General features: G+C 40.9%; 1 protein-coding gene across 5 annotated transcripts; it reads left to right on the top strand.

Moving 5' to 3' along the window:
• The first annotated feature begins 48,436 nt into the window (after positions 1 to 48,436).
• gulp1a (GULP PTB domain containing engulfment adaptor 1a) lies at positions 48,437 to 127,037 on the top strand. Of its 5 annotated transcripts, none has more exons than XM_068705136.1 (12): positions 48,437 to 48,638; positions 82,336 to 82,421; positions 100,081 to 100,161; positions 111,564 to 111,625; positions 116,611 to 116,682; positions 120,395 to 120,493; positions 120,626 to 120,763; positions 120,975 to 121,091; positions 121,834 to 121,920; positions 123,024 to 123,162; positions 123,384 to 123,478; positions 126,228 to 127,037. In XM_068705136.1, the coding sequence occupies exons 3-12, from the start codon at positions 100,134 to 100,136 to the stop codon at positions 126,297 to 126,299; spliced, it is 909 nt and encodes a 302-aa protein (XP_068561237.1). In that variant the 5' UTR covers positions 48,437 to 48,638; positions 82,336 to 82,421; positions 100,081 to 100,133; the 3' UTR covers positions 126,300 to 127,037. The 5 variants fall into 5 exon arrangements, with proteins under 5 accessions (XP_068561237.1, XP_068561240.1, XP_068561236.1 ...); XM_068705135.1 differs by lacking the exon at positions 48,437 to 48,638 and adding an exon at positions 55,499 to 55,735; XM_068705139.1 differs by lacking the exons at positions 48,437 to 48,638; positions 82,336 to 82,421 and adding an exon at positions 55,498 to 55,735.
• Positions 127,038 to 127,664: the final 627 nt, after the last annotated feature.

The raw sequence follows: 127,664 nt of genomic DNA, 5'->3' as shown, positions 1-127,664 counted from the left end.
CCTGTTTCAACGTGACAATTCACCTTTTGTTGCTGGTTCAAACTTTATTCATTCAGTTCAGTACAAAACCAGGCAGATGTGAGCAGTGAGAATAAACTTCAAATCTCAGAAGCCTCCAAACTACACAAAAGTGAACGCGTCATCATCTCTTCTGTGGCTTTCGCAGTCTTGCATCAGGCTTCAAGCCACGAAGTGACATACTGTAGAGGAAAAAAGCACAAAGTCACTAATTTGGTCAGTGAAAATAATGATACAATATAGTGATTAACGCTTAGGGATTCAGTGTTAATGATTAGCTTGTACATGAACAATTAATTGTTCAGTAGATCAGCGGAATTCTGGTAAAACTACTGTATACTTTAGGAACTCCAACTGCTTTCAAAGACAGTGAAAGATTTCACAAATCCAAATTGTTCCTAAACTGAACTTTTTTGTGCTGTCCTCAGATGGTGCCGCAGTTGCCAAGACAAGCTCTCTTTCTGGAGCGAGACTTAGCTGGGAAAAGTTAATATTTGTTTTGTCTCCATGTAGGGCTGCTGCGGTGTCATCAAGACAGCCTCCTAAACCCCAACTGCTCTCGTGGCGCTCATAAACTTCCAGCAGCAGAAGACAGTGGTCATACTGGTCAGCTCCCAGGAGTGACTGTATGGAACATTACAAGTGTGATGCAGAGAAAGAAATTGAGCAAGGATGCTTCCTTTGGCAAATAAAGGTTTGGAAATACAATAGTAAAAAGATAAAGTAGTGATATATCTCTCAAAATGACACTAAGATAACTGACTGTGATACGTGGAGATGTTATTAACTGCATGAGTCAATTACGTCACATAAGTCCACCCTGAGTAAACAATGACGATTTCATCTTGCATGGGCCAATGTCTTCCTGATAAATGCTTTTCTTGAGAAGCAGTGTGTCATCGTTATAAGAGGTGTCATTCTGAGGTGCCGCTTGCTCTGTTGTAGAAGGAGAACCAGGATTTCTGGAAGAACTTCACCTACTTCCAAGTTGCACGTAGAATGGAAATTGTAAATCTTAAGGAGACAAAACTCCAGTCTGTTGTATTCAAATGGATTTAAAGCACGGTTCCAGACAGCAGCTGTCTGCTGTGAATGACCTCCATCTTAAGTAGCAATTTAATTTGAATGGCAACATTCACTGAGAGTTTGATAGTATGAATTCATACAGTTTTGCCAAATGTATTTTGTATAAATATTTAATTCTACAATAACAGCTCTAACTGGCAAGACCTTTTCCAAAACAGAACCGCATGAAGAAACAGATTACATGCTGGAGCCTCAATGTCACACCTGTATGTCAAGTTGGGTTTTTGTCCTGTCTCCACGTTTGTTTTGTGACTTCCTGTTTTATTTTGGAAATTAACTCTCCTCTCGTTTCAGGTTCCTTGCCCTTCCTCATGTGTCACCAGTCTGATTGTCTTCCCTGATTCCTGATTGTCTCCACCTGCTCCCCCACTTCCCTCATGTGTACTTATAGTCTGCGTCTCCCCTTGTCCTGTGCCAGTGTGTCATGTCCTTTTGCCTTGCACACCCGCCTCATGATATCAGCAAATCCAAGCCTGAGTATTGTCTATCCCGTTCTTGTTTCTTGTTTCTAGTTTCTTCTGTAAGAGCGACCTTGTTTTGCCTTTTGCCATTTTGATCATCCAGCTCTTTGAGTAGAATCAGAGCTTTTTTATTTGTAGCATTATACCTTCCTTGCGAAGTGATTTTTGGTTTGGCTTTTGCCGTTTTTACTTTACTGCTCTTTGAGTTAAATCGGAGTTTTTTAGTTCTGCTTTGTGAGTTTGTTTTCCTGCCTCGCTAAAAGAGGCTTTGTTTCCAGGGATTTTCCTGAGTCTTTTGTTGTAAATAAAAGATCGTCAGTTGAACCTTAACACCTGCGTCCGAGTCCTCATCCAGAGTTCCCTCCGTGACACTCAATCCATGAAGACGATCTCCGTGAGTCCCCACCAAAAATGTCTCTCCCGCTTCCCACTCCCAGAACCTCACATCAAAGACCACACTGCCAGAAGGTTTGTGGTACCACAACTGGCCACTTAAGATATGTGAGGACCCACAATAAGAACCACGCCAGGTGGACCGATGATGATGTGGTGCTCTTTTATGACTAACCCACTGAGAAGTATCAGCATTTTCAGTTTAAGCACTTTTCAGCTCATACTTTTGTTTTTTACGACCCACAACTTTACTGTGTGGTTCAATGTCACTGGTCTTACCAAATTTTTTTTCATTGGCAACAGCTGCTTTTAGCAAAAAAACGTCAAAAAAAACAAACAACTGAAAAAAGCGGCATAGAGACACAGCATTTGCCTCAGGAGTTGGTGGAGACCAAAACAGAGCTCTGTAGGAGAGAAGAGTGAATATTGGAATTACTTTTTTCCACTTTATCAGAAACATGGTTCAAAAGTAATGCTAATGTTGGACCATTGACATCTTATGTCAATGTTAACAGCTTGTAGTGCTGTCCTCAAGTGGCCAAAAACTGAATTAATGAAGGTTAGATCTACATTAATGCCATCAACACATTATTTCCCTAAACTTAAACTAGCGGTTTTAGTTGCCTATGTCTTCAACCAAATTCACAATCAACATTTTGTCTAATACGTTTAAGGAAAGTGTAGCTCAACCATCATTATGTTTCTCCCAAAATGCATTTCACTCTCGCAAATTAGCACCATAATTGCGCTGATGCTGCTCAGTAGAGCTTGACTAGTGGGTAATTTTGGATTACCTTTATATCCTAACTGAGAAGGTACAGTAGTTATTTTCTCTGCCACTTTAATTTAAGTGTATAATGGTATAATAGTAGAAGATGTATGGCAAACAAATGTTAAGATGTCTGAATGTGGGACATGCATCTTAAAAAATGTAAGAATTGATATGAAATAATAAAACTCACTTTGAAGATACTTGAAACCAAATAAACCACACAAGCTGAAGTAAATTGACAGATTTGTTCTAGTTTTGAGAAAAATTTGCATTGGAGACTGGAAATTGCACTGAATCACTTGTACCACACAGTCCACAGCCTTGGCACCCTCAGTGTGTGCATGCTTGGTCATACATTTGTGCACATGTGTGGGATGTCAGTAGACAAGAATGTGCTTGTCTGTGAGACTAATCGGGCAGCACTATTACTCACTCCATTCAGGGAAACTGTGCCTATGTGGCCCCCCACCTTCTGCACGGAAAGTCCTCCAGTGAGAGAAAGTCAAAGTCACATGGTCAAATCCGCAGCAAAGCTTTGATGGAATTTCCTGTGTGCTGATTTTCCCACGATATCATGACCTCAATATTTCTCGCTTGAAACAATGTGTTGGAGGAGAAGACTCCTGACACTTTGACTTGTAGATGACGTGATGTCATTTGTCCGGCCTCCCGGCAACTTCAAAGATGAGTGGGGGTCCTTGATTTTTTTATGCCTTTGGAGGGAAAATAAAAATATGTATTGGAAATGCAGAGGCCATCATTTTTTGTATTTTATTTTGGGTCATTTATCGTAAAATCCCAAACACATGACACACAAACATCAGCTGTAAGGAAAATACTGCAGCAGTAACATTCAGCTGCTTACCACTTAGGACAGTGGGGTTGAGACCCCTTAAGGGGTCACAAGACAAATCTGAAGGTCTCAAGATTATTATCAAGTTAAGAAAAGAGGGGAAAAAAAGCACACTTTTGGTTGCTTTGCTTGTGGAATTCAGGAGAGTTTCTACCACCACCAGGCCCGTTAAACGAACTATCTAAGAAGGAAACATCACCCTTATATAGATATTAGCAACTTGGTAGCAGGTGGCTTAAAAAAAGTCAAAATGGTTGAGAACCAAGGCTTTAGGAGATGACATCAACATGTCCACATCTGGAGTTCTAAACTGTCACAGCTATTACTTTCTTTTCCAACGGGTGGTGCAGGTTAGCATCAAAACTGGATGGGCAATGACCAAACAACTCCCCCTTGTGGAGAATCAGCAAGCTGCTAAATGTGTAGCGTGGGCTTGTGAGGTAGTGAAAGAGTTGTCCCTTTCCTTCAAATTTTTTTCATCTAACAAGTCAGTAACAACTCCTTTCCTCATTCCATACATGCATGCAACGCTATCAGAAGTGCACCCGGTTGCCAGGCGTCTGTAGGTTTTGGTGGGCTAAAGGCTCAGTCTTCGAAGCCATCATTCTCTGTCCTATATTGCAGCTCTCCCCAAAAGACTTGGATTAAGCCCTGCTTAAGACCACTTCATTCTGTCATACCCTGTTTGGCTCAGATAACACTTGCTGTGCCTTAGCTCCATTAGAAATCCTCTGCTGGAGCCAGACATGTCTCAAGCTATAATGAAAAGAAGTTTAAAAATAGCCCAAAAACATTGGTGGGACAAATCAATACGAGTGATTAAGCAAAGCAAGTAATTAAGCTTTTTGTTTTGAGCCGAGAGCTTTCCATGCGCTTTATTGTGTTATTACTTTTCAAATAGCATGCCACATTCATAAAAGTTCAAATTCAATACGCCGCTCCTTTATTAAGTTAAACAAAGAAGCGAACAATTAAAATGACACTCCATGGTGAGTTAATCACCAGATCAATAATTAATTTAATGAGTCAGTAGAAGTTTTCGTTTGACAAAGGACGGTCCTGTAGGTGGTGGGTGAGAGAGCAGATACTTGAATACAGGCCTGCAGTGTGGGTCTGAGCATGATTCACAGCTACAACGCCTGCTGACTTTTATGTGAAACTCCCCTTCTGGATTCTGTTACCACCCGGTGCACTTCATTGTCTGACACAACATAAGCTTAACTTCTTAGGAGCCGGTGAGTAAGCACATTCTAATTCAAAGACACTTCATTGGCATGAAACTTTCAGGAACATATATATATATATATATATGTCTTTCACAACTGGCTGCCGTTTGAAACTTGGAATCGGTTGAAAACACTGACAGAGGGTTGTACAAAAGCTGTCACCTGGGGCTGAAATACAAGCTGCTGTTGCTTGGATATCAAAAGGAAACAACACAACACCATACTGTACATTGCTGTTTATCGCTTTGTACAGCTGTTCCCATGGGCACCATAACTTCAAGTCTCAGTTAAATATATGAGACACTTTAATTGCATCTCCACAGGATGATGTTTCATTTTCCATCAGGATAAAGAAAACCTATGATATTAAGTGTTAGACTTCTTGATGTATAAAAAAAAGTTGATCTCCATGTCACAAGGCAGGGCAGTACAATATTAAATTGCATTGATGGATAAGCACACGTTAATTGGATTTTCTTTCTTCTGTGCAATTAACATTTAAGTTATGCAAGTGAGAACAAGGAAAATCAAACATCATTAAGTTTAATCATCATTGCTATCGACTGTCACAGTAATATTAATGCAGCCACCGTATTGTGATAGAGCATTATTGATAAGCTTTTTGCAAGGGCTTATTGGACAAGTTATTCAAACCCACACACAAAAGATAGTGAGTTAGATCAAGTTTACAAATCTGTCCTTGAAAAAGAAAAGCTGCTTATTTGGTTCCCAAACATCAGATAAACACCACTTGTCAAAATATGTTCATAAAAATGTACAAAATACGGTGTGTGTATATTGGTCGATATCAGCAATCTCTTGCTACTTATTCCTATTTAATTGATTATTTTTTAAAGCATGCTAGACTGTCAGTTGTGATGTCATTGCCTTATTTTTATATCCCATGGTGTCAAAAAGTGCATCCCTATGTTCCATCTGTAGCCTTTAGTATCGCTCTATAATATATTATAGTATGCCTATAGCCAGAATCAACACCAGCCGGCCAGTTAGACAGGCAGGCGTGCATGCAGAGCTGAAACAATTTTGCTGAAAAGTTATGAAGAACAGTTATCAACATGGTTCAATTAAGTACAACATTTTTGTTTTTTTTAATCACTGGCTTGCACTTTAACAGTCAAAAGTTTAAGTTGGTTCTACAACTTGGAGTTAACCTTTACTTATCCATTATCTATAGTTATCTATTTAAACTGTTTTTCCATGAGCTGTTTATCCATTACTTTAAGCTAATTACGTTCATCCATTACTTTAAGCTAGTTACGGTTATCCGTTAAGTTTTAACTTGTTACGTTTAATCTGTTACTTTTAGCTAGTACCGTTTATCCGTTACTTTAAGCTAGCTACGGTTATCCGTTAAGTTTTAGCTAGTTACGGTTATCCGTTAAGTTTTAGCTAGTTACGGTTATCTAATTCTAGCTACCTATTTAGATGGTGTTGCAAAGTACCCAGTCTGGTGGCAGTCATTCTGACACAGAATCACACCATTTTGGATGGTTCTGTTTTGATGGCTATTTTCCTCCTATACTATATTACTATACTATACTTTATACATTTTTTGGACCAAATCTAACATTTTTTGTTATTTTTTGATATAGTTTATCCACTCAACAATCTTTTCTCATGCTACATGGACTTTGCGGTAGTATCACTGCTCTAAATCCTTTCACCATGTGCACATTTTGTGAAAGCATCCAGACCTAGTTAAAGAGAGGATGATAATACATATCTCTCTCAGCATGAATAGGTTAAATTGCATGCACACATTAAAGGAAAAGTCAACTGGAACTTGATTAAAATGGATTTACATACTAGGCTAATGTCAAAGCCTAAGGAGCCTAAGGGGATTTCCAATTCACACAATGACTTCATACAGAAATAGGAGTAAAGAATTTGCTCTGTAATTAAAGTCCTTATATCCCAAGTTATTAGTATCTGATTGTGGTTATAGGGCAAAAATATAACTTGGAGATTGAAATTCAGGCATAACAAAGGCACTCATGAAGTCTGTAAATTTGACACAACAGTCTCACTTTGAAGAGATTGTTCTTTCGAAAGCAGAGTCAGTAAGCTTTGTAGTCGAATCACTGACAAAAACAAGTTCACACACCCACCCACAAACACACACTGACACAAACACACTATCACTGTTTATGTTGTGCTTGCAGCGATCTACTCAGAAAAAAAATACATATCTATTTGCTAATGTTTTTGTCCTGAGAGACTGAGAAAACCTCATCAACGCATCGTCTTGAGGTCAAAAATCAAGCTACATTTCAGGAACTTGACATTTATTTCAATTAAAACTTTCCTCGTACTCTGTTCACTCTGTTGTTAATTAAACAGATAATTAACCAGTGTAATATAGTTGGACTACAAAGAAAAATGTATTTTCTTTTGACTTCAGGTCTGTTAAGTGGCCAAAAACTCATTATGGGCCAACAGCATGAGAGACAACAAATCCCTTAGCTAATGTGAATAAAATAATCCTTTAGAATTTTGATTACTCATAGGAAGATCTGTTTTGTTTACCCATTAGGAAAAACAAAAGAAAACGTAGTTCTGTGTACACCTGTTTCAGCCTCAGAGGTTTATTGACAATTTTTCTTCAACCACAAAACCCCTAATTTGTGATGAAATTCAAAAAGAAGCCTGCTTGTTGCCCAGTCAAAACATGTGCTTATCACTTACTGTGGTTTAGCTTGCCAGGGTCAGACTGACAGTCAGGGCTTTCTCACACACAGCTGCCAAGGGATAAACATAAACCTGACCGACTTTGGGTGGATCGTGGTAAAACGTAGTCTGAGGAGTTTCTGAGCAGATCATAAAAAGGATATACAGTATGTTATGTGAGCTGCAAATAGTTTTTGTCTAATTCTAGTGTTTGTAGTGCACATTACATACACTAGAGTATAAAAGACTATGACACAATAGATTAAAAAAGACCTGAATAAGGTCTTTACTTTACTTAGTGTCAAAACACAGCATATCAGAAAATACAATGATAATTTAAAGAAACATTTCCAACCCCTTCTCACTCTAATGTGTCAGATAACGCAGCTTGGTAGAGGTGTAATGGACCATTTTTGATCCTTGGTATGTACTAATCCCCCACTCTACGCTGTGCATGTGAATCACAGATTAACTACACAGTTAAACCATCATAGTGTGAATTCAAGTTTCAATGATGAGCGTCATCGGCCGATACTCAGTCAAAATATGCGATGTCGGCATTAATGCTTTCTATTTGCCAATCCCTGATATTGCTACAACATGTTGGAATAGGTAATATAACGTTAGCAGCACCAGAGCTAACAGCTAACGGAGGTCTCGTTGAGTTACATTATAAGGTGATCAAGTAATGCTTTCAGTAAAAATCAGTACTGACAAAAGGTAAATTATAACATTATCATGATGTGTTCAAATGAATTATACCTTTTGGTGAGAATTATCACATGTGTAATTTCTTAACAGTACCTCTAAGCAGCTTATATGCATAAATAAAACTACTAATGCCAAGTTTTTTTTGTCACTAAAAATACAAATGCAAATAACCACTAAAGATTGGCTATAAAAAAGAAAAAGGATACCATTAAGTATTTCTGGCAGTTTACTTTCGCTCAATTTCCACACAAATAGCCTATATTGCTACATGTGTTATATTTAGGTTTATTATTTTATTTTGTGTGTTTTTCGACATTTTCTTGTGGCCCGTAGCAAATGCTTTGCAGCCTGGTGCCGGTCCACGGCCCAGTGACTGGAGACCACTGGTGTAGATGACTCTTGGCTGTCTCCTCCATGGCTCCTGCCATCGGGCTCTAAAAAAAAAATTTAATGTATTTACAATATCGCAAAATATCTACGCTCACAGCACAATTAGGCGGAATTTGCCGTAGAACCTGAAAAAAGAATAAGATAGTAACACTGCAAAAGCAACTACTTATTTTTGTTGTACACTCTGAACTACACTATTTTGTCTTATGGGAAATGTCTTTGTGTTAAGTGATATGTCATTTTGCTTTACAAAATGTCAGTGTTTTGTGAAATGTCATTGTGTTTTGTGAAATTTTTTGTTTTTTCACACATAAAATGCTGCTTAAATTTAAAAAATATCACAAAAAAACATATCGTTCAGTAAATTGTAAGGATTATTACAAAAGACTAAAGAATGGGGCAGATGTACAGTCCATCCTTGTCTCTGTTCTTGGTACATATTGGACGGGACATGCTGAAGATTTTCTAGTAGTTCATGGTAAACCTTACAATGAGCCTTTCTTTTTTTCTTTAGTCACCTATCTTTATCCTCTCAGGATTCTTGTATATCAAGATGCCTGTCAGATCATTCAGTTCAGGCCGGCAAGAGCTGCAACACTCTTTTTGTGTCAATAACACTATTAGACAAGTTGGTATATTATCTTTTTCTCACTTGCTTTTAACATGTATATGAATGATTTGTTCTGGCAGTTAAATGACTGTAAAACAGGTTGCAATATTAGTAACAACATAACTTTGTTTTATATTTGTTCTATCAAACCACTCTTAACTATCTCCCTGTGGCGGTATCTACAACAGCTGTTGAGTGTATGCTGCCAGTATCCACGAATTGTGTTGCAATTCAATGATCTCGGCACATAAAAACAATGTGTTGTAAAATGCACTCACCTGTACTTCTTTGAATATAAATCAGACCTTGTAAAATGTATAATGGCTAAACTTAGTTTCCCTGTCAGCCAGTCCTTCTGCTTCACATGAGAATGCCTGAGAGGGAACATTAACCTGCCTTTTCAGTCTCGGGGGACCTGAAGAGAAGGCTATGCTGAAATAATTACATTACAAGCTAAAATTAGAGGCCATGCTCTCAACAGATTTTAACAAATAGCAGTGATATCCCTTTGCAAGCTATTCTCCCCTGCCCCATAAATGCTCCGCTCCCTCTGAAGTGATGCAATCACATCATGCAACGCAAAGCCAACTCCCTAAAAAGCCATTTTAATCATCATCTACTGTCCAAGCTATGTCTGCATGGATCCGAAGCTCAGAGATGAAATGGGCTGTCACCCATCCGCTGGATAGATTTATACCATAAATAAAAAAAGTGAATTATCGTTATGCATACCGCGTACTTTGGGGGCATTCTCAGCTATCGCACAGTGATAGCATAGATGTGAGCTACTGGTGGCTTCAGAGAGAGCTGGACCATTAACTGTGGCAAACTGTGTATCACACCTCACCATTGGCCAAGGTGTCTTGAAATGTCAGTAAGAGGGACATTGTGCAGAACAATGCTCTCTGCTTCCTGTATGTGTTGCAAAGTAGTTGAAGCCGGACATCTCTGAAAACCTTTTCCATGTCTTATACTTAAAGGTGCCAAGTTTTAAATTCAGAGCATTAACATAGAAAGCTAACAACGAGTTGCTATGTAAAATATAGTGGAGTACACTTTTTAAACAGATGTTAATATGAGCACAAAACGTGTCAATTGCCAACATGTTAATGTGACTATATAAGGACCAGAAATGTTGTTATTCTTTACACAACTGATGTGTTTAGAGTTTTAACACAAGATTCCTGTTGGATTTTCAAACACACCCATCATCTGTGGTCCATATTTAGAAACTGTAAATGTGTTAATTCTATTCCTTAGGATTGGAATTTGATTAAGCTGACACCCAACTGTAGAACATTTTTTTTAAATGTATTGTTCAATTTATTTTAACAATTGTCAAATAAAATATGTAATCGCTACGAATTTAAATGATCAATAAATCATTGCACTCATTGAGAAAAATTAAGAGTAAGTTACCAGACAGTTGGCCGCAAGCAGAGATGCTAAGGTGCTGAAAGTACATAATAGAGTGGTACGGGAATGAGTCGGCATTTTATCACTTCCGGTTCCCTCATCTCAAAGTCAATGGGTTTCTTGAATGGGTACAGTGACTCAATAAACAACGATCAACAGAACTCCTTACCTACAGAACTCGTAATGTGGCATTAGTTCATGCTATATACTTTGCCATATTAAAAAAAAAACTATAAATACATATTATAAACATATTGATTAGCACAGCTTTAAACCTATTTAATAAACTACTTTAAAAACCTTTATTAAAACAGATGGTAACAGGTATTCATTAAAATTACAAAAATATAGCAGTAATACATTCTGCAGATGAACTTAACTCAATGGGTTTTTCAAAATAGACAAATAGTGTTGGAGAGACAGCTGATGTTTCGATGCGTCAGGTTTTCCTGTTTGATCAATGCTTCTCTCTCGGGTTTCTTTATGACAAAGGTACAGCAGACAAAGCAAAATCAATCAAACACAATTCTATCTCCAGCCTCGTAGGTGTCTTATATTGCACAGCGGCCAATCGCACGCAGAGCTTATCGTACATCAATAACGCCTTTCTCAAGAGGCTGCCAGTGGTCAGGAAACAAGAATTGCACAGTGCAGTCGTGTGGACTTTGCCTGGGAGTGCTATCTTGTATTAAATCAAACAAGACATCCATTAGTTGGATCTGACACAGTATAACCCCACGGTAAGTAGAAAATAATAAGTGCTGCTCCCCGCATGCCGCCTGAATCAGGGTACAGTTAAAACCAGTGGGAGGCAGATAACAAATAAACACACACAAACACAAAATTTCACGAGATTAGAGGGTTTGGGGCAATAACAGACGTGATGTCAACAGCGACATGAAGACAGAAATCTTTAGTTAATAATTCATCAGTGCATCACTTTTTTTATTTATGACTTAGCTGTTACTTATAGTTGCAAGAGATGGGTAGCGCTCAGACGGTATTACATGCGTAAGCGATCGCGATGAATCATGTGTATCTGGGGCTGCAGCCTCTTTTCTGTCTTGACATATTTCTTGTGTTTGCTCCTGAAGTGTCCTGGTGGGACTCTTATGTATGCGTGCTGTCAATACTCTGCTCGATCCCTCATTTGCTACCTGTCACAGGCTTCAACAACATGACTAATGAAGTAAATAAATAAATCACTCCTCCTCTTTTAAACTTATTCTGCCCCCTCCCCCCCCTTTTTTTCCTTGTCCTTTCAACTAGATGAAAAGCTGCCGAGCTGCTGTGAGATCTATTTTGAGGTTACACTTCCTTACTGCATTTACCAAGCCTCATCAGGACGCATTAGTAAGGCATAGCAGCGCTAGAGAGGAGGAGATAAAAATGCCCTCATAATCAATGCAGCATATGCGATGTACCCTCACATGCGGGATAAACCGTGTTTGAGCATGAATATGGCTGCCATAACTAACCTAATCCAGACAGAACCGGCCATGGGGGGGAAGCATCCATATCATATTGTATATTAGACTTATTGATTCATTCAAGACCTTGACGGAAATCTTCAATCATTTTCATGCAACGATAATCAGCCGCTCAGATATGGGACCTTATGCACATTCAAAATACTATCAATGTTATGTATTAACCAAAAATGTAACTAAAAGTGCTCTCCACATCACACTTCCTTGGATCCTCAGCAATACACCCAGTATGAAGTCGATGAACGGATGAACAGTACAGAAAATTGAAGGACAGACAGAATCTCCTTGCATTTAGTTAAATGGCAATAAAAGCATGCATGTTGTAGCTTTATGGATCATAGACCATGACCAGATCATAGTCACAACCTTTTAGTCCTGTGCAGGTCACCACATTAGCAGGGATGTCCTGCACAGACAAACATTCACATCTATGGACAATTCACAGCCGCCAGTTCACCTAACATGCGCGTCTTTGAGTTATGGGAGGCAACCGGAGCACAAGTAGTGTGGAGATATTTTATATCTCCTGTATATGCATGTTAGGATTGATAACATTGTATGTAATAGTTCAGCTATTTATTAGTATATATTTCCTCTTTATTGTAGAATTACACACTAAATAACTCTGTAACTGGACAGACTTGAACAGGTGTAAGTGACTGAACCAGTGAAGTCAGCTCTTTCTTGAATGTCTTACATGTCTGTGTTACATGCCTGTGTTTTGACCATCTCCATATACAGACTTATGTCTGACATCCCTGTTCTCGGTATTTCTTAAATAAGTGACGCCAGACTCGGACCTAAATATAATCTGGCTAACATACACGTATGGGCATAAACTTGACACTCCTGTATGTTCCACTCCCCCCACTTTTTTTGTAACAAGAGGGTATAAAGGTTTTACGGTTCCTTCAGAAAAGCTGAAGGAATTCAGCAGTCCAGCAAATTGATCTTCGACTCCAACCTCATCTGTGACCAGTCTTGTCAAAGAAAATCAACCACCACAGTAGTAACAGTAGTTACAAGTAGTAACTGCATAATTCACAGAAAGGTCCCCAGCATTTGCTTTGCCTCAGCTGTTACGAGGTAACATTGCAGCCACATTCGTCTAACACATGGTGAAATTACGATGTTTTTAAAAAAGAGTTTATTTACCGTAGATATATGTTAACCTTTAAAAAAAACATTTTAGGCTATTGTTATAGATTAAACTACCGAACAGCATATAAAGTAGTCAAATAGTTAATTTAAGATTAATTGCATCAGCAATCATAATCTTTATTCATATTATAAATATAAATCTTGCAGAATCTACGGAAGCCGAGAGCGGCCGTACTTGCAAATCTTTGATGCCGTTATCTCGAGATCACAATTACATTATTTTGTGATCTCGAATTAACTAAACATTATTTTGTTGGTGACAACAGGTTCATTTATGACAGTTCGTCAGAAAACGAAAGGCTGATTTCTCGTGACAAGTAGTCCCACGTAGTTGGATGTGGAGGGAAAGGAAAACATGATGCTGCGTTTGAACGGTAACCTAATCAGCACCACAGGGGCCTGGACAGCTCCGCTTCAGGCTAAACGGGGTTAAATCATTTCTGTGGGTTAAATACAGAAGGCTTCACAGTGTCAGGTGTACAGATAACTCATGTATGTTACCCCACAATAAAGTTAGCTCTGTTTAAAAAACAATATTAGTCGTAACTGTTCTCCTTAAATGCTGAGGACTGATCTGAATGTTAAACCATTATTGATCAACACATCAAAATGAATTCTATCAGGTTACTTCTTCATCTGACATGTTCAGCTTAAATCAGATAACACAGTGGTCAAGACGCCATCCACGCATGCTGGCATGGCACTTCTGTGATGGCAAATTTCCACTATGACTTTTCTACTGCATCTGTTTGTCTGATCACTCAGTGTTTTGGCCCTTTTTGTTTTGGTAAGGTTAATGAATGTCAGACATGGTCAGTGAGGGTCCATTGTGTGTGTGTCTTAATCAGGGGCATGATGTTGTCAGCTTAAATAAAGGGCTGAATGGGGATGCAATCAGTGGACCATTCAGTGGTTAACCATTCAATGGTTGACCAATGAGTGGTCACTGTTGTCCAGATGTCCTAGTGATGAACTCCTCCTACCCCACCATGTGCTCATGGCCTTTATAAGTCGTACACAACCAACACTCTGGGTTCTTCCTCCCTCAGACCACATTGCATTCTGTATGACGATTGAACCTTCTCTGCGCAGAGAATAAATACTTTAAAAGACAAACTTCTTTTCTCAATGTTTCTTAATTTCAGTATCATAGGACTCACTCAGTACTATTAAATCGTTTTTTACACCACACTTCTGCTCTCTGGAAACAATGTTTTGTGTATTCGTGATCACTGGTTGATTATTAAAATTGCAAGCATGGCCGTTCTCGGACACAGATCCGAAAAAAAATGTATAAAGCCACAGACATACTTTAGTTGCGTAATCTAATTGTTTGCATCTTGGATGATACAGCAAATGGCAGACTCCAGTAAATAAATATGCTTATTTAAATGCATTGTTACCATGCATTCATTTTGCATTTAAAAAACCTGGACCCCCAAAGCCATTTGGCTCAAAAAGAAGGGCAAGTATGATTATGATTTGCAAATACATTTTCAAGGACGGGAAACACTAAATAGAGACATCATACAATTAATTTCAGAAGAGGTCGACAAATACCCTTTTATCAAGGATGTGCTGCAGTTTCAAAACTCCATGATTCACTTCAGCTGTTTAATCACTAAAAAGAGTGAAGACAAACAAACACCGAAATCAGCTGTACATAGTTTAGGAACGGAGTGAGGAAAACAAATTTCACTTTGATCGTGCAATATTGACTTCTGGCTTCACCTTCTATGCACTTTCGATGCGACTGATCCTTTTGTTTGTATTTGCATGCCGAGTTGGACTTTTAAGCAAATTGCATTCCAAATGAAAGCGGCACATTTTCATTTCAGATAGGTTTGTTCCTGTGAGGAGTATGACGTGAGAAGCACACCAGGCCTGTCAAGCATTAACTTCAAAGAGCCGTTGCAAATGTGAAGCTGATTGAATTGAGGCTTTTGACGAAGCTTTTCTTTTTTTGAGCCTTTTTTGTTCCTGCTAATTAGCTGCCTGGGTTTTCCTGCATTATCACATTTATTCACATTTCTTAGCAACTTGAGAATATGATGCAACACACCATTTTAAGTTTTTAACATTTTCTCCATCAGTGAGCTTGTGCAAATGCATTTAACTGAAAAGCAACAGCCCATCTCGCTAAGGAATTTCTTTCATCTTCTTTAAAACAGTGAAATCCCCACACTCCCCATTCATCACTCTCTCAATCTCTCTGTCTCTGTCTCTCTCTCTTTTGCTCACGCACACACACACACACACACACACACAGGTGGGGTTGGCGGCTGTGCACGAGCTGGGGCTGATGGTTGAAATGCCGCTCAGGGGGCCAGTGGTTGGCATCCAGAATGTGATGCAGCAGGCCGGCGGTTTGTTGGCTCACGCCCACTTCACCCTCTCCCAGTGGCACTGAGGATTAACCCCAGCCCTTCTGCTCTGCCATCGCTTCTCTCCCCCGCCAAGCTGCTCCCCGGCAGGCAGGCAAACAAAAGCAGGTTGACACCAGGTTGAGGACAAAAAAAAAAAAAAAAAGAACTTACGAATTTCAATCAAATATTTACCCACGTTTGAGGCTTAGTGTGAGGATCATTTTACTTTCTGGTAAAACATGTACGAATATTCATTGATCCGTCATAGCATTTTATTCTCTTGAATGCGGAGGTCTGTTTGGATTAAATATCTCTATGTCGTTGAAGCACCGTGTTCTGAAAAAGCCTGATATAGTTTCATTTAAGTTGATGTTGTTTTCATGGTGACCTGGCACTGATCCTTGTCCTCTTCCCTCAGTCTCTCACATATGGACTGTTTCTGTAGATTCAGAGCAGTGTGGCCACTGTCCATCATAGATGTCAACCCTCCCCCCGATCAGCGATTGCCCAGTCGTAGCTTAACCATCATAACTAGGTAGTTTGGTGTCTTTTTTGTCATTCAAAAAAAATAAAAACATAAAAGCAAAATTTGTAAGAATTGATTGTGTTAATCTACTCTAACTTCAGCTTCAATCATTAGCATATCTGGCTAAATAATATCAGTAGTAACTAACTGTTACAACCAAAGCCAATGAGCGTACCCTTTGCTAACATTATATTGTAGGATTACAGCTTCCATAACAAAAAAAGAAAATCTTCAGGAAACTCTGTGTAGTGTTGCCCCCACCTGTGTGGGACACCAGCCAAGTCTCACTTCAAGGTCGTCAAATACAGATGCTTCATTTTGCTCCTCGGCACTGGCGCCAGGACATGGGGGACAACCAGACTTTTTGTCACACCATACTTTCAGGCGTTATAGTAATAAAAAGGTCTTTTCTAAGCCAGGTGATTCGGTCATAGAACCTTGGCTATAATGTCTAAGCCTATGGCATCAAACATGTTGGACTTTTATCCAATCATAATCAACCATTGTGTAAAAGTTATCTCAAAATGATCTATAATCGTTACCCGAAAATTTAAAAAAAGATTTATTTTTGTGTCCCTCAAAACCAACACTGAGTGGCTCAATCGTCCAAATGATGTTTTCCAATAGGCATCCAAACAGTGTTATGTTGAAAGCAAATAGTAGTGGGTTTTTGCTTTTTCAGTATAATTGATACTATGACATCAATACTTATGCTAGCTAGCTAACATACAAGAACAATGCTACTTGTTAATTTCCATGTCTTCATTATATACTGGTAAGGATGCTGACATTTTGCCTGGAAAATGTAGCTTAAGCCTCATTTTTTTGTACGTTATCAGTGCTTATTCAGGACCATTTTTTGTTTGTAAATGTAAACTCCAGAGCTGGAGCGGATATCTCTGCTAGTGTGGTTAGCGGTTAGTCATTTCAGGTAGACAAAAGCCTGCTTTTGTCTACCTCTCAAAAGTCAAGGTCCATTGTTTGATGAATTGCATAGCCCTTGAATCCAGTACAGATACCTCAGTGCACAGTAGCTGTCAGTTTATGAATTATGATATCACCATCAGATCATAAATATCTATTCCAAGAGTTCCAAGAAAATAAAGGTACATTTGCTATATGCAAGGAGCAATTACAAGGGAGAAATAGTAGAAAATAAACAGCTAATAACGATGAGTCACTATGAGACCATCCTTTTCATCTGTACTTAGTATATCTATGACAACGGTGCATCTTCACATTACTAACCACTCACCTGGATGTCTCCCTGGCTGACAGATCCCTCTCCGCCATGCAAAAAGAGAGGATAGTTTCAACTTCAGCTCAGTTCATGTATCAGTAACGCTACGAGGTGGAATACTGATGCGTCGTCCTGCAACTCAATTAAAGCGAGATCGCCTTCAAACTTGAGCTGAGGAATCAATTTCTAACTCGGCCCAGTTTTAAATCGGCGGCGATGGATTCTGCAGTGTCAGTGGGTGAGGCGTCGTTACTCACAACACCTGAGGGAAGTGACAGCGGATGTAATGAGATTCTCAATACCCTGCCTCTCATACACATCAGCAGCACTAAATAGCATGAAGGGAGCTGGGGATTATGCTTATAAATGTTCTTCGCATGGCATCCTGGGGAAGACGACGTCCTTTTAATAGCTCTTTTTCTGTCTCCCAGGTTGCATTTTTATTCCCATCTTATGAGTCTGTCATTTAAAACATGGCCATGATTGATGTTTTCTAAGAGGTTTTTCTCCCATTTTAAATAGAAAACAATGTATTCAGTGGTTGCTGCTATCCAGTGCGGCTAAAAGCAGAGTGGACCTCTTTGCTGTGGGGACGGCTGACAGGCTGAAAACATGTCCTGCTGGATGGTGAGCACGGTGGAAAGGTCATCGCTAGACTGCTAGCAATAAATTGTTGAGTTTGCCATTTCTTTGTATCAATGACTTTTGATAATAAGGAGACATTTATTCTATTTCCTGAGCTAAATTAGGTCATCATCATCATTAACGAAAACCTATTTTCCAAATGAAACATTTACAATGGTGTATTCAGTTATATGCCATTCAAATAGGAGTTATTCTTACCTGCTGGCCAGAAGCAGTGACAAAAAAGTAATATCCATATTGTCCCTATTGGTTTTACTTCCTATTTTCATACCTTAGCCAGTAAGACTGTTCTGCATTACATTGTATATATTTAACTTTCTGTAGTGCTGAAAAAGTCTTTAAAAGTCTTGAAAGTAACTGGATGAACCCTGCCGAAACACCGAAGAGGGATGTGTTGTACATAATTACAAGGATAGCCTTGACTATTGATGTGCAATTAACAGCCAAAGTAATTGTGTTTACAAGTTATTCATTATTCAAGAGCGGCAGAAAAAGAGAAGAACCCTGAGCCACCTCCACTATCAACCATCTCCAGCAGCACCAGAAACGTGTGGGAGGAAAAGTAAGCAGCCCGCACCAACTACGGTAAAATTCAAAAAGTCAACATTGACTTTGTTTCACTCGGGATGTGAACAGCAGCCTCTTTACACTGCATCACTTGCTCTGAATATCTAATAATGACACCGGATTTTACACTGGATGTAAATAGTGAACTGCAGAATCATTCAAATGTGAAGCAAATTCTTCATTAACGACTGTGTTTTTTTTTAGATACCCTCACTATCCAACATAAATAGATCAAACAAATAGCCTCAGACAAAGAAAATCGCAGGTTGTGAATCTCTAGACGGCCGCGGTTATTGGATTCTGTAAAGCCAATAGTTGAATGATAAGAACTGAAGTAGTAATAGCAGTCACCTCAGGGTGAATTGAAAGAGTAATTTTCTGATGTGATTCGGCACCTTGTGAGCTCACACTTTGTCCTTGAGCTGATCATAGATTCCATAATGCCATCCAACAGGAACAACTTCTACGTCGTGGGATTCCATTAATCTCCCTGAGTGGGATGTCTCATCTGACATCTGAGCCTCCTGTTTAATGTCTTCTTCAGAGTTAGGAGCCATTTAAAAAATAAAAATAAAAAACAAGCCACAGGTAGACACAGACCAAAACACAAACACAGGGAGACACACAAACAGGGAGATAGTATCATCTGTCCAAAATGATAAGCGATGCCTCTTTCTTGAATCAGTTCAGCGTGAAAGCAACGTGGAGAGAATTCAGGTGAGACTTTTTTGTGAAACACATGTTGAGATGAATGTGCACTTAGCCTTGTTACACAATGTGGTCGATAGCTGCTGTTTTAATCTTCACACCAAAGCTTTACATATAAAAGAGCAAAATGGATTTGATAAGAATCACATGGTGGACAAAGTACCACCATACATATACCACACAATCCGACCATTACACTTATTTTACAAATAAAGTTTCTGTTTGAATTTAACCTAAACAATTAAACTGCAGAGAAAAAACGAGTCCTGTTAATTAGAAAAACAAGATCTTATTAACAGAGGAAATCATTCCTTCGGGAAACAGATTTGCTGATTAAGTCCCGAAATAAGAAACCTGAAACTAAATCTGAAATTTAAATTCAAAAGTGTGTCTTTATCGAGCACCAAACCAGGACAGCATGTAGGCTGCATAAGAAACATAGGCTACATTCTCTTCATCATTGTCACCCTCCACCTTTACGATGTGTTCACCAGTGGCCTGCTCACATAAGAAATGTCTACTATATACTTAAGACATGTACTTTTTTATTATCAACCTTTGTGAAATGCTGAACTAATAAGCATTGACTTTTTTCTTATACCATTTCAAAATGTCACAGTCAACTTGTATGCGAGAGTATTTCCATAAGGCTGAAAAAGTCAGTCCATACCAATCAACAGAGACAAATGGAAACATTTAATGCAACAAAAGAAATTATTTAAATTTGAAAGGTCATTTAGAAAATTCTTTGCCCTACTCATAATGTAATTTTCTGGGATTTTTCATATTCCTTCTCTCATCATGAAACTGTTTGACTTGTTGATGTATCTTCTTCTGTGCCTTTGACTGGTCTTTAAATCTATTTAAGAATGTTTGAATGCTTTGGATGGGTGAACACAAATTGCTGCAGCCTACAATACTCCGACCAACGAGGCCTTAAACCTGAGGGACAGAATAAGTCCTTTGGCGGTGCAATCTAAAAAAGGTCAAGGTTAGGGTAACGGTCATGATAACCAGATGCACGGCCAATGTGGTGAACAAGCTGCTTCTTTGGCCACACTGTACAAGAAATGAGGTTTATATACATATACAAATGTTATAAGCTGTTGCCAGCATCCGCATTGAATGTTATCAGCCCATTGAATGGGCTAGAGGGGGGGTGCGAGATAATGTGCATATTATACTATTCCTTGTTGTTAGACCTCCAAACCATCCGTGGGGAAAGAGCTCTATCCATTCAGCTGAATTATTATTAGTGTCTGTTCAATAAATATGTTTTTTTATATTTAAGAGTTTTTTCATTTCAGTTTTTCTCACAGGGAGGTTAAAAAGATGTTTTTCCACGACAGGGGCCTGCGACACTTATTCACCGATAGGAATTCTAGAAGGCCTAACCGACGTCAAGTGGTTTTAGTAATTACTCGCTAGCTAGTTAATGTTCCATCCATCCATCATCTTAAACGATTATCCTGTTCAGGGTCGCGGTGGGGGGCTGGAACCGATCCCAGCTGACATTGGGCGAAGGCAGAGTACACCCGGGACAATTAGCCAGACTATCGCAGGGCTGACACATAACGAGAGACAACCATTCACCATCACATCCACAACGGCAATTTAGACTCTTCAGTTAACCTAAGCTGCATGTCTTTGGACTGTAGGAGGAAGCCGGTGAACCTGGAGAGAACCCTCTAGTTGTGTGCGTGTCTCTGTCGTGGCATTGCACAGAAATCTGTCTGTAAAAAGAGACACAGTCTAGGGGAGGAGTTTGGTTTGAATGGCGGGTTGGGCAGGACTTTCATGGAGACCAGGAGACTGCTGTATGTGTCTCGTGTGAAATCAAAACTCAACACAATGACTTATGTAAATAAGTTACTTAGCAAATGTATATATTTGAATCAAAACCTTTTCCTAAACCTAACCAAGTAGTTTTGTTGTCTTAAACTTAACTTAGTAGTTTTTTTGTTTTAACATAACAAAGTAGTTTAGTTGTCTAAACCTTTCCAAGCAGTTTTTTTGTTCAAACCTAACTAGGTAGCTTTGCTGCCTAAACCAAACTAAGTAGTTTTCTTATTGTTTAGTTTCAATTTACAACGTGAACCTTGTGTTGGACAGTTTCACTTTCACAAAAACAATTTCACCGTAAATTAATGGTAACTTACTGTCAACAGGGACACCAGTAATTTACTGTTTTTACGGTGCACTACTGTAAGTAGGATGATCGTAGGATAACTGTGTTTTAGCGTGATGTTATGGTATATGCCAGAATGTTACCGTTTATTTACAAAGGGTAATACAACCCAATACTTTTGCATTTAATTCCCAATAAATACAAAAATAACAATAGACATTCAATAGATAATTGTTGCAGTTTCATACATGGTCTCAAGACAAACAATAAAGGGACATTCGTACTACATCACAAAACTCACAATGTACTGCATGTTTAGAAGAAAACAAATAAAGTAATGAAATCGTTAATGACCAGTTTAACTAAACTCATTAGCATCAACAGTGTCACATTGCATTAAAATAGTATCAAGAACAGTGTAATAGAACTGCATCACAGTCTAGCTTATTTAGAAGTCTTATGCACATTTATAGTTAATTTGAACTGCATGAACTCACACATGAATGAAAACAATAAAGAGAGAGAACACCTTGAAAGAGGACTTGACTTCAGCGTCTGGCTGGTATCCTCAATCTCTGATGATGGGTAACTGTAAAACAAACAAAATAAAAAAATTAGAAACACAATGTTCTGAACTTCTGGAAAGTTCTATGACATCCAGGATAAACACACTTAAAAGAAGCTTTGGGTGTGCAACTGTGGGTTCCCCTCTCCATTTTGGTATTCGTACCGTTTGCAGTCCTACAGTCGGTTCAATAAGAGCACAAGCAAACACAAGTTAGGTTACTAACGTTACATCTTAACACTGTAATTGGTGATTAACTTTATTTATGTTAACTTAACTTGCTATGCTGTTAGCTAGCTAACCTTTCTAAGGCTACTTGAGCTCGAGCTAGCTAACGTTACAGAGCTAACATTAACTCCACCAACATTAGAAACCTAATGTAACCAAACAGACCAAGTGAAACATTATCTGAGATGTTAACAGTTCAATAATCATAAGACAAAACAATACTGGAGAACTTTGAATTTCGGATGATAAACGTAAGTTACCTCGGCTCCTCGGTTGATCTCCACATGGCTGTGTTCAGAAGGATGAACTGAAGCTGTTTTGTCCAAAGTCACGTTCAGGAGCAGTCGGTCATGTCTTGTCACTCAAAAATGACTTGTAGGCAATGAACAGTTTGAATAACAAAAATATTCTATCGTCATTACAGACACATTAACCTACAATAGATAGTGCGATGTAGATGTATTATGATTCACTGAACTTGTATAGAGATGCATATATTCACCACTTGAAAAATACTGTATTGTGCTGTTAAATTACGGTAGTCTGCTGTTATTGTTAATTGACGGCATTAACTGTTACTTTACACGCAAGGGATGAACATTTAACTGTATGTTACAGTTATTAAATACTGTAAGATACCGTTGAAAATCAATTCGTTACAGTGTAGATGTGGTTTGGCAAGTCTGAAGCATTAGAATGGGAGTGATAACAACTGATAACGGCCATATTAATTGGCTGATTGGTGGTTGCAAATTAACATCAAGATATGCAAAGGCAATGAGACGTAAGGGATTACATAGAAAACAATGGGTTTGGGGAGTTTTGACATGTCACATGCTGGCAGAGATAATGCGCATTTCATGCCAATTTAATGAGAGCAGACACTCAGAAATCACAAGAGGTCTGGTGATCAGAAAGATAAACTGAAGTCACCTGCAGCATTTGAAGCGACTGCAAATGCTGTTGTTTATCTGCTAAGGAAAGCCTCCTTTAGACAAAACAAGCTGTGGCATAATTAAACACACTGGCAAACTATTAAAACAGTGCATGAATCAATTTAACTTCATGGGTATTCAGATCACCTGAAGTCCAGCCAGGAGTCATTTTCTCTGGTTGGCCTTTCCCTGCCTGACCTTTCAGTGATTAATGCTGGGCCAGTGCCTCTGTGTTAACCTCTGACACAAGCGTCCCATAGCTGCTCAGTTGCACACATTATCAGCCAGATGCTGAGGCTAGAGTGGCTGGAGCATTTTGTCGGCAGTGTGTAATTAATGTGTTTGACAGCACGTTAAATCAAGACCACTTAAAGAGTCTAACAGCTCTCTGAGGAATACATGCACATGGTGCTCTGTGTGGCACAATGCTGCGTCACCTGGCAGGGATTGTCACACTGGTTTCCTCACTCAAGTGCTGTGTTCTCAGCAACTACAACGTATTTCCAGACATTTGCTTTTGTGTGTGAGGCATTTGCTTTTGATTTTTATGTGGATGTGTCACCAGCAAAGTTGCCAGAATGTGTAACCTCATTAACCAGGAATTCACTCTTTGTCATCGGGATATTGGAAAAGCAAATGCCTCTCTGAAACCTAAAGAAATTGCTCTAGATAAATAACTAAAAGAAGACACATTTAGAATCCATTCTATAGCTGTGTTGTGCCATTACTTAAAATGTGCTAAATGTGGAATAAAAAGCATATGGAGTCAGTTTGCAGACTCCATATGGAGTATAATATATCCATATTTTAAGGGATAATAACAACAGGTTCATTACAGATTGAGTCTCAGTTTTGTATTTTTCTATTCGTTATGATAACATTTCACTCAGAGACATTGCTGCAATGAAGACCAACAGGAAAAGAAAAAAAAGCAGTCAGACGATCAGGCAACCAGTAAACAGCTGTTAAAACAGCTGTAATGCAAAACCTAAAATATTAGCAATAATATTGTGTGTTGTGCACAGGAAGACTTAAGGTCAAACCAGCAAGTTGATCTGTAAGCTGACTAAAGCAAACAACTTGTGAAACTTGAGTATGGCTTGAATTTGGTGCAAGCCTATTGCCAGACAAAAACATCAATGTTGGGCAATTGGGTTTACGTTTGTATAATCCTTCTTTCTACAGCATTTGCATTTATCAACAATGGTATGGTTAAGGTTTGGAAAATATTGGAAGACTATTTTACAGCCTGAGGTTAGCACACACAAAATTCACTCTGTTACAAGCCCGAATTATCCTTTAATTGTATGAGCCACAACCAGTACAAAAAATAATCCGATAATGAAATTAAGTGTGGTTGTCTTCCTGTGAACTGGCCCAAATTACATCCACTTAAATGTATGAATGGGATGCCTAATTACAAGGATTTCCCTGCATGATCTCGTAATCAGAGGACTGGTAATGGAAAATAAAAACAGACAACACAGTAGCACTATTAGGTTAATCGAAATAGCCACTTTCTATGTTTACATAGTTTTTTTTTCTGCTAATACAGCATTTGAATAATATCAGGCAGCAGGGTCCATGTGGTCCATGAATGATGTCGTCCCCATCCATCATAGCCAGTCAGTAACAAATTAAAAACTCCACCACATACCTGTGGCGACTCTTGAGGTCGCCAGTCATTGTCATTTTGAACTCACCGTGACAACGAGATTTTAATATTCAATCAGAGGTGTCTGACTGAATGCAGATGGCCCATGAGCAAACTAATGACTAAAGTGGTGCCTCCGACATGTGCAATGGGTTCCATCGTTCTGATCACCAACATCATCTGATCATGCATGTGATTAGCGCATGAACTTAAAGACCGGGTCTACGGTATAGTCCTCTCTCCCTGATTATAAATGACTGAAGAGATGGTGAACCACAAGCTCTAGTTAGAGGACAAATATGGCACTTGCCTCACGTATTTCATCAAGCGTGTTTCCAACCCTCCTGTATTAAAGAGGAGTGCACATTTTTCAATTTGCACAAAAGAAAAACATAGTAGAGGTGTCTGAAATAAAAAAATAAAATCTGTCTGAATGCACAAAGTGTCTTTAATACTTGACTTAGGTGTAAAAGGTGGCATATCGATAAAAAAAAATGAGACAACTTGCAACGGTAAGAGACATGAAACGTGGTTTATGACGTACATGAAGCATGTAACTTAAACTTGGCGACAGATGACAATTAGATCTGTAACCATCCTCGAAATTAAAATATGAGAAACATAAATGCCATATTTCTATCTTGTTTTCTACATTCGTTTTTGACTGCTGCTGTGTTAATTACATCATCTTGTTGTACCCTCTTCTTCTGCAATGGTTTACTGGTTTTGTTTATCTTGACTCACGCACTCCCAATATTCATGTAATCGCAGCGGATGGTAATTTGAATGTTCTTTTGGTGATTTTCCCTGAATTCTGTTAAACTTTTGCGCCACATTGAAAGCCTTTACATATAATAAACAACATAAAAATGCGAAATACTCGTCTGCAAATATTTGGCTTTTATTGTGAAAGGTTAGATTGGTGGTGGATTTGATCGGTGGTGTATGCAAGACCCAACTATTAGTTCAAAACAACAATGGCAGCGCCTATAGGTTAGGCTAACAGAAATATGTTGCAACACCGCGTGGCAGTGTGATAATAAAATAAGACCCCTTTGTTGCTTTTGGTGTCATGCTGAGTGTTGGATTTGGCAGGCAGATGCTGTACTGTTTCACATCTGTGTCCAATAGTGTACTTCCTTTGAATAACAAGTACGCGCTCGCTTCTTGCCACACATACGATTGTTGATGGCAACCGTTGAAAGGACTTTTTCTTCACTATGTAAATCTCCTGGGGTCACGGCATATTTGCGCTGTCCTTTCAAACAGAGGCCAAGCCGCACTAACATGAGGTTAAGAATTAAGAATGTTTTTTTAAGACAAAAAACAGTGCTATTCATGTATTGATAGATACGAAACAACATTGTTTAGTTATGGAGAATGCAATTCGAAATTGTGAGATTTTAAGTGCACGTCAAGGGTCGCACAGTTTTATAAAGCATGTAAATGGGGACCTTTCTAACGTATCAGCATGAGTCAACGTCTTACTCGTATCGATTTCCCATATCTGCAGCACTACCCTGGACTCATTCTGTCCCCCACGGGAAGAACACCATCTGTATGCATGGAAATGCTGTTCCATATGTATGACTCCCATAGGAGCGACGTGTGTTCAACACTTTTTTTGTGGTAGAATGTACAATGTACATTTTATAGCTACTATATAAGAGTTTTATGTAAAAAAAAAAAAAAGTTGTTACAGCCCTGCGTGGTTTGTTTATTTTGCATATGCACATAACTGCCGGTAGTGCTGTATTTCTATCTCACTTGCTTGGATTGTGTGTGTGTGTGTGTGTGTGTGTGTGTGTGTGTGTGTGTGTGTGTGTGTGTGTGTGTGTGGGCGGGTGGGTGGATGACTTGCAAGCAGCTTTAACTGATTAAAGCGATTGCGGAGTCAAACCTGTTGATTGCCAACTGTTACCACAGCTAGACCTCACTCCTATGCTGCGTTCCAGAGAAATCAGACCCCCAAATGTATCGACCCTCTACTCGAAAAAGTACAATAGAATGCCACTCAAAGTCGGAGCACTGTAACCTCGGGGCCAATGCGTTCACTCCGACTTCAAGAATATGCAGATGTCTTTCACGCAACAATGGAAGCTGTAAATGGTAAAACCATCACGCCAAAAGCTCCTCAGCTCTGGTGCGATCCAGCTTGACAGAGAGTCACATATGTAACGTTAATTGACAGCTTGAAGCCGTAGCTGTTAAATTAAGGGTCTTTTGGAGAGATATTAGGCAGCTTAACGCTGTCGATTTTGACTTGTCAAACGCAGGTTTAAGTGTAACTAATAACTTTAAAGTGTGCACTCCAAATGAGGGGTTCCAGTGTCGGGGCCCTGCTGTGCTGGTTCACTTGTCACTGCTTAAGGGAACACCTATAAATGGACTACAGCCGTCGTTAATGCCATTAGTTACACCTGTGTGGTAAGATAAAGCTCTGCGGAAAAGATGTAACAATAAACTGTGTTTATTTAGCACATTTCAAAGCATAAGTTACAAGATAATACAAGGCAATGAAATAAAAACAAGATCAGTGAAAAAAAAAGAAGGAAAAAGACAGAAATTAAATTAATAATAAAAAATAAGTAAAATAATGTGTATGGTGGGAAATATGTTTCAATAGTGGAAAATGTGTGTGTTATAACACTCTGAAACAACAAACAAATAAAACAAATACGTCAACAGAAACAGATACGGACATGTTTTTTACAAACTGCATATCATTACTGAAATAGGCCGGTTATATAAAGTATGACCTTAGCCAGCAGATTTCCAGAGGCTAATAAGAGGCTTTGAAATGAATTCTCTTGCTAAAAGGATGAACGCAACTAATTATGAAAAACCACATAGTTATTGAAATAAAAAGTGAGTGGGATTTCGTCCTTTGTTAAAAATAAATTCTATTGTACAAAAGCGGTTGATGTTGAGGCGGGGGTTTGGAATGAAATGCTGAAGGGACACAACCTCTACACGCTCCATGTGACAAGGACAGTCAGTAAAAAGTGAAGTTATGAAAGCTATGTGAAGCGTGTACATGATGAACTACTAGAGCTTATTTTCAGAGGCGTCCAACTGCATCTCGTGGCCATCCAAGTCAAGTTGCTTTGTTGTCATGGAGAGTGTTGTATGTATGGTATTTCTGTCACTGTCTCCCTCACATAATGGAACATGGTGTCAGTGATGAGGAGGATGAGGAGAAGGAAATGAATCATGCAAACCATCTGCTAAAGAATGCCATGATGTAAATGAAAACAAGCATTTTGGGGAAATAAATGTGTGTAATACCTGACTTTATTTCCAGCTGGGTTGTATTTTATTTGTAAAAGCAGTTTGACAGGGATGGAATAGGAAGATGCCTTCATGATAATTTGTAAATCTAGATTTAGTTGTATATCTTGAAACACTATTGTGGTAAGCTGACAGGGAATGAGGCGAGAGAAAGATGAGGATTGACATGCAGCAAAGGTCTTTGGCTCGTCTGAAATATGGGACACCTGCAATCATAGCAAACCAATTGGCTACCAGGACGGCCATATTATTATAATTATTTTTTTTATTGTTTAGAGAAGTGAGTACAAAACAAGTGCAGACAAGTACATAATCACATATACGAGGTAAGAAATTATACAGGGACGAGAACAAAGGGGACATAAGGACACTGAGGAAAATAACAGGTTTAGACTGAGGAGTATAAAGGTGAGAGTCTGAGGTCCAGCAAAATACGTGGATGTGTGTGTGTGTGTGTGTGTGTGTGTGTGTGTGTGTGTATGTTTGAGTCCCTTTATATGTGATCCATTTGATTGGGGAGTGAGTGGTCTATATATATATATATATATATATATATATATACATAACAATAAATATAATATGTATATATATATATATAAATACATATACACACATACATATACATTTCCATATCACTATATAGTAGCAAAGCTGGATATTCATTCCCTATGAAAGTTGCTCAGTGGCGCATGAAACAAAAAAAAAAGGTTAACTTCGGAGTATAGATTTCAGATGAAAACACTCAGATCTTCCAGTGATTGTCTTCATCCACGAGGCCCATAGAGCGAACGCACCAGCGTTCCCTTCGAGCGGAGGAAAGAAATCCCTCTGGATTCGCCTATTAGTCAATTTCACAACTTGAGAGTTGTGAAAAAGTAATTCCACTTGGCGTCAAAGCCCGACACTCTTCCTGAGGGTTGACGTAGGTAGCGCTTCCGGATTAAATCGTGAAGATTAAAAAAACTGAAACTGGATCGTTGAGTGTGAACTTTGATTTAATTGGTAATTTTAGGGAGCAGGAGAGAAGGGAGCGCCTCATGTCTAAGGTTCCATAAGACACAACACACATTTGGAGCTTGTCCTCTTTTTGTCTCATCAGTTAGATGCAGTAAATAAGTCAATTATTGTTACTGGTGGCATAATGCTTATTGTTGGCCAGGCAACAGCACAGGTTTGCACGTTGTAAAATAGAGATCTAAATAGTCTCTATTATATGCCCTCCATGTGGCGATGGTTGCCTCTGTGCTGTGGTTGATGAGCACCTTGGAGCCGACAAAGCCAGATTTTCCTAATCACTCCAACAGCGACATCAACGTTATTGCCGCTGACGGTGCCAAGCCCCAACTCTTTGATTTTCTTTTCTCCACCGCTGGCGAGCACTTCCACAGGAGTTGAGTGATTGCACATTGAAATGTCAGTATGCCCGCTGAAATAATTAAAAACTCACAATTGATCGGCGAGGCTGCATCCACACGTTGTATTCCATTTGAGAGCCACGCTTGTAAACTAGTTACACTCAGACATGTTGAAAGATTTTTTTTCATTTCATTACGTGGTTATTTGGATGGGATACATTTGGTTCTGTCGGCACGTGTTAAAAGTGAATATACTTTCTTATAATGACATAAAGGAAAAAAACATCAATATAAGGCAGGTGACCAGGCAAAAGTACTCTCTGTACTTATTTATTCTCGTATTTTAGACACGGTGAACAAGTCCTATCAGAACTGAGCCCTCCTGTCGTTTGTATGTGCAACTGTTTCATCCTGTAAATATGGAGAAAATGAAAACAATATTTTGGAATCGCTATAAATAATGAGCTCAAAGCAGAGAGGAGGACCTGTTGTCTAGTTTCCATCTGAGTTTCATTTCTCCCAATTTCAGAGAACCCATTCAACAGTGCAGCAGTGTTTCTATCCCATCTGTTGTGTGCCTTGATGCTTTACAAATCGTATGTAAATCTGTCATCTTAATGATTGGAGTCCCAAGGAAGAATTTCAAAGAGCCTGAGGATGTGGATGAAGGCTCCCTTTATGGGACTTATTGACCTCTAGTAGGTCATTTTTAAAATGATTTCTTTCTACACATGACCATAATAATATGCTTAAGATGAGGGAAATATGTGACGGAAATGGTTAATGAACACGCTGCTTCCTGCAGTGCCACTGAATGTTGGTAGAGAAAACGCCTGTGCACTGGATTGTCGACTTATGTTAAAAGTGAATTACACCATGCACAATGAGCGGACATAAAAAAAAATGATACAAGTGATAATACGGGACTGAGCTGAGGACTCAGGAGTAAATCTCACAGTCGTCTACCGTGTAGATATCAACTCATTTGCAATCCAAATCTATCTCTGCAAATTGTCCCTGAGTTTGAATCATGTGGCAACCTGGTGATTCAGCTCTGAGGAAAAAAAAAGCAAGTGCTTGTCAGATTTAATTTGAAAAAGTGGTTGTTAGATTTCCACATTTTCCATATCAGTATGCTTCCTAAAAGACAAACTCCTCATTATTGAGTAACCTGGTAACGGATGTGGACATAAATCCCCCCCGGCAGTCGATCTCCACAGAGCACGCTCTCAATTTCCAGCCTGACCACTCAGCTTGAGCTGCTAGTTCAGTTCATCTAAGCTTTTTCCAATTACATACTATATGCACTCCACATGCTACCATGCTACAGTGAGCTTTACGAGGTCTGCTGAGTGTTAAACCCCAGGTCAGGTCTTACTGTATCTCTCGCGGGGACTAAGCTGCAGACACTCACCTGCTCCCATACTCGGTCTCCTCGCTCCTTTGCCCGAAGCCGTGTTTCACTTTCAATCGTGCTTCATTCTCCTTCAAGTATGACGGTAATTTGGTGCAATTTGGAGTCTGTTGTGTCAACAGTTAACAATGTGTGCTGTCAAGTGCTTTTACCTTAGAAAACATTCACTACGGAAGCACCCGGAAGATATTGGAGTGTGTTATTAAGAGAAATGGGGAAGCTGTCACAAAGGTAACAGCCTGACAGTGTTGATGCCTCAAGAGATACTCAAAATGTAGTCGACACGTTTTCTGTTTCACTTTTACTGCAGTAAACTCTGGATTTATTTCCCTCCTGCAACTGATTGAAAGACCCAATTCAAGTTGAAGCCAAAGATCGCATTTATTTCACTGCTGGTCAAAAATGCGTAGATTCCTACCTACCCGGATCCTCTAAACTTAACTGCGTCGTGTTTCATGGCTTTGAAGGATAAGGCTGGTCTCATTTTATATTTTTCTAACTGTCAACAAATCATTTTGTCAATACTTTCTTACCCTGTCTGTGAAACTCACCCAATAAAAATGAGCCAAATATATTCTTTCATAAAAAAATCGGTTATCTCCTAAAACAGCAGGGCACTGTAGTTTTGATTTATTTATTTGTATTTGTTTATTTATTTTGCAGGGACAATGCACACCAATCAACAGTGAAACTGTAAGTGAGCCAGAGTTAGCCAGAGAGGCTAGTTTCATCCGCTGTGACAAAAGCGTGACAAAATTTCAAATAAAATGGAATAAAAATTCATAGATAGACAGTAACGTATAACATATTATCAAGGCAAGTTTATTTGTATAGCACATTTCAACAACAAAGCAATTCAAAGTGCTTCACATAAAACCATTAACAGCATCAAAACATAATGCAAAAGATAAGGAGATTTAAAAACAATTAAAAACATTCATTGAAACATTAAAAACAGTCATTAAAACACAAAAACGCTAAAAACAGAATAATAGTTGCAGTGCAGTTTAAGAAATAAAATACAGTAGTAAAATGCAGAAATTGAGTAATATCCTTGAATGTGGTTCAATCAAAGGCAGCAGCAAACAGAAAAGTCTTCAGTCTGGATTTAAAGGAGCTGAGGGTCTCAGCAGACCTGCAGCTTTCTGGGACTTTGTTCCAGATATGTGGAGCAGAAGAACTGAACGCTGCGTCTTCATGTTTAGTTCTGACTCTGGGAACAGAAAGTAGATCGGTCCCAGACAACCTAAGGGGTCGGGATGGTTCATAGGGTAGCAGCAGATCAGAGATGTATTTTGGCCTTAAACCATTCAGTGCTTTATAAACCAACAGCAGGATTTTAAAGTCAACTCTTTGTTGGACAGGAAGCCAGTGCAAAGACCTCAGAACTGGAGTGATGTGATCCACTTTCTTGGTCTTAGTGAGGACTCATGCTGCAGCGTTCTGAATCAGCTGCAGCTTTCTGGTTGACTTTTTACAGAGACCTGTGAACACACGGTTACAGTAGTCCAGTCTACTGAAAATAAATGCATGGACAAGTTTTTCCAAATCCTGTTGAGACATAAGTCCTCTAATCCTTGATATGTTCTATCAAACCCTACTCAAACAGGAGTAAATGGACCATTTCTCAGGGACTATTTTCAGCAGCGGATGAAAACTAATTTGGTGTTCTAGTGAGTATTTACTTAATATGGAACTGATTCAAAATAAACTCCTATATCAGGCTTTGGGTACACAGGCAATTCTATTTAGCAGGATTAATTATTTGCTGCTTTTGGTCTTTTCATGGGATTTGCTAACAAAAATAAAATTCAAAAAATATTTAAAATCAGCTTTATCCTTCAACAGATGTAGGGTATGACTCATTTTCAGTTCACTTTATTTTAACATTCAATTATAAAAGTCTGAAGGAGGACATGAGGAAGCCGTTAAATGGAAATGAAGCACAGACCTCCTGCAGGTCACCACAGCTCTGTCTTACCCTGCAGATTAGAACCCACCATCCCTGATGCACCAGACCAATCACACACACTGTGTGGGCGCTCCTTTGAAAAGTTCGGCGCTCCTGTTTGATTGATAATCATATTCATTCATGTCCTTGATGGAGTCTCATTCCCTTTAATCCATGAGGCATGATGAATGATTTGGGGCTTAATTGGTGAAACAATTATCTCTCTCTCTCTCTCTCACTCTCTCTCTCCCTCTCCCTCTCTCTCTCCCTCTCCCTCTTCATTTCTCCCTCACAATTTGACCTTAAAAAAGGACAAATTTGATAACAGATTATGGTGAAGATAAAGGACATGAAAGGTATATTTGATCAATTACAGTACACATAAGAAATGTAAAATGTGCATGGGCTGCTACAAAACAGTGCAACAGTAAGCACTGCAGATGTGTTTTCCGACAGATGGATTATTGTGACGTGGCGGGCTTGTTGGAAATAGCCTGGCAAGTGGAGCATCCCTCACAGCAATGTGTCACAATGAGGGATACAATCTGGGATTTAACGGTTCATGGCAATGGTCACTGGGGGAGCAGTGTGAATAATTAGTTCAAACACAGACAGTGTTTCATCTGGTCATCGGGGACAGTGACAGATGTATAGCAACAACAGGCAAAGAGATGGTCCTTCCTAAGAGGAAGTCAGTTGTATATATATATATAAAATCCCTTAAAATCCCTAAATAATAGATATGTCACTTACACACTTCCTTAATAATACATTACATTTGTATATAACGAAACATCTGTATTCAATTCATATGTCTTAATATATATATATATATATATATATAAATATATATATATATATATATATATATATAAATTATATATATATATATATATATATATATATATATATATATATATATTGGATTTTAGTGTTTCATATCAAGTTTTGCTGTGTTTTATTTTCGAAATGTTCTCATTATTATCTGTATGTTATGTGCACTTGCCAGGCTTGTTGCTGATAAATCTCCTTTCAGGAATCAGCTGACTGTGTGAGGATGGGACTTCTGCATTACTGCGTGCAGCCACCGGGGGGCTAAGCTAGCTATCAGACAGTAAATACCTCCAAACCGTAGGCTGCTTGATTGTTGAACCATTCACTGTTCATGTAAATGTACCAACACCGGACATAACATGGTGGTGTTGCTATTCACATTCATCTCTTCCTGGCTGACAATCTTTGTTTATATTGTCTTATACTTCTCTTCACTGCATGTTAAACCTTTTCAATAGGTTAAATCAACGCAGGTATGAATTAACATTATGCCTTTTTGCAGCCGACCTGTCGTCAAGGCTCCTGCTGGATGTTCGGCTGGGCTCTGGATCATCAATAACCGGCCCACTGGCAGCCTGCTCTCACTGACTATAAAAATAACAGCAGCAAATGAGAGTGACAGAACACGACATAGGTCATTAATGGCTGTGGAGCCAGTGCACTAGTGCATATCCTTCAGATGGCCGCGGTATAACTATTAAGCACTTAAGAAATGCTATAGATCAAACACAAGGCAACTGATCAGAGAGCAGCATTAATAAGGCTGTGTAATACGAGCATGATGTCCTAAAATACAAATGAAGTTGTTCATACATGGGGAGATGAAAGATGGGGAGATGAAAGATGCAGTAGGCAATACATATATATATATATATATATATATATATATATATATATATATATATATATATATATATATGTATTAATATAATAATGCTGTAACATTTTAAATAGCACATTTAGTTTTATAGATGTGTCTTAAATCATCTACTGCACTGCCTCTCTGCTACCACTCTCATCAGAATATTTGCATCACCACTACGGTTGCTGGCTTTGAGTTTTTAAGTATTTTTGTTGCAAAACATGGCTTTTATTCCATACACACGACAGGAAAAACAACTGAGAATGTAGTATCACATTTGTAAAGTTCTTTGACCACGTTGATGAAAAAGGTAATGCATTGAATGCAACTATAATTTCCATACGGCTACCCAGGTGTAGATTCTTTCTTTTTGCCACTACCACCGGGGGGCGCCAACATTTGGACATTTTGAAATCCAAGTTGCAATTTTGAGTTATTTCTCCATACACAACCTTTAACATACATTGATTTAAAACAACACCAAGTTTTAATCTGCACTTTTTGTAGCCCCCTCTTGTCTACTTTCATGTCTAAAGCTAGAATCCCATTTCCTGCCAGGTTTTCAGTCAGCCTGCGGGTGGATGCTGTTGTGTTTTTTTGGCTTGGTAGTGCTGGGTGTGTGTGTGTGTGTGTGTGTGTGTGTGTGTGTGTGTGTGTGTGTGTGTGTGTGTGTGTGTGTGTGTGTGTGTGTGTGTGTTTCGAAAAGAAAAAAAAGAATGATGGCATCACCACTCACTTGATGCAGCCAAGAGAGTCTCTTAGTTCAATTATTAAATCCTGATGTGTAGAGCCAGCTCTCACGCTCAGGCCAGTGTCTCTGCAGCTTGTCTCAATTAGCTTCTCTGTGTGTCTCTATAAAATCCAAACCTGAGTCATAAGATTAGCTTTTTACGACACACAAAACGCACTTACTTTTCTTTGCCTTTGCATGGCAGCGTAATACCCAGTGCACACACTGTATATTTGTAACATTGAAGGGTTTGCTCATCTGTCTTGTTCCATTCATTCATCGTACATCAAGCGAAAAACAAAAACAAAGCTGCTCTGTCTCGGCTGTCTCGGGCTTGTCGGTAACAACGGAGCAGACCTTATTCCCCTGTTTGGAACTATAGGGTGTGCCCCAAGTGGTTCTCCAGATTCAATGCTCGCACGTCAGCTCAGGATACAATGCACTCTTGTGACAGAGACGGAAACAATAGGAGATGTCACCGTGTGTTTTTAGTGCAGTACGCCAACACACCTGCTGCCCAAGGCAAGATAGAGACGGAGGAAGAAGGAAAAATAGACTTGGCAGGGATCTCTTACCAGATGCTCAGCCGCTGTGTGGAAGAGTTTTTCGGCCATATATATATATATATATATATATATATATATATATATATATTGTATGTAGAGCAGGATATCAGGTGCATTAGACTGCAGTCTAGTTTAAGCTATTACCCATGGGTTTAGATAGATTTACATTGCAGGAATACCTCATACATAAAAAAAGCAGAATACATTACTGCAAGAATACATCTTGAGACTGCAAGCCGTGAGTTTGTCAGTCTCTCAATACTGACTGATAAAGTCTGACTGAGGCCCGTAGCACCAAGTCCATTTATTCATATTGAAGACATAGTGTACATCTTTACATGTCTATGATAAGTGCTAAATCGTTTTTTCATTAATAGTATTAAGTCATTTAAACAAGCGTAATCTATTTCAGCTGTGGTGAGTATTTAGAGTAATGCCTGTGTTTGTGAGGTTGACTCAAAATAAACCACAATCTGTGTTCACATGTGTGACTCATTGATGTGATTGTGCTACGACACAGAGGAATGATGATGCATCAGGCTGCGGATACACAGATACACTGAAATGTAGTGGGTTTAATTAAGTCATTGTTAGTTGGGGTCTTTTCAGATTTGTTGATAATAATAATATTTAAAAAAAAAGAACTTTTAAAGAATTCAACTTAAATTCCGATTTCTTACTAGATGAAGCTAAAGAGCAATGTTAGATCGAATCAAGCAGCGAGATAATGCAAGAATTATACGATGCGCTTTTTGAATCACATTAATCACGTCTTGCAAAGCGATGAGATGCATCTCATCTCCACGTGGAACTCTCTAATGAGCGGCCTTGCTGAGAATGCTTGCACTGTGTATCATTTCCAGCCGTGCACACTGATAATAAGCACTGTGCTTCTCACTTGAGGCGTGGAGAGGGGCTGATTTGCTGGCCCATGCTAAAACCCTGAATGCTTCATTCACCCGAACCATGTTGGCCTCAAAACCAGTCCCTACACCGGACCATTTGGCTTTGGAGAGTAGGAAACGGGACAAATCACCGCTCTTTTTGTTCCGTTAGTGGGTCGTTCCACTGGGGACACGCTCGGCTGGTGGATTGCCAAGATTCGTTAAAAACCCTCTTGAGTATTCTTTTAGACATTAGCGGCTTTGGTTTTTTGGTTTTGCATAATTGTTTTGCCCTCTATTGTATTTTTCTCCTGTCTCTCTTAGTCCTTCTCTGTCTGTCTTTGCAGCCGACACATTCTGTGACACCTAGGCCAAAGGATGTGGTCTCAGCACTTAAAAAAAAAAAAAACTTAGGAAGTGTTGATAGAGCAGAAAATTGCCCTTGGTGGTCCCTCAAGTGAGTCTGGGAAATTAGGTAGCCATGGTGATATACCTCCGTAGCTGCCACAGAGGCTCCACTTAGCAGCTCACCACACTAGACAGGTGTTTGTTTACCACTTCTACCTTTTATTTATTTTTTGGGGGCTGGTATAGCCGTAGGGCGAAGAACCCTCAGTGAGGAACGTAGACAAATATCTATCGATGCATTCTTCACCCACTGTATTGCCATTTAATGAAAGATGAGTTTCTGCTGGCCAGTGTGATATCGCTGCAGGCCATTCCTACACACGATGAACAGCTTGGCCTGGCTTTCCAGTGGCCTTATTAGCTGTCACCAAGTTGTCACTGTTGTGACAAATCAGGCCGAGCAGTGTGTTGTGTGGCCAACAGAGCGGTTATTCTTCACCCACTTTTTGAAAGCTCCCATATTTCAACAGCATTTGACAAAAGAAATAGCGAGTGTCCAACTGCGGTCTTCCTCTCTCTGCTGACAGTGCTAAATGTGTGAATGAATCAGCACACACACACACACACACACACACACACACACATATGTCACATGCTCATTGACCTGAATTAATATGCATCAAATAAACATTTTGGCTGCTCCATCACACTTCATAAACCGGGTGACAGGTGGGAAATATGGCGTGATTTTATTACGCCGATTTCATTTCCTGTCAAGCGTTTCTAACGGCAGCAGGCACGACGAACAGACCCGACTGTAAACGGGGTTCATTGAAACTCCGCTTTGTGTTTATGTCCCCCCCTCCCCCCTCCAACCCCAGAGGGAATCTTAATGTTCTCGTGTAAATATCTTTTTGATGAAGTCTTATAAGATGTGATTACTCTTAATGGGCCAATCTGCTGGCACCCTGCTGTAAAACCCTGCTCATGATAGCGTTAATGCTCGCTAATGTGGACCACGTTACCTCTCACCTAGTTGGAGACCACACAATATGACTGATGATACGGCTCCTCTGAATTCTGCAAGCTTCTTCATTGATTGGTGATAGACTTTGAGATTTCACACTTGCGGCTGGTGTGTGTGTGTGTGTGTGTGTGTGTGTGTGTGTGTGTGTGTGTGGATATATTCTCAAATAGCAGAATTGCACACGGTTGATGAGCTTTTTATTTTTGATTCATAGAACCCCCATGATATTTACTGCACCTGTTGCAATCAAGGCGAAAACACTTAACGTTTGCTTTTTGGCTTCATTGAAATAAACAAAGACTCAAAGAGCAGCATATTAAGGCTGGCAGTGTTTGAGAGAGTTGCCTCTGAGCGCAGTGTTGTCATGATAAAACGTCCTTCAAGTTCCCTCTGAACGCTGGCAATTAATCTTGAAAGCTGTTCATATTTTCTCTGGCGCATCTTTCGAGGCGGGAGGGAAATCAATGGCTAAGCTAAGTAATGAATTCCTATTGGTCTGCAGCAGCAAGTGCACTGGCACTGCCACTGTGCAGTGGTACTGAGAGGCTCCGAATAATGTGCTGGAAAACAATTTCACTTCTCACGGATGAGCCATAATTCACCCTTACACAACACTCTCACCATGACATCCTTATCAATACAACACTCTCCCCATGGTTACCACTTCCTGATTTGGCTCAGGACAAATTATTTTTGCTCACAGCGTCATTCATCATTTCCATTGCAGTTAAACGGGAAAAGTTTCATAAATGACAAGAGGAACACATCCTTTTCTGAGAGATATATTCTTGACTGCAGCCTTGCTTGACTGAATATTTTTTGTACATGTTGGCTGAATTGTGGATTTTTGAGATATTATTTAAAGGCTGAGAAAAGAGTACGTCAGATTAAAAGAAAAGTGTCCAACCGAAAAACTCAGTGCAGTGTCGCAAACTCTTTCCAAAAAAAAGCAGCACTAGCTCCAAAAGTAGCTAAGCAAGAAAGTCGCCAAGTCAGCAACACTGACAGCCCGTCCCTTCAGGCCTCCATCCAAAGCCACTCCCCCAAAAATGATCATCCTGAACTTAAAACAACAAACATGGCTTGTGCTTGTACTCACAACTGTCAAGCTGGCAGCTTGCTGAAGACTGCTGCAATGCACAATGAGTGCACAGGCAGAGTGCACTAAGGCAGGCAGGTAGAATGATTGGACGGGCTTATTTCAGTCCTACATCTGCCACAGATATACCAGTTTTTTTTTGTTTTATTTATGACAGAGCATTTCATTTGTTAATCGCTTTTGGGATGTAATGAGACAGAAGATGTAGCTAATTAGTCAAAGTAAGGAGTGATTCCTGTTGGCCAATCACTCAGCTTGCTTGAGTTTCCTTTTTCCTCTTTTTATATATATATATATATATATATATATATATATATATATATATATATATATATATATATATATATATATATATTTATTTATATATATATATATATATATTTATATATATATATATATATATATATATTTATATATATATATATATAGTAGTTCCCTTCAGTTCTAGTTCGTTTTTCTGTCTTTCAGCACATTGTTCTGGCTTTAGAGCTGCAACTTTATTGCTTTGGTGTGTTTGTTCTGATCAACCTTGGTTTCCAGCAGCAGCAAGCCGCTGTGTTCACAAAGAAAGCTCTGATAAACCCACTGTAGTTACACTCCCTCAGCTAGTCCCATTGAAGTTAGTGACTAGTTTGTGAACACAGCGGAGAAATCAGCAGCTAAAGCCAAAGATCTCCCTCAGGACCGGGGGGGGGGGGACCAAAACAGAGATCGGAGAGTGAATATTGAAATTGCTCTCGTTGGGTGGATGGAAACACAACTCCATATGAATGCTAATGTCGCGCTGTGTCAGCAAGATGCATAAAAAAGAAAGAAAAGCAAAGGCTATGATTTGCTCAATGTGGGTGTGATGTTGATTTTGTGGAGCTCTCCCCCTTAATGGGACAAAGGAAGCTATCATTATTTATTCATTTCATGTTTTAACCATTGTGTAATCGCCTTGTGGCATTAAATGCTGAGGGATTGAATGTAATCTTTGGTTTTGCATAAAAATCTGTGAACTGCAAAGCTTGGAAAATGAGGCACACAGCATTGTAGCAGGTAGGAAGCCCATGTCATAGCTGTTAAATCGCCATCATGCAAAGCACAGACATTGCAGCACACAGCTCATCCATAAAGGCAAACAGCGAGCAGCAGCACCCACAGCACAGCAGAAAGCATGTAGCTGCGAGGGTGAGTCTTGGCTACGATCCTCTGGTTGGGACAGTTTGTTAAAAACGCTGATGATGGACGAATCACCTGCATTTGGCTCCAAACTTGGACCTGAAAAAGCAGCCAACAAGTGGGAGGGTGAATGCTGGCAATGTTTTCTTTTGGTGCAATATGTTTGCAGTCACCTGCAGAGTTTTAGCACACATTTTGTTTTCAAAACTAAATAGGATTTGTGGCGTTGCATATGCAGTTCTCTTCCCTTTCCAACTGCACCCCATGCTGGCCCCGGAGAACGGAGAAAGATGTTGAGGTGTGAAATTGGGAATCACTCGGAGCGCTACGTAGGCTCCTCATCTCTCTTATCGGCTGGACCATTTAAAATGGGATTTCCAATTCCATGTGTTCTCTGCATGTGGGTGCCATCTTGTGTGGTGATCACCATTGGTCATCACCCACTGAGAGAGATTTAAGGCTCCAAAACAGCCCCCAGTCCACGAATGCAATCATTTACAGTATGCATATGTACGCATGCAACCAGCCAAAATGCCACATTTCAACAGTAGACACCTTTCACATACAGATATGCATTCCCTTTAACAGTCAGCAGACACATGTAAACAAATGTATAAATGTGCTTCAAATCAAATTGTCACACAAACTTAATTGGGTATCTATTCCTCCTCTCTTTTCAGATTCATAAGCAATATTACATTTTTTATCATATCAGAAAATGTCATCGTACCAGTCAGTTTGCGAAACATTGGGCGTCTCGGGAAGCTTCATCCGTGAAATTGTTGGGGTCTCAGGAAAAATCTTAAAAAAAATACATTTTAATAATGTTATGTGGTTTAGAAAAACTAATGTTATCCGTACTTGCTTACAGGCAGTTGATTCTATTCTGCTTGGACATCACTTTTACACTACACATAGTAGTTTGATCCATTGTTAATGCAAAAACAAAGTGAGTGCAGCTTTATTCTAGAAAGAACCCACATTCCACCAAGGTTTTTTGCATTATGAGAGGAGCACATACTGAATAACAGGAACAGAAAAAACAGTAAGCATGTAACAAGCATGTTAAACTTTGAATCACAAGTTACATATTTAAATATGTTTTATGCTAGCCGGGGGTTTGGAGCTGCTACCCTTTATATTGTGTTCATCCCTGCCCCTCAGACAGCCGGAGTCCACCACTGACTGAGAGGGCTGCATTTTGTATATTGTCTGTCGGAATAAAGTCATTACTAAATGTATAATTTGCTAATGGGGGGTCTCACTAAATTGAATGAAAGCCATAAATGTAATACCCCACACACATACACTCACACATGTCAACCTCTGTGATGTGCCCTAGAACTAAGTGCTAAATGGTGCATCTAAATCATTGATTGTACGGTTGCCTACAACTGCAAACCTCACACTCTTATATTTTATTTAAGGCGTTCCAGGGCAAAAATAAACCATGCAAGAGTCTGCGGATAGCAACACACACACACACACACACACACACACACACACACACACACACACACACACAGACATTGAATGTGTAGCAGCTACTCACCATTACCATGATGAAAAGTCATCTCTTTGTGGCCTTTGATCTTCTGTTTCTCTGCATCCTGTCGCTGCACAGAGCTGGATAATGAGTCAGCGACACAACAGTCCTGAATTAAGAATCTCTGCATGGATTCAATAATTCTATTTCAAAGCCCCAGCTGAGCTGAGACAAGGCAGACTTGGTTTGACCGATGGATCTGTGACTATATGCGTATAATTCATCACCAAGGTCATTGCTGGGCTCCACATGTGACCCTGTTAGTGGAATGAAGCCGCGCAGAGAGACATTTTATACATTACGGTTGAGATAATTCCGCTTGGATCATGGTCACTGCAGTGTTAAAATAGCTGCGTACATTAGATAGTGATGCTATGGATGACAGTAAGTGGACATTTATGGACTGAGCAGTATTGTGGAAATTCCTAGGCTGTCATAAGGCAACGGACCGTGATGCCCCTCAGGGTGATCCCAGTGGAGTTCTTTACTCTTCAGAATGAGCAGTATAACATAGAAAAGTAGCATAGTATGGCAAAGTCTAGGAGAGTGGTAAAGCAATAGTCTATTACACATTTTCACCCTATACATTTTCCACATTCAAGCAACACAAGGCAAAATTGGAAATAGTCCCTTCGAGGCTTTTTGAGTATGCAGCGAGACCTTTAGACGGATGTTTATGAGGAAAAGAAACGAGAAAATGATTTCCACAAGTTTTGCACAATGTGTTCTCTAAGTTCTTATGGCTCTGGAACTAGAGCCAGGACTTTGTTGTGGTTTTAAGCCACCTTGAACCTCCGCAAGGTCTTGAGCAAGGTTTGATTTTGATGCCTCTGACGGTGGTCACAGCCATTATCATCCAGCAGCCATGAATCATGAGTTTAACGACCACACTGAGAAGCAAAGAAAAAAACAAAAGTATTTCATATCAGGCTGCACCGAGCAGCCAACCAGTCACTGTTGACAGGAAAATCAAGACTTACATCAATAAATAAAACCCACTCCACCCACAACCTCCCACCAACAATACATTTGAGCATTTCATGTACACTTCTGTTACAAAGTTCTTACTGCCCTTTTACTCTTACTGTATAAGTCCACAACCACATAATCATACTTCTCAGATGTGTCCGCGTTAGCTAGAGCCAGGAGGCGATTAGCTTAGCTTGCCACTTCACCAGTCTTGAAGATGTTTTCCACGCCCTTGTGCCCTGCACGGACCTCCGCTGTGGCCTCGCTTCCCAGAACTCTTAGCCCTTCACGGACGCAGCTTTTGGGATTTTTCGAAACCCCAAAGTGCGCCGGTATCTCACTATGAGCCCTTCGCCTGAGTCCACAGGGAAACGGAAAAGGAGCTTCCTAGCAGGTCCCGCCGCTGGAACAAATCCTGGCATCCATCCATCCATCCATCCATCCATCCATCGAAGGCCAGTATCGTCAGCAGGCGTAAACCCCGCTCTGCTGTCTCCTCTGGGCCAGGTTTATGCTCGCCTAACTGTGCCGCTCAAGTGTCTCCGCCATGGTCACTAAACCCGGGGCTTTTTTTCCCTGAAGCTATTCATGCACATCAGGGAGGCCATGATGGCTTCTCTGATCCTCATCACTTGGCGGTGTCCAGAATTGCGGCAGGGCAAACCATGAATGCGGCCATTTCATTCTGCCATGAAGGCTATGCAGACAGATGGTTTTTTGTGCATCCTTTGATGAGGCGCTCTTCGAAGGGAATAGGGCAACAGAAAGTGTGGCGGTTCTCTCGCACCACAGTGGGATTTACCACTGGTGCTGTACGCTCTTGGGGGTCCTCCTTTTGAGTTGATGGCCCAAATATCTCACTAGATCTATAAGACAGCATTGCCTCAGAGCTCTGAAATTGGCTAAGAGAGTGGCTTAATATATGTGTCAGCCCCGCCGGTTCTTCCCTCCACCTCATCAGAATGAGGCAGAAGAAGTGTGTCTCCTACTCTTCCCAGAGCAGAAACTCAGCTTCACCAATAAACCGCTCTTACAGGGCAAAGCCTAATCAATAAAGAACGTTAGTTACCTATTGTAACTCTAGATTCTATGAGTATAGGCTTAGCCCTCTAATGCCCCTCTGGCTCCAAATGCCAGTTGAAGAAGTGCTGGTTTAAATTGGGAGCAGAACTATGGTTGCACGGCTGTTGTATGTCGCAACTGCAGGTCAGAGCAGGGCACGAGGTTGCGAAAAAAATCTGAATGACTGTGCACGTGAGTAGGGATACACCCAATTGTGACAGCTCTTAGAGGGTTACACTTAGACTCGAGTTTTGTCATGTCTGTCTGAGTTCAACTGATTAGTTAAACAGGGATGTCGATTTTCACATCTAACTCCTGGCAAGAATGCAAATAAAAGTGCATTTAAAGAGACAGTGTGTATTTGGTGGTATCTAGCCGTGGTAAGGTGAGCCGCAAAGTGCAAAACCACGGAGACCATCCTTTATTAATTCTTCTCGAGAGCCAGTGTTTGGTTTGTCGGTTCGGGGCTACTGTAGAAACATAGCGGTGTTACACGGCAGACTCCATGAAGAAGTCCCACTCCCCATCTTATTATGAAAACTCAATAATTCTTGGTTTCAGGTAATTATACACTCATGAAAACATATGAATACTACTTTTCATTTATGCTAATAGATCCCCGAAATGCTCCACACTCTGTAAGTGTATTGTGAACAACCACTGATAACATGATAACATGATATCATGTTGTGCTGCACGAAGCCCCGACACATTTAGAAGCCTCTGGTATCCATACATTACATTGACCAAGTTTGTCCTAGAAACAGGCTTAAATTGATGGGGAAGCAATGTTAAGTTATTAGTAACGCTGAATTAATTTGATCTGACAATAGCACAAGCATGTCACACACAGAATGATCAAAAGCAGCAACATCAAACTGTGGGCTGACTCAGAAAAACTGGAGCAAAGTATGCTATTTCAACACAGGGGTTTTAAGGATTTCACTTGACAATGCAATTTTCTTGGCTTCAAGGTTTTTTAATTCCAGACCCCAGCAATTAGCTCATTTTATCGCCACATTGCTCCAGAGAATAGCTTACGCTAAAAGGTTTCTCCAAACAAACTCTTTAAAGTTGCGGTCACAGCTGGTTGCTTTAGTTCTTCACCAGAGTGGAGTCACATGGCCGCACGGAGCTGCAAGGACTCCTAGCTGTTGCTGTTGGGATCAAGAACAGAACCTGGCGCATGCACTGAGGCAGAATGACAGTGAGCGCCTCTAATCCTCTGCTCTAATCCACCTCTACTAAAGGCAACTTGCCCGCTTTTAGCAGAGGTACATCGCTCGCCAGAACACCTGATTCAGCAGGCGCAGTAGCCAAATGCCTGAAATCTACTGAATAGAATATGAAGAACATCCTATTATCATAATGTGATAATAAAAGAGGGATATGCAGACAGCACTGTGTTCAGTTACAACATTGTGGGGCTTTTTTAGTGGCATTAAGCTGTTTATAATATCTCTGGTATTTTCTATAGAGTTCTCTCTGCGGTGTGTGTATTTTATTTGTTATCTATTTTGTTTGCACACACATAAGACGTCCAGATGATGAAACATTTGACAGGATTGGTCAAGAAGCCACATGCTTATATAATGGACCTCCCCTCAATATAATGAGAAAAACAAACTGTAACAAAAAAAGGGTAAAAAAGAACTAAGATAAGCTAACGATATACTGTATATATTCACAATCTTTACGACAACGCTATGAAGGCTTTACACAATAATATACAGGTCACAAAATACATTTGATGTCTTTATCTGACGGAATAAACTATTAAAATATCGAAATCTCATAGCCAGGGTTCTGATTTAACACTTTTTCTCTCTGTCTCTTCTCGTTCCCACTAGACATTCCAGCATCACATCCCCGTCACAGGTGGGGAGCAAATCTGTTTTCCATTCAGCGACATAATCTCCGCTCTAAATGTATTGCATGTTTTGGATGATCTTAGATTTGCTTATTACATGCAGGCTTTTATTCCCAGGATTATCTCGCTGAGTGACGGAGAAGCGTTTTCCTTGGCGGAGAGAATCCACGGGCCTGCGGGTCTCCGATAACAAGAACACAAATTGGCAGTGTCTTTAAAGAGAGTCGATTAAAATTAAACGGATGGGTGTTCTAAAAAAGTCACTGGGAGAGGTGACTGATGTCTTTTGCTGCATGTGTTATGATGACTCATTTGTGTACAATATCCCCACTAAAGACTGAAAAATGTGATTGGGGCTGGTTTTCTTTCGACAAGTTGGGAGGAGAAACAGCATGGGACGAGCATAAACCTGTCAGATATGGTTTTAAAACAAAAGCTAAAGGGGTGCCGTTAAATTAGAATGGGGAAGGCGGAACCTCTGTCTGCCATTTAAAATTGGAGTTACAGAGCTGTTAGCCTTTGTCCGTTTTGGAAGCTGGACAGTGAATTTTCACTATGCCGTTTAAACATCTAATACGTTGTCTTTTAGCTATTACCGCAGACAGAATATAAGGCTCACAAGCACCAGCTCCTTCTCTTTTGTGTTCCACCGAGGAGCACGATAATGAGGGTAATAACATCTGCAACACATGGACTCTTCAACATGGTAATGGAGATTTGATTTACGAGTATCTGCCCTCTGGGTCTGAGTTGCCCGAGGCTGCAATCACGCTCAAAGCTTCCATGCGCCATTCCAGATGGCTTCTCTCTTATCTTCTTTTTTTTGTGTGTGTGTGCGCGTGTGTTTTTGGTTGGCTGTAAATTTCAATTAACAAGATATCGCATGTATCTAATACACAGAATGCACAGGGGACCATATTTGCAGTATGAGATGTATCATTAAGAGTGAGGGAAAACTAGGTCATTTTTTTTAAGATATCAGCTTGCATGTTGCATATCTGATGAGATGAGCCCAAGATCAGAATTGAAAATATGTGGATGATTTGATATTGAACATGTGTTAAAAAGACCGCAGACCCGCTTTAGGACATCTTAAACTGGGCAGAGACCGACTTGCAGTGTGTGCATATGAGAATACATCCTTCAACCCTTCAACCTTCAGAGGAGTGGCCACAGTATCACACCGGTTTCAATAAAGAACTATTACCAGGTCACTATACTCAGATAATGAAATATACAGTTACAATGACCTGTACCTGAATGTTACTTTGATTCAGGGACTCAAAAAACACAACCAGTGCAACAAGTGTAACTCTGCCAAAGAAAATCATGAGAGACTAACAGGCAACACATTTTGACAATAAAAAATAAATCAATAAAAGTCTTTCCCTTTCCCAAACACTGGTCGTAGTTTTGATGGCAGATTTTTATAACGCCTGGTAGCATCAGCTGCTTCAAAATGACAAATGTTTAAAGTGACAAAGCCCTGTATTAGGATGAGCACTCCTGTCTGTCTGGAGCACAGGAGGATATGTGTAACAGTACTGTGGATGAAGATAGAATAATGTTAGCTTGAACGGTAATAAACACATTAGGCCCCATTCAGCAATATGCACATAGAAATGTTTTTACTCTGGGCACAAAATATGTGTGCACAGAAAATTACTTTTAGATTAATGACGCACACTGGCCAATTTAGTTCTTCTCACCGCGAGCAGGTGAGTGAATCAGAATCATTGTAAATTGATAGGTGCCCGCTATTCACAATCAGCATACTGCCGCGCTCCCATGTCTTCACATAATGGAATACGGTCGCCTCGAGGCGTGTCATGGGGAAAGCGATGAAGTTGTTGTAAGAGAGAAGCATGGCTCCTAAAGCAAAAAAAAAAAAAAAGGACATGAATTTCACAACTGAACATTGGCTACATGTGTTCAATTTCATGGCACTAGTAGGTCATTATAGACCAAGTCAATGAAAACTATGAAAAATGAAACATTAAGTTAAAAGGTGTGTGTTAACATTTTGTAAGACTTCATTGTTTTTGGCGTTTTTCCGAGCCATACATTTGTTCGTAGAGTAAATAAAGTGAACAAATTCAGGATAGAACATATTGATGAATCCTAGATTTGTGTCACAAGTCAGTGCAGACATTTTTCTGCACTAAAGCAGAGCTAACCTTAACAGAGTGCCGTGAGTCTAGTTTAATAAGGCAGCAGTCACACCATATTTATCTGCAACATAAAACATTTGGATGGAGGCGCATATGAAATACTTTGTTATTAAACATTTAAGTGATACATTCAGCATCAACATTGTTATGGCATGCAAGATAAGTTAAAAACATTTCCTCATCATGTTAATATGAAACGTAATCCGGTCTGCGTTACATTCCCTTCAAAACCTATTAGCTGTTACAAATGAGTTGTATATAAATGAGACAGGGTTGGTGCTGCACCCTCACCTCCCTCACCTCAGACCGCTTCACAGCCTCAAAAACATGCCCGTTTCAGTTGGATTCAGTTAAACCCTTACAGAAAAAAAAACAGAAGTGAAAATAGCTGATGATGACGATGACTTAACCCCATGATGGCATTGCGACACGTTCACTCGATTAGAGTGATTGTGACACAAATGTAAGAAGCCTGCTATAGCTGAATAGAGAGTTTCATGATGTTGTTTATCATGATTTAGTGTCTTTGCTTCCATCAAATCTCCTCAGTATTCCTGTTTTGCCGCTGCCACCGTGTTGTAACTCACCATTCTTCAATGATTCATGAGCAGCCGTTTCTTCTTCTGCTGAAGCTATTAGGATCTTGCCACCAGGCTGGGTATGTAGCTCTGCTTTTGTCTTGCTGTATAAGGAGAATAATATTACCGGCTCAAATATTAATAACAACACCAATCAGTAAATTTACAAGGCAGGGTGAAACCTAGCCTGCTTCACACAGCAAAGGTGCACGATGTCAATTCAAAACATGGTATATTACTTCTTTTTTTTTTGTAATGATATCCATTTATATTTAGAGACACATTTTACTAATTAGCGTATCTTAAGATGGTAATATACCAATTTAAGATTTGCCCTCAGACTCACCCTTCTGCCTGGATCCTGAACACCTAGTGAGGGAAGCGAGAGGAAGGAGTAATTGGTGCGAGTTTAAGGCATGACAATGCATGTAATCATGGTGAATTTTTTTGCCAATAACATCGCGCAAAGCAGGATAAAGACTGCCAAATCACAGCTCTTTGATGGCCCGCTTCATGTGACATCGATACTCTCATCTTCACATGAGATTGGATGTACGGGGTGTAGCGCTCTGCGTTTGAAGCAACCCCCAGCTCATAATGCCACTGCATGGATTTCAAATCCAATTATTGTAGCGGCAGATCACAGAACAGCTGAGTTTGAAATACCCTGTGCATTAAAATGGGAGACTGAGTGGACATGGTGTATGTCTACGCATCTCCTTAGAAAGAAGATTATACAGCGCAATAATTCAATTCTTTGTTTCACATTTTAAAGGGTTAACACCACATATGTATGTGTTGTGTGTGACTGCTTATACTGTATGGCTGTTGTAGGAAAGTTCAAATCAACCACTATTGTTGCCGAAGCCTTAATAAAGTGGTTCTGTTGCCTAAACCTAACTTCTTGTGAAAAAGGAAGTTTATTTTGAAAGGACACCAATCGTGTAACAAGCGTTATTTGACACCCTCCTCCTGACACTTGCAGCAACTAACACTAGACACTACGACACCAAAGGTCACTGACCATACAGCAGTATTTGACGAGTTAGGAGTCAGTTTAAAAACAAACAAAAATTGTATATAATACATCTATAATTGTAAATAAATCAAGCTAATTTCACAAAGAGACAGAAATAGAGGCTGCTCTCTGTATAGAATTAAAGCTGTCAAATTGCCACTGAAGTTCCAGTAGCTGATAGTGTGGAAAGTGCAACGATGTTGGATAGATCTGCCTTTAGCGGTGCAGCCTCATCTCATGCAGATGGAAACGGATAGATTTGTTGATGATGGGTATTTTATGAAAAGAGAACCCTGTTATGGACCGAGAATGGGATCGCAAATGACAGAATGAAATAGAGGTAGCTCATAAAGCAAGACCTTCGGTGCAACTGGAAAACCTATTCTCCTTCGAGATAAGAATGAATCTGCGTTGTGGAGACGGTGTGAATCTTTAATAAACGCCTGAGAATAGCAGTGGTGCTGACTATACACTAAAACATGTCAAAAACAATCAAGCAGCAGCGTACGGCGTGCAGTTGGAATCAGCAGGCTCTGACATTATTCAGAGGAGACAGCATCCCTAATGCAGGGAGCCCTTTGAAAAAAGCATATTTAGTTTGTTCCATGCACTGTGAAACAGGGAAGCTAGCTGACGGAAAGAACAGTAAATTGGGAGAAATTGGATAAGGCTGTTTGTGGCTTTGCCCTGCAAATCAACAGCATTTTTTTTTCTTTTTTTTCCAACATCAGTATATCTACAGCAGTAAATAACATGGCCACAAGTGCGACCTGCCAAATGAACTGGATCTTTAATTTACATACTTAACGTTTTTTGGGTATTTGCCTGCCTCTGGGATTTGTTCCAGGAATATATTGTAACAGGCAACAAAGGAGGTTTGATTTTTTATTTCACAATGAGACAAATATACTTTGAACATGGTTATAAAGAGTCACTTATGTATATATAATGATTTTGTTATTCATTAGCTTTTTTGAGAATACCCTCTATCTTCAAAGACGTTTCTTGATCAAAGGCACTCAAGAAGGACTAAAGCTTGTTATCCAACGCAGTCTCCCAGAAATATCCTTTATATAATTCTAATTTGCAACACCAAATGTATTATGAGAAAATAAAAATGGAGCCTGAATTAGTTTTTTTTTTACGTGACTTAACAAAACTGTCCAGTTGCTAAATGCTCTTGCTGTGTCACTTGTGTCTAAAATACTGTTGAGAAGCTCGTAGCACTTTGTTATGTGTTATGTGGAAAAGGTCATGGTCTTGGTCAAAGATTGAAAAAGACAGCAGTGATAACATTTTACTAAAACTAATTATCCACTAGCTTGATCTTAAAGAATAAGGATGGCAATACTCTAAATTATAATATTCAATGTTGTCATTTTTAAAAATCCCATGGAAAGACTATAATTTCCCAGGTGTTAGCCAGTCTCTAAAAGGCCTGTGAAAGGCAACCAATGGGCCCCAAGGCCTTTGGTTCCTTCTGCAAGTCTCTGTAATTTCTTAAAGGCTGAATCATAGACTCAATGTAAGAAGTAGACGTAGTCATTGTGACATCACCCGTTGCTTTGTTGACTACTGTTTTGAAACCTCGAGTTCAAAGAGTTGTCTGTCCGTCTCCATCTTGGATTATGGCCGTCGCCATCTTGACTTTTTGCAACCACTGAACACAAGATAGCATATTTGGAATGCGGAAGAGTGATGTAGAAACACCGAATACGGCTCTGGTAGCAGCAGCGACCCGTCAATCACAGTAAGCCCGCCCTAAAGCATACTACGCATTATGGTCTGTTTTACGGTAAATGGGACCATAATTTACTAAATGAACAGCCTGGTGTATTAAAGAAGACTTGAGACCATGAACTCACGTTTACAATGTTTACTGAGGTAATGAATCAAGTGAGAAGTAGGGTCATGTGCTCATTGACTTCCATGACTTTTGACTTCTTTTTGCAACCGGAGGAGTTGCCCCCTGCTGGCCAGTGGAGAGAATGCAAGTTTTAAGACACTACCTCATTGGCTTCACTCGGCAGAACCAGAGGTTGCCGTCTGGGCATAATAATTAGGATTTGTCGGTTGTAGTTTTTAAAGGCAACATTCAAAGTTGGCCCCTACTCCCCGTCTCAACGAGGGTCACAGTGCTTCATCACGTAAAAGCCTACCCCAGATTCACTCTCATTTTGGATCAAGCTTTGTCAGCTTGTCGTTAATTCCTCTTGGATGCATCCTTACAGTCTGGCAACTGATCGCTACGTTTTTAAAGAGCTTGACGCCCAGAAAGGTACCAAACACAGCAAATAAGGAAATCCAGGCTGAAGTGATGATTGAGAGTATATATTGTTTTTTCGGAACATTTTCAGGACAGCTGCACTGAAACTGTTAGCAAATGCTATGATAACAGTAATACATAGCACACTTGTTGGGGGCTATTTTCAGCAGCAGTGTGGCTCAATAATGTGTTTTTAATCGTTTTTGGACAAAAATGGATCTCTGTGGCAGAGAACAATAAGTTAATAGGCTTTGACTTTATCAATCACTTTTTTGTTGGTTTTAGTCTTACCATTGGAGCGCTTTTGTTGCTTAAACCCAATTTAACCGAAAAAGAATGTTGCCACTGGCCGTAATCCAAGCCATTAAGTTTACGGTACAAAATATTTGACAAAACAAATTAGTATACAAATGCAATGTCTAGCAGATTGATTTGTGTCATCACTGGGGATTAAATCCAGACTGTGCAGCTGAAGGGAGGCCTGCAGACAGGGGGAATAATAAAAGATACGAGTGCTCATTACTGAAGGAAAGTTATCTATAAAATTCAAATATTCACATTATGTATCATCAAGGACAGTTTAATCCATCATTGTGGAAAACGGTGTCGGCCCTAGCCTGAAATGTGGAAGCCAAGGCACATGCTGTATCTGCAATGTCATCAAAAGAGACTCTGAAGTTGGCCAGAGAGGGACAGACTGTAAATACTGTGACAGCACCTGGGGTGATTCTCCTGTGATATTGATACATTTTTAGCAAACTGTAGATGAGGGAAAGTCATCTGAAGGCGACTGTCTGCCACCTCCTTTGAGGTCAGGCTCTATAATCCTCTGTGAAATATATAAACCTGAGGAGGGATGCCATGAAATTAACTTAGTTTTCTGGCAAAAGCTTTAAACAAGAGCGAACATATGCAAAAGCCACTATCTCTGCCATCATGGATACAGTGACTGAACAATTTGGAATTTGTTTTGATTCTCTTTTGAATCCTTAAGATTTATTTATAATTCAAAGTGATGTGACGTGTCACTTATCCTTGTGGGGAGTTGTGTTTTTGCTTTCCTCAAGGCCCGGAATTATTGATTATTTTCATTATCAAGTATTCTCCCTACTGTATTATTCTGACATAAATCAAGTGATAAAGCAATAAAGTAATAATAATAATAATGGTGTTTTAGTTGGGTATGCTATTAATCACTGGCAGATATAGGCACAGCCTCTTTTGGACATTTTAGTGACCTTTGCGCGACAGTTAGAGATGGCCCATGCTTCAGTTAGCACAATATGATTTGATAAAACAATTTTACCATAAAATAATATCATAGAAGTAACCAGAGACAATGTGAAAACTGCATACCACCGAGTCTGCTCGCTCTTCAGCAACAACGCCTGGTTTGACACTTGGGCCGTCAAATAATGTCTTCAACACATCCGTTAGGTTTGCATCATAAATATTAACAGCATGAATAAAACCACACAGCACTACAGTCTGCACAGCGCCAATATAATTGCTGACGCTGACTCCACCAGGTGCTCGACTTTTTGTGATGTCATGAGTTCCAGTTGTCAAAACAAAGAGTTTGCCTCCATGTGGCTGGTACTTTAAAAAAAAAAAAATGTTCTCTCCATTTTTGGACCACAGTCAACAAAAACAGAGATTTTGTGGGTGAATTGCTGCTTTAGTGTGCATTGGGAACACTGAACCTTTGCAAAACGACATAGAGAGCCTTACCAGTCAAAGTCAGCGGACGTGTGGTAGTAAAGTAAAAAAAAACACAGTTCTTGTCACTTACCTGTATGTACATTATGTAAGATGGCATCACAGAAACTAATTTAATCAGCACTGATCAACACGTATAGTAATAATTCACCGTACTTGTTCCATTGTCTGGCAACAGAAACGGGGACATATGAAAATACGAATGACTGTATTAAACACAGTAAGTGATCACAGAGAGCGAGACGGACAGACTGGGGTTTATTTAATGAGCTGAGAGAAGATCAAACAAGACAGCTTATAGTTGTCATTCCAGGGCATCCCACTTGCTGCCAGTAAAGTCAGATACTACTAGTCACGCCCCTTTCAATTGATTGTATTCGTTAAGTTCGAAAGTGCAAGTCAGATACCTGTAAGAGGCTTTGACATTTAAACATACACGTCCTGTATCTTCCTAGAAAATGGATTGATAGGGTAAACCACACAAGGCCATGAGGATGTTAGAGCAGCTAAACACAGCTTTTTGCCACAGTGTCAATTTTTTTCATTCCTTTGCATTGTCTTTCAAATTCTACACAGAGACTCAAAAACTGATTAGCAAATTACACAATAGGGGCATTGTGGCTTCCAGACAATGCCTCTGGTAGCCGTGTTTCCCCCTGAGCTTCCCTTAAAGATTTTGAACCATAACAGACATATCATTTCCATAACACACAATGTATTTAACTCTGGTGATTGGGGAACTCACAGTTCAAGTTTTGTTTGGAGAGAGGAACTTGGCACCAGAAGAGCAAATACAAAATGGGAACACACGCTCCACTGCACTCCTCTGTCGTGTGCAATGGTTTTACTCAATGCAAAATCTAATTTGAAATGTATTACACCACTGCCAGATCAGCAAAAAAATGTTTCATAATCATGATTATGCTTACATCCAGATGGAAGGGCTCCCACAGTCGATTTGGGCTATCTCCCCAATTACTTGACTATTGGACCAGAATATATGAAATATTGCAGAATGCTTTTAACACATTTATTAATTTGGACACAACAATTATTCACAACCCCTTTACAGCTATTTTGGCATTCCGCACGACTGGCCTATAAACTTTCTGTCACATGCAATAGCTTTTTGCTGCTGTAAAGATGGCTACTAGAAGCCTTCTTACACATCAACTCCGAAACGTGAAGGTTGGATTTAGGAAGCAGTCCACCGAACTGTATCAAAGTTGTGAAAAATGGGAAGGCTACTTTACTTTGGGAACACACACACAAAAGATAATATACTAAATTTGTATATTTTTTAACTAACTAACTTTACTGCCAATTTGTCTATCAATTAATACAATTTGGAAAAGCTAAATCAGTATCAGTAGTCTATTAGCTAAAGGTTTGGGATACGAAATATGGGGTTACTTTCGTTAGCTGGCTAGCATTACACCAGCTAACGTTAATAAGCAATTGTTCTCAATTACTGTGTCCCGTTACAGCAAAGATTAGACTAACGAGTAGCTAGCTTAAGTAGCTTAAAGGGCCAAATTCAGCTACTAGGCAGTCCTGATAAACTTTAGACTTGATGTTGTGTTTAAATTACTTTACTTTGCTAGCCGTTTGTGCCACTATCTTTGCTTTTGGTGAATGTCAAAGTGTCCATTCTTTGACATTTGCATGCCCAAATACTAGTGCAGAAACCCCGAACACCTCCTGAAGCAAAGAAGCTGCTTCATAACTTTCCTCAGCAAGGCGTAAGTGCAGCTACTTGAAGTATAGCTATTTTTAAATGTTTTATTCAGACATGTCCACTCTATTCACATTTTCAGAAGCTGAGGCACATTTTTTCCCCTTCTTCTTCTTTTTCTGTTAATGAATATTGTCAGTGAAAGGGCAAGCCTCGTATTTTAATGTGGTGCCTGCCTCGCCGATTCTTTCCGGTCGCGTCTTCCCCTCCTTTTTTCCCATGTATTATTCAAGTTGCGACCAAAGAGCTCCCCCGGTTGAGACCGAGTAGTCGTTGACGTCAGCGAACTTATCCAGCAGCTAGAAGAGCCGAGGTCTGAGGAGGAGGAGAGGAGGGAATGAGACTGCTGGATGTGGAGCTCAGACCGTGGAGCGCCGAGCACCTTGGGCTTTTTTTATTTTCTACTACGGGACTTTTTCGGACCTCTTCTTGTTTCTGTGTAAGTACAGGCGGTCTCATTTCTTTTGCCCCCCCCCCCCCCCAACCCCCTTCCTTGGCTATGAGAACTGAGATTCTCTCACTGCTGTTTCGGAGTTTAGCGGTCGAGTTTCTCGACAATCTCTCGGTGTCGGTGCACACGTTCGCCCCCCGCGAGACGTTGCCTGCCGTCAAAAAAAGTCGGAAGTTGACATTGTTCCCGTGGACTACTTTGCATGTGTTTCCAGCGTTTTAGTCAGTCAAGGAATGTGCCACACTTTTGTGTTTCCGTAATAAATGCACGCATCCGGACCTAACGGGAAACTTTGTTGCGCAAGTCCAGTGCAAGGTGGATTCTGAGCTAGCGTCTAGTTTAGCCTCTCTTTCGTGCTTTTGTTATTATTTATTTTTATACTAACTGTCACTTTCAAGCAAAATCACGGCGAATATCTGCGTGTCACCCACTCGCTTTGACCCTCTTTGACAGTTTTCGTCGCGAAAACAGTGGCGCTGACATTTGTATGTACAGTGCAGTGCTAGATATGTTGTGTCAGTCGTCGTCGTTGTTGTTGATGTTGATGATGGAGGTATACGCGATAAGAAATGTCTACTTCTTATGGTGTCAGTATCTAAATATAAACGACTCAGGTTAAGCTGCTGTACCTCAAACACATCTGTTCTTAGTTTGTGAGCTAATGTAAAATATCTTCTGAGGCACTATTTCAAGAGTTTTGCTCATATTTGCTGTGTGTGTACAATCCGCATGTGTGTGTGTGTGTGTGTGTGTAGACTGAGGCTTTTGCTGTCATTATTTTCAGAGGGGGGGGGGGTGTATGGAGACAAGGGGCTCTCAGCCTTCAGAATGAACAAGGATCTATTCAATTACATCTACCTTTCATCCTCACTTGTCAGACATACACAACTGTTTTCAATAGGAACTCGACGACCGAACAATGGCTTTGTGAATTGCTGTGCCATTGTGTTGCTGTGAGCTATTAATAACTTAAGTAATGGATATACAAACCCATCTGCTTTGATGATGGATAAGCGTCTAACTGTGTGGCACCTCTGGATTTCTGTTCTCATTTCATGGCTGAGGAGTCACCGTTTTTTTTTTTTTTTTTGGTGGTTGTGAAAAAGAGGTCTTTGGGAGACTTGTTGAAGTCAGCAATAACCATTGTTTCACACATTTTCAATCTGCCGTGTGCCTTTTTTTTTCTTTAACAGGTTGATGGGGGTAACATGCGTTGAACAAGCTCTGGATGTTTTGCAGCCGCCGGCAGCAGTAATTGAGTTGCTGCTCTGCAAGTGGCTCATGATTTATGCTGTGAATATCAGCATGAATTAGCCTTGAGGCTACTACAAATTGCAATTCAGGACAGTGTTTTTTTGTTTTTTTTGTTCATAGTAGTAGAGCAAGGTGATCTTGTAAATCTGATTCCAGGCAGAGTTGAATAAAGCTCATGTGGATATAGTGAAAAAGTCTTACTCAGCTTCAACACAAGTCTGCTGGCATTTGTGTCCAAATGCCCCCAAAGCAGCTGCATTCAAACTACAATGTACTTCCTGATGCGTTTGAGAGCTGAATAGTGTCCAAAATAGTGGGAATTCTGAATTGCTGGCAATGTTGAAAAGTTGGGAATGCATAAGGAGCTGTAAAACCGATACATCTTCAGGTTTCACAGGACGGATTTGAAATAGCAGGTTTTTGTCTCAGTCACAACATCTCTATAACGGGCATGTCATACAGTGTTGTTTTCAGCCCTCATTCGGCGTGTCACGTTTTAGGTCTAGGAGGTGTTTTCTATGAAAAAGGAATTATCCACAGCCTCATGTCCAAAGGTTTTCAACACACGGTACAATGTCTGCATATGAATGGATGGAGTGTCAGTGTTACAGCAGGGGATATGAGAGCCATTTTGAGACATCCTGTGCCTCGTAGTGTAAACAGACACACAAATTAAATCTCCCTTTTTTTTGTCGTCCCATTGTTTGCCTTTTTTTTCTTGTGAAACGAAAATATGCTTCGGATGATGTAAACAGGAAGTGTAGGGTTGCCATGGAGGGAGCCGACAATTCTTTACATCTTGGTCACATGCCTGTTTGTACTGTGACCATGTACTCATGAATATACAATCAGCATGATCACTCTCCATTCTGATGTGATTCCTCAGCAGACTGAAGGAGTTTATTCTCAGTGGACATCTTCATCACAAAAACAGTAATAAGTTGTGATTTCTGTGTGTTCAGACTTAATAATGACTCTGACAAACAAAAGGGGGCGTATGCTTAGCATGCAACAGGTTCAGAGGGTTGAATATATCGGTAGATTGCATTTAACACTGGCAAACACAAGAGGACAGAGACAGACAGACAGCGGCGTTAAGTAACCTGGAGCAGGATTTAACACAATCCGTCCCCCGCTGAGCTGAATCACACATCCTGACACGTCCCGCTGTCAGGTGTCCAACGGTATAGCCTCACTCACTGAACACGTGGCCTTCTGGTGTGTGTTGTAGCGCCTTCTGCTCGTTTGCAGAGCTTAACGTTTACTGCAGGAATAGGCAGTCAACTGATCCGTTAGTCGATCGACAGAAATAGAAAAACCTTTATTGTCATTGTGGAGAATTAAACAAAAAAATGTAGGATCGCGGAGGACAATTAGCTGGAGGATTCGCTGCATTTCTTTGTCATCTGTTATTGTTAGGTGGAAATCTTTAAAAGCTATCTCAACATTTGTACACCTTTCACTATTTTTTGGACTTTTTTTTTTAGAAACAATTATTTACTAGATTGGAAAATGAATGGGAAGAATATTTGATAATGAATGTTAGTTCATTGAAGCCCCGCTAACATTGAAAGTGATTGTTTCTTCGTTTGGCTTGCCAGTATGTGTTACACTAAACCTGTAAATGTGTGTGTGCTCCTCTTGTCTGTAAGTATACCGCGTTTACAGATCAGCAACTGGTGCTGATCTGTAACCACTATAGGGGTAAAAAAAAAATCCATTCTTAGATGCATCTCATTATGCATTTTATGTCTCGATGCAGAAAACTCGATAATCTGAAATTTAGACCTCCGTTCTCAACGTTTTGATTCTGTGATTCCCTGATTGCAACAGACGTAACACACGGGCGTCTTGTTTACGTTCTAAGCTAGGCTAAACACTAGCGGAGTGTTGGTGAGGCTGAGCTTGAGCAGCCGAATATGGAGACAATCTGACCGGCACCCCCCGGCTTAAAAGCTAACTTATGGAAGCTTTTTGCTTCTTCTTCTTCCGGGACAACGAGGGAAGGGCGAAGCGAGTCACGAAGTTGAGTGCAACTCTTTTTGCTAAGGATTCAATATAACTACTTTAGTCAGACGATATATTGTCACAAAAATAATGGAGATAAACAATATTATTGTCATTTGAACACCATTTTAATGTCACTCATGTAATGATCATATAATAGAATAATAATGTATGTACACACTTTTTAATACCTTTTTTAAGTCTTAAAGATATTCAGACATTGGAATTGGAATGTGAAAAAAAAAAAAAAAAAAAAAAAAAAAAAAATATATATATATATATATATATATACAACCAGACAAATAAAAAAAATAACACCAAAGCTGTGGAGTGCGACTTATTCTTCCAATCTTCTGGCTGTTCAAAGGCCGTCTGGGAAAAACACCTATTAGTATCGATGTCATCTTCACTTCACCTGGTTCCATTTAGCTGTGTGTGTGTGTGTGTGTGTGTGTGTGTGTGTGTGTGGAAGAGACGTCTCAGCCCTGTCTCACCGCCCACACGGAGCAGACGAGGGGACAGATGCAGCGTGACCAGAAATGACAGCAAAAAAAATAAACCTGTCTCGGCGTAGTTTTTCTTCTTCTCTTCATTCGGCTTTAAAATGAATGCTTTAAAAAAAAAAAACACTTCGGCACGGTGCCCGAGTCTTATAGCGGTAGGGGAAACCCCGCTGTTTATTCTGGCATCATGTTGGCAAAATGCGTTGGAGACGTTCTGATGTGAACAAACACAACGGGGTCATGTCGTACGATAAGTCAGAATTTACGTGACGGGCCGAGCCATGTATCCATCTCCACAGGGCTGTTTAACACATTATCATTCTGGTTAAGAGGGGAGAAAAAAACCTGCTTTGGCCTGTTTGTTTTTTTGAAGCGTCTGTGTCGCCGCTCTTAGTTGACATCACTCATGTGTGCCACTCGGCGCCGGCCTTCAGAAGGTCCGGCGCACCTCATCTTCTCGGTGCGAGATCACACAGTGACTGATAGCATCATCACCGATCTGCTCCGTGCTCGCCATTCCTCACTGTCACCGGGAAAAAACTCGATCAACAACAAGTTCATCTTCCCACCTAGAGCCGTTTGTTGTCAGATCGCGGGAAAAGCCTCTTCTTCGTCAGTCGGAGACATCGAGAGAGCTTCTCCTCCAGTGCGACTACTGCAGGCTCTCACACCTCGGGAATCAAATTTGAGCAGGATGATTACGCGGCCGCTTATTACCGGCTCAATTTTCCCCAACGCCGCCGCGTCCGTGTCAGAATCGAATCCCTTGTGTGGGCTAAAAAAACCACACCAGTGATTTTTGCCTCAGTCAAAGACGATTGATATTTGTGTCTCGCAGGGCGAAGGTGTCGACTCCTACAAATGTCAAAGCCTTTGTCTCGCCGTCTCTGTGATTTAATTAGTCGGCATCTCAATTAATCACGAGCTTCTGCAAATGAGGCGGCTGAGGTAAATTTGGGTCTGTCCACGTAACTGCCTGTTCTCCATACTCCTGTCCCGTTTTCTTCTGTCCCTGGATGAGACCGATTCATATATAGTGCTTTATTTACCGCTGGTCCAGTCTAGCGACCGCTCAAAGCACTTTACAACACACGGCTACCCATTCAAACCTTTCGCTCTGATTGGCTGATGGGCTGCCGAGGTCCCATCTTGTTCATCAGGAGTAGGTTAGAGTGCTCGCAGTGTCTTGCTCAAGGACACTTGGGACGCGCTCTCTGGGGGAGCCGGGGATCAAACCGCAAAGCTTGCAATTACTAAACAACTGCGCTAACTCCTGAGCCACGCCGCCCCCATATTGTAAAAAGCTTCTTTTCTACTGCTAATGGATCTTTTTTTTTTTTTTGTTATGTTCATATGATGTGTCATTCTGGAAGAATATTAAGATGCACAAAGAGAAATAAATGAATACAGCTGAGGTCCCAGGCACTTGAAAAGGTATATTTGACACTCTGTGCTTTGATGTTTGAGATGGAAATAACACTTTTTATGACACTTTCTGATGCATAACTTATTTGAAAAGGCTCACATAGATAACCCAGAAGGTAGACGGTAGCTTCAGTTATATTTCAACTAAAACCGAAATACAATGTGCCGTTCTAGCTGTAGAAAGTAATCTGAATACTTCTTTTGACCCGTGGGTCATTGACATAAAGGCTGACCATACTATCCCTTAAACATAGAAATTCAGTTGTCGATACCAAAACCAATTAATACCAATTCCAGTAATCCCTCAAATCTCATTACCTAGTTCTATACTATGGTACAAAATCAGAACAATGAATCCCATGAATCCCATGTCATAGTGACACATGATTAATCACCGATCCGCCTCAAGTTTCTTGTCAAAAACAAAATTTTCCAAGATTACATTTAAACACGTCATAATAATGCTATAATTTTCCTTTAAGTAGGTCAGCGTCGGGGCGGATTCCAGTCCGGCGTATGATATTGGTTCATCCCCGTCTATCAATTTCTCTTCTGATCAATAGAAAATGAATTGGCAACTGTAATTGCCAAGCATTCTTGGTTTACAAGGTTTTACAAGTAGTAAAGTTTGTATTTGTCATTGGTTAACACGGTTGCACAATAACTTCCAATTGTAGATTCACTAAGTCAATCTTCTAAATGTTAAAGCGTTGCTGCCTTTCTCTATTCACGTAACAGCAAACTGATTATCTTTGGGTTCTTCGACCATTCGTTGACACAAAACAAGCAATATGGTGATGTCACCATGGGCTGTGGAATATTGCACCTGAAACATTTTATTGACCAAATAAAGTAAAATGTAAGTTTAGAACTCTGTAAAGTTCGGTATAGTCTTCAGTTAGTATGTTTTTTAGATGGATCCACCACTGACTTGCCTTACCAGGTCAGAATAGACGTCTTGTATTGGAGTCTATACCACAGGAAGCTACATTGGTTCTGTGCAGCAGCAGTAAAAACTGGTGCTGATCTGTAATCACACCGCTGCTCTTTGACTCAATAACAGGTTTGTACAGGTTGATGTAATATAATTATGTCCACTAACATAATGGGACTTGATCAAATATACATAAAACAAAACAACAACAAAGAGAACCAAGCCGATATTATAGACGCGTTCTTCTCTGGACACATTCCTTTTTTTTCTTCTTTTTTTTTTATAGCAGTTGGACCCGCTCCCCTTTTAAAAAGCCGAATGAGTCAAGGGTAAATAAATCTGGCAAATAAGTGAATGCAACAAGGTTCCGGCCCTAATGAAAACTTTCAGCGTGATAAATGAACCATAATATTGGCCCTGCTCCTCGTATGCCACATTACAGACCAGAATGGAATTGGCTTCTCTGTAAAAAAAAAAAAAAAAAAAAAAGTCCCATACTGTAGTTGTGCCTTAAGGGCTTTATACAGGCTCAGCACTTACCACCTCACTTCTGTGACAACTTGTCAAGCAATATTTCTCCCAGTGTGGGGATATGTGACACACAGATGTACCAGACCTGTTCGTGCAATAGAACGCCTCCGTTTCATTGGTAGTGCTTTGAAAGGTCAGCTGGTCAAAGTTGAAATATGCTGAGATGCAAACTGATTTTTCAAAGAGTAGTGCCGACACAAAGGTAGGCAGCAGAACTGTACCATGGGAAACTGTAGGTCAGTCAGGTGCAGATCTGTTTTAACTCTGAGGGGTTATTCAACACACTGCATGTAAGCGTACAGTCCGTCTATGTGAAACAATATGTGCTTCTACAAAATGATGCCGAGCCTTTCCATTTGTAAGTTGTTTGAACAAGACCTCTGTGTAAGTGTGGCTTGTTGGCAAACCTGTGGGATTTTTACCGTTATAATATTTCTGAATTATGCGCAGTGAGCACAGGGAGGTAAACATCACCACTCTGGAGCCTTTCACAACCCAATCTAGAAACGTTGCAGGCCTGGGTTCAGTCGTGAAACAGGCACGTCAAATATACAAAGTCATAAGAAATAAACTTCATTGAGGTAGAACAGCAGTTGTATTACACTATTGCGTGCAGTAATAATTCATCTTGTAGCATAATGTGCTAATATTGTCAAGAGCCCGGCCAGTAAATCATCCAGCTGATATTAACTCATTGCAAATATATCAGTATTGGCATATAGTTTTTCTTTTATCTGTCGAAAAGACAGTTGCAATCATTTACATTTTTTTTTTATAATTTGCCCGAAACCAAAGTGATAAAATCATTTATTATGGCTAGCATACTCTGATTATGTAGACGATGCTATTTCAGCCGCAGAATTAATAAACAATGATTAAACTAATCCAAAATAAATACATTCCAATGTTTAATTACTGCCCCGCTGATTATTTCCTCCAAAAATTGTACAAGTAAATTGCCATAAGATAATGAAAAACGTCCACCACAAGTTTGTAGAACTAAAAGCGACGGCCTGTTAAAGTAACTAGAAGGAGGAATGGCCCTCAGCCCTAGTCAGGTATCCCACACTGGCATTCGGACGATTCCAAAAAACTGTCACTAGAAAGATTGTTGCAGCGATATTTGAGCTCCGTTTAGCGGAACGCTTTAAACGTTTATAGACAAGAAAGTAGAATGCGAGCGGCCCTTTCTGCATTCATAACCATCTGCTGCCCGTTGACATTCGGATGGAAACGTTTTTACGGGATAGGTCAGAAGGATCTTGTAAGTAAATCACAACCTGAGACGAGGGGAGCCGCTAACCGAGGTAAACGAGCAGGCGAGCTGAAGGGAAAGCGCTCCCATCAGCCTCGTTACATTATTGCTTTCACACTGTGACTCCAGACCTCCTCTGATTCCAGGCAAATCGACGACGGCTGATTTGATTTAATGCGTCTCTGCGTCTCCGGCTCTGCGTGCGCGGCGTTGCATGCTGGGTGCTGTTCCTGTTTCCCTCTGTTACATTTTCCCACCCTTCCTGTCTGAATTCATCGAAAGGCATTTGTAAAGCTAAAATGCCCGATTCACACATGTACAGACGTTAAGCTATTAATGTGCTTCCTTGTAGTGCTTCATTCCACAGTGTGTTTTGAAGAACGGGGTGCTTGTGTTAACGCAGTGTAGTGTTTCAAACCTAACAAGAAGAAACCTGTGACTTGAGCATGTTTTTCGTATCATTGAAGGCCGGGTCAGCGCAGAATGCCAATGAGGAGTGCTTAGTTCAGGCACGGATAACGTTATACATTCTGATTAATGAAAGTCTCTCTGCAATCTAATTTCCTGATGAATGTGGCCTCCGCCTTCTTGTAAGGGATAAGCTAATGGGATGAGAAACACGGCTTTTGAACAATTAGCGCTTGTAGCTATCAAAGATTTGATGACGGTGGTAACGGAAGACGTGGACCGAATGCGAAGTTGCTTAGTGCTTTTCGTATCCTTCATATCTTCTCTTGGCAGCGAGCTCCTAAGCGTCAAAGGAGATGACCTTTTAAATGTGTTGTGGAAATCCATGTTGTCAAATTCCCAAAAGATTTCCCCAAAAAGTCCAAATCCACGGGGTAACGCTTGTTGTTCGCTCGGGAGTACATTTGTATTCCTGCGGCTCGGGTGCGCACTCGAGACCCTGTGTCAGCTTATTTGACTCATGGCTCACCCACACTGTAGTGCAGAATAAGCTCTCCACTCAGACAAGAAAGCCCAACTTCACTCTCCCGCTTTGATCAAACATCGAGTGAAAACTCTTGCTACTGGCTGGAATGAAACGCACCGCCGTGTAAGTCATTGAAACCACATCAAACAAAGGCAAAGGCCGCTGTTAGAGTGTAATAGTTGTCTTTGTGCGGCCCCCTTACATATCCTAATACCAGGGGTGTGTACTTTAATGGAAAGTACTGCTACATTCTATAACTTGACATACCATTTAAGGCAACTCGTGTAAAAAAAAACAGAAAAAAAACGGTCCACAATCCCCCCCAAAATGCTCTTTTTCAATACTCTGTAAAAAAACCCTTTAAAATGCTACTTTCTCAGCAACCAGTCATAGGGTAACTTTGGCTTTGTAGCGCTCTAATTATTATGGTATGCAGTTAACATGCAGTTAACATGCAGTTAACACACCAGTCATCATTTTGTTTTCATGAAAACTGAACTCCTGGCATTTGCTCTGGAGAGATATTTTACTTTGAACAGATAAATAAGACATTTTAAAAGAAAATTTAAAGATTTCGATATTGTGTTTGTTGCATGTACTTTATTGTGGAACTGGGCGAACATGTACGTTTCTCAGTTTCTCATTTCTAAATATCGTTTATAGTCCTGGCCCCTGATTGATGCAAGTGATCACTATCAAAATATGTGTACATATTCAACATATGCTGTGATACTACAGATCTGCATATCAACATGTAAGAAGATGCTGCCGCAGTGAGCCGCCTATAGAGGTAGAGCTGTAGCTGACGGGAGCATCATGTATTTTATGCAAACATCGTCCTCAACCGTGTAGAGATCTGTCACAACCGGCCCCCACCGACGCGCCTCTCGTTAGGTCCTCGTTACTGGAGAGCGCTGATGGCTCTCTCCAAAATCAGACAGACTTAACACCGTCGCTGGTGTTCCGATTCGGGCCGACGCTTTATGACACGTGTCGCCTCGATCCGGCACCTCCCAAAGAAACCAATGGCACACGACCGTCCGAGGCGTCCCCGGTTAATTCAAGAAGTCATCCTGTTGTGGGCGAAAAAAAACCAACCACCGCCTTTTTATGGCTCTTTTATTTCTTGATGAGCACCATTCATTTCCAGAGGCAGGCTTCTGTGCTCCGCATCTGGCTTTTTTTTTTTTTTTTTTTTTCTTTTTTTATCCGGTTGAGACAGCATGACTGCATTATCCTCCTCCTGGTAATGAATTGGCAGGAGTTATGTGTGTTTTATTGCTATTGTTTAGCACTTTAGTTGGGAGGCTGATTTCTCTGTTCATTCTCTGAGTATACGGCATATCTCATCCTTGCAGGCCTGAATGGCTATTTATGTGTGGTGGATGTTTTGCCAAGGCGGCAGTCTGCGGAATAAATACTTATCCTTCTCAAGTACATTATTTATTTTTCTTCTACGCTATCAGCCTGGAAGCTTCTTCCATAAAGATCATTCACATTTAAGCTAATTAGATTTATTCGGGCTCGTTACGATGCCGCCTCCCTGTGCAAACACAGTCAGGATTTCATTGTTGCTGTTGTTTGCGCTCTGAGTTGACTACGACATAAAGCTTCTTTATCATCATGGCATATACTTGGCTGTCTCAGCTAAGTCACTTCTCCAACATTATTGTGGTTTGTTCAAAGGAAGATAAAACGTCAGAGATTTGAAAAGCAATTACCGATAATAACCGGTGCCATCTATCTCTGGGCCGACCCTCTTTTCCCTCATCTGCTGTCGGGCTACATAATCATGCAAGTCTCCGAAGCCAACAAGCACAAACATACTAAAAAAGATGGATGAAATCATTTTGAGCCTCACAACCCCTGTTGTGAGATGGACTTGTTTCACGATCAGCATTGGATCAACTTGGTCAACATTTGGAAAGTCTAGCAGAGCTGCAAGATTGAATTATTTCAACCCCGTTCATGTTAGCATCGTGCTAAACTCAAAGTTAGCCAACTTGATCGGCACACGTCTCAAAAGCAGCGTGCGGCAGTGAGATAGCGACAATAAGTGTTGAATACACTGTACATATGTGATCAATCCTCAACGACCCGTTCTGATAAAAAATACTTATTAAAAACCATAATCAACATTACAGTTATAGTTCTTTCTTAAGGACTATACTCTTAAAACTGCAAACTACACCATTTGTTTTCCCCCCATGTCACTATGAGAATGTAAATATTTGTACATTGATAATGTATATGTGATTACCTTAGTAAATGGATGTAGATGTGCGACGTCAAGTTCAGTTATTTGATGGCCATACATAATGGGGGAAAATGTGTAAACTATTACAAATGTGGTTATAATATAAAATAAATTGTTATAACATGTTTGGCCATATCGTCCAGCTCTAACATCATTTAACAAACATCTACAGACGCAGAATTCTAAGTGTGATATTCACTCCACTATTACCTCTGTTGGTCTCTCATTTTAAGGAAATAGCAAGCTTTTTAGCTGTGTCCTCCAGCTATAGTCGCTTACTTTGTCTTTCTGCCGCTCGGTGTTGTATTGTACTGCTGAATCTGCAGTGAATGAGCCAAAACAGTAAATTTGGAGGCCTTTTAACTAAAACAAAAAGCTTAAAGACACTCTAAAGCTCTGTAGAGCCGAGAGAAGCTGCAGAGAACAGGGTGATGGTTCTCAGTGTGGTCTTCACTACAAACTGCACCTTTGACACTTGTTTTCGATGTCGCACTGTCACAGCAAACTGTAATTGTTTTCAGTCTCTCGTCAGCCGTCTCTTCGCTTTATCCAGCTCAGCAGCTTGGTTGGTGGTTGCTTGGAAAGCTCGTCTGGCAGCATGGCCAAAAAATGAGGCCAGTGAGGAAATCCAGTGTGTAATTGCAGAACTCACAGCAGCCTGGGTTAGCTCTTTGTGCAGGAGCTGAGATACAGACCCGGAGGGTGACTTCTCAGGGACTGTTGATGCAAGCCCTGCCGGATAGTAGAGATGCACCGATCCGATATCAATATCTGTATCGGTCCCGATATAGGAAAAAATTCTAGATCGGGTATCGGTGACAATGTGACCGATCCATAAAGGCAAATCTATTCAGTCCAATTATATGCGTTGTGCTCTGCGTAACGTCATGCGCTAGCGAACTGGCCGCATAGATTGTTTTCAAAATGGAGCGAGCGAAAGGATCAGCCATCTGGAACCGGGCAGCCGTTCTCAGTTGTCGGGGATAAGGGATTCCGGCTGCTAGTTAACCACCTGGAACCACGCTACGACATGGTAAGCCGAAAATATTTGTCGGAGACGGCGCTACCTGAACTGCACGGTAAAGTGTGCAAACGCATATTGAAGGAGATAAAAGATGTCAAATCGATAAGTTTCACGACAGACATCTGGAGCTCCGACGTTTCCCCTGTGTCACTTTTAAGTTTAACAGCACACTGGCTGGATGAAACTTTTGTGCCACACAGTGCAATATTAAATGCAACAAACTTTCGTGGGTCGCACACCAGCGAAGCGATAGCAGCTAGCCTGAAGGAAATGTTTGACAAGTGGCAAATTCAGTTGAGCAAAATCCACGTGATTCTGAGGGACAACGCCAGCAACATGAGAAAAGCGATGGACAACCTGGGGGCGCGTAGCGTCGGCTTCGTTTTTTAAATCAATTCAGCACTGTTTTTCTCTATTAGATCGGTATCAGATCGGTATCGGCCGATACTAAACCTCAGATATCTGTATCGGTATCGGAAGTGAAAAACGTGGATCGGTGCATCCCTACCGGATAGTCAAGTCGATACCATAAATATTATATCAGAAAATGCAAACTTGCCTCACAGAACGATTACTGAGGTAATGAATCAAGTGAGAAGTCGGGTCATGTTCTCAAAGACTTCTATACAATCTGACCAGAGGAGTCGCTTCCTGATGGTCATTAGGAAGAATGGCTCTACCACATTGGCTTCACGTTTCAGATGCGGAGGTCGCTTCCTGATACCAGTTTTGACTGCAGTTGGTGCAGTTTAATGATCACAGAATTTTGCATTTTAGAGTATACCAGAAGAAAACATTTGACTTTTCCTTCAGGATCAAAAACCTGAGAAATCACTCTCAAAACCAACTAGAACATGTCAACTGTCCCTTGTACTCCATGTTTGTTTTCTCATCACGGGCAGCCTGTGTTTCAAATCAGCTGCCCGCCAAAAGTCTATTTTGTACCGCCACGGTTTCATAATGTACCAAAAATATTTTTACACTCATCAGGTGGCCAGTCTTGGCCCTCACCATGCGCAGTTTCCTGCATCACATTTTTTCCATTGAAAGTGCAATTTAAAGGGCCCAGAATCCCATTTTGTACATTGGAAGGGCCTTCTAGAGGGCCCTGCATTGTGTTTTTGTACATTGGAAGGGCCTTCTAGAGGGCCCTGCATTGTGTTTTTTTTCCATTGGAAGGGCCTTCTAGAGGGCCTGCATTGTGTTTTTGTCCATTGGAAGGGCCTTCTAGAGGGCCCTGCATTGTGTTTTTGTCCATTGGAAGGGCCTTCTAGAGGGCCCTGCATTGTTTTTTTTCCCATTGGAAGGGCCTTCTAGAGGGCCCTGCATTGTGTTTTTGTCCATTGGAAGGGCCTTCTAGAGGGCCCTGCATTGTGTTTTTTTCCATTGGAAGGGCCTTCTAGAGGGCCCTGCATTGTGTTTTTTTCCGTTGCAAATGCACTCTAAAGGGCACCTTATCATGTTTGATTTACCATAGAGGAATCCAAGAGGGCACTTATGGATTTTCTATTTAAAAAAAAAATTTCAAACGTGAATGTATTTATTTCTTGGCTCATTAATGAATGAATTTCAAGTATTTCAAGTAGCAAAAACAATACATTTGACACCAGTATGATTCATGTTTTGTCTCTTTTTAGAAAACAATTCTTTTACCGTTGACTTTCATCCTGGCGGGTCATTTTTGACCCATGTTTGCAAGTTTTAGTTAGACGTGTAAACAAAATGTTTTTCCTCTTCGTAGCAAGACGGGTAAATTGATATGATGACTAAAGAGAATAAAAACAAATGAATCAATTCTTTATTTAAATCCTGGGCACTTTGTTGGAAATATATTACAAAGACACATTCAGCTAAACAACCAAATACGATTGAGAGTAAAGACACCTTATGACACGTGGTGGAGAAAAGACATACAGAACACAGTCTCACACCAAAGAGGACTAAACAAAGTATAAAGACGTGTGCTGAAACAAAAACACATCAACCATATGGAAAATAATAGCAGCCAACATGTGATTTGATGATTTTGGATTACATTCTGGCAGAGTAATCGGTGTCGGGGGATGAAAACATGCCAACAGTAACACACGGAACTCCAGTTATAATAGTCTGCCATCGAACCCAAAACACTGCTTCGAAAACTTCTCTTGTCATGAGGAAAATTAGAAGTCAGAAAATTCCCGACACTTAGCTGAGGTCTTTTGTCACACTAGCGTGACCAAAGGAGACTTCTCTTGGGCGGGGGGGACAAAAATATGAGGGAATGGTCACGCTCTGCAGTCCTGCTCTAAGTGCAAACACCCTTTATTTGCATCTGCATATTTTTAGATAACTCAGTCGCTTTAAGCTGCATTGTAGCCATTCTTCTCCAATGTTCCCGCATACGCTAACAACGGGTATTGGGACCTCTGTCACCTTCACAAAGCACACCATTTTGTTTTCTTTTCTCTGTCCTTATCTTGACCTTTCAAAATCCGATGTCCCAACTTTGTCATTTGTTCCAGGAGGGGCAGCGCTCATCCTCTCCCCTCCCCGGGCTTCTTTCTTCCCGCCATGCCTCTGCTGTAGCCCCTGATTGTGCTTCCTTCATCTTGTCACGGCCCTCTCGCTGTCTGCGAGGAACAGACAGTGATGGATGCTAATCACTCTGCCTGTGTGCCCCCCCCCCAGTCAACAAGCTCAGCCCAGGCCTCCCCCTTCCAGCCTACGAATAAGTGACCCGCTGCAGTTGTCACCGTTAGCGATGTACCTGCACCTCCATGTTGTTGAGCTCAGGCTGCAGTCATTGGTTGCGTCACGTAAAGAAGTAGGCACACATTAAAAATATGTGAAAATGAACAAGAAATATCTGGGTATTTCTACTTTTTTGAAATCATTACACTACAAATACAAAAAAAAAAGCTTTCTCCTTCCGATGTAAAATACAAAGTGAGCTTTCCCTGGCCTCTAATCTACTCTGCTATTCATATTGGGTTTATAAAAAGCCAGGAAATGAAACACTTTACAGTCCGAGACGGTCTGAAATATTCAATATTATCTTCTTTCTTTTTTTTGTGGCCCCAAAACCAGTTATTTTCTTTGCTAAAAAGATGAAGTTCAGGCCGGGGGAGGTCTCTCGGCGAAGCTACTTCCAAATAACCACTTAGACCTGAGCGGTCCTCATGCCGTGTTTGTTTGCACAGATGGCTTTGTTGTGTTTATTGCTGTGGATTGTTGCTCACAGTAATCGTCTGAAATATTTCTGGGCGGCTGATTAAAATGTATGCGGCACAAAACTATTAGAATTCAATCCACCCAACCCACCAGTTCATAAAGCCCTTTTGTAACATTATCTGGATTATTTGGTTCAAGTACTTACATTTTGGTGTGCCATGCACTGTTGCTAACGCACTTCTGCCATGTTTGGTTAAACAACGCTTTGTGGTTTTGCTGATATTCCATTTTTGGTAAAATGATGAATAGGAGCAAGCTTTGTACTTCTAAACAGTGCGTTGTGTTTGATGAGTGTCTCTCTGGAGTCCGTCAGAAAAAACGTTTTTTGAGCAATTTATTATAAATGAAAATCATCCACATGTCACTGAGTGAAGGACATCAACCCTCTCAGAATGATGCCTGATGGACAAAGACTTGGTGGATAAAATGCATGAAAGCATGTTGCGACGTAAAACTCTTAGGTCCGATGCAGACGGATTTGTGTTCATAGTCTGGGAGAAGAAATAACGGTCCTGAGTGGTGGTGAGGTCTTTTGTTTTGGTTTGCCTAACATGCAAATGGCAAAATCCCAACAATTAAGAAACCAGAATATTTGAGATTTCTGCTGGAAAAATGACTTTGTTTGATAAATCTGATAGCTGTTGACATATGTTGACTTCAACTTATAGTTAAGAGGCTTTCCCAACATAGACCATCAATGACTAAATGGATATTATTTCCTACACGAGTCGACAAAATGTTAAAAAATATGATTTTTCTCATTTCTTTTTCTATTTGTTTGGTGAAAGTGAGGACAACAGAATTCGTTCAAAACAGAGCCCTGCCTTTTTGAAAAGTGGCTTTTCCTGAATTCTCCCCTGAACAATTGACCCGCCCACAATGGATTGAGGGCTATTGAGGGCTGTGAAGTGCACCGTTATTATGTCCCACACATGGAGACAATTCCCTGTTGCCTTTGTGTGGACTTAGGGTCAGTTATGAAATAATTAAGTGTAGAAATGAGGAGGCTCCGGCCCGCGAACAGTTGCCGGATCTCGTCTTTCTTCGGGGCCCGTGAGCTGGCAAATCTGTGGCTCATTGATTCCGACGGTAACCAGGTTTACGCACAAGGCAGTGAAGCGTATTGAAACCTATTCTTCACTGGAGCTTTGCCTTGATTCAATAGGCACCATTTGTCCTTTTCTGCTCCTGATGGCCCATTCACCTCCGTCTCTGAGTGACGAGTAATGAATATAAATCGAAGCCAAGGAGACGGGTGTGACATTTGACCCTGGCACTTCTTAAAGTTACAGATGGTAACCTGTCTGTCATAGACAGTAGTTTAGAAGGTGGACAGATAAAAACAAATGACTGCGATCGAGCCTCCTAAGCTCTGATTGGTGGTTTTCACTCCGGGCACGGTGGAATCAAAAGCCATTAGGAGCAGAGGAACTTTTCACAGATCATCTATCTCATGAAGAAAATATGACAAAAAGTCATCTTTATTATAATAACCAACGGTAGCTTTAAAGTCACAATTTGAACAAGCTCAGAGTAAATGATTCTGTCTTTATTATCTTACATACCCACCAAAAATGGGATAACAAGTCATGCAGACTTTAATATTTATTTATGTAATATATGTTGCTGCTTTTGTTGTCAGGTGTTCCGCAATAACTTTGATTTACAAGCACACTTATAGTAGCTGCTCACCCAAACAGCCCAGCAGGGAGGTTGGATATGTGCAAGGGCACAAAATCTTTCCTTTTTTTTTTTTATTATTTATTTCTCAGCTTTGTGATCACAGCTACTGTGCACTCTTTGTAGGACAGCTGTTCTTTACAGACTGTGGCAAGGTTATCTGGAGCGTGATGAATACTGTATATCATAGTGAATTATGTAGCCGGCCCACCTGCAGTGTGCAAAGAGGCTCGCATCCAAAGATATGCAATATATATATATATATATATATATATATATATATATATATATATATATATATATATGCATGCAAGAGACGACAATTTGTTTCCAAGCGAGAGCCTGATGACTCGTTCAGCATTGGAGCAATATTTATGACTCGGCTTAAACGCTCTTGTTCAGCCCTGCGGTGAGTTTTGAGCTCCGTGTAAGAACTGACTGATTCCTGACCTCCTTTTTTTAAATCAAGATGAGCTGGAAAGAGTCCGAAGATGTTTGGTTTGCTCAAGTTACCCTCGAGGCCTTTTTTCCTGTCACTGCTCCTCCGTACACTGACAAAGAAGGATCGCCCCTTGGCAGATTGTTTTGGCCACTGGCCCACACATGCATTGAACTTTCAAGTTGGCACCAGGTCCGCCTTTCTTTTTGTGTGACTGGAATCCACTCCAGGGGAAGTTCAGTCCAGGGGTCTTCAATGTGTGGCCGGGTAGGAAAATACCGAAGCCGTGTCTCAACAGCGCAGTTTAAAAATGCGTCAGTAAGGAAACATGATACTCAAGAGAAATCAGCAAAATGTCAAAAAAAAAAAATGAGCAATTAATTCAATCCCACAAATTGCAGTCGTTATAGAATACGTCCATAGCCTAAAACTATCTCCAGAGGGAATGAGATAAGGGAAGCCATGCATTTAAGTATGTGATTTAATGCACAATATATATGTTTTATTTGAAGGGATTGTGAAATAGTGTTTTTTTTTTTAATTTTAGCACACAAATCCCAAGAGGGTTTGGACTACTGAATGGGTAAAGTAAACTCTGACTCTGACATAGATTCAGTGACCTTCTGTTTCATGTTCAATAGAATGAAAGGAGAGAGAATGTTTGTCCACAGATGACTATAAAAAGAAATTGTTTCTAAATGGAGCAATGACTTTTGATATGGCTTTCAGGCGATATCGTCCCCACCCTCACTTCCACGCAGTGCCACCATGATGATACGTTTTCAGGAAGCCGTTCATGCAGAAAACCAGAATACTGTAATCCAATTCACCGTCTTCGTTTGTCCCACTTGTGAGGTTCCTCGGTTTGTTACTTTATTGGAGTTGCTCAGCACAGTCTCCCATTGTCATCTGTCTTTAGTGGCACACTTGGCCCCGGAGTTGGCAATGAAGTTAATGAAAACTGATGACTCCCCATCACTGGCTTCGACATATTGTCTAACACGTTCCCGTCAAATTTGAAAAATCAACTGAAGTGGGCTGTCGACACATCACAGCGGCCGAGATCAACACATTGGGAAAGGTCGCTTTTCTAAGAATCGATGTAGAAGGTCTGGAGGAAAGGGCACTGCTGAGTCGAAGCTCAAGAACAACCAAATGCAAGACATTTACAGTGTCAAAATAACGCCCCAAAGTTCTGCTTAATATTAGCGAGACAAAAACTGAAATGGGCATATATTTGCATATTCATCTTAAGATATGGGAATGAGCAGTTCCAGGAGAGACGGGCTTGCCATTCAATTGCTGGAAAATGCGATTCTTACAGGAAAACAGGCTTTCAACTGTCCAGAGTTTTTGATACCAAATCGCACCGTTGTTTTTTTCAGTGGTGTTCCCTAAAGTCTTGGTGTCGGCATTTCTGGCCATTTTTGATAAATTTTCAATTGGTATAAAATCTCGCACCAAATCTGTGTAATAAATGGTATCATCCCAGGAATTGCTGAAAATACCTATGATACATATAAGAGCTTGGGTATGGCCATCATATACATGGATCATAATGTTCAAAGCACTTATGCACTCTAAAATTTCAACATTTTAAGATGCGCCTACACAAAACACAATATTTATTACAGATTCATGACTAGAAAGACTTCACACACAGAGCTGTGCTGCTTCTCAGATTAATCTTTAGGTTCCCAGCTTTCAGATGATGTATACCGTTTCTATCTGGCATATATTGTTGACCTGCTATCTCCCTCCAAAGATCCCCTCTAAAAAAAAAAAGACAAAAATGGGACTGTGGTGAAGAGGGGTTGAGTGGAAGATGTTAAAATTGCTGCTTACCCTCCGTGACACTATGCTGATTCCACTCACTGAAGTGTATTTTTCACTGGATTGAGTCAGAAAGGACTCATTTTTGGTTTCTCGGAAGAGCAAATAATGAATGGCATTCACTCACCTCGAGATTAAGGCTGTTTTTGCCTGTTGAGTGCCTCCTCGAAGCAAGCTGCCATCAGGGGACGTGTCCGACTCTTCACTTTGGCTTCAACTCTGAGTTTCCTTTTTGCCATGTTTTGGGGCCCGATCACGTCTCTCTACCTTTTTTATATTGTGCAATATTGTAATGCAGCTATCAGCTATTTAAGGAGCTTGACTCTCTTGGTTTCTCTGGGCCACGTAATGTTTTTCTGATACATTTTTAACTAGTAATTCAACAAACCTTTATTGACACCAGTATAAAAATCACAATTCTTAGGCTTTGGGAGCTTATTGCAGAAGGGCGCTGCAAAGGAATGCTCCGAGTCGAGAGTATTTTCAGGACGCTAGCTGCACAGTCGGGAAGCAGGGATTGATTCGAGCAGAGCCCCCCCGTGGTGCCGGATCTGCAACCGGGCCCCAGGAGGCGTGGTGAAATGGAGAGATTTTGACTAAAACACAGGCAAATTCTAGCAGCAGCCTAAGTGTACCACTTTCAGTCCATCGGGTCGTAAAACTTTTTTAGACACCTATGCGACTGCATCGTGCACAGTTGCGATGCTTTCACAGCCATATAGACACCCGGTAGAAGTACCAAAGAGCGATTCTGTGGTAGTTCCAGTCTCCAGTACCACATTTTGCCGCGATGACACACAAACGGCTGGTATTTTCCTGGCGAGGCCAGGTTCTGACGTCCTCGGGACGGGAGTCTTAATTTCCCTTCTTTTATAAACTCACGGCTGTAGCATTCTGCGTCAACTCGTCACCCGGTCTTTTGATAAATTGCACGTTCACGTTTTCCTCCGCTGAAAAAGTGGGTAGGAATTGGGGTTTAAGATAATCTGCAGGGATTTTCCAGGCTCAATTGCCTCAGCTAGACTCTCAAAGTCCTGCTGGAGCTCAAAGGATAGCCTCAGCCTTTAGCGGTTAGACTGAATATCCCGAATCAATCAGTGGCTACAAGCGGTTAGCGGTAGCGGTAGCTACAGGAGCAGTCAGGGCGTCTTGTGTTGACTGAAGACAGGATGTCCTAGATGGGTAAACTACTTCTTATTAGCCCGCAACAACCAGGGTCACTGACACACAGAAACCTCTCCTTTTCAAGTGTCGGCATTCACTTGCAATAGTCCCTTTTTCATTGCCATTCTGTTCCTGGAGCGACAGCCTCAGTCCAAGTTCTACGTCCTGTCGGCTACTGCATTAAAGAAACATTGCATCAGGAAACTCAAAGGGGGCCCATTTAGGATCTTTGTGTTGTCGAGTTTGAAAAGGTCCTGCCAGTTGAAACATTTACAAACGGTGTGTTTCTTCAGCAGCCTGTTGGTTTGACTTGCTTAGGTTAGCTGCTTGAGGAAGTGACAACACCAAGACGAAGGGAGAAAAGCTCTCCTTTAGCTTTCCAGTATCGGGGGGGGGGGGGGGGGGGGGGGTGTATTTGTTGTCTGTCGAAACCCTTCGAACCACATGAGAACGCAGTAGAACTCTGAAGCAAAATGCTCGGCAAGCCAGGCTCAGCAGAGCCGGAGATGAAGTGAAGTGCCTCCGTATTTGTTCCTAAATCAAGGTGTGCTGGTAATGTGTTTTTTTTTTTATCAATAATACAAATCCCCGCGTTGCATTCGCTTGTCAGCAGCAGCTTTGCTGCGCACAGAAACGGGATGGATTTGGTGTCGCTGGCGCGGAGCCACAGTCCAACGCAGCTTGACCAAAGTTGACACGGAATATCAGTGAGTGCTTGAACTGGGTCAGGAAGTACAGCAAAACTGCTGCAAGTTCCCTTCTTCTTCTAAAGCACACCAATGGAGATTCTGCTGCATCAGAGTTCTCTGCAGTGTGTGTGTGTGTGTGTGTGTGTGTGTGTGTGTGTGTGTGTGTGTGTTTTGCTGGCAAATTTTCAAATCTTCTGAGATGCAGTATTTGACATGAGCACAAACACAGTTTGCACCTCTCACATTTCTCAGTTGTTTTTTTGTTTTTTTTCAATAGACCTTCTTTTATTCATTACATGTCCGACTCAATTTCCTCCCCCTGTGTTTACTGAAGGACGCCTGCCTCGCAGCTTCAAACCACGCTGATATCGTTTTTTCTCCTCCTCCCAGATCTCATTTTAGAAGTTTTTTCTTTTCTGGAAATACTTTACTCAACATTTTTATTGCTGGGATCTGGGGGATACGGACGAATACCAAGAAGTCAAGACAAAATATGATAATAAATATTTTTAACCATTCACTGATAATAAAAAGTGCCTGTGAACATATATAGTGGGTTTCATCCGGGCTACGGTGCATGTTTATGATGCCTGTTGGTTGTTTTAGTTTATGATGTAGTGTATGATATATGCAGATGATGACTGTACATGTAAAATGTTAATTATACAACATGATTTTCCTCTTTGCTCTGTTGTGGAATTGTAGATGACCCTGAATACATCACATTTTGATTCATAATGGCAGGCAGTGATGGGATGGGATTATTTACGGCTGTCGGAGGCATAACATGTTTTATTCTTTCCCTCTTTTTTTCTCATTTAGTTGGGAAGGTCCTTGGATTTATTTTTATTTTTTAAATCACAGAAGGTTGAGAACCCCTGCAGTAGATTCACAACATCCCCAAATATCAGTCATAAACCCAGTGAATAAAATGAACGAACAAACAAATAACTTAAACCAACAGTATTGCTCAAGATCATGATATATACGCTCACAGTTCTCAGTGGTGTATTTAAAGCACACATACATAATCTTTTCCCATCGTCATTTCGATACTGTGAGAGCGCTAATGCGCCGTGAAGGATGAGCTATTTAGAAGCGCCCAGGAGTCAAGAAGTCTCCGCTTCTTCTAGTTATCGCTGTAATTATTTTGAGCAACCTTTTTTTTGCTTCTCAACAGTCTCAGAGTCTGTAGTTTATCTGTGTAGGTCGGGGTGTTTTTTTTTTTTTAAGATGCACTCGGCAGCTCGTACCCTCTTGCACACGGAACCTGACATGGAGCCCCGGTTTGCAGGAAGAGTCCCGGCCCTCAGGAAGTAAAAACGGGTCGGAGCCAGTCCGGCGCTATCTGTGCCTCCTCTGCCTCTTATCTACCGCTTCCAGCAGGCGGCTGTGTGCGCTGGATATGTGCTGCTGCTGCTGCTGCTGCCCACACGACGCCTGCTTTTTCTTATCAGACAACTTTTTACAGCCCAGAGGGAAGAATAAGACGTTCAAGATCTTTGGGGGAACTTTTATTTTTTAATGAGGATTATTAGTTGCACCACCAGGACCTCGTCCACTAAAACGCATTCCTCGCTAATAAGTACTCCTCTCCCTCCCACCAGTACCTGGAGCAATGGGGAGAACTTGATTTCAGAGTTTGATTGGACTTACGTAATCGCTCCCTCTCCTGGACATAGTTCTTGGATTTACTTTATTAGATGTCTTGTATTGGATTTACTACATTTGTAGACCTGCTGTAATCCTCTTGTTGGATTTGAATCCAATTTTCTGCAACAACTATCTCTCTTTTTTTTTTTTTTTTTAATTAAATCGTCCCCTCCTTAAGTCTGCTGCAGCCCCTGGAATCTTTTTGAGACCTTGAGCTGGGTTCATGTTTTGAGCCTGTAAATCCCTTTCGAGTCACATTTCATACGGGACCGTGTGCATACGCTTGGACTTGACTTGGAATGCTATATCAAGGCCCTGCTTCTTTGAGTTTGTTTTGGAGTCAACTTTCTGCCGAGCTGTCAAAACTCGCCGAAGGGGATTAATCCAATAGACCTCCCTCCCTTATGACAAGTAGCCCGCCCCCCGTCCCCTGGACTTCAAGCTTCTCATTGCCTGTGTATCTTAATTATGATTTTTGGGTGATTGGCTTCCACTAATGAGGGGGAACAGGGTGAATTAATTTCAGCTGAATGGTGCTGTGATCCTCGTGCCTTTGTCTTTCACATGTTCCTCCAACGTGCCGTTATTACAGGGCCGAGCAACGCAGCGTAAACTGAAGCCTTTTATTGGAGGCTTGATTGCCTGCCCACTAGCCGCAGACCAGGCTTTTACTTCCATGGCGTTTACACTACTACCGATTGGCTTAATTGAATCGTTAACCACTTAACCACATAATGACATTGAGTTTCACAGTGTGCACAGCATCCTAAACACCTGTTTTCTTGTTGAGATCCATTATGTATCCTGATGAAGGTCGAATGAACGTTGTTATTAAATATCTCAGAATGCAATTGAAGGAGACGGTGCGGGTGAGTCTTGTGGTTCTGTGGGATCTATAATGTAAAATCACATTTCCTAAACTCATTGCTTGATGTTTCTTTATCTATTATTCCACATTATTCATCGTAGCACACTGATGCCACGTGACCACATTGAACCCAGAGAGAAATGCATTCGAGGTTATTCCTCAGCTCGAGACAGACTGGAGATGTTTCATCATGCCGGCTTTGTTTTTGTTGAGGTGGGAATTATATTGTAGGGAAGGAAAGGATTTGAGTTATGCAGGATATTTATTCTCAAGAAATAAAAAAAAGCAGGCTCCGTCTTTAAATTAAATTAATCAGATTAGCTCAACACAAACCCAGCCGCCAGAAAAAAGAAATGTTGGCATTGTACTACGGGATACGTTGAATGTGGAAATAAGCATGGGATGATATGAAAATGTTATCCTGGCCAAAGTAAAACAATAATATCCTGATTAGCACATGCTTAAAAACTCTTAACATGGCTCTAAAACATACAGCAATCACTTCACCTTACATTTTGTGAAGAAATACATGTCTTTATTGCATGGGACACACATCTTTTTTTCGAAAGCATCACATATACACTCTACAGGCCACGACACGGTGGAGTCGAGCGGACAGGATGAAGCGGACCTTTGTGCAGGGTTGTGCAGAGGTCTGGGTCGTGTTTGTTTATGCTTTGGTCAATAAAAAATAATTGATTTGATCTGATTCACTGCTTTGTTTTCGATAACGCCACTCGCTCTCTTTATTCACTCTGTAGCTTGCTGGACCACAGCTCGCTCCGTTGCTCGTTGGAGGACAGCACAACTTTGAATGGTGCTTTTATGAACACCAACCAGCAATGCTGAGTCAGTACCTTTTCAAGTCAAGCTCTATTTTCATTTCTCTGCCGTGATAGAGAGCTAGACAGCTTTTTCTAAGTCACTCGTGACGATATTCACCATTATCCCAACAATGGAAATTCATGATGATCAATTTATTGAGAATTTTTTTATCGCAATCTGCTATATAATCCGATCTCATCCTATCCCTATTTATGAATATGTTTCATATAAGCCTTGTATCACGCTTGCAGCAACGCATAATGCCACGTGGTTAGTGTTGTGAAACAATTGATTAGTTTTATGCAACATAACTTCATCAGAAAATAGATGTTTTTTGTTAAGATAATTAATGCAACAACGTAACGCAACAACGTAACGCAACAGCGTAGCGCAACAGCGTAGCGCAACAGCGTAACGCAACAACGTAATGCAACAACGTAGCGTAACGCAACAATGTAACGCAACAGCGTAGCACAACAGCGTAACGCAACAGCGCAACGCAACAACGTAGCGCAACGCAACAATGTAACGCAACAGCGTAACGCAACAGCGTAACGCAACAGCGTAGCGCAACAACGTAGCGTAACGCAACGCAACACAACAACGTAGCGCAACGCAACAATGTAACACAACAACTTAAAGCACCAACGCAACAATATAACTAGCTTACTTTCTTATGGAACATTACGTAATAGACATTACAACCTTAGGTTAAAAACATAAACTCACCATCTATGGTTTCACCCGGACAGATTCCAATTCCAACCTGCCCTTTGTGGACTTTCGCATTCTTCATAATGGTTATTATACCACGTCACTTACAATATTGTCCGCTTCATATACTACATCACTTGCTCTGCGCATCTCTTGTTGTAATATGGCACTTACTACCCGAATGCAATAATGCGGTTGTGGTTTGCAGAAACGTACAATGGCAACATTCTTCCCTGGCGACTGGGCTGGGATTTCATAATGGTTGAATTCCATATTCTTTCTATGCTGGATAACAATGCATTTTTTTTTTCTGTGGATGTGATTTTTGCTGATGTTGACTTTGGTGGCATTTTAACAGCACTGGGAACTGAAAAAAATTCACTTCAACTTTGCGTGAGTTATTATTAGTGTGTCTCCAAGGCCACATGCTCACTTCAGAAAATTCTTAAGGCGCGCGTGCGTGGATGATCTGCGGCAGTTTATATCAACACAATCATGCGTACAGTACTCATTCAGCTGTTATTAATGCTGGACCTTCCACATGTATGCACACTCTGCCCTTTACAGCTCTGAATGACATTCCTTTCGGCCCTTTCATGATATCTTCTCAATACTACAAGGCAAGGCATAACTTTGGCCCTCATGTATCAACGACCACTTTAATGTGAAAACTTTTAAGGACTAAATTTACTTTTACTCAGTTCTAAAATGTTAAACTAAGAGGCCCGTAGGGAAAAACTTGAGGGACTGCAGCTCTAATAACGTAAAAGGAGATCTAGCATTCTAGTGAATCTGACTGTCTTATGGTTTTTAATTTCAAATTTGCCAGAGAAGCATTTCATTGATTTTTTTTTTTATTTTTTTATTTTTAGAGTGATTGATCAATGTGTTTGTTTGCTTTCTTTAAACTATTAATAAACATTTGACAGCTCACAAATCTCCGTAGCTGACACCGTGCTCCAAATTCAATAGCTTATATGAGTAAAAATGCTTTATAGTATTGGACAGAAGGCACAGCTCATGGTGCTTGAATAAAACTATTTTTTTATGCGCTACCAGTGGAAAGAGCTGAGTCAGCGCCTCCGTCATCAAGCACACACCAATGTAATAACTGTGGTCCAATATATTCTCATGTACTATTTATTTATGCCGCTAAAACTTTCATGCAAACCTGAAGCTATGTTTCCTCAGTGTTTGTGTACTTTGTGTTTTCTTATCCACACACTCATGTACTTTCTAAGGGTGTACACCGGAAAACTATGGAGGAAAGTCGTAGAAATCTTTACAACGTACAAAAAAATCTTTAATGTAATCTGTACACCGAGTCGGATTATACTGCTGTTTTGTTTCACATCTAAACGCTTGATTCTTTTTTCCTGCCCACAGAAGATGCAGCAGTGATGAGCTCCCATCAGCCTGTAGATGAGTAAAGCACAGCAACGACGCGCGAACATCAGCAGTCCGCAGTAACAGTAAGGCCCCATATGTGCTGTTACACACTCCAGAGCTGTCTGTCAACTTGTCATTATATATCATTATCATCATACAGTTTCCAAGTCCCCCTCAGCCCAGATCCTCCCAGTGCACATGCACCTGCTGATTGCTCTGTGAGTTTCTGTGTGATTATGGGAACAAAAGGCCACCGGCGGCATATGTTATAGCAACCGCACATCCAGCTCTGACACCACATTCAGCTGTGCGTATTCTTGTCAGGGTCCCTTTGCTTTGTGATATAACACAGAAAAAGGAACGAGGTGACATTTTGATGCCATCCACCTTATCTTCTTAGCACAGCTTTTTCTCTACTTTAAAGAGACAGTACACCCCAAAATCAAAAAATACATATTTATCCTCCGACCTGTAGTGCATACAACAGTTCCTACAATATCGCATAAGTTACTTTTTTGCCGTTTTCCTACGAAAGCCAGCAACACGTGTGAATTTCCGCTCATTAAATGCATACGGTGTACACACATACGGTGCACACAGGAAACAACTTGGTTAGGTTTAGGTGTCAAAACTACCAGGTTAGGTTCAGGAAAATATTGTGAAACCCTTAGATTTAGGCAACAGGTTACATGACGAATAAATCAACGTTCACTTCTCATTTAACATGGCGAACAAACACGTCCTGCTGGGTGAAAGATCGCTGTTTGTTTTCCCAACAATCGATATTGATTAACAGCACTACATGTGACATTTTGGGGCGAACTGTCCCTTTAACAATTAAAAAAAAAAAGAAATGATGCGTTCACTTGCAGAGAGATTTGCCTCTCTCGAGCTTAAACGGCACCATTAGCGTTGCTTTTCCCTGCAGATGAGGCATTCAGGCGTCGGCTTCCCCTCTCCACATGAAGAGCAGCTTCCTTGTCGGCTCACCTGTTGTTGCATCAGACTGCGTTGGGGACTTTGATAAACGCCATTTCTTTGAGCACTGTGCACAATGACATCCAGCGCTTGTTCTGTCAGTCACTATTTCTAAAGGCTGAGCACCTGTATGCCAGAAAGTGCTGTGTGTTACTATGACAACAGGCAACCATGAGCTATTGGCACCGAACTTAGCTGTTTTTAATATGGCGGTTTGAGTGTTTACCGCTCATGTCTTTCATATTGATTTGCTTGAAAATGTAATATAAAAAGGGAATGTTGTTGTTTTAGTATTAAATCTGGTGGCAGCATTGCTCTTCATGTAGGTGTCTTATTCTGCCGTTGTCTTCACTGAAGATCAATCATTAGATGAGTAAATAAGTGTCAACAAGGAGAACATTACCTGTCACACACCCATTTACAGCCAGACTTCACTCGCTCGTTGTGGCCCAGTTCGCCGTGGCGAGCTTTTACCAGGTGAAAAGGTCCAAACTACACAGTGCTGTGTGCGTCTCCTTCAATGTGAGGCATTCTTTCACAGGCCACTCTGAGGACAGAGAGTGATAAAGAGGCAGAGAAAAGGGGGCTGCATGCTGCAAAGTGGAAGCTTTGATGTTTTTCGTGCATTGAGACTGGCGAAGAAAATGTGATGTGAAGTTGTTTTTCTTTTGGCGAGACTTCACATGAGTGCTGTTTCTCTTGCTTACCATTTAAAAGAGGGCAGTTTGTATGGTAGCAGGGGGTCTTTTCAGCATGTAGATCCCATCTGAGCTTCTGTGGACTCTTGTGTTGAATGCCCCCGTCTGCTCCTTATGCACTTACGTTTTGTCTCTCAGTGAGAGTAAACGTGACCCGAAAAAGACTTTTTTTTTTTTTTAAAACGTGGTCTTGTATAAAGGACTATGGAGTGATTGTATGTTAAAGCCAAGGAATGCCTCATCATGCAGAAACAGCTGTGTAGATTAGAAGTAAATTACGAGGTAGATTGTGACTCATCAACGGCCCGTTGAAATCATTCTTTAAGATTCATCAGAGTGTTCCATCAGCTAAAGGAGCTTTTTCACTCCCCATGAAACATGTCCACTGTGTTACTCTATTGTTTGTTTTTTTCTTACTGGTACTAAGATTTTTTATTTTTTTTTGCTGTTGAAAGGACCTTGATCACACCTTGAAACTTAATTTTAGTTTAAGAGTCATAGAGAGTTTCAGAGGGCCATTTCTGGATTAAATGTCTAGATTAGAGATTAAAGATTAAAGGGAAAACATAGAAATAAGTGTTGGCTTTGAGATGGCAGTGGGCATGACCAATTTTCCAAAAACACTGTATTGATTTTGAATTAATAGCTAACATACAAAGGATTTGTGGCAGAGAGTGGCTCGGATCTCACAGGGACAGGGGTCACTGCAAATGAAGATCGCACTGTTCTGGTCGCACATTTTTCTTTTACTCTCAGATTTTCCACATGTGTACTTCATACTTCAGATTTTTTTTCTTTTTTTACTTCAGACACTTGTTGGTGTCTTGGAGGCAGCGTGTGAATCCCTTCGTCGTGGCTTTAGATGATGGCTCTCGACAGATCCGTGCGATGCTTATCCAGACACTTCGGAGAAGCTTCCATTCCCCTCCAGATGTGCCGAGCTCGGCCGGCTGTCCCCTCTCCCCAGTAATTCTGAACCAGACTTGTCCATCAGAGCTTAATAAAGAGAAAAAAAACAAAACTGACAAGGCACTAATGGTGAGTCTTGTACCCAAGTCAGTGATGCATTACTTTATGAAATGACACTGTTGACTGCCGACGTGAATGTTAACAACACGGGCTTTTGCTGAAAATTACATTTTCTAATTTTTCTTTGAAAATGGTTCCCAGAGTAAAATCTTAAATGTTCGCCTCACCGACTTCAGTAAACAAGTTTAGCCTAAAACTAATACCACTTTTTAATTAATTCAGATGTTATCCCTGCGCTCCTTGCTCGGTACTGCCAGAGATATTTTGTTAGAGGCACAACTCAACATTTTTGGAAAATATGCTCATATGCAATAAGAGTGAGACAAGACGATCCATATCAAACTCATGTCTGTTCATTAAATGCAGTGCTGGAGTCATGATGTGGTTAGCTTAGCGTAGCATAAAGACTGACACCGGGGGGGGAAATACGTTAGGTCGGCTCTGTGCAATGTTCAAAAATGCCCCCAGTAACGCCTCAGCTGTCTAATTTACACAACCCGTACATAAACATTTGTTGTGAAGGGGAATCATGTGCATGAACTATTTCCTGGGAAAAAAACCCAGTTCTGTGCAGCTGTAGTACAGATGTGGATGAAGGTTCCGGTCTCTGCACAGGCACAGTGGTGCCAAATCTGTCAAAACCAATGTGATGACAAGACTTGGGGGAAGCTTTGCACACGCACTGTTAAGACCGAAGTTCCCTCCTCCATTTTTCAATTTTATGCTTCACAAACATAATGAGGCTAAACTACTACTTCACATTGTGATAGGGTTTAACACAACCCGTGTCACAGAATTATAGCTGCAGTAGTATTAACTCGTTGGTCGGAGATTTCAGGAAATTGTTAGCTTCGTGTAATTGTCAAGTTAGATTAAGCTTCGGCATCACAGTGAAGACTCCACTTATTAGTCCGGGGATGCTCTGAAAGTGGACACCACACCACTGAAAAGGTCTTTATTGCAGTAATTGTAATGGGGTTTCTCTTTTCAAAGCTTTTGTCAGTGTTACTTCCTCTTTTCCTCAATATTTTTCCCTCTCGATTTAGGTGCTTATCTTAATTGGGTTTTCGGTGGCAGATGCTCTGGATTCTTTGGGGACATTTCTTCTCATCAGTGAAGCACCTTGTAGCCCTTTTAGCCTTTGATTGTGATTCGGAGCAAGACCAAACTTGACTCTTAACATGTAGGTGTGTGTCTTTATTCTCAAACCACCATAACGTTTTTCAGAACCAGTGAGCCTACCAATCAGTTCTTACGCAGACATTCGTAAACATGTCAGAGTCAGAGTACATATTTCATACACGCCATTCAAAAGAGACTTTTTTTACACCTACTGATCCTTCCCATGTGAAGGGTGCACCGAAGTGCTGCTATCTGTTGAAACTGTCAAACCTGCGCATCACATATCCCGAAGAGATGTATCATTATATATCAGGCAGCTGCAGTGTGATTAAACCCACTTAGCTCGTATATTATTGAGCAGCATCAATATGTCATTACTTTCTGTTTCCCCTGTGAAGTACCACACGCGTGACTCAAGCAGTATGTTTTGTCTCTTGACATCTTAAATCGGAAAGAGGTTGTCCCACGTCAGCCCGGCCCATTCTCCACACACTCACAACAGACCAAGACTATAGAGCGCGGTTAAGTGCCGCACATGTATTGAGTCAAATCAGGAAAAGTAGTGGTGATATTATGACATGCTGCGAACCACGTCTTTTGTCCGTGAACATCATTTTGCAACATTTGGCGTCACTTTCCAGCAGGCCTGCAGAGATCGTGCCGTCGGGGTTTAACGTGGGCCGGGGAGGAGAGGCGGTCCACAGCTGTGAGCGACTGACGCTACCTCGTGTCGTTTTCACTATGATAGACACATTTCATCTAGCATTCTAAACACTGGCCTGGCAGTCCGGTCCAATCAGCTCGCCGGGTCCCGATGGCCAGCTGGGGCCCTGACAGTTTGTGTGAAATGTGTTTCTTAAGACGGCAAATGTCCTTCACTCGTGTGAACTCTCTGTGTGCATTGAATAGCTGAACCACTGCCAACTTGGTTTCAATCAAATTGTGCTCAACACTTTCCTCCCTTCATAACTTGTATCCTCAAGAGGCACATTCACATTTTTTTAGGCATTAAGTTTTCCCTCCGCGTGTTTGGTCGTTTCTCGTGAACGCGATATCCGAGGAACGACTGGAGGGAATTTCTTCTTTTTGTTTGCAATGACCAAATGCATTGTTGTGTTTAACCAGCAGGAGGCTGATCATTTAAAGAAGAACTTTCTTTTTACACACTCGTAAAATATCTCTCTCTGCATTTTCAGACGTCGTGGTCAACGGCAGCTTATTTCATTTGAGCACCGGAGATGAAAAAACGGAGGGAAACGAGAGCCCCGGGTTTTGATGATGCATTTTCCCGGTACGTCCTTGTCAGGGACGCATCAGGACGTATTAGCATTTACACTAAAGAAGATAAGTGGTCGAAAGCATCCCAGGCAATCTCGGCGAGTGGTTCATGCTCATTTACACTAGCTGTCCACTTGTGATCCGACCACTCAATACGCATGTTATTGCCATGTGTAAACAGCGCCTATGTCTGGTAAATGTACACGTACAAAATTGGGAGCTTGACTTTGGCTGTCCATCCATCTAATATTGCTTCTACAATCTAAGTCACCAGTGGGATTCCCTGGAGGGATTAAGCACCTCTGAATTTACACGATTTAAAAGAGATAATGGGCTTAAAAGAGGCATCTCGAGAAAAGGTCAGAATTCTTAACTCAGACGTTATTTATCATAACTTGTCCAATTTAATGTAATAGAGATAGAAAGTCAATTTCAGTTCTCTTTCAGTTCCAGCTGGCCTTTATAATATTACAGATTATCATTAAGGGTTTGATAGTACATAACTGACTTTTAACAATGAGTTAGTTAACATGTTGTCATCGTTGGCATTCGAGGCTGGTGAAAAAACCGGAATCGTGCGGTGCTTTATAAAAGCATGGGACCTTGTTATAGTAGAGAACCCACTATACTGAGACCAGAACACATCGTCACACATCTGCACTTCTAGCTAGTCCAGTCTTGACAGAAAGTTATTGTGTAAATGTTCAGAATACAGGTTTGCTTCTCACACCATCACACATGAATTACTGAAGTTAATCTCTTGTATATAAACACAGAATTTTGATGAAATTCAAAATAATCGTTTCTTTCCTGTCTTGTGCAAATGCCTTCGAAACAATATGTATCGCTCACATTCAGGACTCTCAATTAACCATCAAGTATTATCAGCTGTTGCCTGCAAATTCTTTATTCATTTTAGTTGTCAGTTCTGTAAGTTGGCTAAACTAACAAATTAAACTCTTTGCGTTCTCAAAACATTCTCGGAACGTTACATTTAAAACGTTCTCGAAACATTTTTTACGGAATGTTCTCGTAATATTTCTTCCGCAACGTCCTCGGGACATTTCTTTCGGAGCGTTACATTCCAAACGTTCTCTGAACTTTTTTTTGGAAAGTTCTTGGTACGTTGTTTTCAGAATGTAGTTTTTAGAACCCTCTCTGGATGGTGTTTTCAAAACGTTCTCAGAATGTTTACAGAATATTCTTGGAACTTATCCCTAACGTTTTTGCAACATGTTTTTAGGGACGCTCTCATAATTTTTTATTTTTTTATTTTCTCAAAACATTATTTTCCTAATGTTCTCAAAACCTGGGTTTCCTTACATCCTCGGAACATTGTATCCCTAATTTTCTCGGAACATTGTATTCCTAATGCTCTTGGAACGTTGTTAGGAAAACATTTGGAAAACAATCTTTTCTTCACGTTAGGAACGTTACATCCCTTATTTTCTCACGTTGTTGGAAGGTTATTATGCAAACTCAGGAGACTTCACTGTATTTGGTGGATTGAAATTCAAAGAAAAACACTCCAAATTGGTTTTCTGTGACTATAAAAGCACGTTTGCATTCCTCCTTGTAGGAAATTTCACTAATGAATGCCAAGGCAAACCTGGACACTGCTGAGGTATTTCACACGGCTATGGTTAACTTTACAGTAAGAACATATTTGACTGTTTGTATTGTTGTATTTGAAATCACTAGCCCTGTAAGAGTGCAATGACATGTTTGGCAGAAATGTCATATCTGTAGAGCGAATCAGTATTTTATTTCCAAACTATAATTTTAGATCAGTTGAGCTACGCTGTACAGCTACAGTGATACAGTGGCTCACATCAATTTGACAGGTTTAACAAAGCCTTTGAGAGCCTTGATTTACCGAGCTGTAAGTATTACACGACTATGCGCTATGTAACTTTTGTCTGATTCTGTTGAGACTTTTTTTTCTTCTGAAAATGGCAGAAAAATGTCTGATGAATGCCAAGATTGTTAGTAAAAACACTGAATGATGTAAATACATATATGTAAACATCAAATCGTATGATTTATTGGACAATATATTGACAGTTAAAGCTTTTGTTTGGGTTGTTTTTGCCACTTGTGGTGCCAGCTCTGTTTTTGTCTTTACCATTGCCTGAGGGTAATGTGGCACTTCAACTGCTAAATGCACCACTACGCTCAACAGCTCTAGTCGCTAACTATTTCCTCCGTGCTGGTCGGTGCTGAGCAGGAAGTGTAGTGTTGATCAGAGCCAGACAACCACTTCCACGTGTGAAAGGTGAAGCCAGTATGGGAGTGTCTGAAACTTGAGTGCTTTTGAACGGCCTTCAGAGGGCGACTCTGTCTGATTCTATAAGAATCTCTTGTGATTTATTACCTCAGCAAAAATTGTGAACATGAGTTTATGGTCCCGATCGTCTTCTTCAATACAGCATGATTTGCATAAATTATCCCAGTTAGAGTACAACAGATGATAGAGCAGGATATGCATTAGGGACTTGGCTTGCTGGTGATTGACAGGTCTCTACCACGGCGTTGTCCCGTCTAGAATTTGTCCATGATTTTGTCTTAGAACTTTATCCCGTTTACAGTGTGTTAAGGGTAACATTTTGTCTCACTCAGCTTTCAGTTGTACTTAGCTCCACTGTCTCGTGTCACTTGTGGCTGCTGCAAAACCAAGACGATGACGGCTAAAACGACCAAATTGAGGCTTCAAAACTGCTCTCCATAAAGCAATTGATTTCTCGTCAACTATGAACACAGCTTGTTTGCTTGAAACAGCTGGCTGCTGTGGCTCGCAGCAACGTCGATGAGAGTGGAGTTTACGGGAATGGAAAACTATACCATTGACATGAAAGATGCCAAAAAATCATTATTTTTCATAATAAAGTTATAATTTTCTGACTGTTGCAATATTAACTGTTAAAGTTTTGAGTCACTCCAACGAATGGTTTTATTTATAGTGGACATTCATTTTCCTGAAATTACTGTTACAGGTTTCACATCTCCATGGCACAGAATGGAGCCTTGAGAACTAAATTGTACCAATACATAGAACAGTTTTTTGCCTGATTTCACTGAGTGGAATTAGTTTTCTCCAGATTCCTGCTGGACAACGACAAAATGTGAACAAAAACAGTTTAATCAAAACAAAAAAAAGAAGTAGTTCTATTCATACCCCCAGTACAGCAGTGCAGCAGACATAACATGACCTTTTGAGCTGTCTGCAGAGCCAGTGTGTCGCTCCGCAGTGACAAGATGAACATTAGCCGCAGACACCTCTCTGCCTCCACCTTGTACCTTGCGTTATTGCGAGGCTCGTCTCTTTTAATTAGCCTCTTGGTGATTCAGCAAAAAAGGCCAGTTCATGACCTATTGAGTTTTTCCTATTGGACAGTTTGAAGGAAAATTGATTTCAGTGTGACATGTTCCTTTTTCTTTTTTTTAAATGAATGTCAATGCACTTCGCCTTCCAACAACCAACTGCATCATACATAGTTTACAACGAGAACACAAACTGAGATGTGGACACGTACACTAAAGCTTCAGAGTTCAGTCTATAGATTGCTCCCCGGGTGACGTTATATTTGAGGAGCAGCTATAAAGAAGCCGGCTCCCTCCATCTATAACAAAAGCCCACAACATCTATGGACGTCCAACTGATTTGACCCTTTATTGCTTTGACATTGACGAATGGAACGGGACAGTGCTCCTGAAGTCTGGTGGCAAAACTGGATCGCAAAGTAAGACGAGAAAAAGAAGAACTGCTAATGACATGTTATTGGCAAATCACAATTGACTTTTTTATTTTACAGTAAAGCCAGAAATGTAAACTGATTTTGTACATGCCTTATAAGGCTTCAAATCAAGGGCAGGTTTCAAGTCAATTTAACTCAACTTTTTGCGTGTGCTAATGTAGTTAAGATTGTCCAGCGGTAGCAGCGGACGGAAATGATTGCATTCACTCTTGACTGTACTCGTCATAGGGTTGGTGCAGTAAGTGTCCACAGAAAACGCATCGCTGGTACCAAAACGTTACTGCTTTGCTTTACTAGTTTCATGGAACACAGATCATGCGGAGTCTGCAAATCTCAATGAAAATCCTCTGGGATGCTTCTCATTGAGATGCACATTCCTGCTTCTCCACCCACTCCACCCGCTCCCACGCGATCCAAGCGGGGACTGAAATAATTGGACCCTGGATTCGTGGAAATGTGTAAACCATAAGGACGGTAAACATTAGTGCTGAAGTAGTTGGTAGCGGCATGAAAGTGCTTTAAATCTTCTGTTTGATTATTTTTCATGGTGTCTAACTGGATTTTTCTCCTCGTACATTTTGCTGCTGAACATGAAATATGAAAGGAAAAAAAAAAAAGTATGAATCTGTAGCCTAGTTACTAAACAAAGTCTGAAAGGATGACTCATTTGGTATTGTTTTCAGCTATTGACCTAGATGCGTTTCAGTTGTTGTGTCTGCCGTGCTTCCTTGTTGCTGTATTGAACATGCCCATATAGGCAACCACACATTTAGACACTGTACATACCCAGACAAATTAGTGAAAAAAAAGTGTTATGGATATCAATCCCAGCATGTCTTCACTTCATCTACATAATGCAGCATTTTTCCCTTCACTTCTTACTCATTCCGTTAGTTTTACCAGTGGCTGTGTAGCATCAAGGGCCCCACTTCCCTGGAAAGTGTCTGGGCCAGCCACTTCCCTTATCCCACACCAGCTGTATTAATACAAGACGCAAACATGAAATGATACAGGGCAGTGAAAAGAAAAACCCTAGAAAAATAAAGTGAACAGAACAGCCCAAATCCTGTGGCCCTCCCAGTTTTAAATGCTCTCTCAGGCAGAAACCAAAGGTCTGCCGGCCAGCAAAAACACACCACCACCCAAGGCCCTGACTGAGCAAAATCTCCAACCAGCAACCATTTACAGAACAAGAAATGTCTTCCACTGATTTCAGTAACCTTTATAAATTGGCTGATAAGTGCTTGTAACCTTTTTTTTTTTTTATCTTTTCCCAAGCAATGATTCTCTGAAGCCACTTCTTCCTCTGAGGTGCAACACGCCACATTCTACAGCAGCTCTTTGAAGTCCATGAGCAAAATGCAAAGCACACTCGACATTTATGTTTTCACATCAATGCTAATACAGTCATGAATTCATCTGTGTCGAGGGTACGGCCGTTATATCAGGATGAATGTCTCCATTGTTGTGGAATCAGCTTAAGGCCAATATTTAAAATTCCTCTTTCGCTCCAGCTGTGCATCTTCCAACATTTTTATGAAGCCATTTAAGCCGTCTGAATACTATAGTTTAGCAACCTCCTTTTCATCCTTTCTTAATGGAGATTTCTCCGTCACCACGACATTTGTTCTTCTGTAGTGTCTGTGTTTTGTTGAACTTTTTTTTTTTGACTCTTCCAAAAGTGCTCAGTTGCCCTTCCTTAAGTAGTTCCGTTGTGAAGCCACTAATGAAGTACCTTAAACTTGAATTCTTTCTAATGATGCCTAGCAAAGGGGATTCCTCTGTTTGTTAAAAGCAGTCTGATTGTGTAGAGTGCTGCAGGAATAAGTCCTAAAACCCAGAAGTGAGTCGTCATTTTTGCAGCTCCGACTCCCTATCTCAAAGTCTTTTGAATCTTTCAATGTTAGTTATTCTTTTTTTGTTTAGATAAGGTATGTGGTCAACACATGCTTTACAGATTTGTATGTTTTGTTCTGCGACATAGAATACGTCAGTAAAATATCCCTCACGCTAACTTTGAAGCTTGTGTCTCGTGGTCTGGGAGTTTTTGTTATTTGTTATTTGGAACCTTTTTGGTCGCCTTAAAAATGCATTATTCAGCATTAACTTGCACTCCCGTGTCACTTCTGGTTCCAAAAGAAACAAAATGGCGACGGTCGAAAACCAACATGGGGAAGGCAAAAATGCCAAAATGTTAGGCTTCAAACCCACAGTGCACAACCCAGCGGGTTATGTCACGGTGACTACGTCCACTTCTTCTACACAGTCTGACGGATGCAGTGTCATGCTGACAGTTTCCTGATCAGACCCCAAGGAAACTAACCTCACCCTTCAGATGGTTTGTTACACAGAACCGTGTGAGAAGCCGCCGTTGGAAACCGCTTGGAAAAGGGCAGGCTTTCAAAAAGTAAGCGGCAGGTGATTCGTTGAACTCTCTGTCGCTCAGACTCTTACCGAAGCTAATTGGGAGAAGAGCAAAAACACATTTTCCATTGACGAAAGCCTTCAGTGTCATGTAACTGTAGCTCCTTACAGGACGCCGGTCGCTCCGCGCTCCGGCTTAGTGGCCAACCAACCGCGTCACTCGAAGCCTGACGAGGTCGAGTTCTGTTTGCTATGTTTCCCAGCGATTCTCACGTGATCTGACGACACCCCGAGAATCCAGCTGTCGGGCGAAGGTAACGAGGAAATGAGCTTTTAGATGTGGAGATGAAAAAAAAAAAATGTTCAGGTGTTGGTCGGCTCAAACGTTGTGCTTTTTTTGACCTCTGGTCTTCGCTTTGATGGTTTCCCAGACAGCTCATCTCTTATGTGATAAAATAAGGACCATCAAGTGTCAGATTTGAAAGTGGTTTAACACCATTCTAGCTGCGGGGACAAACACATTTGAGCGCTGAATGTTTCTGGAGTGTGGTGGAAAAGGAAAGGTTATCATTACTTTGACATAATCCCACAGGGGGGCTTTTAAGGCTTTCTGTTGGGAGGGGTGTTGTGACTTTTTACTCCATAATGTTTTGAGCCACACCGCTGTTATGACTGATGCCAAGATGTTGACCTGAGGCTGCAGCCAGGGCACACAGTGTGATGATGAATCACATACTTCGGCGAAAGGGTCAGACTGCAACCTCTTGCATGTTGGCTTTAATAGGTCATCTCGGCTATGCCACGGTGCATTCTAGGTGGAACAGTTCCTGTGGAAAGGGGTCTCCTTTTTTTTTTTTTTCTTGCACATGCAACACTCAAAAACGATTCCTTTCGGACAAACTGTGGGCGGAGGAAGTTGGGTTTGAATGTCAAGTATCATGTGTCTAGGCAAAAGCTTCTTGTTGAGTTTGCAAACCCCATCAATTCTCTGCAGTCTTTAGTGTACCACCATCTGGCCCACAGCTGAAAACTATTAAGATCGGCTGGAACTTCCTCCGCTCTATTCCTCCCCAGTTTGAAGACAAGTAAGTAGCTTTTATCTCTGCTCTCTTGTTGTTTGCATGTTTCTCTCCATAGAAATGTCTTCTTCTTTCTTTTTTTCTTTTTTCCCCTTCTCTAGCGGTGTGATAAAGTATGTCAGGGCGCTGCATTTAATCTGAAGGAGTTTAAGCACCAGGGTTTGAGAGAACAGTTCTGGCTTTTAGATTAGACTCCGAGACACCACGGGTGATTCAACTGAGGAATTCTGGGACTAAATTCATAAACAGATTGGAGTTGCGATGTCTAATGTGTCGCGCTTAGCCAAGCAAGATTCCAGAGCCGGGGAAGAAAACAAAGGATCTTTGTTGATTTGCTTTTCTGAGGCATTCTGTTGGGACCATGGTGCATGCTCTGCTTCTAGTCCATGTTAAACGCTCGCTGCCTTTTTAGCGCATATGGGTCAGATTAGTGACCGGCTGAGAGGCATTTATAAAAGGGACGTTAACTTTGATTTCTTTCTGTCTTTTTCTTTTAAAACAAGAAACCTACTTAAACATTAACTTTTCAAACCTCTGCATTTGGAGTCATTCTCATTTGTTGTTTGTGAGAGAGAGAGAGAGAGAGAGAGAGAGAGAGAGAGAGAGAGAGAGAGAGAGAGCGAGAGAGAGAGAGAGAGAGAGAGGACTCCACGGGGTCAAAGTAGGTCACACTCATTCCCAGAAAGGGTTGCTCCGAAGCTAAATTCCAAATGTTTGACTCACTGAAGGTGAATGGTTAGACTCTGGACATGTCTTTTGCTCTGCTGTTTAGAGGCTGATACTCCAAGTATGTGAAGCGTTTGCTTATGCTTCCTGCAGTTTTTTTACAAAAAGTTGAGAAACACATTTTGGACTGCATAGTGTGTGTTTTGAAAGGGGGTTGTAGACCTAAATGTTACATGTTGACATTTATATTCTAAAGCTGATTGAAGTGTCTTTTTTTTTCTTTTTTTCTGGTACCTTCTGTAACCGCATTCTGTGGTTTGAATCACCATTTCATTGTGGTTCGTGTGTCCATTTCATTTAGTTAATGTTGGAACAAACCGAATGATGTAGCATAAACGGATGCTCAGTCGTGCTGTAAGCCAGGTACAGACTGTTGGGAGACTGTGAGCACATTGTGTCTCACCGTGTTCTGCTAGTATGCACACACTCTTCAACAGAAGAATTGACCAGACCTAACCTGGTGCTTCCACCGCAGCTGGCAAACACCGAAGGGAGACTGAGGGAGTTTGCAGCTCAGTGTTAAGTCTCTGTGTGTGTGTGTGTGTGTGTGTGTGTGTGTGTGTGTGTGTGTCTCGGGGTCGATACTTCTCCCAAGGGGGTGCTGTTGATTCACCAGACAGGAAGCTATTAAAGCAGGCCGAACACTGCCAGCTGCCAATCAAAATGAGTGACATCACAGTCAGGTGTCAGGAGAGGCGTCGCATTACACCTCAAAGAGTGTCACAAACAAACAGAAAGGTAGCCAGCCTTTGTCCGCTGCCAGACATTTCTGCAGCGGGTGCCAAAGTTTTGCTTTTAAGGGCTTAAAGCTCTTAATGGCGACTTTTAGCGGCGTCCTAAGCCAACGCACAGGGTCCGGATTGGGGTCGGATATAGAAAGCCTGATCAGTTTCCGGTCCTTTTGTTTGTCGCCAACCAATTTACTCCCAGATTGACGCGCTTCGTGTCCTGGAACACAGCTCCAGTGGGAGTTATTTAACTTTTTCTATGAATAACCTTTTTTTTTTTTAAAGCAACATTCTCAGGTGTACCACACCTCTGCACTTGCTTAAACATTGCATGTTTAAGCAATATCCATGTTTCTCGATGGATATGAGGAGAGGCAGTCAAAATCATCTCCATACTTCCTGCCACAAAAGATTCCCACTGATAACTCTCTCTTGTTAGATTTATAAAAAAAAAAGCTATATAAAACACAAGAAAGTGCTGGTTCTCTAAAATGCTGAGGCCAAGGTCACAGTTTGACAGTCCACACACTGCAGAGTAGTTTGGTGCTGAGATCTGCAGAATCCACCCTCCCTTTCTTCGGTGAAATGTAAACGATAGCGGTGTCCTGGTTCATCTGCCCATGCAAACGTCAACAGCAGCATGTGAGACCCGTAAATAAGGAGCACAAGTTGTCTTTTTTCAGCAGAAAAGATATTCTGTTTTGCTAGACTTGAGGAATGTCCCAGTCCCCACCCTGAAGCTTGTTCCGTTTAACTTTTCTGCAGCCCTTTCCGGGGGCCTCTGTTTCCAGTAAAATATCCCCTTACTGTGAGAACCCACATACATTGTATTTGTACCCGCAAACTACATTTCCCTCAATTATACGCCACATATCATTATGCGCCTTATTATTTACAGTCTGCAGCTAAGGTTTTCCTTTTTTTGGAGACGGTTGCTTACCATCGCAGGGCCTGTTTAATGCAAAGTTTGTCTCCAGCTCTCCCCAGCAGTAAGACAAGATTTGACTCAATAGCATGCCTCCATCATTTCACAGCGGCTCCTCACTGCTACTCAGTCAAAGCTAATGATCCATTAACCTCCCGTATTACAGCGATCGATTAGTTTTCACTTTCTTCAGTTTTTATTTTATTTCTCAGCCCCAAGGACTATTGTTTGCTAATGCATTTTTATATAACAGCTTATTTTCTGAATGCCACCATTTGTGTCACGCTCATAATTGGGTGTTCGTGCCTCATAAAAGGCACTATGCAGCATAAACTCCCTCAGAGTTTGTTGCAGTGGCAGGTGATGCAACAAGCCAAGATGTATGGTGGGAAGCACTAACAGAGGAAGGATGGAGTACCAACCATCTGAAATGTGCTCTCATTTGTTACTTTCCATTTTCCAGTGTAACCCAATACATTAAGTGTAATGAGGCAAAACAGTCTATGTGCTGGCATACAAGAAGTATATTTAGTTCAATCTGGTTATATATTATCCCTTTGTATTGCTTTGGGTGTGCGCATCACTATGTGTAATGCTTGAGCATATACAGTATGAGCTCTGACTCCCGCTTCTAAGGTTATCAGCCACCATCGGGACCATAGCTTTTAGGTGATCATTGATTATCATTTATTGGTAAACGTGATCAACGCAGGGAGGTTCAAAATTGTTAGCTTGCAAACTTTTGTAGCCGTTTTCAATATGATGGACGCAAAAGACGTAAAGTGACGTAACATATAGAGCGACAAAGTCTGCGTAGGGAGGAGGTGGACGTACAAACACAGGACTTTCACCCAGTAGACCGCTGTTTGTGTCCCATTGTGAAACCAAAAGTCAGAAATATTACGTATTTTTTTTACATACATACCTACTTTTTTATTTCTTTTTATGTGACTACGTAGATCTAATGAATCTAGGATGTTTCTTTTCAGAAAGTGTAGCAGTCTGTCGTGCCTCCAAGATGTTGCCCGTTTTCATTCCAAGGCGTTAGCAGGATTTGTTTTCCACTTTCATTAAAAATGAGTACGATCTCAGGATCCCCTTGATAAATGAAAAATACCAGATATGGAAGCATTTAATTCATTTTCTAAATTGCCCAGGCGCACCTTCATTTGTTCGCAGAGATTGATAGTTGTTAACGGTGGCAGCTCTTGCATATTCCTTCACAGGGAACGAGTAAAGAGTATTGATTGTGGAGAAGGCTGACAGCTAGTCCTGGACGGTGTGTCCTTGCAGTCACTCTGGACGACTGAACTCCCGTGGGGAATTGATGTAAAGCGTTCAAAGCATAGTGTCACATTATAGAGATGCTGGGCATTCTGAATTTGGAACAGAAACAGCTTCCTCTTTCTGTAAAGCAGCAGTGTTAATGTACTGTGCCAGTGTCTCGGTTAAAGCACAACTGAGCTGCTAGGGCTGCACCATTAATCTAATATTAATTGCAATCACAATTTTGGCTTCCCACAATTAAGCGTATATGCTCGGGTGCGATATTGCTGTATAACATGTGTGGTCCGCTCATAGAAAACCCCCGCTGCATATCAAGATCAAGCAGCCAGCCAGCCAGCAGCCGGCGACCTGTGAGGAGCCTTTCCAGAATTGTGAAGCAGCAGTTCAAATTAGAAGAGTTGTACACTATATTTGACTCTGTTTGCCCTCCCATCTGCTCTCTACAGAGAGCAGGCGCGTCTGCCCGGGGAATTGAAAATCTGAGGGTCAGTCATGGCCGCTTTGCGTGGGAGCATCCTCTTGGCGGTGGTGGCTGACCCTCGTCGAGCTCCAGTGACGTGTACACAAACACAAACCAGTCGGAGACGTTATTTCACATGGCGCTCTCCAAGAAGAGAAGAGAGAAAAGTGAGTCTTTAACCAAGAATGGACAGACTATTATATCTTCATTCCTCCCACGGGCAGCTCAAAAGCAGTATGTCTCATATGTTCAGAGACCGTGAGTATCAAAAGCAGCGATGTGAAGCGCCACCACGAGACCAAGGTACCCACTGGCATCCGAAATGAAGGCACAGAAAATAAACAAGCTAAGATCAGAGTCCTAACACGTTAATTCACTGTCCAACAATGATGCTAACAGAGAGAATAGAGCTGAGACAAGTTAATAAGTACAGATATAACGTCAGACTCTGCACACAAATTCCGTAGCATAACCTGGAAGTGAAAGCACTGCTCTGTTTATTTCAATGTGAAAGTGCAACGGAAATATTTTCTCCCTTCAAATTCAATGACAAACTCGTGACGAATCATTTTCATCTCAATCTTGATCAAAATTACCGTGATGATCATTTTGGGCATAATCGTTCATCCGTTCTAAGGGCTGCGCTGCTGTGACTGCAGTATGTTTCAAAGACAGAGGAGAAAATGACTTTGACTACAACATGTTGTTTTTTCCGAGATCATTTTTATTACAGACATAAATCTGGAGGTGATGACTAGTAAGAAATCACTAAAGGTCAACGTTGACATCTCTTGTGATGACTTGACTTCATGGGTTTAGTTTCAGGTTCCTTGCCTTGTTACTGTCTGTGTGTGTGTGTGTGTGTGTGTGTGTGTGTGTGTGTGTGTGTGTGTGTGTGTGCGTGTGTGTGTGTGTGCGTGTGCGTGTGTGTGTGTGTATTGGTGATATATGTGACCTTGCAGCATTGTGACAGAATGATATGCGCTGGTTCTGTTGTAAAGATTAGAAAATAATGCGGCCGGGGGGATCACAGTAAACAACGTTACGTTTTCCTGAGTCACACTATTGTAATAGAATGACAGCCTCAGCCAGAGATGATGAGTATGATGTGGCCCAGTGGTAAACAGCTGTAATGCAGGCAGTTTAATGGGAACACATTCTGACAGCTTCACTCTCAGAGGGTGGGGATTTTTTTTTGCAGAAAAAAAAAAACATCAGACTCAATGCTTTTTTTTTTCAGACATTCTGCCATTTTAAAAGGAAGTTTGAGGTCAAAGCCATTTTTAACTCGCTTCTCCCTGCTGCTTTTCCAGGTGGAATATAGGCAGACACTCCGGAGGGACCTCGGAGACGCACATTTTCCACTATGAACCGCGCCTTCAACAGGAAAAAAGGTGAGCAGAAATAACTAATGCTTATTTAGCCTATGGAACTTGGCATTGCCTGATTTAGCTACAACATTGCCACAGACTCTCTGAGACGACTGAGAGGGGAGCACTGTTTGTGTTGGACAAACACAGATCCCTCTTTGTCATGGGACCTTTTTAGTAGTCGCAGCAACACAATAAAATGTCACGCATATGTTAAGAGAAATTGTGAAGTGTTGCAAGAAAGACATTTAAATGAGGTCAACTGTTTTAGTGGGAATAAACTAGGCAACAGCGTAGTGTGGTCAGTGCTAGATGCTAGGCATGGCTGTAATCAGCTAGTCAACAGTGTAGAAGTACAGGTTGCGACGAACAGGAAATAAAACAGGTCAGCTTGGCCATTTAACCCATGTACGATAAAACAGCCTCAGGAATTTGTTTCAATTCGGCGAGTTTGAAATTGTTTATTCCATAATCCATTTAGGTAAAAAAACATCTCAGGCGAGCGTCAAAACTTTTTTGTTGCGCAATTTATCGAATTTAGATTTTTTTTTCGATACAGCATATCTAATCTGATGTTTCAAAATGTGCATGAAATACCTGACTGGAAACATGGATCGTGATATGAAGGATAGGAATTGCACTATTAAGGGGGCATGATGAAAGATGTTGTCCAGTTGCATTATGGGTAAATGTAGGATCTAGTGTTTTTGAAGCTTGACCCATACTAGATACTAACAGTGGGGTTCAATTTTGACCATTTTAGTTTATCCCTTGTGAGTCTCTACATTCAAGCTTTTTACATTTTTATTTCTGCTCACAAAATGTATATAAATTGTGACTCGAGATGCCAAAGAGATCAAAGAGGCTAAAGAACTTCACTTGACTCAGTGCTGGTTTCCTTATATCTTCGTCAAGATTTTTATTTTATTTTCCTGGTGTGTGTACATATTAAATGTTACAAATTAATTCAAGCCACCATGTCTGAACTGGTCTTCTTAAATATTAGTCAAAGTCAAAGTCAGCTTTATTGTCAATTTCACAATGTACCGAACATACAGAGGAGTTGAAAAAACGTTTCTCTCCAGTCCAACATGTCAAATGATTACAGATAATAAAGTGCAAAAAATAGAAAAGACATTGAGACAACATATATATTAAGAAAACTATCATTCTGTATTTAGCAGCAGTCAGACATAGGAAGTCTTAAAAGAGAGTCCCATGCAAGCCAGCAATGTGGCAGGACCATGAACTCTTCATGAACACTTCAAAGCTCCAAAATGAAAAACAAAACTTTGTGATGTTTGTAATTCTGGCTGATGAAACGATTTTATTGGTTAGATAAAAAATAATTTACTGTGCAACTTAAAAGGCTGTTTGTTCAACACTGGTTGCAAATAAAACAGCTCAAACATAAAATTACTCATTTCCATAAAACTAACAGAACTGTCAATACAGGCGGAATACAAAAAAAAAACATGAAAACAAATGCACCCAAACTGTGCATGTGTTTTAACTTAACTGTCCAAGCGCGTTCCTGTACATGTTGGACAGTTAAGGTGGTTGTGCAGCACTGCAGTCTTGAGGTGACCCTGCTCAAATGTAGAGGATATTTGGGACTGCAGTTTTTCCAAACAGCTTGATGTGTTTACCACCATCTGCTCCGCCCCCTCCGGTGTGAATCAACAGACCTGAAGAAGCCTTGGACAGTGTTGGGGAAAGTGTCCTGGGCCCAGGTGGTGCATCGGGCTTTAATGATGTCTGGGTGTTATAATTCATTGTTTCCTATTAAGTTCTCTATTTCCTGAGCGAAGGATGGTGATCGGGGAGGGCAGATAGTCCCTTCTCACCTCACATTAAGTTTCCCTTTGATTGCGCTTAATGGGAATGGCTCCACTCCTCTCATTTTAACTGGGATTTAATCTCTGTGAATTCCAGCTGATACCTGGGCTGTGCATTTGCACACATGCCAGTGTTCATACTGTGGGGGGGATTTTGGAAAAGCTAAATTAAAAATGAAACTAGGCACAACCTTAAAGGTGGCTTTTGGGAGCAGACAGATAATGAGGGTTCCTGCAAGGAAAAAGAAAGGACAGTTTGACAGACGGTAAACAGCTCCCTCAATATATTCTATATATATATATATATATATATATATATATATATATATATATATATATATATATGTTCAGCTGCCTCCAAAAGTGTGTTAAAGCCTTTTCACCAAGAGCAGGGCAATCGTTTCCTGACCTCCACCATTGCACTGTTGTGTCCATGCACCAACGGATGCCCGACCCTCAGGCTTCTCTCTAGATTTCATTTCTGCACCAGTTGTTACGGTCGGTCCATGGCAAACGGTGCCAAAAGGTCCACAGCAGATAGCTCGGCAAAAGCCCCCCCCCAGACAGATAGAATGCCTTTTATTTGAAAGTGTGAACCATAATAGACAAACAATATCTGGAAGCATTCACGTGTATTATATTTAGCCACTGGCATGCATGCTTAATGGACCTCAGAATTGCAGGTTCCCCGGTTGCAAAGACAAAGTGGATGTTATTCAATGTCACTTCAAAGTTTGTCCCCCAAAGATTTTTAATGCAAAAATCTGAACAAAGGACTACATTACATGAGATTTGAATTACAGTTTAAATTACCATTCGTAATAAAAAAAAAAAAAAAAGAATTCTATGTTGAGGAAGATAAGCAGATGCACGGTGCAATGATTGCTTCTCTGGGCAGGACTTTAGAGTAGATTTAGATTCGGACCAGCCTGGCAGATTGTTTCTTGAGTCACTATGTAATGATGTGATGCCTTTGAAGATGTGACATTTTCCAGTTTCTCTCCCCAAATTTGACCTCAGCTGTGAATGAAACGTTCCTGTCAGTTGGAAATGTCATTGGACGTGCAACTCCTTCTTCAGCCGACAACCTCCCACGTGTGCTCAGCGAAGGTTTACTTAGCTAGTGGTCTCACATTAGATTCATTTATTCAGTCTCTGCTAATAGTTCTCAAAGAGGATGATTGCCTCGTGTTGCTGATGCTGATTGCTCCCTTCCATCATCATCATTTCTACTTTTTTTTTTTTTTTGTTGTTGATTTTGGACGAAGGCTACAGCAAAGTTCTGGCTCGTCTCATTGTTTTCTTTCCCTCCTTAATTTGTAATAGTTACACTGACAATAGTCAACAGAGCGGTCCAACATGTCTTTGTAATGTTTTACTCTTGGCTGTGAGTGACGGCTGGCACTGACTCGCTCCACTGATTTACCTCCCCCCTCTGTGTCCGTGCCTGGCTGTGTTTTTGAGGACTTGATCACGTCGAGCAGGTAATGCCAACGGGGTCTTGATCATTTTTATCTCCCGCGTTTATTGCCCCGTGCTCTTTTGGACGTGACTTGCAGTGAGTAGTTGGACAGAGTCCTGGTGAGCCACAGATTATAGATATTAGGTACACCATGAATAAATCCCACCTTCATGAAGGTTGATTTGACTGATTGGTGACTTTGGAGGCTGTCGTTTGTGGGCCTACTGAATTATATTGTCTGTCATATTAAGTCTATCCTCACTTATGTAAATTGGCACGTTAAATCCTCCATAGAGGAGGAATTATTGACAGTATTAGGCTGCATTTGTGTTAGCTTGCAGTACCCAACACAGGTGGCGGAACAATGGTGAGCGAGCTACTGGTCCCGACCAACAGAGGCCTTCCTCGGAACTTCAAGCAAGGAATTTAAACAAAGCAGAAAGACAAAAAAAAACTAATTTGGGATTTAATATGCCATGATCACTGAAAAGTCTCGGCGGGAAATAAATGCGCTTCAGTTCCCAGCAACTCTCTGAAGATGCTAATAATTTCTCTGTAACTGTGTGTGGCCATTAGGGCTGATCTTTGTTTTTGCACTGAGGCTCATATGCAGAGGAAAGGGCCAATTTTGCACAAAATGTATGCATATTAACCTAACTTCAATATGAGCAAATTACACAGGAGAAGCAAAGTGCATTTCACCCTTTGCAAGTGCCTTGAGAATTACATGGTCTCTTTGTAAAGTCTCATTTGTGCAGGTTTAGCAGCCGTAATAGACCCCCGCAATCCTTGTGGGACTTGCCATCTTGTACTTACTTTGCCCCATGCAGCAAATATACTGTACTTATTTACCACTTAAGAGGGGTTTTTGTTGTTGACTTTGGACGAAGGCTACAGGAAAGTTCTGGCTCGTCTCATTGTTTTCTTTCCCTTCTTAATTTGTAATAGTTACACTGACAATAGTCAACAGAGCGACTTGCCATGTTGTACTTACTTTGCCTCATGCAGCAAATATACTGTACTTATTTACCACTTAAAAGTTTTGTGGAGGTTTCTTACAAATTATTAACAAAAATCTGCACAATATTTCATATATACAGTATGTAAAAAAATATCTTTGTATCTTGATTTGCTGTTTCTTCTGCTATTTGAAGTTGTTATTTGTTCACAGTGCAATAACAGTGACCAACATGAAGACACATATGACACTGAATGACATATTGTACTATGCATGTGCAAAGGTCAGTGATTGTGTGGGTGGGTGTGTTAAAGACACTGAGCAAAGAACGAGTGAAAGGGAGAGACGATGTGACCCAAAGGAAGAATGAAGGAGAGAGAAAATAAAAATGAACTTTTATTGAACCTGAGCAATGTAAAGAGAGAACCACTCAGCACTTGCTGCTTGTTTTATCTGTCCTATAATACCTGTGATTGTACAGCAGTTGCTTAATGTTGGTTTGAATATGTGCACAATACAATCATTCCATCTAGGGTAACTATCACAGCATTCCTAAATTATTTACACCTTTCCCTTCTAGCTCATTGAACAATCTTGAATCTATGAATATCCAAACATCGCTGTTTTACAGTGACACACCACACACAAACTTTACAGAGCAGCTGCAGAACTTTGACTGTAACCGTTAAGTTCATGAAACATTGACCGCGCAGTTATAGTGTCACTATGTCCCGGTGATGCGTTAAAAAAAAAAAGCCCCAGCCTTTTTTTCATTCCATCAATGATTGGAAGCGAACACTGAATCCACACTGTGGACTCATCAGAGCTGCACAAGTCCGGCTTCATTTCACTGCAGGTCACTGTAATGTGCTGCCTCATATCAGAGCTGATTGACTGCAGTAATACACATTTCACACTTCTGTCACACCAGCAGATGGTAGCCAAAGATTAGTCATGTTCCATGAAGAATAGCCTGAATATAATGTGCTGTGAATATACATTAGGCGAGGACAGCGCACCGTTTGCCCTAGATTCTCTTACAGCAGGGGGAAACCAGAGCTACTTAGGTGTTATGGTGACACATATTTTCTCAAGTCTACTTATAATTACACGCAGTCATGGTGGCTCTAACTTTACTGCGTAGTGTTCAACTGCAGGAGCCAAATAAAGGCCATGTTTATTTTCTCACTTTTTGAAGAGTGACTAATTTCGGATACGAGATTCAATAATCTTTTGCCGTTTCAACCCCGGCTGATTAGGAATTTGTTCCCGTTCGCTCAGCAATAAAACATATAATCACACAAACGGCAAAAGCCAAGCAATAAATTCAATAGTGCGACCAGATGGCTACTGCCCTTAAAGTGACACGTTAAAGTGACTGAGTTGTTCATACGAGCAGTAAAGCATTAAGCATGCGGATGTGAAGGGCTATTTCGGGAGTGAGATGTTCTAATGTCTTAATAGGAAGGGATTGCATTAAAAATGTCAAACCTTTCCGCTGCATAGGGATGTGGTGAAGCTCAGGAATGGTGGGGAGTACACAGCCAATTCTTTTTTAAACTGCGGACACACAACTCTTTTATTGAAATCGGAGCTGATAAAACCAAACCGACTGAGGTGATCGATCGAGCTTTCTGGTGAGCTCACATCTCAAGTTGTGATATTCTCATAAGTTTCACTCGTACGGAAAATTAGATGTTGAGGGACACTTTAAACACCAGTCTAAATGATGCTCGGTTCACAAATGTACCCTGGGACTACCGCAGTAGCCATAGCTAATGGTCTGTAATGTGATTGGAAACCAGATACAATGATGGTGGTTTTTTTCTCCCCCATGGATGTAATGAATGCAGGTCCGATTGTAAAAGTCACTATGGTGTAAAAAGGAGAGTCCGAAGCTTCACAGTCATTTTCGGAATGTCTGCTCTGACCATGCTGGTTTATGAAGCCATTAAACCATGATGACTATTTCAAATTTCTATTTCTTTGTCCTTGGGCAGTTGTCATGTCTGAAGTCTAATCCTTGGTTTGTGCTTTCCACAAAACACAAAGTTGAAATCATTCTATTCCAAGGTACTTCATCAGGCGGTGAGTAAACAAGAAACAAAGCAGCCTGGGTAATCTAGTCATCTTTATAGCATCTATTTGATTGTACAGATTAATTGGTAATAATGACCAGTGATAAAGGTCTGCTTTGATATCAGCTTTTTTTGGGAACACAAGTGTGTTCATAGGTGGCAGATCCATTTTTAGGTATTTGCACTGTATATTTAATCATGTTACATTTCCGTTTGAATTGAATACGATTCCGTTTTTACCGCCAGAGGTTCTATTTCCAGGTAGTGTAAATAGATCACAGCGTTGTTGGATTGAATTGCTTGTGATATTACCCTGAAAGTACTGTATTTGGAGCAGACCAAACCTCAAGTGACATTCTCTCAAAGGACAGACTGTCACAGCAACATTTCTTTGCGTTTCACCCTTTATGTCAAACTGTGGTTGTTGTATGGAATTAGATGCATCTTTGTGCCCAAACGCTTCGTCTCACAGTAACTCCGTCCTGCTGGGACCCGGTAGAAGGGTGGTGGGGGTCCTTTCTGCTTGGAGCCCCTCTGAAGTCGTCTTCTGCATGATGGAGAACTGTGCATACCCAGCATATTCATCGGGTGTCATTGATTGAGCGCTGCGGTGAATTAGGCTATTGCCTGCCCACTTCGTTGGACCCTATAGAAAGTGCACTTACAGCGCAGCACTTAAGCTCTGAAAGGTTAGAGCTGAGCTCGTGACCACAACACTTAACAATATGAGTTGGAAGAAAATGGTGTTTGATATAACATTATACAATATTATTGTAGTTTTCATCAGGATAAGTACTATAATAATAGTCTATTAATTACATATCTTATTTCTGGTGTCCTTGTTTCTCACAATAGTGTGGTGAAAGACTGCAAAGTGCGACAAAGGAAGAAACCACACAAGTGGAACAGACATGAGACAATAAACAAGAAGTTGTTGTCTTCATCTCGGTAATCCTTTGGTTATTTTGGAGGATGCCATTTCCTGAGGCAATTAGTTGCAACATGTAGCTGCTTTGGGAGCAAAGCTCCTGAACTATATCTGGTCTTTGAAAGCTTCTTGTTGACAGATCTTTGGCACATATTTTCTTTTTCTTTTTTTTTCAGTGAAATAATATCTTAGTCCTTAGTTTTTCAAAGGTGAAGGATATGCTATAATATATACTATATATTTATATGTTTTTGCATCATTCTTTAGCGGAGGACTTTGAAAAAACTGGAGTACTTTCTTGGGATGCATATCTCAAGGACTGTGAAGAGCCTTTATCACCAGAATGCCTGGATTGACAGTAGAATGTGAGATAAAGGGAATTACAGCTGTTAGCTTGTTAGATAAGGAATGTTTGTGATAAAGGCGTAACAGATCAAACCATCAATAAATCCACACATTACCGCAGTGTGCTTTACTTGTTTCTTATCCTCGATTGCACCACAATACAAATATGCTTTGCGCTATGAAAACGGATTGCTAAAGGAATAGTACTGCAGGCAACATTTTCAGTTTCATAACTCGGGGATACTTTGAATTTATTCTAAGATAACTCAAATGTCGCAGCGTTTGTGTCATCTGCAGCTGAGGCAGATCATAGTCGTCACTGCACCAGAGCCTTTCTTTGTTTAGAAATCAGTCTTTATAGTTAACTAAAGGTACACATTCCTTCTTCTTATGTTTGCTTCTCCCATGGTGATTAACGATTAACCATTCATTCCTGTCTGCTCTTTTTAATTAGCGCGGGTATCTACGGGAAGCATTGCAGGCTCTATTCCACAGACTTGCCAATAGATCAGAGGGAAAGAGAGAGAGCCTTCTACGGCCATAACCTCACTGATTTGTGAGGTCAGAGGGTCGGATGTTTTTGAAACCTGTTTATGCGTGAAAATAAATCACAAACCACCCTGAGCCTATATAGACAATGAAGCAGTTAAAGAAACATTTAGGTAGTAATCGTGAACTTTAATATAACAATTTTTTGGAACTATTTTCACTCTTCTATCCTTTCCTCATGTGGACACATATGGGATGCGATCGCACTCAACAAAGCTAAAGATTGAGTGTTAATTTGACACGCTAGCATGTAGGGCTGGGCAGTAAGTCAATACGATATTTTACCAAGCAAGTCCCGGTCAATTCCCCCGAGACGGACAGCAGACCGTTCAGCGTGGAGACGTGTGTCCCGCGCCGTCGTCTCTACTGTCACCGCGAGCTCGAGCGCTGACGCTGAAAGTCCAGGCGGGGACATAATTGACAACTCTGAAATACCCGTTTACCAAAAGAGCCAGGAAGCCATCCTGAAGAAGATGACGAGGGCTTTAACTATAGTAACGGTGGTTGCTGGACTGTGTGTGTAACATGCATGAAGGACATGTGACCTTTCTGCTGCCACGCGTCACTAACCGGCCCTGCAGGAGACAGCAAGAGCACTGAGAGGCAATGCGTTTTCACTGTCACTTTTCAGCCCGTCATCTCTGGAATTTTGCCCTCGTCTTCGCCCCAACACCTGACAACCCAACTCACACAGAGTGACCTACAGACGCCACCGCCGCTCATCCCAACGCCCTTCTGGCAACCCCCCTGTCCCTCGACAGCACTTGTACCACTCTTGGTGCGCTCACGTAGTTGCCATTTCAAGCTGTGATGTGAAAGAAAGAAGTAGAAAGAAGCCCCCCCCCTTTGCTTTTAATCAGAGCAGTGTGTGCTGACGCCTTGAAAAGAAATTGTCAGCCTACCTGCCGCTGTGTCAGCCATCACCACTCTCCTCCTTCGTCCCTCTCTCTTGGAATTTACCGTTCATAAGCCTCCTGAAGCTGCACAAGAAAGGAGGAGATACATTATCCTTCTATCAACTTTCATTCAGGAGTCCCACTAGGGAATTGATTGCACTTTGGTGGAGAGCGTTGCGAGGTGCGAGCAGGGATAATCTCATTTCACAGCTGTTAAGTAAACTTTAAAGGATTACAATGGAAGTAGAGGAAAAGGCTCCCAGTGTGCCGTGCAGTGTCTGAAAAGTGAAACAAAGTTCCCGTCTTTTTGTGCTGTTCTGTCCGCCCTGTATCCTTAGTTTCCTGCTGTCAAACCGATTTCCGGAAGAATTAAAGAGGACTTCCTTGGTTTCCTTGTGAATAATATGGGGGATTAGCAAACGTAAGCAATCACAATTAAGCAAATGCGGAGCTCCAAAGTAACACTAATTACAATAGGCTTTGAATTCATCAAGCTACTTTAGCCAACAAACTCGATGCAAACAAAGTCATTAGCATTACTCGTGCGGAGGAAGTCGACTCGCGTCATTTGCACCTTGCAAAGTCTTGATTAACGCAATCAACCTACAGGAGTTGAGAGCCCCAGAGGTCACAGTCATGCATCTTTTGTCACAGGACTCATTAACGGGGCGATAAGCCCTTCATGAAAAAGAAAATGAATGCGTAATCAGCGGATGATTAAGAAATGCTGAAAACCATCCATGACCTCTGACCCACGGCTCATTTGGTGTTATGATCTTCAAAGACTGTCCTGCACCTGGCCTTGATGCAGCACAACCGCCTCTCATGTATGTTTGTGTAACAGCTCAGACTCTCACTGATCACAAAACCTTCTAGCAATCCCATTCCATCGTTTTCATTTTGAGTACAAATCTTTCGCTTATCTTTACATTCAGTGTCTGTCACCATATTTCATAAGCCGTTTTGATGTAGCGCATTAGAAAAGCTGTATGGAAACAGCAAAAATAAGATAAAACTTCCTCAATTGCAAAAAAGAAGAAGTTCTAAGCTCACCAAAGGTTGTTCTTGTCTATGTCGAACAGAAGTTGGTGTGCTTCAGGGATTATGGACATAGCACACATTGAACTCACCTGCCTGATCAGCTGTTTCCACTGTCTGCGTCTTCCCGGATATCCACATGAATGAGCAAATGCTCGTCTTTGTCTCCAGACAGCATGAAAACATCGCCAAATAATAGCTGTCATGAAAGAACACAAGACCTCTTTCCATTGTTCTATTGTAGATTGTTAGATGGCCAAGCCAACTTGTTTTGTTTACGGTTCACAACCTCTTCTTCTTTTTCCCTGTTTACCGACATGCATAGCACCATGCCGCCAACTTCTGACCAAACAACGCTTTAGCCGAGTTTATTGGCTCCAAGCTAGTCTTTTTTTTTTGAGACATTTAAAAAGTTTGCTTAAAATTAGCTTGACAGTCGAATGGAGACACGGCTGCTGACAAATGTATTTCCTCCCTCATGAAACACGTTTTTACATTAAAATGTTAAAATCATTGTTTATTAGCTGTCAGTCTTCTGTTTCTCTGCCTTCGTTGGGTCCGTTTGCAATGCTTCGCATATTGTTGCCACCGACTGTCGATCGGTAGAACAGCGTGAAGTCAGAGGCAGGGATGTGTGTGTGGCTCGCGTGATTGCGCATGTGCACGATAAAATCAGTGCTCCGCGGTGGATAGAGTGGTCGGAAACTCCACAGGGCGCCATTTACATTGCACCGTGTGGAGCACAGAAGTGTACTGCATTCACCACACCTGCTGGACAAATGAGGGTGGGGAAGTGAAAGCAGCATTCCCATTTGCCTAATCACAACTCTAAATGTGCCCTTGAGTATGGCCCCCTTCCACCTAACACCCAACTGTGCAAGACAGCTGCTCAGTCACCAACAAATCAAATTGCATTGGGCATCTTTCAAGTGTAAATGTGTGTGTCAGAGTGAAGCAGTTCCTGGAAAAGGAAAGCATTGCTCTTAGTGAAACTAATGTGGTTGATTAAAGACTGAAAGAGTAAAATACATATCAGTTAAGAATAGAAAATGCTTTGATCAGGCCCAGTTTTGATCTTTCTCTTTGCTTCTGGAAGCTCGCTACTAAACACATATTTAGTTCAGCTCTCCTTTCTCTGTGATGATAAAGTTGTGTGTGTGTGTGTGTGTGTGTGTGTGTGTGTGTGTGTGTGTGTGTGTGTGTGTGCTTTGTGGACGATAATGATTCCTCACGGCTCACACGTCTGCCTGCGTGAGGTCTAACCACTTATGTGTCGTATCTTATTGGACGAGACCGTCGATGCTTTATTAAGTGAGCTGTTTGTGTCATTTCAGATAAATCATGGATGCACACCCCGGAAGCACTGGCCAAGCATTACATACCCTACAATGTCAAGGTACGTTTCAGCTATCGGACTGTTGCAGAGCTTTGTGACGGTTAAGTCATTTAAACAAGTGGCGTTTTGCTGTAAAGCAGTGGTGAGAGGCTTATAAGGTCTCCATGAAACACAGAAACAAAACAGAACTCCTCCTTCTGTCGCTCCCTCTTTCATTTGCTCGCTCTCTGTCAGGCCCATCAAACCCACGCCTCTCCAGTCCAGGTATCCCATGGTGCATTTCTCCTGACACAACCAGGTCCGTCTTGCACCGAGGACAGCGGCTCACAGTCTGTGTGACAAGTCCAGAACATTAGCATGGCACCTGATGGAGCCGCCAGCGTTGCCCGACACCCTCGACCCCTTTACGCCATCCGTTTGATTTCCAAGTTATCTCGTTTAGGAATGAACTGATGGCAATGTTTTGTATATTTATTGGTGGATCATTTTATGTGGATGCCACAACACCAAAAGTGTGAACTCTTGTAATATTTATCTTCCAGAGCAGCTGCTTTCCCTCGGTGCTGTGATGGGAGGAAGACGTACTTGTCAAACTTTAATTTGAAAGTCTCTCTCCGTGTTTAAGCCGTCTTGATGAGTTTCATTTTTTAACGAGTGTGTGAGCGTTGGGTGTTTTATGTAAAGTGTCCCATGCTTCACGTCAGTCCCGGTCCTGCACACGCGAAGAACTTGAAAGGAAACTCGAAACTTAGATGGTGACAAAACACTTTAAAAAAAAAAAAAAGTATTTTTCAAGTATCCAGCAAAATATCTATCTAACCTGGGGAGCTCTCTCCTGTCAGACGGGGTTTCCTGCTTCATTTTGACAAAAGAGTTACACTCCTCTGAGGCTCTGAATCTGTCAGCCTACATCCCCAGCTTCAGAAATGTTATGATGGATCTGAGGTGGAGCTCCAAAACCGCTGCATCCTCCAAGCAGCCGAAGCTCCCTTACTGTATGCGGCAAAGAGGCAGGGGGAAATGGCAGATGACACATCTCTAATGTCAAAGCGTATTGTCGGTTCCCCACGCTGTCTGCATGTTGTTGGTCTCCGCTGATGATCTGAGCACACCACTCATCGCTAAAAGAATTGGAAGGAATGAGTCAGAGACTCTGCGTGGATTAATCTCCCTGTTTGAAAGCATTCGGAATGGTTGAAAAGTAGCTATTATTATCATTCAGCTAGTTATATCAAAGAAGGATACCTCAACAAAAGAGATTTTTTAAGATTAGTTGATCCGTTGAGTCAACAAGGTCATATAAAATGTCTGTGTATTGAACCATTTTGATGTGATGGTAGTACTAAGTAAAATATCTGCAATGTTTTCTCCTACTAATGATCCTGAAGGTTTTCCTCCAGGCTTCTGGAACTAAACCTGAGATGGAATCTGATTTGTGACATGAAACATAGTAGAAAGCAGAGCTGGAGCTACTAATGAGAACACTGAAGTCAGGTTCTCTCTAACTTATACATATACAGTACGTACATGGCAGGAAACCACAATGTTAGTCGTATCAACAGCATTAAGATCCACATGTTAAGAAATAACAGTAAAGCTTTTATTATTTTCATTACGGATGAAGTTTCTCATTTATTCAATTAACTGTTAACTCTAAAAAAATGTCAGACAATTGCAAAAAAACTGAGATATTTCATTTTCTTTTTTTTTCCTAAAACAAAAGAACAAAAACTTCCTCACATTGGAGAAGTTGGCACCAGAATGGCATGATTGGCATCTGTGCATTAAAAAATACTGAAACAGCCAATGGATTATCAAAATAGTTATATTTTAGGATGATTAATAAAATAATTGTTTCAGCAAAACAGTAAATTCCTCATTTTACAGGTTGGCAATTAAAAAAAAAAAAAAAACTAGGGGGTTAATGGGAAGAATTATGTAATTATTTAGGGAAAGTTAAAGCTAAAGTTCTGAAACTTCTTTTTTCAATGGCAGTTATTGATTTCCAAATAAACCTAGAAAGAACTGCTCAACTTTAAATAAAACATGGTGAAAATGGAATTGAACAGCTATGTGATGTCAGATATGTTAAAAAAATATTAAAAATGAAGGGGGTGGGATTTGGGGAACTTCAACACAACTGCAGTACTTTGTACCAGTAAGTATTTGCTACGGCCCTGCTTCAAAGCATCTCTTTCACAGTGAATAGATTATCCAGGTGTGCTGCTGTGTTTCTGTGATGCTTTACATTGACGCTAGAGTTGCAGCGATTAGTCAATTGATTTATCAATCAATGGACAGAAAGTCAATCTGCATCTATTTTGAAAACTGACTAATCAGTTTTAGTACATTTTTCACGCAGAAGTAAAAAGCATTCTCTGATGTCAGCTGCTTGAATGTGAAGGTTTAGCCTGTTAGACTGTAAATAAAACAATCGTAAATGCACATGCTTTTAAATAATGCCTGTCTCAAAGAGCTTCACACTACATTCAACATTCATCACACACACACACGCACACACACACACACACACACACACACACACTCATCCACTGATGGCAGATGATGGCCATACAAGGTGATGACCAGGTTCTAAGCTAATGTAAAATAGGTAAGTAAGTAAAATGTATTTATATCGCGCTTTTAACCGACATTTGTCACAAAGTGCTGAGCAGGGGCATTTTTACATACAAGAAAGAAAACATTCAACACAAGGTGACCGTTCAAGGGCCACTAATTTAAGAGAGCAGTGTTTAAAGCACAAAAACAATGTATTGAAAAGGCACACAGCTTCAATGACTTCCTGCTGACCTCTGTAATCAACAAGTGTTATTGACCTCACGACTGCAGGAGGAGAGAAAATGCTGAGTGGTTTCTAAGCCGGTGGATAAAAGATAAAACATATTATATTCAGAGGTTGTTTAAATTGCACATGACACAGATCCTGGCCTTTCAACAATTGTGTCAAAAGAATGATAGAACCTCTCAATCAGGAGGAGTGAGCTGTGCATAGACTATGAGGTGGAACTCTCGAGGGCAGTTTCCACTACTCATGGTGTCATCTCAATTAGTTTTTCAGACCTGCCATGGAGAAGACATATTTGACTGTGCATATTTTAGTTTTCTTTTTGCAATTTGAGGGTGCTCAGTCCCTTTGAAGCTAACGCGTGAATGGTCACCGTGGGGAATGAGGGTCAGGGGGTGGTTCGTCTTGCAGCTGCATGCACCAGTTGATGGATGAGCCTCCGAGCTTGGGCTACCTTGTGAAACCTCCCCAGTCGCAAGCCCAGAATGCACTGGGCAGGAACAAGCGCTTCTCCGTTCTATTTTGGGGCATCTGTCGGTGGCGCTTTCAGACGCGTGGAGTACGTTTGTCACACCGGTGCTGAGTGCTGACTCTTTCAAATAAAGCCTCCATTTGTATCTGTTTTCGTTGCTATTTTGATAAATGCCCTTTCGGTGTCTCTCTTGCCATATTGCATTCTGTGGGAAGCGTGACGCGTGAACTCTGATCAAGTCAAAACCAGGAAGTGATGATCAAATATCAATAAAGATGCTGTTAATACGTTACCTATTCCTTGCCTCAATTATTTTCAGAAGCATATTTTTGAGCACTGTTTAGACGAAATTGTTTTGAAAGTTTGCTCCTTCCGGTGCTCGGCTTTGGCTCGACTCTTTTCAACATGGCGACCGGGTCACAAACAAGACAAATCACACAAGCTAAATGTTAAATGTGTTTCTGAAGACATTGGGGATGAGAAACAGCCAATGCAGTAACCAGACCTTGATTCATGTTTGATCAGCGCTGCCTTGTTTGATCGGAGTTCACAAGCTGCTGAAGCAGTGCTTGACGGCTGCTTTAGAGACTCCTCGGCTCTGATTGCTGCGGTGGAATCTTGCAGATGCCATTAGCAGCACCAGAAGGAGGCAGAGGATCTCAGTGCCCAGTGTACTTCTGTCAAGATCCAGTGACAATTATTTTGGAATTAAAGTTGCCAACTGTAACTTGTTAAACCTGAATATATATACATACTTTTTTTTTTTTTACATGAAAGTATGTAGAAGTAAATGATTATTAGAAAAACATCTTTAATTCCTTATTTTTTTCTTATGTTAGCATGAAGACACTTGTCAGTACTGATGTCCAAGTTCATTAAATGCCCTAAAGAGCATCGATCCATATACAATAATAATTTGTCATTGCCCGTCTGTCTATTTGCCTGCATAATTTAAATCGACATTAGCAAAAGCCAAAGCCATGGAAGGCTTCACACAGACTCTGTTGTGTCGTCGAGACAACCCATGTCTGTCTGAGCTGTTTGCTGAGTTCCAGAGGGAGACGTTGTTATTTTGTTTCCCCCAACCTTTAAGGGGCTGACACCAGTGTTTATCAAGTCTGATATTGGAACAGGCTATACACATTAGGCTCAGGAGGCACTGAAGCAGAGTGTGTGACTGGAACAATTACTGCTGCTGCTGCTGCTGCTGCTGCTGCCAGATGGAAATCACTGTTTAGGCTCAAAGGGGAATGGCTCCATCTGTTGGAGGATGGCCGAATCCCTGCTCCAGTGTGTACATCCGTGTGTGTTTTCTGTATTTGTGTACATTCATTTTGGTATTTTATCGTGTATAATGTGGTAAAATGTGTGTCTCTAAAGTATACAAGCACAGATGATTAGTTAGAAAGGTTATCTAAACTTATTTTACTTTCGAAAAAGAAATACCAGATGATATTTATACAAATGTCATCAGTGATTGGTATGCTAATGTTGAGGAGTTTATTATCTACACACATAGAAATCTACTAATTTACAGTTGATGCACGAGGGACTGTTCCACAGTTTACATCTACTGGCCTGATTTATGAAATAACTGTTCATCATGTCTAATAAAAGCATATAAATAACAGTCATTTCTGTTTTTTCGTATTACCTTTATGTGTCGTTCAATGCACCGTACTCTTGCTTATATACCGCACACTGTGTGTCTTTGTTGCTGTCGTATCACAGTGAGCCTTTTTTTTGTTTTTTTTGTTCTCTTTCCAGTTCCTCGGAAACACAGAGGTTGAAGCCCCGAAAGGCACAGAAGTTGTGAAGGATGCAGTCAGAAAGCTAAAGGTAAAGCCAGTCCTCTGAGTAAGCTGTTAGCCTGAAGCTCAGAGGAGAGTTCTGGAGTGACCGGATTGGTCAGGAGACTCGGAGCAGGGGGAGGTGGGAGTGAGTGAGTGACAACCTCGTCCCTCCCTCATCAGTCACCAGCAAGGTGCCCTTGTAGTTTTCCCGAGTGTGGATGCCTATAATTGCTGGACATGCACGGCAGTTTGCTCAGTCAACCTTCCCACCGGGCTGATGCAGAATTCAATAAAAGGGATATTTACCTGCCATGAAACCTGTTGTTTCTTAAACTTGAATCCTTCAACCCGTGACATTTTGTTTTGACTAAATCTGTCACTTTATGAACTTGCAGGTATTTTAATTAAGCCTATATTATGCAGTGCTACAACCAATTTGCATAGTAATGAAGAAAAATTTGATTTCTTGAAACAATATGATCCCTTAATACTATGTTTCACTGTGTTGGTATTGTTAATACCACTCATGTACACACAAGTTTGCTACCCTATCATTTGCTGATTAATGCATTGATTAAAGCTGCACAAATTGTATATTAGCAATGGTTTTAATTACTATATGTCAAGGGAACGGTGTCACTAACCCACAGAGAATTGTCATGTAAATAGACAACTATTTGCTGGAACGACTCAAGTGGCCATAAAATCCATTATTGCAGTTTGAACATTGCTTCCAACCTGCATTCATTGATTCCTCTGGTCATTCGGGAGCAGTGTAACAAGCTGTAATCACACCATCGACACATCACATCATTAAGTCGATAGGGCAAACTCTACTTTTTTGTTTGGTCTCCACTTACTCCAGAGAAAAGAAAAATAATTGCTAAATGTTTGACAGTCTTAAGTGGCTGTCTGTCTGCTGTTTGGTGCTGGGCAGGTAGGGTCCATTACTCATCAACACTAGCCTCAGGTACATCTTCATTTCCAGACCTGCTGTCATCTAAGCCCTCCAATATCGGACTGACTGTTAAAGCAAGCTACATTATTTCCATCACTTAAACATGAATTCATGGTATTACAGACTTTGCCTACATGCACACTGATATTCCACTGTTATTCCGATATGACAATAATCAGAATGGTTCACGCAAACGGCATCCAATGAATGCCTTATTCCAAATGTAGCATTTATAGTTCAGGACATGTGGAATATGTCGATATTATTTGGGTTTTAGGAGCATCCTTTGGACATGCATACAGCACGTTCGGAATGAGTTTCCGTTGGGGTTTTCCCCGCAGTTTGCCACACACAGCCCATTGCCTGTTTACAGCCAGCTCTGCAGTTTGCCAACGGGGTCATGTCTAGTTGGTTGCCCAGGAGGACCAACAGAAGAGCAAAGCAATGCACTGCTGTGGCCGGGGGCAGCAGCAAATAGTATTTCACCCAAAAGAAAGGGCCGCCGAAAAAGAAATCAGTATCTGTGAAAGTGTTATATATATATTTTCCTACATTCCGACGAATTCAAACTTATCTGTATCATACAGATCTATTGGCATAGGTAAGTTTCAGATTCAGTTCCCAGTGGAAAAGTGCTGTATGACGGCAAGATAAACTGTGAAAGGATTCTAAATACAGCCTACACTTTTCTTAGGTGGGTGGCTATAATACGTTTTGCTGCTGCCCTCGTTCACAGCTGGTACTCCTGCCTGTTTCTCCAAACTACTGGAAGTAATACACTGACTATGGACCTCATGCAACCCCACCTCAAAACACCCGAACTTTCCCTTTCACAAATAGAAGATCTAACCCTAACCCTAAAACAAATAGGTTGAGGAATACCAGGTAGTTAAGTGCTTAATTGAATGTAGTTAGACAGGTTGTAATGAAGTCTTGGTTCACTTTGGACCTGCAGTTTGCATTTAAGAGTTATGGTTATAGTGCAGCAAAGACTCTCCTTTCCCACAGCCTCTTGGTAATGTAGCTGTGCTCGCTGCCTGCTGGCCTCTCCTCTGTCTTCCCCTGCCAAGAGTTGAAGCTGTGAGGCCACTTGTAGGGGAGGGCTGTTTTCCCAAACCCCTACCTCTATTGTTAAATTACATCTGATCTTGAAAGCCTGTTTGGAGACCAAGGCTCCATGGTTACTCTCCCAGATACACTGGCAATTAGGACAGGCTCAGTAATTGTTTTTAAAGATCATGTGAGGAGAACTGAGAGACAGCTCCTGAAGGCATGTGTCCAAGGTTTAGGTCACATACTGTAGTCTCATCATCAGCGAAGACAAGTTCATGTGTGTTTTTACTCAAGCAAGATGAATCTCCTTGAAACACACACTGACTGTTCTTTTTCCCAGTCTGTTCATATTTGTGTCTGCAGGCCCTGAGAAATGATAGAAGCCTAACTCAAGGCCTTACAAGGGCTTGACTACAGCTGAATACATCATTTTACTGTTTATTAAAGTGCCATAGTGTTAGGAGACGCTAGCACTTGTGCCTCACAAAGGACATTTTTGGCTTTCCATTTTTTTTTTTATTGTTTTAATGAATACGACATGCTTATTGACATGATAGTGAGTTTTTTTAATTTTATTTTAATTTTGAAAATCAACTTCAGCTCCTATAATGAGTCTATAATAAACTCTGTAGTCAATATACAGACACTCAGATTCTTACGAGTGAATTATTAAAATGTCCCCATTCAAACCAGTACTCTTGATCATTACACCATAACATCTATTATATCAGGCTTTCGATCCGGAGCCCTGGCTTCAAATTTATAGTTTTCACTATTTCCCAACAGATTGAGACGTTTACTCATGTTTGCCCTGTGGGGCAAATCCATACTAGCGTCATGGTTTCCTGCACAAACCATTTTTAAATGCATCAAAAGTATTGTTGTTGCTTATCAAGCAGTGTTAAGCAAGTTACTCAGGAAGTGTAGTAAGTTGTTTTTATTACTCCTTTAAAAACTAATACTGTTACTTTACTTATTACTTATCAAAAGTAATCTATGAAATAACTTGCTATTGCTATGCTTTACTTGCTCAACACTGATAGTGGATGCATTTATATTTGTATGCACAAAACATTTTTAAAAAGATGTAGTGGTTTATTATTAGCTTGTAATGATACAGTGTCTCCCTAACTTGACAGTATTCATGTCTCTTTTAACATATTTATTGGTAATTGACCTAAACTGCCAAGTCCTGTTGCTATTTATGTCAGTTGGCAACATGACCATGAAAGACTTTTTGTTTTTGGCAGTGCTTTAGAGAGTTCCCCATTGAATGAATCAAAGATTACTTTAATTTGAGTCTTCTCTGAAACACTTCTTACGTCTTAATTATAACATTTTCTTTAACAAATCATCATCGCCCTTAAAAGACAACATGCTGGAGTTTTATTCCCAAGCAAGTCAGCTGTTGGCCATGAAACAAGCCCTGATAAACCCACTGTACGCTAGCTGCTCTGCACCCAATGGCAGAACGGTAACGAATGCCAACGTCGCTCTGTGTCTGCCGAATGTGTACATACTGTAGGCTAGTGATTGCCAGCACGTTCGTCATAACTTGTTTGATGTGAGAATGCTTTCAGCTCGTTCTGCTTCCCCGTATTGTCCAAAGAGCACACTTGAAAGCACGTGTACATTACTAGGCCCCTATAGTTGTGGTGTTGTACATCATTTGCAGCTTTTTATGTGTTCCTTTATAGATATCGATGCATTAATAAGGTGGACTAACCCAATCTTTCTGCTTGTCAAGTTTCAGAGACACATCAAGAAGTCAGAGGGACTGAAGACCCCTAAAGTGGAATTACAGATCTCCATTTATGGCGTGAAGATACTAGATCTCAAGACAAAAGTGAGTCCAAACACTAGAATGCTTATTGTTGCATCCTTTGGACCATACTGCACATGACACCTGCAGTTATACTGGCAACAACCACCAAAGAAGAGATCCGCAAATGATGAATGCACTGTGTTTGTTTTGCAGGATGTGCAGCACAACTGTCAGTTACACAGGATATCCTTCTGTGCAGATGACAAAACTGATAAAAGGATATTTACTTTCATCTGCAAAGACTCAGAGTCCAACAAACACCTCTGCTTTGTGTTTGACAGTGAAAAGTGTGTAAGTGCCTTCAGCTTCCTGGTGTTTACAGTGAAACAAATGTATTTGACAGAATCATTGAAAATGTTTTATATTTTGATGCCGCGCCCTCATTTCTTTGGTGTTTTGACATCTTGTGGTTAACTATCAGTGATCAATTCAACTGTAAATAAGCTGCAGAGACGTTTAGCCGTATATCGTGAGCAGGTCCTTGTTGCTCCCCCTGCTGCAGGCAGAAGAGATAACTCTGACAATCGGTCAGGCGTTCGACTTGGCCTACAAGAAGTTCCTGGAGTCCGGAGGCAAAGACGTGGAGACCAGGAAACAGATTGGGACCCTGCAGAAACGAGTACGTCTCACGTCCAGCTGATTCAGCATGTTTGCTCCCACATGGACTTTAATGCACTTCAAAGTTGAAGTACCATGCTGACACGTTGATATTTGTATTAATTAATGCATGGCTTCTTTCTATTGATTGGTTCGAATCATGCAGTGTGGACAATTAGGCTGCGTCGTTGACAAAGAATGGCGGTAATGAATGTTAATGAGCTCTGTTGTAACAGACCCAAAGTGTAACTGGATTATTGCTCACCCTGCTGAAACTGTGGAGCTTGCCCAGTGGTTTTGTTTAAATGGCCACTTATACGAACATTTGTATAAACCTGATTTAACGAGCAACAGGAGGCAGGAGCTAAACACCAGTGTGAAATGTATTTTACGGTCATTTAATGTCATTTCTAAAACGGTTGTTAAAAAGACTTCCATTTGGTGTAAAAAAGCTTTAAAAAACATATTTTGAGAGTAAAAACTATGGAAAATATGGCAGTTAAACTAAATTCATTGTTGACCTTGGAAATAGTACTTTAAAAAATAGTTGTTCAACACGGACAAGAAGTCCTAACAAATAAGATGAAGACTGTTTTATAGGACTGAGAGCCCTATAAAAGAGAGAAGTGAACTAGTAGTAGACTAGGGAAACCGTGTAGCTATTGGGTTGTCATAGTTGATGTCTCCATATCAGACACCATGCTGCAGTTCTTTTAACGTACTGTGGCTTCTAAAATGACTCGTCTGCTCTGGTTTTCATGCAGATTCAAGAGCTGGAAACAGAAAACTCTGAGCTAAAGCAACAGCTTCAAGACCTTGAAGAGCAGCTGATGATAGCTCATGTGCCACCAGTAAGGACACACACACACACACACACACACACACACACACACACACACCTCTTCAGTTAAAAGATTGAACAAAATCTAGATTCTGCATGTTAAAGGTCTGTGTAACTTTAGTCTGAACAGCAGGCCACAATAAGTGAAAGTTACATAAACTAACTTTATAGCTACGATAAGCTACTGGTCATACCAGACCAAGTGAGGCTGAATTGAACAAAGGTGTGTTTTTTATTGCTTGTGAATATAACTTTTTTTTAAACTTAATTGAACTGTTCTTAAGACAAAGATTGGCTTAATTCCTATTTCAAAATAGTTTTGCTTCACGACCATCTTTTAATTATGAAAGTTTATTCAATTTAAGCTTGCAGGTATCTTTAAGGATAGCTGCGTTTGCAGATATATTGCTTGTGTTATTAAAGAAAACCGCCTCCAACTCCAGTTTGCACTGACCAAACCTATCTGGAGGGAGTCTGTGGGGGTCTAAGCTGCGTCTGAAGTAAAGCAATTACACACCCGATTGGTCTGATGAGGAATGTGATACATTCTGCATGTAATTGGGCCAAATGCCAGCACTTGTGACAGCCTCCTGCGAAATGCAATTACCCACACCTCTCCCACTCTAAACGACTGAACGATATTGTTCCTCGCTGGTCATTTCCTGTCTGCGATTCCTCTTTTCAGCCGCTGCACATAAACGCAGAGAACGAAGCGTACATGCTGCAGAGGCCCTCCTCTCTCTTCTGGTGCCACAGCATCAAGTCGCTCTCCTGTCTGGAGATCTCCTCTCTCACGCTCACTCCCATGAGCTCGCCGGAGTCCAACTTGTCCAGCGGGCTACTAACTCCTCCGCCTGCCAAACCTGCTCTGCTTCCTCCTAAGCCTAGCGAGGGCTGCAGCATCCCGCGACCTCGCGTACGCTCCTTTCCTTCTTTCTTTCTGCTCTGTGCTTTGTCGCTGTCCCCGGGGTCTTAGTGTCTCCTACTTTTGCCTGTCTTTTTGCTATTTCTTTTCTTGCTTTTGTATGAAAAAAAAACCAACGTGTTTGTCTTGGTGCGAGCGTACACAAGTGTGACCTCGGCTTAACCATCTCTCCACGACTTTACATACAGGCAGGGAGCATCTCCATGAAACCACAGTCTACAGACGTTTTCGACATGGTCCCCTTCTCCCCCGTGACACCGCTGGCTCCCACAATGGCCAGTAACGGCTGCCCACCACCGCCACCGACCACTTTACCACCAGACATAAGTGAGTAGTAACTATGTCGCTTTCTGATCATAAGATGTAGTAGTAATAACATATTTGAGTATGTTTCTTTACTTTTTTCCCCCGATGGTCTGAATAAGTCGCCATCGCCACTTTAAATATCCGCCGCATGATACGAAGAAGACATGAATTCACTGTCTGTTGAAGCTCCTTTTCTTTTTCAGTCAGTGCGATGTTGATCAGCTGTCTGTGTTTGTCGGCAGGGAAAGACCTGTTCGGTGCGGAGCCCTTTGATCCGTTCACCTGCGGGTCAGCTGACTTCCCTCCAGATATTCAGTCGAAGCTGGACGAGATGCAGGTGAGTCCGGTTAAACAGCGGTGTCCTGTCCGCCTTATTATCTGCATCGGCACTTTGAAGATCCAAATATTCCTCTGGTTTATGTGAACAAAGGCTTTGAGCATCGTAGGCGATGCTTCAGCGGTGGATACCAATGCTGAATCCTTTCTGGACAGTTTGCTCCTAATTGGCCTGTTGTGGGCTGTAAGCGAGCTCCAGCACACTGTTTATGAAAAATAATAATGTTGGAATAGATGAAGTTTGACATACTGTTGTGTACAGCGGAAAAAAAGCGCATATGAGGGTTTGTGTCCTATTTGTTACTGAAAAAGCTGAGCACAATAAGATTTCTAATCAAATCCTCGGCTGACAGTTACACATTCATTTAGAAATGCATTATTAAAAAAGAATATTGTGTATCACTTAGTTCTGTTTCCATGTTCCTTTATGCATTTCAATGGAGTGAATAAATTAAAATGTTCTGAGTGTTCAGTGAAAATGTTTTCATATTACAGTTGATTATTTTTATGCAACAGTATTTCTGGTCTGGTGGAGCAATAAATGTAAAACCGAGCTTAGTATTGTATTCACAATTGACACATAATTATCCCCCGCTGTCTGGAAGTATGAATAGAAACTCACTCGCCAGCATTTCACCAGGGGCTCGACCATATTCTATTGCCGTATTTATAATCATCAGATATGTTCCGGACTCTGTGGCTCAGTGGTTCTCAAACTGTGGGACGTGTCTCTCTCTCTCGGGGACAAAGAGCTGTTGCAAGGGGGCTAGAAAAAATATCAAAAGAAACTTCAATTAAATATCTATTTCATGTGGTCGGAACACACAAAAAAAACTGTTCCCTAGCAACAAGATTTATGTTACCATGATTCATTTGGACACGTTTAGCATCATGCAAACACGTCAGATAAAGTTGGAGAAAGAAAGAATGAAGAATTTTCACCTCTTGCTCTCAATGGTGCATTTTCGCTGCATGGTACGACACCGCTGTACTCAACTTGACTCGCTCTTTTTTTTTGTTTTACATGAGCAACAGTTTTTTTCCAAAAGATACTAAAAGGCAGAGTTGAAACACTGCTGACCACTAGTGGTCGCCACGAGTCCGACACTGGACATCCTGCACAAGCCAGTCATTTTCAAAAAGCCAAACTACCATCAATTGCATCGATTGCAACATTTTCAAAAATGGCGTCCGTTTGAACTACGGCGAACACGACGTCGTACGATTGAAGTGCAGACGCTCCTCTGTTGACGATGAAAGGATCCAGCGAGTGTCGCGTTGAAGATGACGTCACAGCAATTTCTCACGTGGTCTGCTGACTTTACAAATGTGACTTTCAACTGACTGGTACCAACAATGAGTCGAGTTGAGCCGAACCATGCAGTGATAATGAGGCATTAATGTGTCAGCTTTCTGTCGTTTGGCAGCTTGGGTTTAATGTTCTTGGTCATATTATTTTCAAACTAAATTTAAAATGAGTTTAATTGATAAAAGATTAGTTGTTTCCCACTATATTCCTTTCTGCTGTTTTATGTTGTACTGCTTTCCCAATATTGTTAATGGTTGAGAAAAAACAAATGTGTGGTATTAGTGAGTGTGGCGTTGTTTTCTCCTTCCAAAGGGTGAATGAGAACAAGTTTGAGAACCACTGCTGTAGCTTGAGTTGGAGCGCAATCAGACTGTCAAAATACAAAAACATCACAAATAGAGTTCAGGCCGTATCCGCAGCAATCAGCCATTCTTTGTGGGTCTGTGTGAAGGTTTTTAATCGAATATAAAAAATAATGACTTCTGGAAGTGAAAATCAGCTGCAACTTCTGTGATTGTGTTTGGAAATGATCTGCTGAGTTTTAGCACGTTACTGCCAGTAGGAGGCGACGTTGCATTGGCGCGCCCGTTTTGTGAGTTCGCTTAACATTTCCTTCAAAGTCTTCCTCTTCTTCACGATTAACAAATGAATGCATCTCTTGTCCTTTCCACTTGTAGCGTCAGAGATGGTTCGTACTCTTTGCTCTGCTTCTGTATCTGTGCTGTGACTGTGGTTGTGTCTTTGTGTTGCATGCCTGTGGAGGACGTTGAATGCTCCCACACACTGCGTGATGTGATTCACCTCTTCCATCATCTCTGAAATGTTCCCCTTTGACGCAGTAGAGGTTTAGTATAGTGTGCCCGAGCCTCATTGTCTTTAATTAGTAGTTTGTTTTCTCCAGCTGCCTTGCTCTGTGGTTAATGAGCTGCTTGTGCCAGACAAAGGCTTATTAATTAATGTGAGCAAACAACCTTTTTATATTATGATAGATGTTGATTTTCAGCCAATAATCGCTTTGAAGTATGCTATATCTTTTGGAGTAGATGTCACATTTAATAAAAAACATGGTGCGTCTATATCAAAGAGCACATTAATTAAAACAATTACAAGTACATTTTCAAGAGATAAAAATAAAATAGCTTCTGACTTTTCCATCTGATATAAATGAGTTCTACTGCTGCGTCTCTCATTAGCTGCATGCTTTATTAATTCTGCTGAGTTTATGACCCCCGCACATATCGCACGTTGTGTATTCTCCGTTTTGTGCAGCATTTCATTCCCTTTTACCCTCAGTGCTTTAGAGACATCCCATCGCCTCTAATCTAACCACGACTCCGACTTCCTGTTTATCCACTAAATTGGGACATGTAACCTCACAGAGACCAGTGTCGGTGCGCGTGGTCACCGGGCGTCACAGCTGTTCTCTGGCTTGTCTTTCCAGGAGGGGTTCAAAATGGGACTAACCTTAGAGGGCACCGTCTTCGCTCTGGACCCGCTAGACAGCCGCTGCTGATGCCATGAAGATGCTCTTTGTCGCGTACTTTTAACTCGTTTGTATGAAGAAGTGCCAAAATCCACTCCACGGTTGAGTCAAGATGTCACGGTTTTCGTCTTGAGGTTTATATGCATTTGCATTTAGATTGTTGGTTTTTTTGGAATATTTCAAGGTAGACTCAGATCCATTATAGAAAAGAACTATTTTTGTAAAGAAAAAAAGAAGGAGAGAGAAGTACTTTTGCTTGCACAGGCAATGAGAGATGTAAATAGTCAAATATGTCCAATGGTACACTCTGCGGCAGAATTTTCATATGAGACAATTTGTGTGTATGCACCATTTGAAGTATATTGTTGTATTGTTGACACATTCCTGTTTGTATGCCGAACACAAGCTGGCAAAAAAAAAAAATGGAATCTGTATCATTAACACAAGCATCAGCTTGCCCATAACAACACATTATTTTACTCAACATTATGAATTAATCCAGTCTGATATATTTTTTTGGCTTACCAATCGTTCAACCTTTTCTTTTTGATGTTGATGTTTTTTTCTGTTTTTTTTGCATTTTGCAGGTTTGAGTTGCCATTTCAGTATTTACTTGTCATATTTTTTAATTATCATTTTAGTCTCCTCTTTTCTTGCACCAGAAGGCACCTTTTTGGACAGCCTCTGTCCATATACAGTACTTTTCCATTATTTTTACTTTTGGTTGCATTGACTTTGCTGTTACAGATATTAAAAGAAAATCTGCAAAAAAAATGCTACTCATTGAATCTATCATTTTATATTATTCGTGTCACTTTCAGCTGTTTGGTATTTTTTGTGTTTTAGATGTTTTCTCTTCATTCAAGGATTTCATTATTAGCTATGCTCCCAGCATGGTTCTATGGACGGCATTGTTGATGCATTGGTCCACCACTTTGGTACGGATTGAGATATCTTATAGGCCATAAATACCTTCTACAGCCATTCATGGTTCCCAGAGGATGAACCCTCTTAATATACAGTAAGTGACCCCATGACTTTCCTCCGGGGCCACCAGCAGGTCTAATATTTCCCTTATTCAGTGAAATAGCTGTTTGCTGGATGGATTGGCACAACATTTTGTTCACACATTCCTGGTTTCCAGATGATGAATCCTACTGTCTTTTTCTCCAGCATCTCTTTGAGGATGCCACACTTGCTTCAGTTTGAAATATCTTGACAACTGTTTCAATGTATAAGACCCAATAAGTGCAAACTTAATGAAATTCTCATCACCTGCAGCTCTTTTTTGTGTTCAGGGCTAATTAACAGATGTAAGCAAAAAAACATTACATTAGACAAACATTACATTACTAATAACATTCCCATCAGCCTCAGCTCCACTTTGTGTGCGTT

This window comes from Cebidichthys violaceus, unplaced genomic scaffold, assembly GCF_023349555.1.
Source record: "Cebidichthys violaceus isolate CVI_PGR_0920_01 unplaced genomic scaffold, fCebVio1.0.p SCAF_11, whole genome shotgun sequence".
NCBI classification, from domain to species: Eukaryota; Metazoa; Chordata; class Actinopteri; order Perciformes; family Stichaeidae; genus Cebidichthys; species Cebidichthys violaceus.
This window is presented reverse-complemented; position numbering and strand designations above follow the sequence as displayed.

Bases quoted from the DNA above. Each gene is read 5' to 3' on its own strand.
- gulp1a (XM_068705136.1), top strand. From the start codon at position 100,134: ATGAACCGCGCCTTCAACAGGAAAAAAG. The intron at 120,494-120,625 runs GTGAGTCCAAAC...TTTGTTTTGCAG, and splicing joins TACTAGATCTCAAGACAAAA to GATGTGCAGCACAACTGTCA. The intron at 121,092-121,833 runs GTACGTCTCACG...GTTTTCATGCAG, and splicing joins TTGGGACCCTGCAGAAACGA to ATTCAAGAGCTGGAAACAGA.